General features: G+C 41.1%; 1 protein-coding gene across 1 annotated transcript; it reads left to right on the top strand.

Annotated features, from left to right (window-relative positions):
• Positions 1–7798: 7798 nt before the first annotated feature.
• Positions 7799–98112, top strand: COG6 (component of oligomeric golgi complex 6). Its single transcript, XM_005305611.5, has 19 exons — positions 7799–8182; positions 9530–9673; positions 10705–10776; positions 21242–21300; positions 40678–40789; positions 44305–44387; positions 44618–44688; positions 45564–45657; positions 51636–51764; positions 51853–51944; positions 61471–61535; positions 66170–66261; positions 68091–68208; positions 81649–81780; positions 82569–82736; positions 87014–87121; positions 88060–88113; positions 91521–91600; positions 95970–98112. Exons 1-19 carry the CDS (start codon positions 8036–8038, stop codon positions 96115–96117), a joined length of 1968 nt encoding a protein of 655 aa, XP_005305668.2. The 5' UTR covers positions 7799–8035; the 3' UTR covers positions 96118–98112.
• The last annotated feature ends 31085 nt before the right edge of the window (positions 98113–129197 follow it).

The following is a 129197-nucleotide window of genomic DNA, read 5'->3' as shown; positions in this document are numbered from 1 at the left end:
CATTGGGTTGCTTGTAGGAACTCCCACAGAGGAGCTTTACTGGCATCAGAGGGAGAGGAGGAGCAGGCAACAGAGTCTGGATTACATCAGACTGGAAATAGGGCACAAATGTTTAACAGAGAGGGTAATTAACCATTGGAACAACTTATCAAGGGTTGTGGGGATTCTCCATGTATGGCAATTTTTAAATCACGAATGGGTGTTTTTTTTTTAAAAAGCTCTGCTCTAGTTCAAACAGTAATTAATTCAGGGAAGTCCTATAGCCTGTGTTATACCGGAGGTCAGACTAAATGATCACAGTGGTCCCTTCTGGACTTATTATCTATGAGTCTATGAATTCCAGCAGGCTTCCATTATTTTGTACTGCTCTCCACTGTTGGAGGCAGAGGGAAGCATTGGTCAAAGTTAATAAGCATTTGAAGGTTGTACTAAACACTAAGGAGGGAGAAGAATTGTTTGTAGGAGGTTGTGTACATTAAAGTAATGTAATGACTAAGAAAAGGAAAGATATTTTGGCTGCGTATTGGGAAACATTTCCTGTTGGTGAGTGCTAATGAATTACAGACTGAAATTCCAAGTGAAAGAGTAGAGGTCACATCTTTAGAGAAATGTAATCTGCATTTTTTTCCACTGTGACACCATGGAGAGGGGACATCCCCTTGGCCTTGCCCACTTCTGCTTTGCTGCATGCTACCCTACAACAACAGAGCTTCAGGCATTTGGAAAGGGCTTCCTTAGAGTTAGAGGTGTAGGGAATGATGTTTCCTGTGCTCATTCTGACAAAAATTGGCCCCCTCTAGGAGAGATTGTGCAATTCCCCCTCATCCCCGCATGAAGTTAATTAGGTTATCATCTGGCCCTAAGTATTTTGTCTGTTATTTTTCATATCAAGTTACGTGAAGAACATGGGAATTATCTGTATTATTATTATGTATACCTCTTATTTTTATTGCTGTTTGCTACATGAATTCAAAGGGTTAATTCTTGCTGGAGCTCACCTCATCTCCGGGGGGAGGGGAGGCTTTAGTAACCTCACTCATCCCTATTTAACAGACAATGCAGACAGAGGTCTGTCCCTCACATGTGGTGCATAAACTGGTTTGACTAGGTTTAGAAGAGCTAGGCCAGGCAAAGGAATTTTGAGGGGCATCAAAAGGGAATCCTGGAGGAACAGGGGGATGGAGAGAAGCAAACTGGAACTTCAGTCCCCAAAGCAGGGAGAAGCTGGGACTGCCTAAAGCTTTGAGAGACATGCTAAGCTTTAGGTAAGACATATGCATGTAGGTCATTTGTTGTTTTAACTTTTTTTTCTGAAATGCCACTGCAAGGGGGATCATCCTCACTGTAGTAGAGAGGAGGCTAATGTGCTTTTCTGGGCTCAGCCAGCACCAACCAAGCACAACTATAAGACTTGTTCTGCCTGCAGAGAAGAAGCTTAAAAAGGGAAAGCCTGCCACAGGAAGGGGTGATGCCTAGGGAGAAGACTGCTGGCTACAAGAACAAATCAACGAAGAGGAAGACAGCTGCAACTGTATGAACCAGGGATGGGGTGACCCAAAGGAGTGGCTGGAGGAAGACTCCAACCCTGATTAAATATTGCTATACCTGCACATAAGCCAAACCCCAAAGGAGTGACCAAAAAGACTGCCTATGAGCTTGTCTTCACGTACAGCGGCGCAGCTGCAATGCTGTAGCGCTTTAGTGAAGACACCCCTACAGGGCTGCCCGGAGGATTCAGGGGGCCTGGGGCAAAGCAATTTTGGGGGCCCCTTCCATTAAAAAAAAGTTGCAATACTCTAGAATACTATATTCTTGTGGGGGCCCCTGCAGGACCCGGGGCTAGGGGCAAATTGCTCCACTTGCCCCCCCCCCCCCCCCCCCCGGGCAGCCCTGCACCCCTACACCAATGGGAGAGCTTCTCCGCATAGGTAATCCAGCTCCCAAAGAAGTGTTAATTCTTCTACCGACATAGCGCTGTCTACACGGGGTGGTTAGGTCGGTATAACTACATCACTTAGGGGTGTGAATTTTTCACACCCCCTGGGCAACATGGTTGTACCAATATAGGCCTGTAGTATAGACTTGGCCTTAGAGACTGTCCGTCCTTCTGTCTTATTATGATTACTCCTCTCTCAGGGGAAAGAGAGGGAAAAGGACCTTTTTGTATGCATTGTTTTGAGAATCCTTTGTATGCCATAGACCGAGGGAGGACTCTGTAAGTAACCCAAATCATGGTCAGGTAGGAGCTTAGGGGTGGGAGCACCAACCCATCACAGCTACATTCCTATAGATAAATAAGTAATACTTTGCTTGGAAGAAGCTGTTCTGAGTCACTGCATTTACCAAATGGTCACAACCAATAGAAGTCACTTGCAGGTTCTAAACCAGGGGTAGGCAAACTTTTTGGCCTGAGGACCACATCTGGGTATGGAAATTGTATGGCGGGCCATAAATGCTCACAAAATTGGGGGATGGGTTGCGGGAGGGGGTGAGGGCTCTGGCTGGGGGTGAAGGTTCTGGAGTGGGGCCAGAAATGAGGAGTTCAGGATGCAGGAGGGGGCTCTGGGTTGGGATAGGGGTTTGGGATGTGGGAGAGGGTGAGGGTGAGGGCTCTGGCTGGAGGTGCGGGTTCTGGGGTGAAGCTAAGGATGAGGGGTTTGGATGCAGGAGGGGGCTGCGTGTGGAGCAGAAGGGTTCGGAGTATGGGAGGGGGCTCTGGGCTGAGGCCCGGGGTTGGGATGTGGGAGGGGGCATGGGCTCTGGGCTTGGGGTGCAGGTTCCAGGGTGGGGCCAGAAATGAGGGGTTCAGGGTGCAGGAGTGGGCTCCAGTCTGGGACAGAGGATTGGGGTGCATGGAAGGAGGCTCTAGGCTGGGGGATTTGTGTGCAGGAGGGGGCTCTGGGAGGGAGTTGGAGTGTGGGGGGGGGGGGTGTGAGGGCTCCGGCTGGGTGCAAACTCTGGGGTGCATCTGGGGATGAGGGGTTTGAGGTGCAGGAGGGTGCTCTGGGCTGGGACAGAGGGGTTTGGAGGGTGGGAGGGGGATCAGGGCTGGGGTAGGGGGTTGGGGCATGGGAGGAGGTCAGGGGTGCAGGCTCTGAGTGGCGCTTACCTCAAGCAGCTCCCGGAAGCAGCAGCATGTGCCCCCCCACCCCAGCTCCTAAGTGGAGGCGCGGCACTGGCCAGGCAGCTCTGCATTCTGTCCCGTCCACAGGTGCTGCCCCTGCAGCTCACATTGGCCACGGTTCCCGACCAATGGAAGCTGCAGAGTCGGCGCTGGGGGCAGCGTGTGGAGCCCCTTGGATGCCCCTACACATACAAGCCGGAGAGGGGACATGCCATTGCTTCCGGGAGTCGCGCGGAGCCACGGCACAAGCAGAGCTGCGCAAGCCCCCAGTCCCACTCCCTGGCTGGAGCACAAGAGGTGCTGACTGAGGAGATATCTGAGCCATTAGCGATTATCTTTGAAAAGTCATGGAAGACTGGAAAAGGGCAAATATAGTGCCAATCTATAAAAAGGGAAATAAAGACAATCTGGTGAATTACAGACCAGTCAGTTTAACTTCTGTACCCAGAAAGATAATGGAGCAAATAATTAAGCAATCAATTTGCAAACATCTAGAAGATAATAAGGTGATAAGTGACAGTCAGCATGGATTTGTCAAGAACAAATCATGTCAAACCAACCTGATAGCTTTCTTTGATGGGGTAACAAGCTTTGTGGATGGGGGGGAAGCGGTAGACATGGTATATCTTGACTTTAGTAAAGCTTTTGATACTGTCTTGCATGACCTTCTCATAAACAAACTAGAGAAATGCAACCTAGATGGAGCTACTATAAATGGGTGCAAAACTGGTTGGAAAACCGTTCCCAGAGAGTAGTTATCAGTGGTTCACAGTCATGCTGGAAGGACATAACGAGTGGGGTCCCGCAGGGATCAGTTCTGGGTCCGGTTCTGTTCAATATCTTCTTCAATGATTTAGATACTGGCATAGCGAGTACACTTATAAAGTTTGCGGACAATACCAAGCTGGGAGGAGTTGCAAGTGGTTTGGAGGATAGGATTAAAATTCAAAATAATCTGGAGAAATGGTCTGAAGTAAATAGGATGAAATTCAATAAGGACAAATGCAAAGTACTCCACTTAGGAAGGAAAAATCAGTTGCACATATAGAAAATGGGAAATGACTGCCTAGGAAGGACTACTGTGGAAAGGGATCTGGGGGTCATAGTGGATCACAAGCTAAATATGAGTCAACAGTATAACGCTGTTGCAAAAAAAGCAAACATCATTCTGGGATGTATTAGTAGGGGTGTTGTAAGCAAGACATGAGAAGTAATTCTTCTCCTCTACTCCATGCTGATTAGGCCTCAACTGGAGTATTGGTCCAGTTCTGGGCATCACATTTCAGGAAGGATGTGGACAAATTGAAGAGAATCAAGAGAAGAGCGACAAAAATGATTAAAGGTCTAGAAAACATGACCTGTGAGGGAAGATTGGAAAAATTGGGTTTGTTTAGTCTGGAAAAGAGAAGACTGAGGGGGGACATAACAGTTTTCAAGTATGTAAAAGGTTGTTACAAGGAGGAGGGAGGAAAAATTGTTTTTCTGAACCTCTGAGGATAGGACAAGAAGCAATGGGTTTAAATTGCAGCAAGGACGGTTTAGGTTGGACATTAGGAAAAACTTCCTAACTGTGAGGATGGTTAAGCACTGAAATAAATTGCCCAGGGAAGTTGTGGAATCTCTATCATTGGAGATTTTTAAGAGCAGGTTAGACAAAAACCTGTTAGCAATGGTCTAGATAATACTTAGTCCTGCCATGAGTGCAGGGGTCCCTTCCAGTCCTATGATTCTATGTCTTTGGAGGCTAACGTCTTTAATTACCCACAGGACAGCAGGAGCACAAACAGTGCCACTGCAAGCTTTATCAGTCAGTCTTACCATGTGTGACGCAGTAGGGAGCGGGGTGGATTGACCTGGGAATATCATTTAGTTTTATTGGACTGTCTGCATGGGGGATGGGAGAGCAGGGGATGATTTTAGGTGAGGGATGGTACCTGAGCCAGGAAGGAGGGTGGGGTGAGTCAACACCTTTGCCGGGGAAACTGGACAAAGGGACGGGGGAGAGAAGGAGAGGGAGAGAGCCTGCTGTAGGGGTTTTTGGTTTCAGTTTTGGGCTGGCTGGGAAGAGGCAGGGAACCCCAAGTCTGGGGTCTAAGATCCTTGCCCCCCAGAGGGACCTGGCTGAGGGGTCCTGGTTGTACCTACAAGCCCTGCTTGGGACTGTGTTCCTGTCGTCTAATAAACCTTCTGTTTTACTGGCTGGCTGAGAGTCACGGTGAATCACAGGAAGTGAGGGGTGTGGGGCCCTGACTCCCCCACACTCCGTGGCACCATGTTCTGAAGGGACTGTTATCTGGTGTGGGAAGGCAATTCAGTCTCCTTAGCTATTAAGAGTAAGATTTTAAAGGCATTAGGGCACCTAAACTTGCAGATAGGCACCAAGAGGGATTTTCAAAATCACCTAGGGATCCATGAAGGGACTTAGGCATTGCAACACTGAGAATCATGGCATCAAATTTTTAGGAGCCTAAAAAATCACAGGAATAATGCTGTGATCCACAAAGCCTGAGTTAGGTGCCTAGACTTCCTATACAGTGGGAGTTCTCAAACTTATTTTGCTGGGCCACCCCTTTGAAAATATTTCAGGGTGTGATGACCCCTCCTCCCAAAAAAGTGATAGCAAATTATCCATACATACTTATAGGAACATACTCATGATATTGCCACCTTACTTCTGTGCAGTTGCTGGCAATGGGGCTGCCTTCAGAGCTGGGTGGCTGGAGAGTGGCAGCTGCTGTACTCCCTTCAAGTCCCCCAGCAATATTTTTTTATAATCTTGTGACCCTCTACAACAGACTTGTGACCCGCTTTTGAGTTGGACTCCCACTTTGAAAAATGCTGCTATACAATGAATGGGGAAAGACAGGCACTTAAGAACGTGATCCACAAAAGCCAGCACACTAGGTAAGGAGCTGTCTAAACCAGCCAATGAGAGATGCTGATGAGAGGGGTGTGTCCTAAATCCCACCCATCTCCGAGAGAGGCCCCGGAGTTTCAGGTTGTAGGGAGGCATCTGTGACACTGGTAAATGAAGTGCCAGCTGTGGCCAAAGCTGTAGCCCTTTGCTAAGAACTGACAAATTCATAGCTGGAAACCAAACCAGCTCACCTGGAGGTTAGTTTTGTTCAAAATAGGTATTAGTCTTATATGAATATATTTAGTCTCTATGAAATGCTTGTAAATTGCTGCATGCATTAATCTCATGTGTAATTCTGTATTCCATGCTATAAGAAAATATGTAAGTTTTGCTTTATAACTTTGAAAATGTTTGCTCGCAAGTTGTGAACTAAGGCATGGGAATTCCCCCACCCCACCCCCATTCAGGAGGCCTATAAAGATTAAATGGGCCATTAAGGAACATTGGAACACAAAGGATTTGTGAATGGCCCTATCACACCTTGGAAATGCTACCTGCAATAGAGCTCCTCTTGTGGACTGGAAGACTAAATGTAAAAGATAAAACAGGATCACAAGAGAATTTTTCACCTCTTTGCTGTTTGAACTCTCACAGGGCCAGAGACTCATAACTCTAATTTCTTTTTGTTAGTTAATAAACCTTTAGATATTTTATTACAGGATTGGCTACAGGTTATGTCTTTGGTGTAAGACCTAGGGTACTAACTGATCTGGGATAAGTGATTGGTTTCTTGGGACTGGAAGCAACCTGAATATTTTATGATTTTTTATAACCATTTATCACTAAGTCCAGTTTGCCTGCGCGGCAAGATAGACTGGAGAGCCATCTGTGACTCTGTGGTGAGACTGATATAGTAATCCTGAAGTTCACACTTCTTATCGGTTGGTAAAATCTAATTATACAACACACTGCCAATTTGGGGTGTCTGCACTGTTTTTGATTGCCTACCTCAGGGCAGACTCTCACAGTTGTGAGCCACTGGAGACAACATGACAGCACCTATTTCTGATTAATGATCCAGGACTGGCCCACTGACAATTTAATGATAGATCAACAGGGCAACAATCATTAGGCAAGAGAAACTGCAGTCTAGTATTCAGAGTAGCAGCCGTGTTAGTCTGTATCCGCAAAAAGAACAGGAGTACTTGTGGCATTGCGAAATTTGTTAGTCTCTAAGGTGCCACAAGTACTCCTGTTCTTTTTGCAGTCTAGTAGTTAGGGTACCCACTGGGAGATGGGATACCCAGGGTTCAAAGCCCCTGCTCCACTCTATTACTTTTTACAGCGGAACAGCTGCAACAGCCTGAGGGAGCACCACCCTATCGCTCAGTGCTTAGAGCACTCTCCTGAATGGGAAACCTCAGTTCAAGTCCTTTCTTTGCCAGCCTGGTGAAAGTGAGTGAGGGTGGAGGAGGAGAGCGAGGGAGGGGGATGGGGTAGATACTAGGTTGTCCTTTAATTCAAAAAGTGATCTTGGGTGTAAAAGCATGAGAGACCACGGTGCTAGGCCCTGCATGAACTGGGCAGAACTCAGAGCCCCCGACCCAAGCGCACACCCTGCGCGAGCGACACCAGCTGAGGGATGTCAACAGAGCTCCAACTGCTTCGTGCGCCGCCCTGGAGCCCCGCCCCCATCCGCTTCCCCTCTGTATCTCCATGGAGCCCCGCCCCCAAACCTCCGTGCGCCGCCCTAGAGCCCCGCCCCCATCCGCCTCTGCATGGAGCCCCGCCCCTATCCGCTTCCCCTCTGTATCTCCATGGAGCCCCGCCCCCAACCCCCCGTGCGCCGCCCTGGAGCCCCAGTCATCCCCTCCCCCATGCGCCGCCCTGGAGCCCAGTCGCTCCTGGTGTCCCAGCACATACTGTCCCCCACGGGTGTAGAGAGCGGAATCAAATTGCTCGGAGTCGGTTGCCGGGGGGGAGTATTTTCGGGCCGCTCCCCGGCAGGTGGGTGAGGTGGCGCGGCTAGGCCGGTTCCGCTGGGGGAGGGGAAGATGGCGGAGAGCCGGGGCGAGGTGGCGGCTCCGCCGTCGGGCTCCTCTCAGGGCCCCCCCGGCAGCACCGGGACCGCGCCGCCCAGTAGCAACCCGCTGTCCCGTAAGCTCCACAAGGTCCTGGAGACGCGGCTGGACAACGACAAGGTGAGAGCGGGGCGGGCACTGCCTGGGGGGCAGCGGGGGGAGTTAGGTACCGAGGGCAGCGGGCTGCCCAGGGCGGAGGGGGCGAGTATGGGGGGTGGAGGCTGCCCAGGCCCGGGGGAGCAGGCTGCCCGTGCGGGTTGCGGGGAGTACTAGAGCCGCGGGGATGGGGAGAGGCCCTGGCGGGGGTGGAGAGCAGGAGAGAATGCGGGGGGCTAATGTACCTGGGATCGATGCTCTACACCGTGTGGCCCCTGAGCCTCCCAGGAGAGAGGTGAGCCCTTCTTGACTGATCGCCAGCGCGGTCGGTGCTTGCCGAGATGCTCTCATGCAGACCCGAAACAGGTGTTCACAGTTGTTCATACCCTGACCCACCGTACTGGGCCTGGCAGGTTACCGAGCCAGCCTGCGGGTAAGGGTGGCTTGATGTTGGAATGAATGGGTGATGCTGGCTGCCCCAGCACACCCTTATGCTCTTCTCTTATCCTTCATCATTTTCCCCTTGGAGTGTAAAAACCCAAGTGTGGCTCAGGCCTGCAACCCATGGGTAGGTGTCTGGTCTTCTGGGGGTAAAACCTGCAATGTTGATAGTAAAGTATGTTCACTAAGCTATATAAAAGCACCCTATCTAGTTGTGGTGGGAAAGGTGCTTGTCCAAGAGTCCTCCAACACATTTCAGCAGGCAGTTATAATATCCCATAACTGTAATCAGAATAACAATAAATACTATCTACATTATGATAGGTTTCAGAGTAGCAGCCGTGTTAGTCTGTATCCGCAAAAAGAACAGGAGTTGTTTAGAGTCTAAGGTGCCACAAGTACTCCTATTCTATCTCAACCGTATTTTCTAAGACTTTATTTTTTGGACATTAAAATTCATGTATTTTGTGTTTAAATTAACATCAAGTATCACCCACTCTTTTCTGCCCATAAGGAAATTCACACTCAAGAACACATTATAGTTAATTGGTGTTAATCTAAATTTTGATTGTGCATGGAACATTCAGATCAGTTATTAATATAGTGGTTGAAAGTGATTGTGCACCACCTCACATATGAAAGTTTGGGGAAAAAAATTAAAATAGAGACAATCGAACTGCTTGAGGAGTTATAATTTTTTTAAAAATGTGTTAATTTTAGATGGTTAAAGAATACTCAACATCAATGTCTTGAATCAGGGAGAGATCACTTGATCATTACCTGTTAGGTTCACTCCCTCTGGGGCACCTGGCATTGGCCACTGTCGGTAGACAGGATACTGGGCTAGATGGACCTTTGGTCTGACCCAGTTGGGCCGTTCTTATGTATCTTAGAACAGAAGTTCTTAGTTAATTTTCTTATATTGTACAGGAAATGCTGGAAGCTCTCAAGGCTCTTTCAACCTTTTTTGTCGAAAACAGTTTGCGCACCAGAAGAAACTTGCGTGGAGACATTGAGCGCCGTAACTTAGCCATAAATGAAGAATTTGTCTGCATTTTCAAGCAAGTTAAAGAGGTAACATTTTTGTTAACAACTCATCTTAAAACATCTAGAATTGATCTGAAAAAAACCTCTGTAAGCTTGAAAACTCAGCTCTTTCACCAATAGAGGTTGGTCCAGTAAAAGATGTTCCCTCACTTACCTTGTCTCTAGTATTGATTACATGAAAACCAAGCCTCAAAGAATTTTTCCTTTTCCAAAGCAAATTTATCATCATAGTAGAATTGTTTCAGCCTTTTCTATAATTCGACCATTTTTCTCACATGTAAGGTGTTCATCACTTTGACTTCTGAACATAAATATACTGGAGCTAAAACCTTCCTGGAAATGACTTGACTCAGTACATGTAAATATGTGGTTGGATAGAGCCCTCAGTAACTGGATGTGATCATAAAGTGATTTCACTAAAATCAAGCAAACCAGATGCTCTTTTACTGAATTGTCTCAGTACTACAATTTGAAATTTGTTTGGTTGTAATGTCAGACTGACAAGAAACAAAAGAGACGCTAAACTTCCAAAGCTAGCTGTTTTTCCCTTATAAATAAACCAACTAAATGTTCTCTGGCATCCAGATTTAGTTTTTGTTGGTATGATAGACTTGCCACTGAAGAGCCAAAGCAGTGGCAAGTTTTCTTCTGTAGTAATAAAAGGTCCTTCATATTTTGCTCAGCAGTACAGAATTGCAATATACTGAACACTCTGTACAGATGCTGATGCATCATGGAAGATAGAGTGTGCACTGCTGCTTGGCAAATGAAATGGCAATATTATCTGCTGTTCTTTAATCCTAAGAAGCTCACTGGTATGATCACTGAGTGAAATTAAACACATTTAGGAAAAGTACACCCAAGAAGAAAACTGGACTAGATAACTTCTTCTGAGAGGGTGTGGAAGGGGAACTGTTGCTGAAACATAGATAAATCATGCATGCCAACATTTTGAAAAATTCTGTAGTTAGATTCTAATTGTAGACTTGATGTAGCATAACCATTGCAGAAAAATACACCACAATACAAATAAACTACCACTCTTATTCTATTCTTAGGAGCTTGAAAGTATAAATGAAGATGTTCAGGCAATGAGCAATTGCTGTCAGGACATGACCATTCGTTTGCAGGTACTGTAGGAATATATGTCTGTTTTTTCCCTATCTTTCCCTGCTGAATCTTGGCAGATTACTTAACTGCTTAACAAAGTGACCAAAGAAGTTTTTTCCATTAACAGCTCTATTAAGGCAACTCTAGAATATTAATGCTATTGTGTAACTGTTATCTTGGTATAGTAATCAGTGTGTTTCTAGTTCTAAAGAAAAGACGTTCAACTACTTTCAGGGGAGTTACATATCACTACTTCCATTTCAGTTATAGGAATATGTTTCGTTCAGAGTATCAAGGTATCCATCAGTTTTTTAATATGGTGAAAAACTGATTATATGAAGAATGCTGTACTTTAATTTTGAATCTAAAAGTGTATTATACAGTATAAAAAACTACCTTGTTCCTTCTTAATGTGTGTATGGAACTATTATGAGGATTAATAAGTTCTAGATCACTTTCATCAAACACAGACAGTGCTGTCAAATGCCTTGGCCACTGTACAGTAGATCATGGGGAACAGATAAAAGCTAGCTGGATCTCAAGCTGGATAATATGGGAGGGATGTGGATAGAGTGAGCGATGCAAATAGACGATATGGCCAGGAATATATTTTTCCTTTTAATTGAATGTGTCTTCCGTTTTTACTCAAGTTAGGAATAACTGGATACTGTTGGATTCCCAGCTGTTTAGGCCGTCTTATAACAGGAGTGACTAGGATTGCCTTTTTCCCCCTGGCCAGAAGTGTGACCCTTTTTCATATATTGACTTTGCTACCATGATCTGGGCCAGGGATTCGATGTAGCTAGTAGCTGAATTGAAAGGGAGGCTATAAGTGTGGGAGTGGGCAATGAGTGAAGAGGTTGAAGGGTAAATGGGAATTTGAATTAGTAGGGGAAGGTGGGGAGGAACTAAAATCAGCCAATGACAAACAACAACTTGTTCATTTTTTGCATGTTTGAATCTCTTCTAGCTCTTTTTGGTCCTCTGTTATATGAAACCAGTGCCTGTCATTTTGACCAATATTGTTTCATTGGTTCCTTGTACTTTCCCATTGGTCTATGTCTATCTGTTGTGTTTAAGGCAGTGGTTCCCAAACTGGGGTTCACAGAACGTTACAGGGGGTTTGCCAGAAAAATTTCACTAATGGCGGACAGAGGATCCCGGGCATTGGAGACAGCAGGTGGGACCCGGTTGCAGGGCAGACACCCCGAGCCCCAGGGAGAGCAGAGCCGGGCAGTTGGGGCTGGCAGCCCGAGCCCTGCCCCCGTCAGCGGGGGGACCGGCAGCCCAAACCCCAATGCTCTGCAGGGGGCTGGAGCGGGGCCGGGCAGTTGGGGCTGGCAGCCTAAGTCCCAGCGGTCAGCGGGGGAGCCGGCAGCCCAAACCCCAGCGCTTTGCACGGGGCTAGCAGCCCGAGCCCCGCCCCTGTCAGTGGGGGAGCCAGCAGCCCGAACCCCAGCGTTCCATGTGGGGCTGGCAGCCCGAGCCCCAGGGAGAGCAGGGCTGGGCTATTGGGGCTGGCAGCCCAAGCCCTGCCCCCATCAGCGGGGGAGCTGGCAGCCCAAACCCCAGCCTGAGCCCCAGGAAGAGCGGGGCCGGGCAGTTGGGGCATCCATCACACTGAGGAAATTTAAACTTTAACCCTTGAAAATATTCATTTTTAGGAGGGGGGTTCACGAGATTTCACAATTTAGTGAAAGGGGTTCGAGGGTTGTTAAAGTTTGGGAACTACTGGTCTAAGGCCTTGTCTACACTACAAAGTTTTGTCAGCTTAATATGTGCAACATCTAGCCCACTTTGGGTGCTAAGTAAATAAGACATTCCTACAGATGTATATAGCCAGCTCTGAACCAAGATCTTTCTCATTTCTCTCTCCAGTTTTGGTGTTGGTATTTCTTTTAGCAATTTGTATTTCAATTCAGAAAGGAAACTAGGAGCTCGACTTCTCCAAAAGAGGTGTTCTTCAGAAAGGAAACTGATACCTTCTTCTGTGTTTTGTGGCTTTTTTTTTTAATTAAATAAAAAATAACTTTGGAGAAAAGATCTGGATACAATACACTTCTTCACAAAATGGTTTAGACTCAAGTCCTTAATCCTGGGCACCTGAATTTAATTTTAATGACCATTAAAAGCTGCATTTTTCTTACTGACCTATTCGCATTTTTCACTTTTGTTTAATAATGTTCAGTTCTAAAAGGTCCTACAGACATTAAACTTCATAATCCAGCCACACAGTATTATCTCTTGTTAACATCTTAACATTTTGTAGCTACTAATGAATTCAGGAAAAAGATAAATGCATTTTAAAGTGCTTTCTGGAATAAAACCTGGAAAAAAATAGCCATGCACATTTTAAAAATGTTTCCTTTGCTTTATTATTTCCTTTTTTGCTTTAAGGTTAATGATGCTTTCTTTACATTAAGGAGGGTATGATTCTGAAGAGCAATTCACAACGTGCATGCTCTGCTACCTTTTTGACAATGGCTAATAGTATATTTAATCAGTTACAATGGAAGAAAAGCTAACTGGAGATAGTAGAAAAAAAGATTCAACCTTACACAGTAATATGAAATGTGCCTGCGGAAAGTACCATCCCAGTGCAACTTCATTAATAACTGAGATATTTCTTACCTATCCTCTTCTCCCCTCCCACTCTGCTCCTCTGATAAAAGTACACATTGAGAGATAGATAAAGCAAAGGCAGTTTGATAATGGGGAGTTAGTACCCAAACTGTGTTACTTGGAGGTTGAATGAGACCTCTGAAGAATATTATCAGAGTACATTTATACATGCTGTTAAACTTTTAACTATATTAAAAACCCCTAATCCTCTTCCCTGTAGAGTCACCCTTTTCCTCCCTACCCCCAACAAAGACCTGTTGCTGAGCATTACAGTATACACCTCTACCCCGATATAACGAGACCTCATACAAGACGGGTTCGCATACAACGCAGTAAAGCAGCGCTCCGGCGGATCAGTGCGTCAGGTCCCAGCCGCGGTGCTCAGCTTCCCGCCGCAGGTGAGTGTGGGGAGGTTGGGGAAAGGACGCCCCCCGTACTCACCTGCGGCAGGAAGTGGAGCGCTGCGGCTGGGAGCTGGCAGAGTGGAGTGGGCTGGGGCCGGGCTGCTCTGCTTCCGCCGGTGCCGGTGAGTGCAGGACCTTCCCCCCCCCCCATGACATGGCTGGGGCCTGGACAAGGAAAGCGAAGCGGGGTGGACCCGCAGCACTCCGCCGCAGGTGAGTACGGGGAGCCTCCTTTCCCCAACCTCCCCGCACTCACCAGCGGTGGGAAGCGGAGTGGTGCGGCTGGGAGCTGGCGGAGTGGAGCGGGCTAGGGCTGGGCTGCTCCGCTTCCTGCTGCTGCCGGTGAGTGCCTGTCAGGGGGCGGGTGTGTGTGGATAGCGTTCGGGGCAGTCAGGGGACAGGGAGCAAGAGGGTTGGGTAGGGGATGTGGTCCTGGGGGTGATTAAGGACAGGGCTCTCTGGAGGGGGTGGTCAGGGGACAAGGAGCAGGGGAGCCAAAGCAAGTTTGATATAATGCAGTCTCACTTATAGCGCGGTAAGATTTTTTGGCTCCGGAGGACTGAGTTATATTGGAGTAGAGGTGTACCTTTACGATCAATAGCCCCTGGCTTTGACATATGCATGATATTGAGGGCTATGGAATAGGACTGATCTACTTCCATATCACCAGTGATAAAAATCTAGGGGCTGTTCTCAAACTCTTCAGCTGATCTTGATTGTTGTGGCATAATTGTTAGGGAGGATAATGTTTCATAGAAATGTAGGACTGAAAGGGATCTCAGTAAGTCATCTAGTCAGTCCCCCTGTACTGAGGCAGGACTAAGCATTATCTAGATTAGGAATCTCAAACTCAAATCACCACGAGGGCCACATGAGGACTAGTACGTTGGCCTGAGGGCCGCATCACTGAAACCTTTTCATACGACGATACAAAAGTATAGTAAAAAAATGAATAAAATGAAGAGTAATGTAGCATGTTATTAAAAGCCAATGTATTAACTTTTAAAAACTAATGCGAAGAGGGGTTTTAATAAAATATAAACAATCAATAATGCACCTCACTCAAAATGACAAAACACGCATTTACTTTTAGAATTACTTTAGTTAAAGCCCCCTTCCCCCGTGCCCTGCTCCCACTCCACCCCTTCCATGAACCTCTTCCCTGCCCCCATTCCAACCCCTTCCCCAAATCCCTGCCCTGGCCCCACCTCTTCTCCGCATCGTCCCCTGAGCATGCCGCGTCCCCACTCCCCCCCTCCCCGCCCCCCAAGTCCTAAGTGCCACCAAACAGCTGTTTGGCAGGAGTGGGGATGTGGCACGCTTGGGGTGGGGGGGTGGGGGGGAGGACAAGAGAGGATGCGGGGAGCATGGCAGCCGGTGGAATTGGCGCCTATGGCGGGCCGCATGTTTGAGACCCCTGATCTAGACCATCTCTAACAGGTGTTTGTCTAACCTGTTCTTAAAAACATCCAATATCAGAATTCCATAACCTTCCTAGGCAATGTGTTCCAGTGCTTAACTACCCTTACCATTAGGAAGTTTTTCTTAATGTCTAACCTAAATCTCCTTTGCTGCAATTTAAGCCTATTGCTTCTTGTCTCATCCTCATTGATTAAGGAGAACAGTCTATTGTCCTCTTCTTTTTAATCACCTTTTATGTACTTGAAGACTTATCACGTCCCCCCCCCAGTCATCTTCAGATTAAACAAACCCAATTTTTCAGTCTTTCCTCATGCTTTTTAGAACTTGATTAATTTTTGTTGCTCTCCACTGGACTTTCTCCAGTTTGTTCACATCTGTCCTGAAGTATAATACTCCACTTGAGGAGTTATCAGGGTTTAGTTTAATGGAAGGAACCACTTCTTGTGTCTAGCTTACAACAATCCTGCTAATATAGCGCAGAATGATTTGCTTATATTATAAAGCGTGTGATCCACTATAACCCTGTGGCATACCAGCATACAATTCAGACCAATGAGTAACTGTGTCACGCCTGCCCTGTAATGTGGGATGCCCTTTACAATGCTTTGCTGCTGTAGCCTCCAACCAGGACTGCTCACAAATCTTCAGCATGTAAATCACTTCCAACTTTGTGTGTGCTGCAGTCAGCCAGCTACATGTTGTCTCTTACCGGCCTTAAAGAGTAAGAGAGAGTGACCCCAACACACTCCCAAGCCCAGATTCTCCCCTGGGAACATATGTCCTGTGCTACCCAGCCCTCTCCAAGTGTAAGAGTGCGGACTCACCCCTGTGGCGCTTCCTGCTGGTCATCCTCAGGAATTAGCTCTCCCAGCGTCCGGAGTGCCCTCTGCAGGCCGGTGATCCGCCTTACCGCTGGCCCCGTGTCCCTCCCATTTACCTGGGGTGCTGCCCCTCTAGCAGTAACGCCTTACAGCCTCAGGGTCTCCCCCTCCTAGGGGAACCCCCACCCACTATCCCCACTTTGCCTCAGTGTTCGGCTACTGCCAGTCCCTATCTAGCCCCCGTTCACTGGGGCAGACTGCAGTATAAGCCACTCATCATAGGCAAAGGGGGTTTGGATCTGCTGCCTCTGCCTATTCATGGGCTGACCCCTGCAACCCAATATCTAATGGGCCTTACCAGACCTGCAGCCTGGGACTTTCTTAGGCTGGAGCTCCCTGGTTCCCTAGGCCTTTCCCCAGCCCTGCTGCAATCTAGGTTCCCTTCTTAGCACCTTGCAGCCAGGCCCTTCTCTTGCTAGGGGCATTGCCTTTTATAGGGCCAGCTGGGCCTGATTGGGGCATGGCCCCAGCTGAGCCTACTTTCCCCCAATCAGCCCAGGCTTCTGCCCCAGCCACAGCCCTGTCCTAGGCTGTTTCTAGCCCTGCAGGGCAGGAGCCGGTAACCACTCCGCTACACCAAGACAGTAGAAATATATTCAGTCTTATTCCTTTAAGGGAATATTATGCAGAAAACTTGTTACCCCAAATGGGGTTACCCAGGCACTTCATCTTTAACACACTGGATCAGGTAAAACAAAACAAGGTTATTAATTATAAAGAGAGATTTTAAGTGAGTACAAGCAATGAGCATAGAAGTCAGAAGTGGTTACAAGAAAAATAAAGATAAAATGCTTACTGATGCCTAACTTAACTACATTAGATTCAAAGCAAAGTTTTCTCACTACATGCTTCCAGCAGTCTTATCCCTAAGCTCTTTTGGTTAGGACCCCTCCCGTAGAGTCCAATGGTTGCATCCTTTGCCTCTTCTGTGGCAGGGGGAAAGGCGGCGGGTGTGTGTGTGTGTGTCTGTCTCTTCTTTTTATAGTCCTTTTCCCCCCTTAGAGAAGCTGGGAGCAAGGCAACCTGCAGTCTGCATGGAAGGAAACTCCATGCTCTTGCTTTGCTAAGATGTAGATTTTTGCCCCTGCCCCCTTTCCTGCCAAAGAATGGCTACTTAGTGAGTAATGTCTGTCAGCCTTGTTTATAACTGGCTAAGGTGTCAGCTTGTCCTGTGTCTCTGGCCACTCCCCAGACTTAGCTGGCAAACATACTGTTAGTCATGATTTCAGCTTGTGTTTATGTCTTCACATATAATGCTGCTATGTGCATTTTGTCATGGTATTATTGATCAGCAAATTGAGTTTTGAAATGATACCTGACAAGATATGCCTTGTACAGAAATTATTACAACACTGTGTAGGATGTGAACATGGGTATATTCTGTCACTAACCCTCAGCTACTTTTCTGAATAAAACCCATGGACTTCAAAAAAGCAGACTATAAACTCAGATAACTGGTAGGTAAGGGCCATTGGGTAGAAAAAATGTTAGCAGTAAAGTAGTTCAGGAGACAATACTAAAAGTACAACAGCAATCTAGCCTGATGAAAAGGAAAGACAGGAAGAAGCCAATATGGCTCCATCAGGAGCTCTTCAATGACCTGGCACTCAAAAAAGAATCCTACAAAACGTGGAAACATGAACAAATTTCTTAAGGATGAGTACAAAAGACTAGCACTAACATGCAGCAACAACAGCAAAAAAATCAGAAAGGGCTCAGGGACAAAATGATTTAAACCTAGCAAGGGACATAAAAAGGCAACAAGAGGTTCTTTAAATACATTAGGAACAAGAGAAAGACTAAGGAAAGTGTAGGTCCCCTACCTAGTGGTGAAGGAGCGTTAACGGCTGGCATTAAGAAAGCTGAGGTGTTTAATGACTATTTTGCTTCTATCTTCACTAGAAAGGTTAATTGTGATCAGATGCTTAACACAATATTAACAATGAGGAAGGAACATAAGCCAAAATAGGGAAAGAACATTAAAGAATATTAATAATTGAGATGCATTCAAATTGGCATTGCCTCATGAAATGTTCCCCAGGATATTTAAGAAACTAGCTGAAACAATCTTGGAACTGTTAACAATATCTTTGAGAACTCATGAAGGGCAGGTGAGGTCCTAGAAAACTGGAGAAGGGCTAACATGGTACCTGTCTTTAAAAAGGGAAATAAAGAGGACCTGGGAAATTACAGAACAGTCATCATTACTTGGAAAGTTACTGGAACAAATTATTAAGCAATCGGTTTGTAAGCATCTAGTAAATAATAAGGTTATAAGAAATAGCCAATATGGATTTGTCAAGAACAAATCATGCCAAACCAACCTGATTTATTTCTTTGATGCTACTGGCCTAGTGAATAGAGGGGGACAGTAGATGTTCTATCTTGATTTTGGGTAGGTTTTCTGAGACAGTCCCACATGACATTCTCATAATAAAAACTAGGGAACTGTGATCAAGATGAAATTACCATAAGGTGGGTGCAAAAGTGGTTGAAAGACTATACTCAAAAAGTAGTTATCAGTAGTTCGCTGTCAAACGGGGGGGGGGGGGGGGGGGGGAGGAGGAACATATCAAGTGGAGTCCTAGGTTGACGTTGTTGATATAATCTGGAACCATATAGAACATGGTTGCAACCAAAGTCCTGTAGTGGCACCAAAGCTTGTATAAAGGGGTGTCAAATGAGGTGTCTAAGACAAGGTTATGGTTTGCTGGTTATGATTAGGCTGCCTAGATATGTGTATCATTTTTGTAGTTGAAGTTATAAATATTGGCTCTGTACTGTCTGTATTTCAAACTTATGTTGTGCTTCTGGGAAACCTCCCAGACAGGTGGGTGTTAGCTCTGTCTAGCCTGCTTGATGGCCCATTAAGGACCATCAGCTATACAGTTGACCCATGGAGAGACGCCTTGTAACTCAGCAAAATATGCAGGAACTTGCCCATGTGACTCCAGACTCGATTTTGCTGTAATTTTCCACAGTAAGAACAAAGAGGTGTTCTTACACCTGGAAAAACTATAAAAAGGCTGATGCCTCATCTCCATTTTGTCTTCAATCCTGCTTCTTACCTCTTGAGGGACTTTGCTACAAACTGAAGCTCTGAACAAAGGACTGAATGACCCATCCCAGTTGGGGATGTTCCAGAGACTTGATTTGAACCTGCAGTTTATTCTATCGCTGCTGCAAGCCTGAACCAAGAACTTTGCCATTACTGTATGTAATTGATTCCATTTAACCAATTCTAACTCTTATCTCTGTCCTTTTCCTTTTATGAATAAACCTTTAGATTTTAGATTGTAAAGGATTGGCAACAGCGTGATTTGTGGGAAAGATGGGAGTTATATATTGACCTGGATCTGGCGCTTGGTCCTTTGGGATCGAGAGAACCTTTTTTGTGTATATTGGGATATTGGTTTTCATAACCATTTGTCCCCATAATGAGTGGCACTGGTGGTGATACTGGGAAACTGGAGTGTCTAAGGGAATTGTTTGTGTGACTTGTGGTTAGCCAGTGGGGTGAAACCAAAGTCCTCTTTGTCTGGCTGGTTTGGTTTGCCATAGAGGTGGAGAAACCCCAGCTTTGGGCTGTAACTGCCCTGTTTTAGCAATTTGTCCTGAATTGGCACTCTCAGTTGGGTCTCGCCAGAACCGCATCGTCACACAGTAGTTCGCTGTCAAACGGGGGGGGATGTGGGGAGAACATATCAAGTGGAGTCCTAGGTCTGTTCTGAGTCTGGTACTATTCATTCATTTTATTAATGACTTGCCTAATGGAATGAAGAGTATGCTTATAAAATTTGCAGATGACACCTTCCTGGGAGGGGTTGCATACATTTTGGAGGGACAGGATTAGAATTCAAAATGATGTTTACAAATTGGAGAATTGGTCTGAATTCAACAAGGTGAAATTCAATAAAGACAAATGCAAAGTACTGCATTTAGGAATTAAAAATCAAATGCATAGTTACAAAATAGGGAAAAACTGGCTAGGGTGTAGTAATCCTGAACGGAATCTGTGGGTTATAGTGGCTCACAGTGTTATGAGGTTGAGAAGAGAATACTGAGGGGGAAACTTTATAACTGTCTTCAGATATGCAAATGGCTGTTAAAAGGAAGACAGTGATCATTTGTTCCCCGTGTCCACTGAAAGTCCGACAAGAAGGCTTAATCTGCTGCAAGGGCAATTTAGGTTAGGTTTTAGGATATAGGAGATTTTTAACTATAAGGATAGCTAAGCATTGGAATAGGCTTCCAAGGGAAGTTATGGAATCTCTGACATTGGATGTTTGTAAGAACAGGTTAGACAAAAACTTATCAAGGATGGTTTAAGTTTACTTGGTCCTGCCTCAGAGCAGGGGACTGGACTAGATGACCTCTTAAGATCCCTTCCAGCCCCACATTTCTATGATTCTGTGATTACGTGATTATTTCTTATCATATATCTTTCTAGTTCTTTTTCCACTACTTCTATTCTGTTCTGCAGCTGAATATGTCTTGCTATTAGGAAGTTATTCTTGATATTCAGCCTAAATCTTGCTTTAGGGTTTCCTCTGTCACTGGAATGATATCCACAATTTCTACAGGGAGCACAGATAGACCAACAGTAATAAAATAGAGCTCATTACCTCATGGCTCAAAGTCACATTCCTGTGCTGTTTCGTTTTGACACTAGGAGAGCCACAGCTCTGGTACAGTTGGCTGTCACCTGGGGGGCTAGCCCTAATGGATCCGTTGGGTTGTCACTGCCCAGCAGCCAGAGCCTATGCTGGGTGCACTATGCTTAAGGCTGCCCAGAGAACAGGGCTGAATAGATAATGAGCCCTTTTGCATTCAGATGAGCATGTCCAACTCCTTTTGCAACTGAAGGACCAAATAAAATAATTGAAACTAATTATAATATGTGTTGAAATGGCTTTGTAGCACAGGTCAAGAATTTTAAATGGAATTCTTTTTTTATGCCTAATAATGCCTAAATATTGAAAACTAGGAAATAATCAATTAATTGTTATTATAACAAGGCGGTTCAAAGAGTACTTTGTTTAAATGGCTTGTAATTAGAGGGCTTTTTAAAGTATATTTAAAAACAGTAGTAATGGAGTTAGTTTGGTACTGTATGTTAACTTCATATAGCTACAGTGATACAAATTATATTCTAGGCAGCGAAGGAACAGACTCAGGATCTGATGGTGAAGACGACAAAGCTACAAGCAGAGAAGTATGTATGCTACCTTATTTATACTTTATATAATATTGTGGATTGTTTTTAAACTGGATTCTGCCATCCTTGTTTTAAGAAGTACCTTTTTTTGCAAGTGGTACAATTGAAACTCAGCTTAAATAAAGGCAGCAGAATTGGGTCCCAGTTATGATAAGATGACATGAAGCTCTTTAACACATTGCTGCTTGTTGTTATCAAAAGTCAGTGTTTCCAGTAGAAAAGAACAACTTACTGTGGTATAGTATGGTGAACAATAATGCACTTTATCTGATGCTTAGCTGGTATATACCATGTACTACAATAATATATTATATATCAGTTCATGGTACATAGTTAAGGTTACATTTTAGTCACGGTATTTTTAGTAAAAGTCATGGACAGGTCACAGGCAGTAAACTAAAATTCATGGTCCGTTACCCGTCCATGATTTTTACTAAAAATACCGGTGATTAAAACTTCGGGGGGGGGGGGGGGGGAGCTAAGGGGAGCTGCGGGGGTGGCGCCTGCAGGCGGAGGCAGCATGCAGAGCTGCCTGGCCATGCCTCTGCCTAGCAGCTGAGCAAGGGGGATGTTGCCGCTTCCGGGGAGCAACCCAGGTAAACGCCACCCAGAGCCCACCTCACCCTGTCCCCTGCCCCAACCCCTTCCCACACCCAATCTCTTCTGCTGGGGGGAGGTTTGGGGTGGGGTGGGGCACAAGGGCCCTAGACTGCCCCAGCAGCAGCTGGTGCGCCTAGCGCAGGGGCTGCCTGAGCTGCTCCTGAGCCAGGCGCATCAGCCACTGCAGAAGTCACGGAGGTCGTGGAAAGTTACAGAATCCGTGACCTCCATGACAAACTCGCAGGCTTATACATAGTACATGGTACATCAGTTCTATAAAATAAAACTTCTAAATACATGTTGACATTTTAACTTATTTATTGTACTTGTATATTTGTGAACACTTAGAATGCTTGACTTCTAATATCTGATATTTGACTTAACACTGATTGTGATAAAGGTTTTTGACATTGGTGTAGATGTCTTACAGTTCTATATGGACTTTTGTTTGTTTCAGAGTGGTCCCACTGTAATTTAATACTAATGACTGACTACTCTTCTGTCTACACTTGTTCCCATAGAACTAGGATTCTTGCACTGTTTTGATAGGAAGTGGCATGATTTGATTCTGCTGCAAGTGTTGTTAAATGGGACGTCTCCACCTTGCAAAGAAATACTTGGTTGGTATATAAGGGAAAGAGGATTCACAAATTCAAAAAGGAGAATATCTGTGTCTGTCAAGCAAGTTCCTCAAATTTATAAATGTAAAGTTAGAAAAATCTTGGCACATTAATAAAGTAGGGGGATGGGTCAGGAGACTTCAGTTCTATTCCGTCTCTGCCTCTGACTTACTGTGTGATGTTGGGCAAATCAGGCCCAAATTTTCAAAAGTACTCGCAACTCCTATTAGCTTTACTGGAAGCACTTGTCACTCACAGAGCCAAGCTATAAAATTTGTTCTCCATCATTAAATAGATCCTCCCACCCCAAAAAATCTGTTCCCATTTACAAATTCTAGACAAATAACTTCTTAATCAAACATCACCTAGATCTCAGTGCTCAGTCTCCCATTGTAGGTTGTTTTTTTGTTGTTGAAAACCACTCATCCAGTGGGTTAGTATTGTACTGTGTTAAGTCTGCAGGGGAGAAAAAAAGTATATTGGTACCAAAAAAATCACAATACAGGTCTATTTTGCCATATTTTCCATTCTGAAATACAAAACTGCTCTTTAGTATGAATTAAAATGAATAATTTCCTCTTAAACTCCATTAGATACTCGGTACGAGTGAAAAGGAAGATTTGTATTCTGATCTTTTCATTGCTTTTACTCATGGGACTCATCATGGGCCATGATAGCTTTATGTACTCTTTACGTGTTTTGTGGTTAGGACATATCTTGTTACAGCTTTAGTCTTTATTGTCATCTTAAGGAGAATGAAACTGTTTGCTCTTGTGTCTTCCTCTGAAAAATATATGTAGATTACTGGAGATTACTTTATCACGGGAAATAATTACTTAGAACATAAATTATGAACTAGAGTGGACCAGATTTTGCTTCCAAAGAAGTCAATGGGAGCGTATCATGGATTTTACTGGGAGCTGGATTGTGCCCTATGACAGTGTGAGTGTGGGGCTGTACTGTAATTTAAACATAGATTTAAAGTAAGATGTAGGATGTTGGGTAGATTAAAGCTTTGCCAAAACCTTGATACAAATTTCACCCTTTGAATAAGTAATTGAGTAAAAGGTAGGTAACTTTGATAATTCATTAGTTTGAAAGATGAATATGTGAAATGGTTAGAATTGAGATGCGGTTAGCTTTTTGATGGATATAAAAATATATTTTAATAACAAATGGCTGCTTGTAGTTGAACGTAGTTCTGCAGGAATTTCCGACTAAGGGGATTAATTGCAAATCTGAACGTAGAAGGCAATTGGGTGAAAGTGATCATGAAATGATAGATTTCATGATTCTAAGGAAAGGGAGTGAGAGCAGCAGAATAAAGACAATGGACGTCAAAAATACAGATTTTAACAGACTCAGGGAATTGAGAGGTAAAATTGTGATGCTTTCTTGGGGTGTTCAGAACTGTAAATCACCTTGTTACCCCTCTGCCTCAGCGAGAGAGGTTTGCTGCTGTTAAACTGTGTGTCAGCTCCCTGATACTCCAGACTGTTAGCTAGCCCAACAAACACCTCAGGACCCTTTCAGCCCTTATTTCAGCTTGCAGGTAACGCTTGGTGCACTTTAGTTCCTGAACTCCCTTGGAGAGCGTTCCCCTGCCATATCCAGCCCCTGTCATTGGACACTCAAAGAAATTATCTATTCCACTGTCTCCAAAGAGACAGTATACACACCAGCCTGTTGGCTTAGCTGAGGATGCACACCTGAGATAAATTTTATAATAAAACAAAATAAGTTTATTAATAAGAGTAGAGATTCAAGTGATATTAAGCAAGGATAAGAGAAACAGAATATGGTTACAAATAAAACCAGAGTATAACACACTTTTTAATGACTAAAACTTAACAGTCTACAATCCTTTGGCTAAAACAGTTTCTCACCCTCATAGCCCTTTTGCAAAGTTTGCTAATTTTTACCTAAAAGTAGTGTAGGGTTTTTTTAACCATTTTAAATATATTTCCTCTGTTATGCTTTTACCTTAAGAATAAATGTGCTTGCTTAGAAAAATCTTTGTGGTAACTTATGGCGATGTGCCATTACACTGTTGATAGCCTTCAAAGAGGAAGCAAAATGCAGGTACTGGCCTGTTCTGGCAGTCTGGCTTGCTGGGAATAATGCAGTGTTGCCAGGGAACTGTGCAGCTTGGAGACACCTCAGTTAGGAGGGAGAGGGACACAGGTCTCTGCCCAAGAGAGGTGACTGCTGAGGAGCCAGAAGCCTAAAGTGGGTGCCCTTCATGGACTACAAAGGGAGAATACAGGAGCCATTGCCCTGAACTGTGACGTTTAACTTTGATACCTAGAAAAATGCTGGAAGAAATTATCAAACAATGAAATTTGTAAGCACTGAGCGGATAATAGGGTGATAAGGAATAGCTAACCTGGATTTGTCAAGAACAAATCATGCCAAACCAACCTAATTGCCTTTTTTGGTGGTGTTATTGGCCTAGTGAATAGGAGGGAAGCAGTAGATATCCTATATATTAATATTTAGTATGGATAATTAGTATGGAGAATTTGTCTGAAATCAATAAGATTGAGATTCAATAAAGACAAGTGCGAAATATTGCACTTAGGAAGAAAAAAAACAAATGCAGAGCTACAAAATGGGGAATATTGGGTAGGGTGTAGTACTGGTTAAAAGAATCTGGGGGTTATAGTGGATCACAAATTGAATACGAGCCAACAGTGTGGACAGTTGAGAAGAGAAGACTGAGGCGGGGAACCTGATAACTGTCTTCAAATATGCACAGATTTGTTATAAATAGGACAGTGATCAATTGTTCTTCATGTCCACTGAAGGTATGGCAAGAAGGCTTCATCTGCAGCAAGGATAATTTAGGTTAGATATTCGGAAAAGTTATTCGGAAAGATAATAGGAAAGCTTTCTAATTATAAGGATGGGTAACCGCTGAAATAGGCTTCAAAGGGAGGTTGTGGAATTGCTACCATTGAAGGTTTTTAAGAACAGGTTAGATAAATACTGATCAGGGATGGTCTAAGTATACATGGTCCTGCTTCACTGTGGTAGGCTGGACTAGATCTCCTTCCAGCCCTCCATTTCTGTGATTATATGAATTTAAGTGAGTTTTGAATGATTTCGTTGAGACTTAGTGACTGAGTGGACTTGGCTTGTGCGGCACTCCAAGCATAGGGGGTACTGTGACAAGAAGAATACAAAAATGTTTGTGGGAGAGGCTGACGTTATTGGGAAACAGGGAACTATGATAAGGGACTAAAGTGGATATGCAGGCAGGGCAGAGTGTGGGGCAGTTGAAGGCCTTTAAGGGGAAACTAGAAGTTTAATCTTGATGTGGTGGAGAAAAGGAAGCCAGTGGAATGAATATGAAGGGCCTAGTTTTCAAAGGTACCCTCAACCTGGTATATTTAGGTACACCAAATAATCAATAATGCATGCTCATTTTTTGTGAACTATATCATTTGTACCAAAAAATAAGTGATTGATATAGGGAAAATCCATTTGCCCTCGACTTCTGGACCTAAATTGTGTTTGTGCTTGCAAATGATGTTGCAAGTTATTTTCCCACATAATTTTTCCTCTTACATTTCCCTCTTACATGAGTGGTAAGATTCTTAAATGGATTAGCATTGACTCTAAACAATGATATATTTTTATTACATTCTTAAGAATGTTTTCAATAAATGACAGGTAAAAACTCAATAAGGCTTACCTCATGCCTGTTCAGCTCTCACTTAAAAGAACATTTTGTTAATAGGTGTTGTAATTAGTATTGAGTTTGAAATTGTCTGGCAATTAGGTTCACTTAAAACTAAAACAAATAAAAATACTCAGACTCTGGAATGGGGGATGGAGACCTTTTTCAATTGGGTCTCACAAATACAAACAAAATACTTGTTTGAAGCATTGAAATAATGCCAAGATCTTTTTTCCCCTTACTTTACAACATTTTAATTACCTCACAGACATATAGACCTCTCTTCATTTGTCTCGTCTCACACAAATCACAGGTCTTAATACTCTCCTTTAAAGGTAGCTGCTCATGTTTTGCAGGAATCACACTATTCTAGAAAGGGTAGGCCATTTTTCCAGGGTAGCCAGTGGGCAAGAAAAACGTCCTCACTATGGGGGGGGAGGGGTGTCGATTTAAGATACGCAAATTCAGCTACAAATTCAACGTATCGGAACTGACTTATCCTGCTGTGAGGACGGCAGCAAATCGACCTCCGCGGCTCCCCCGTCGACGGCGCTTACTCCTACCTCCGCTGGTGGAGTATAAGCACCGATTCGGGGATTGAATGTCACATCCCAACAAGACGCGATAATTCGATCCCCGAGAGATCGATTTCTACCTGCCGATTCAGGCGGGTAGTGTAGACGTAGCCTAAAAGAAGTCTTTAAGTCCTCTGAGACTTCATTTAGTGCTTCCATCTTTGCAGATTATTCCCATTGATCTCTTCCAAGGTAGCTGCCAAAGATAGTGGCCCAGTGCAGGGACCTTGCAGGGTTATTCAGTTATGTTCTATAGGTTGGTTGTTTATCCTTTCTTTTTGCTTGAAGTATAGTTGCCTCATATGCTGTTCACAGGTCATTTGACTCGTTAGTTCCTGGTTAGTCAGACAAACTTTGAAGGCTTTTGAGCTGGCCATGCCACTTATTGATAACTTTTTGACTTAGAGAAGGACTTGGGGAAATTGATGGAGTCTGTAAATGAAGGGTCCTCCTCTGGATTACCATAAAATAATCCTAAACAAAGAAGTTGGCTCTTTTCCTTTAGGGGCTTCTTCTGATCCTACAAGCTTGGCCACAGCAGTGAAGACAATGGGATTTGTAGGATGTTGAGCTCTTTTGAAAATCTAGCCCATAATGTGGACAAGTCCTTTTGTCAGCTCACAGTGGTGAAGATTTAGGAGCATATTTACACCTTACGTCAGCATGGTATGCCTGGGGCCTGGGTTCTATGGAGGCTTTCCTAGATCTGCTATTGTGGGCCTATCTAAACCTGCTACTCTAGTAATTCTCTTCAGGTACTTGTTTAGCTATGCATCCTTTTCATTTTGTTTATTTTCTAGCAATTGCAGCTCAGATGGTTTTCGTGGGGGCCTCAGAACAGTGGTGAATCATGAACATGAAATGAGTTGTAATGCCTAGATAAACCAGGTAGGCAAGGAATACAATAGCAATATAGAAAGAAATTCCTTACTTTTGTATATGCTTAAGAAGCCTTTGGACATTATTTTAATGTAGAATATTTTTTTAAAGATAGTAAGCACTTGCGTACATATAGCTTGTTTCTTTGTGAAGGGCTCTGTATTTGTTTTAATAGTAAAATTCAGAAATTTGATGCATCTGTGGGTTTTAACATCAACCTTAGCTGTCTTACATTGTCTATTAAATACATTTTTGGGTCTGAGATTGTAAGATTATTTCAGTAGTTAAAATAACTGGGCTCAATTCTGCCCACTGTTATATAGATACAGAACATTTTTTGGTCAGATAAAATACATTACCAATTATGATGATTTTGTGACATAGGATCTTTCAGTGCAGTATTACACAGCATTGTGTATTATTCTTACCCTACAAATCACTTTGAAATAAGTAGGCTACAGGTATGCTACCTTTTCTTTTTTCACAGAACCTTTATTATTCGTTAGATAAGTATTATGAAAAGCTTATATTCCATTTAAGTGTTCACTGTAGCATGGTTTAAATATGAGGCATGTATCTGAAACAAGTTGGTAAGGTTTTTTTTCTTTTTGGAGGGAATGCTGTCTCTGGTCTGTGCTGTATCAAAATTTTATCCCGCAAAATGAATTACTGGAAAGGTGGAGAGACTGTAGTACCTAGCGAGCACCATCAGAATAAGATAAGGGAAAAGAATGTGTGATCCAAAAGACTAAAGTAATGCTGTAATTCTGAAAATAGTTTAAACGGATAAAATGAGTGTTTAAATACTACATTTAATTCTTTGTCAGCCCAAATACACATTTTATTACACTGGAGATAAAAATTCAAGTGCTCTGCTAAGCAAAGTTTTTATATATATAAATGGAAATGCCTATTGGGCAAGATTGTTCAGGCTGAGCTGCTGAGATCAGTTAGGAAACAATTGAATGCTTTCTTGGGAGAAACAAAATATTGAAAGTAATGAGCCATAATGAGCTGATTGACTTTTTCTTGTCTTGGGGCTTTATGTTGCTTTTGTCTAGAATTTCCATCCACAGATTTGTTATGAATCATTGAACATTTAATTCTTGTTTAAGAATGGCTAGAATCAGTGACCGCTTAAATTTCTTTTCACTACCAAGGTGGATGTATATTTCGAAATAATTATCTTAAAATTATTTGCGACTCAATACAAATATTAAATGTTTCTATAAGACAGTCACATTTACCACATAGATGTGCCTTGTAAATCTTGCCGATCTGTTTTTTACCTTGAAACAAATAAAAGATGAACAAACCATGTGCTGTAGTTTGGTTTTTAAAAAAGCATATCTTATCAATGCATACCTGGGTACAGAATGCAATTGTGTTCAGAAAAGTTACTATGTAAAATTCTTACTGGCCAATCTGGTAATTAGTTGTTTTAGTGATTTAAAATAAGATTTCACAGCTTTTTCCTCTTTTTAGTACTGCAAAGCCAATACAGATATGGTAGAGTGCGCAAGATTCTTTTCTGGTCCATGTATCATTAATAAAATTATTAAGTTCCAACTGCAGAATCTCTTATTACTGATGGTAATGTGCAACCTGAAAGTACCCAGCTTGACTTTCATATCACACATTGATTTGGCAGGGCTAGCAGTTTCTTTGGTAGTGAAGTAATTGAAAAGATAAAATGGAATCCCACCATGCCAGTTTTACAGCCACTTTTTAAGAGAGGCATGATTTAAGAAAGACCACAAAAAGAGTAGTGCTTGGAAATAAAAATGAATTGATGACAGTGAAAGTCTGCTGAAAAGATATTTAAATTTCCATTAATAATAATTGAATGTTGGCAGTTTTTATTGTAAAAAAGACCTTAAAAAGCGTAGTAATGGAGACTGTTCCATCCTCCTTTACTGCACACTGACCTAACCTCCTCTAGATGTGGTTGCTCTTAGGTCCTTCTGGGATGCAGTGGTGGCACTTTGTGGGGACAAACTGTTCTTTACCTGTCTCATTTTTGTTTTAAGATTCTGTGTATCTCAATTCAGTCTTAACTGTGCTGTGTATTGGGATTTATTACATGTTCCATCTATATCTAATCTTGACATTAATTCACAGCTGGACTTTCCTAATAAGTGTGTTGGATATAAACAGTGTAACAGAATCCAAGATACACAGCCATCATGGGAGAGAGAAAGTCCTATGCAGTAGCAGAAAATGGACAAATATTTATGTATCCTGCTTAGTTCTACTGTGGGTTATGATTTGATTTCACTTGCAGTGAATTTGTAATTCTGATGTATATGCTAGTCATCCTGATGGCAAATTGCCAAGCATCTTGAGAGTGACAAGCATGTCCACGCCACTGACCTCTCTCATATATTTATAAAGCATTATACATTGGATGAAAAAAGAGTAGCAAGTTGTTTTTCATCAAAATCAAGAATTAGCAAGAACTGAGCTACTATAGGCTGAAGAGCTATTTAAACAGTTTTTATGATGGGTCTCAAGAAGTGACATAACACTTTTGAAACTACAATTTCTCTCTCTTTCATTCTCCATACCTTCAGGACAATTTTACTGCTCTGTCATCTTTTCCACTCAGAATACACAGGAAAATACCTGCTGCAGCATGCCCTTCACACTCACTATTGAGGACAGCATTGGAGGATTGCCTTGAGATTGTTTCTTTTCTTGTATCAAAGGGGTAGCCGTGTTAGTCTGGATCTGTAAAAGCAGCAAAGAGTCCTGTGGCACCTTGTAGACTAACAGACGTATTGGTGCATGAGCTTTCGTGGGTGAATACCCACTTCATCGGATGCATCATTTCTTTTCTTGCTTTGTTATTATACTTTGAATTGCACTTTGTTTTATGCTAGGGAAATATGTATGTCAGGACAGACTTGTAATCTACAGGTTTTGGTACTTTATGGGATTACATGTCTTTATTGGTGCTAATCTTTGCCGTAGGATACAAAACCTTGACTAATGTGTAAAGCTACTAGAAATTATGTTTATCTTTGCCATCTGTTTTCTGAAACATACTGTAGCTCTACAAGATCCTTCACAAGCAAACCAAAAACTATTCTTCATGTATATATTGGACAACAGTGATGAACTAGGGCCCAGTTCTCCTTGGACATACTCCCCGCACAACTCAGATTGTTACCAAAAATTGAGCAATTCAGCTTTCCTTTTTAATTTATATCATATGAAGGTATTTTACTAACTTACTTATTCCACCTATTAGAATAATAGAATCTCAGGGTTGGAAGGGACCTCAGGAGGTCATCTAGTCCAACCCCCTGCTCAAAGCAGGACCAATCCCCAGACAGATTTTTGCCCACGATTCCTAAGTGGCCCCCTCAAGGATTGAGCTCACAACCCTGAGTTTAGCAGACCAATGCTCAAACCACTGAGCTATCCTATTGAAATACACTCCTAATGCATGATAAGGGTAAGGAACTGAGGAAAGACAGCAAGTGATAAAACTAAATTATGAGCGATTCCCACCAATTTACTAAAATAGATAAGACTCAAGCAGGCTCTCAACCAATTAAGGGACACCTACATGATGACAGTTTTCCAACAATCTTGGCACCAAAGCATTTGTATGTGTCAAACAAGTAGCTCAGATTCAAAGTAGCTTGTGATCTGAAATCTAGTAAGAAGCTAAAAATCTAGTAAGAAGCTAAAAAGGACGATTCCTTTGTGCTTTATTGTGCTCCTTATAACACTCTAAAAACACTTCATAGGTATTTATTGCATTTTTGAAGCAGGCTGGTTCAGGAAAGCAGAACTAATTTTTGCACAATTAAAATGTTACCATTTGTTATGTAAGTATAATTAAGTGACTTGAATATTGTATTGTGTTCTTCTCCCCATCTCTTCTCCCCATCACCTCCCGCCTCCCCTCCTCTCATATGTTGCTTGTGTTCTTAGATTGTATCTTCTCAGGACTCTCTTTTTTGGGGGAGGGAGGGGAGGAGTGAGGAAGAGTTGTCTGCATTTGTAAAGGGCCTAAGACTATGGTGACCTGAAACTGGTTGGGGTCTCTGGATATAACAGTACATAGTTTATTATAAGAGGAACTGGCAACACTGCCTCTAATTGTTTGCCCATTACCTTCTATCATAAGAAGAACAGGAGGACTTGTGGCACCTTAGAGACTAACACGGCTGCTACTCTGAAACCTTCTATCATAAGACTCAGTCTTCAGTTGCTTATAACTTTGCCAAACTTTTACCATTTGGGATGAAAATTGTCACGCTAAGTCTGCCTTAAGCTGATTTTTGTAAAGTTTCAACTAAAAGGTGGCAATATTCAAGAATGAGATTAGTTCAAAATATGTTGTTTTCCCATGTGGAAAAAATTGTAAGTGATCGTTTAAAGACTGTATCGTAATGCATACACCTAAGGGGGACAATTTTAGGTTGCTTAGGCATGCTTAAGTATGGCATTTCCTAACCTTTGAGTGCTTGACTTTGTGACCGTAACATTCTTTTAATGTAGTTTTTATTTAATATTTTACATATATATACATATATACAGAGAGAGAGAGAGAGAGAGAGAGGGTTACATAACTCTTGAGTAACTAATGGGGCATTTAATGTGCTGGATGAGGTACACCACATGCTGTGATAGGCCCTAATAGCAACTATGTGGGTGAAACCAGACGATCACCACACTTTTAAATGAACTCTCACATAAAAATAAGACAAAAACACCACATCACCTGTGGGCGTACACTTTTCTCAAAATGAGCACACCATATCTGACCTCTCAGTGCTCATCTTCAAAGGAAACCTACACTACACCTTCAAAAGTTGTGCCTGGGAGCTTAAATTCATAACTGTGCTAGACACTAAAAATCATGGTCTTAATAAAGACACTGGATTTATGACTTAATACAGTCATATCTCCCTTTTTGTCCTGTGATGACTGCAGAGGTGTTAACTGGGCACTTCACCGTGAACGGTCTCATAGAGTATGTGTTAACTACCTTATGCTACACTATAAACTTACATAATGTAATTACATCACTCAAGGATGTGAAAAATTCCACACCCCTGTGTGAGGCAGTTATACCGACCTATCCGGCGGTGTAGACAGTGCTATGTTGACAAGGAGGACTTCTCGTCTCTCAAGGAGGTGGATTAACTATGCTAAGAGAGCTCTCCCGTCAGCATAGTAGAATTTTCACTGAAGCGCTGCAGCAGCACAGCTGCACTGCTGCAGCATTTTAAGTGTAGACTTGCCCTGAGTGCTTTTCCCAGACCTGAAGAAGAGCTCTACATAGCTCAAAAGCTTGTCACTTCCAGGAGTTGGTCCAGTAAAAGATATTACCTCACCCTTCTTATCTCGTTAAGGGATTTAAGAACTTTCAGTGAGACTTGTGCTTCTAAATACCTTAAACTTTTTTAAAAGCTCCTCCTCAATTTTCATGCTGTTATAAGAGGTGTATTGTCTGCTGTGGGTCATTATTTTTAAAATGCATTTGTTATTTTAAAACTGAAACGGCTTGTATGAGCATGCCATTAAAACTAGATAAATTGAGAACAGTAAATGTATCTCTTTGTAGCAATCTTTCATTTATATTTGTTTTGGTTTTGTTTTAATAAAAATGAATCCAAAAAAAGAACCTATTGTGTTATTGGAACATGTAGCTGTGTTAGTTATATTGATTCTGGAGCATTTGTTTCCTGTAGCATTAAGTAAATTAAACAAGATGAAACATTAATAAGCTTTAAACAAATAACGTTTAACTATATTTTATAAATTATTTTTATGGTTGTCTTAAATGCATTACTAGTGTTTATACTATTTATAAAGGAAAAAAGAGTGAGCATAGAGAGAGCACCCACAGTTCTCAGAAAAACAGGCTTGAAAGCCTTTCACTGGGAACAATGTTTTCAATAAACATGCATTCTGCTACAGTAATCTTGCACATTGTATAGTACTCCCTTAGCTGAGAATCTTATTGATGTGTTGGATTTTTTTTTTATAGATTACTTTCCCATTAGTAATTTGATTTAGAAGGACTTCAGGAAGTTCAGCAATGTTTGTTGCGGGTTGGAGAAATATGCTTTCATCAGTATCCATGGAGAAAAGAAAGTGGTGATTTGTACTACTGAGTTGTACTTTGTGTCCTGACCTTTTGAATCTTGCTGGAATTACACTTTCTGTGAAGAATATTTCATGTGGAAGATCGACTGATTGCCTAAAGTTCAATACAAATTAATTTTGGGAGGGAAAAGTTAAGACCTGGAGCCTGATTCTCCTCTCACATATACCAATATATAAAGCATAAGTAATGAGGCATTAAGGAGGAATAATTCCACTCTGGTCAGTGGAGTTTTGCCACTATAAAAAATGATATAACAGATGCAATTTGGGCCATTGATCTACATTAGGAAATTCATCTATTTCAGACAATGCTAGCTATGGGCCACCTGCACTGCAATTGAACATTATCTATCTATTGGGAATTTTTGTGTGTGCTAAGTATAATCCTGTATTAGAACTGAGCTGAGTCTGAATCAGTCTGTAAGAATCATTCTCTAAGAATAGGTTATACATACAAACACCTGTGAAGGATGGTGTAGGTATACTTGGTCCTGCCCCACCATTGGGGGACTTCTCAAGGTTCCTTCCAGCCCCACATTTCTATGATTCTTAAAGATGAACAAGTAAGTTCTTAATGGGAAAATTAGTGCAGGTTAATGCTGGTTGGAACATTAACCTTTCATCATAAGAGAAATCATGAATGCATTAAAAACTATGGTCCTGATCCTTATTTTACATCACTGTAAGAGTGTAAAAGGGCATTACAGTGAGCATATATGCCCATTTTAAGCTCCTTGACACTGCCCAAACATTGCCTTAGTATAAACAAGAATCAGGCTCAGAGTTGTATTTAATAATGTGGCCTACAAAAAGAGGTTCATCCTGACAAGGAACTAAAGTTATTTGATGTAAAACAACTTTCTCATTTGTCTGTATCAACCTTCTTTTGGAGACCACATTGTGAAATACTGAAAAACTGATTTTTGTGAACTTCCTTTTGAATTCTGGATGGCTGGTTGGTTCATGGCCATTTAATTCAATAATAGTAGTTGAAATTCCATGTTGTCGCATGGGTGTAATTCGTAAATTCACATGTGTAAGAAAGCAGCAAATGGCGTAGAACTTAAAAATTGAATTGTAACAGACCACAGATTCCACTGATGATTGAACCTGGTAGTATTCTGAACAAACAGAGCTCTCAACCGTGCTTGTAGTTGTTTTCATTTCTTCACATTGACTCAACAGAGATTCTAGGCTTTAGAGCAGGGGAGGGCAAACTACGGCCCACGGGCTGGAAAGCTTGTCAGGGCTTTCAGTCTGACCTGCAGGATTGCCAGCTCTGTGGCGCAGCAGGGCTAAGGCAGGCTCCCTGCCTGCCTTGGCCCTGCGCGGCTCCTGGAAGCGGCCGGCACCACGTCCCTGGGGGAAGAGGGGGCAGAGGGCTCCATGCGCTGCCCTCGCCTGCAGGCACCACCTCTTGCAGCTCCCATTGGCCAGGAACGGGGAACAGTGGCCAATGGGCGCTTCGGGGGTGGTACCTGCAGGCGAGGGCAGCGTGCAGCGGAGCAGCCTGCCCCACCCCACCCCCAGGACATGCTGGCCACTTCCAGGAGTGCCTGCCTGAGCCCCGCTGCATGCCACTGCCATCCCGGAGCTGCTCTAGGTAAGCAGCATTGGGCCGGAGCCCGCTCCCTGAACTCCTCCTGCACCCCAACTCTCTGCCCTGAGTGCCCTAACCCCCTGCCTTAAGCCCCCTGCCGCATGCCTCCTGCACCCCAACTCTCTGCCCTGAGTGCCCTAACCCCCTGCCTTAAGCCCCCTGCCGCATGCCTCCTGCACCCCAACTCTCTGCCCTGAGTGCCCTAACCCCCTGCCTTAAGCCCCCTGCCGCATGCCTCCTGCACCCCAACCCCCTGCCCTGCACCCCCTCCTGCACCCCAACCCCCTGCCCTGAGTCCCTCCCACACCCCGCACTCCCTCCCGCATGCCAACCCCCTGCCCCAGCCCTACATTCATGGCCTTGCATACAATTTCCCCACCCAGATATGGCTCTTGGGCCAAAAAGTTTGCCCTCCCCTGCTTTAGAATGATGTTGTGGGTTGTATTGAGTTGTTGGTGGGTTATGTTGTGCTGGGAGAATTCTGTGGACTTGTGCAGGTGGCAAATGAGGAACTGTGTACTGTGTTGAGAGGCTGTGTATTTGGGTTTAATGTGTATGCTTGTGTTGTGTGTTACTGGGTGTATCATTTGGGCCAGGCAATGCACCATCTGTGCAGTTTCCCTCATTCAACCAATGAAATTGTTTCATGCAAATTAGCTTTAGAGTAAAGCTGGTGTTTGGTTGAGTTACCTGAATGCTTACAAAAGAGAACTTATTCACTGAAATCAAGATTGGCTCATGAACAGAAAAATAGATTAAATTTAGTGAATTTCTTTGCAATGAATAATTTGCTTAGTTGTAATATTTAGTAATCTTAGAATTTGTTAACCATAGTACATAAAGGAAGAAGTTTTGTACCATTTCAGTGCTGTTAATATCATCTGGCACCTAAAGTATTGCTTGTGATTTAGCTTGCTTCATTTTCCCCTAAAAGATTTAATGGTGGAAGGTTAGTGTCTTTATGCCAGTGCTTGTGCAGATCTTTAATATTGTAAGGTAGGCCTGCCCATTTTGTATTAATGTATGTGGTATTGTAGTCGTGATGGTCCCAGATATTAGAGACACAAGGTGGGTGAGGTAACATATTTTATTGGCTCAACTTCTTTCAGTGAGAGAGAGAAGCTTTTGAGTCTACACAGAGCTCTGTGTAAATTCAAAAGCTTGTGTCTCACCAACAGAAGTTGGCCCAATAAAAGGTATTCCTTCACCCATCTTGTCTGTCATCTTGCATTAGGGTTGCCAGATGTTCAGTTTTCGACCTGAACGCCTGGTGGAAAAGGGACCCTGGGGCAAAGGTGTTTGGTTTTGTGCAAATTAGAAAGTTGGCAACCCTAGCTTGCATTGAGGCTATTTAGTATGACTTTAAAATTTTTACTGTTTTATAGTTTTTCTTTATTATATCCTATGACTTACTACGTGAAGACATTCAGCAACTAATGGTTCTAACCTCTTGTATTAAAATGTGTGCTTATTCGGTAAAATATAAAACACAAACATTAATGGTACATTACCACTCTGCATTTACAACATTTGTTTTCCTATTTGCTGCTGAAGTGCTTGTTTGTGGATGGTTTCCTTGTACTTACCAGTGTCTCCAGAAGAAGTCATCCTATGTTTTATTTTGTGTATATTCCTTCCTAGTAAACGTTCCCTGAAAAAGCAGAATTGAAAAACATTTTTCTAACAACTGGGTGTGGGAGAGTTAAAAATGATGGCTATGGTCTCTTTTTATGCTTTTTTGTTTGTTTAAAACACTTTGATCTTGAAACTTGTAAATTTCAAAGCTTTAAAATGTGATGAATCCTTAGTGCAGTAAACTGAAATTAATTTCTCAAGGGGTCAGAATGTGCTGCTGTGACTCTTCATATGAAGGTGACTAAGACTGCCAGGAAATGTTCGGTAGCAATATAAAACTGAACCTCAGAAAAGGCGCTCTCTCCCCCACCTCGTTCATTGAGGAGTCTAGGTGATAATCCTAACAGAGCACTTTTGTGTTTGGTTCAAGGGAAAAGTGCATGAAGTGCATAATTTTCCCAGCAGTTTGAGTGTTCTCACAGAAGTATTCTGTTTCCATGGTAACTATTAACTGGGAAATGGCTCTTCACTAGTTTCCCCCTGAGAGCTTAAAGTGCAACAGTGTTTGGTACTTCCCCCTTTTGCATTGGTGGTATGTTCCCATGATATGTTAGTTTTGTTCTTTTATGCAGAGTTGACTTTTGAAAGGAACCATTGTATTTTGCATAGCAGTACAGTATCTGCATACCCTCTGCTATAATGTACATGCTCTGCACACAATTTTAAAATGATCTCCACTATGTCAGATAAAATAATAGGGCCTGAAAAACTACCAGGTACTAGACAAATCTCTTTATTATGTTGTACATCTAAGAGATGCTCCTCCCTTTAATTTTTGTTGTTGTACATACTCTGTAAACTGCACAGCATTTTTGCCTCGTGTGTGTTAGCAATGCACTAACGCACGCATTAGCAGTATTTTCGATTGTGCTTGCTTTCTGTTGAATTGATGGCTCTTGGAACTATTATATTAAATTCCACAATTTATTTTAACTACAAAGTTCACATGCATGCTGTTGTTCAAGAAAATATACTACTTTAAAAAAAATTCAAGTGTAAGTGGCTTTATATTAATGCTGTATACTGCCATGTGGAAGACGTTGGTTGATTTTTCCAGTCTCCTGCTGCCTAGGAGTCAGATTCTGTCACCCTTATTCATGTTGAAATCAGTGGGGCTACTTTCACAATAAAGTACTAGTCAACATAAATAGGCTTGGAAGGATTACATTTTTATTGATAAATGTCAGTAAACTTCAATTTCACAGTACACCACAACCCAACAAAAATATTTCTATCTATAATTGAATTTTACAAATAGACAAAGCAAGAAAAATGCTGCTTTAGAATTCATTAGAGTCAAAATCCAGTTATTTAGGCTTTTTGAATTAGGCTTGTTACAAATGAACTAAAGAATGAATAGTAAAAACAGGTATGATATGTTCATTTAAGGATATTTACTTTGAATATTTCGATATCTGATGTTGACAAGTTTTCAGTGGTTTATAAAGCTTTAACGTTTTGAATCTCAACATCTACTGTCATTAAATAATTGTCTGACCTCTCCATAATTTCATGCAACTGTGAACATTTAACTAGATAAAAATGGGAAAAAATGCTTTAAAATAAACATCAGTATTATCCATTGAAATTATAAAGAAGTAAAAATCAAATTCTTCCAAGCCTAAACATAAGTGCAGTATAATCTAGTTCTGGACCTAGATTTAAGAAACTAATTTAAATCCCTTGGACGGGCAAGAAGTCCTTTGTTACACAAAAGTCCCTTAAAGAAGAGCATTAACATATTTTGATGGAAGCCTAAGTATGAGGTGGATGTGTAATGTAGAAAGAGGGGTTTTAAACTACGTTAAACACATTATCAGTTGAATGTCAATTTGATTAACATAACAATGAGTAAGCAATAGAGTTTTAATTAACACACAAATTGATAGGATTCTTGTTTTAATCATTTTCCTCTTTTATAATCAAATTAAATTGTATAAGATAGAGATAAAACATTGCTGCCACCTAGAGGCTCTTGCATATTTTGCTGCATGCAATGTGTAACACTGATATTTGACAAGTTCAACCCAAATCCTCAGGGTTTTACTGAATTAGGCTGTGTTTTACTGAAATTATTTGATTATTGTGAGAATTCAGAGTGGGTCAGTTTGTTGTTCTGGCAGACAGTCACCAAGGACATATTAGGGTTAGAGTAGATTTAAAGCATTATTTTGGGAGGAGCATCACTCCTGATCCTGGTGGCCACCGTGGAGAGATGGGAAAGGGTGGAGAGATGATCATATGAAATAAGGACATTTGGAAGGAGTGAAGTTTCAGTGGGTGGATGGTTGCAGATGGATTGGGGGATATGAATAAAAAGATTATTAATGTGGCTAATGAACCCTGAGAGGAGAGGACTGTTGCTTTTTTCCATTTCTTTGGTAACTAATGGTGGCTGCTTTCACACAGTTATTTTTGTATTTTCTTTTGAAAGGTAATTCTCTTCAGAGCAACTACATTAGCATATTGTTGTATGACTGTTCCTTTCAAATGTCCAAGCCTTTAAGATTGTAATAATAATACTGGCCTAAACATTCAAAAGTGACTTGATTTTGAGTGCTTCAGTTTTTAAGTGGTCAGCCTGAGACCACTTTAAATGGACTTTATTTCCTGAGAGTGTGGGCCTCCGTACTTCTATAAATCAGGCCACATAAGGAGAGCACCTCAAAATTGAGTTTCCAGAATCATTGGTCATTTATGAAAATGTAAGCCAGTATAAGTAAACAGGGTACAGTTAAGAACATTTATAAAAATAACTTAAAAATCATAGTAAAAGATAGATTTAGGCTGAACTGTCTATTTGTGGCTATCCACTTTTAACCAGAAAGTAACCAAAAATTTCTTCAGAACTAGAGGAACTCAGATCAGCCATTAAGTGAAGGCAGCTTAGTTAAGCAGTGAAGGCAGCACTGCAAGCTGTCCGCCACTGCAGATTGACCTCTGCATAACTACACCCATTGGGCTACATTCAGGGCCTTCCATGACTGTAGGACTGGATTTGCCCCAATGTGCACATAGATACTGCCCACTCAGTGATTTTTCCATTTAATTGTCTGTGAGATTTACCTGGGGGGGTGGGAGCGAAGGGGCAAGAGCATATTGGAGCTGGCTAATACATTTTTGAGGGTGTATGGAATTAGTAAATGAGCCCTGACAGTGTGTTATTCAATAGAAATTGCACCTGTTCTCCAGAGAAGTGGGTGAGTTAATATGCCAATTGGTTCAGTTCTGGTGTTCTGTGGGTATAGCCTTTTTTGTATCTGTGAAAACATGAGCTAAAGGCTCAAGCAGACTTCATTCTCACAATGAACTTCTTGAAAGGAAATGGCAGGCATCTATTGAACTATGGAAGTGTGGATACCTGTGCCAGTTAATCTATGATATAAATGCTAACTGAATATTTTAGTAACTTGTTCCTACTTTCAAATGCATGCGCTCACATTGCTGAGTAAAATCGATGAAGATGTGTGTGAGCTTAGTAAGTAATTATATCAGATATATGGTGATGCAATTTAAGTATCTGAGGGTAAGATTGCACTATTAGAAATAAAGAGAGTATTGATTTTTAAAATATGAATATTTTCAAAAATCAGTAGATACAAAATAAGTTAGAGATACTATAAAAAACTAATGTCCTTGGCACTTTTATTACAGTCAAAGACTAGAAATGAAAGCACAAGTTGCAGGTGCTTTCATAGAAAAATTCCAACTGACTCCAGATGAAATGAACCTTCTTCGAGGCACAAGAGATGGCCCAATTACCGAGGTAACTCAAAATACATTATAAGTTTTGTACTGAGTTAAAACACAACAGTACTATTAGAGCAGCATACGTAGGAAGGTCTGTCACATCGTTACTTTTCTTTTATATCGAATGAATTTATCTCTTAATAGAATGATGTCTGTAAGTGTCCGGATACCATAATGAGTAAAAATAATCACAGTAAAAAATTCTGTTCTGATTAATGACTGGTGAGGGGCAATAAAATTGATATTTTAATGTTGTATTTCTCCTCCACTGTAAAATGATTTTTTTTTTAAAGCCTCAAATTCTATATTTTTAGTTTGTTAAAACTCTGTCTTGGCCAAGTAAAGAAACTTAACAATTCATGGTACTTTCAGATTATGTAGCACCACTATTGTGTGTGTATATATTTTACTTGGCTACGGCAATATATAAATTGTTTGTTTAAGTTGATTTAAAGTAGGACTTTCCCTCATTGTTTCATTTGTTGTTGTTTGAAATATTAGGTGCTGACTCACTTATTTTTAGTCACCTTCTAAACTAAGTTTTTAAACATATTGATATGTTTTTGCTTAAGAAAGCACATTGTTCTATGGCGAAAGCAATTAAAATATCCAGAGAATTAAGTATATTTAATAGCTTTTATTATTTTAGTTACATGGAAACTTTCATTTAAATACAGAATACCTGCTGAGATGCAGTATCTCATTTCCGCAGACATCCTGTTAGCAGTGAGAGCATTATTAAAGACATGGAGCAGATAGCCATAAACAATACTAACAAAAGCACAAAAGAAAGCACGTTAAATGATCATGGACTTGAGTAATTGCCATGTACTTAATAAAACATCAAATGTTACCTTGAAAGAAACATTTCAGTTGTGATAGAAAACATTAAGTTCAAAATACAGACATTTTCATAAAACAGTTTTCTCAAATGTTTACTTCTCAAGGGCCTAATCCAAAACTCCTTGAGGGTTTTTTTTTTTTTTTTTTTTTTTAATTTACTTCAGTGGATTTTGGATTAGGCCCTAACCTTTATTTCTGCAGTTATCTCCATGCTCCTTCTCCTCCTTGAATGTAGGAGGCAATCCTGCAAGGTGCTGCATGCCCTCTAATCCAATTGCAGTTGAGGGAGTGCAATAACTCACAAGATCAAGTCCTAAAAGATTCTCTCACCCATTCCTGAATGAAGTTGCTGAAGTTCGGACTCTGTCAGAAACTAAACTAAATCCAAATCCTAACCCTTCTCACTACACCACACCTGTGAAAAAGGGGGTTCTCTGCTGTCTTCCTCCTTGGCGTCCTGGGAGAAAATGTATATTTCCTCCTGGTGAGCTCTCCAGCAATGGCTAGAAGATCATTTCTCCCTACCCTGTCTAAATGGAGTATAAGCTATGACTCTATGAAACTCCTTTCAAGTTTTCTCTCTTCTCTTTGTGTAGGTAGGGCTGGAGAAGAGTAGGGGACATGAGCACCCAATAATTGAGTAAATTTACTCAACGTTTGGCTCAGGGCAGAGCAGGGAACATTCCTTTGTTGTGCATTCTTTTTAATCTACCTAAGACTGTGCAGAAATTGTGGGAATAGAATTGCAGTTGGGGTACTGAAGCAGCAGACTTGATGATGCACAATCAGCTAGCTACAAGTCTAGTATGGACCTGGACTGAAGATAATTCTAGTGTGTTTAAAAAAATATTATTGTAGGTCTTGAGAATACATTCCTCAGAATTGAAAAACACAGTTGGTAAAACTGTATCAGAAAATACTTTTATTTGATTCTTACCTTTAACACAGGTGATAAGAAAATACTGTAGTTGATTATACAATCAATGAATACTTCAAGTAAACAAAACAATTTTTAAAATTAGATTTCCTGTGTAAAAATATAGTGGAGGCCTAGTGGACCATAATGACCTCATGTGTGTCCTCCAATAATTAAGCACAGTAGGGTTAATTCAGAAAGCCACCAGACAACTATTGGGCTATGCTAGCAGAGAATTTATGGTGCATGTTAGCCTTGATTTCTTTGCTTTTATTATTTTCTGTCAGAAATTTACTATTTTTGTTATGTAGCTTAGTGTGTGTGAATTTGCAAAGCTGTTCTCAAATCCCCACTCCCACACTCATGCATTAAAAACTTTAAAATACCAGCCTCTTTAATCTGAAAATATCTGTAGAGTAATTTTTAAGCTGTTGTCTAAACCCATTTTGGCCAAAGTTTACTGTGCAGGCTGACATGCATGCACTGCAAAGTATTATGAACTTCTTAGGAAATAAAAAGTTGACACGCATGCCCAATGATTCTGTACTTTTTCAGATTTAGAGACAGAGACATTTTTAAACCTATAAAAAACACTTTTGAAATTGTTTCAAATTTCAGATATTTTATCTGGGGAGACCTTGTATGTCAAAATTAATCAAAGACTAACTTTGCCTTTTAATTTTTTTTTTAAATGAAAGAAAACCTATATTTTTCTACTGTGTTAGTTATAAATCCTCCAAATCAGGGACAGTAGTGGAAATATGGTGCATCCTTAATGATAATATCAAATACAACAAAGTGACTATCGTGGGAGTCTTTTTAACTGCTGATAGTGTATTGTATATTTTTGGCTTTTATTTTTATATGCAGAATGATTTACAATTAAAAAACTCTGGATTTTATTTTGTCCACTGCAAATACTTAGTTTCCTTAGTGGATTATTATTCCATTCAGATTTGAACAAGAATTAATGGAGAAAAAAGAGGGATAGGGAGGAATGATAAGTTCAGTTTTTATCACATCTGATTTGCAATGGCAGTGGGGGGGACGGATAGCTCAGTGGTTTGAGCATTGGCCTGTTAAACCCAGGGTTGTGAGTTCAATCCTTGAGGGGGCCATTTAGGGATCTGGGGCAAAAATTTGTCTGGGGATTGGTCCTGCTTTGAGCAGGGGGTTGGACTAGATGACCTCCTGAGGTCCCTTCCAACCCTGATATTCTATGATTCTCCAAACGGAGAAGCAAGTGAGACTACTGGAGATGTGAAATTGAACCCAATGTGGGAGAGGTCAGACGGTAGATGTAAGAAATGTTTGCCAAAACTCTAGATATGGCAGAGGTCACAAAGTGAAATGTGTTTAGGGCAGAGATTTCCTAATTGTGATTCTCGGAACATTTGCTGGTGTTCCAAATGTGCTGCTGGCAGTTGCCATTTTTACCACTGGAGAAAATCCAAACAGAAGAGCAAAAGCAGGCAGTCTGATTGCTCTGTTTCAAAAGGGACAAAATGTTCATTCCACAAAAGTCATTCCAGTGTTACTTTTCCATGTATGTAGTTGCTGTGGTTGCCACAAGGCTGCTGTGAGCATGTGCGTGCTGTGCAAGAGACATTCTGCCCAGTTGCATATGCCACTTCATCCAAAAATGCTGACTTCTAATATCAAATAGTTGTCAGTACAACCTCCAGTATAGCATTTTAGTATTGTTATTAAGTTTATTTTTCTTCATTTAAAAACTGGAAATGCTTTAAATCATTAAATTCATTTTTTTAAAGGATTTTTTCAAGGCATTAGGAAGAGTAAAGCGAATTCATAATGATGTCAAGATTCTTCTCCGTACAAACCAACAGAGAACAGGGTGAGTTTAATCTGAATAACTGCAAAGTAGTCATTTAATAGTTAAAACAGTAATTGTATGGAGATGCCTTATTTGTTCTTTCAAATGATGACAAAAGGCGCTGCAAATATGAACAAAATGTACATGTAACAGGAATTCATTTTGAAATTTCCGTTTCTTTATAATGCTAACTTTTACATTAAATTTTAGATGCTTCTATAAACATCTAATAAAATATTTTTATTTTGTAGCCTAGAAATTATGGAACAGATGGCTTTGCTCCAAGAGACTTCTTATGAGCGACTTTACAGATGGGCTCAAAGTAGGGTTACACTTTTATTTTTATTTTTAGAAGATTTAGATTTATGAATATTAGGGTGATCAACTTTTTAGTTCTTTTAAAATGGGGGTAAGCTTAGCTAGAAGCCTTTCTTTGACTAAATCAGAAGGAAATCTAAGACACTACACTGTAGAGCAGTGGTTTTTAAAGAATGTAAGGCACTGGGTCGCGGCGGCTCTGGTCAGCACCACCGACTGGGATGTTAAAAGTCCTGTTGGCAGTGCTACCCGGCTAAGGCAGGCTAGTCCCTACCTGTTCTGACACCGCACTGCGCCCCGAAAGAGGCCAGCAGCAGGTCTGGCTCTGCCAATGGGAGCTGGGGAGGGTGTGGGGGAAGGGCAGTGCCTGCGGGTGAGAGCACTCAAAATCAATGGCCAGTGTGAGAATTTTCCCTTAGGTGGCTTTATTCCATTTTGAGCTAGCTTGTTTCTTGCAGTATAGGAGTGTCTGGTTATCGCTTTGTAGGCACTGCTTCATTTAAAATCGAGGTAAAATGTGCAGTCTTTTAAAACCATGTAATGCTCTTTATTTAAATTTTTATATAGTAATACTCCTGGTTTAAAAATACTAACTTGATGGCATGCACAAATCTGTATTCAATAAGTCTCATTTTACACTGTTTTTAAAAATTGTTTGTTAAGAATTGAGACCCACATCACTCATATAGAAAAACACTGCTCATGGGGAAATTACAGTGATACAGACATGGGCAACCTGTTACATATTCTGAAAGTTATATTGTAAAATGAAGAGACTCTACTTGTAGCCTAATATCTTTCTGGGACATGAGAGATGTTACACCGTCTTTACTGTCTAAATAGCATAGGTTTACCTGATATTGTATTGCTATTTTATAGGTGAGTGCAGGACTTTGACACAAGAATCATGTGACATTTCTCCAGTTCTCGCCCAGGCCATGGAAGCCCTGCAGGATAGACCTGTTCTGTATAAGTAAGTAAACATTCATGATTATTTCTAACACATGTAAGGGTATCTTTTCTTCTCTTAGCAAATAGATCCATTCTGAGTCTGTAACCTACAAAGAATGATACTGAACATGATGATGATGATTAGTCTTGGGGGAGGACTAGCTCAGTGGTTTGAGCATTGGCCTGCTAAACCCAGGGTTGTGAGTTCAATCCTTGAGGGGGCCACTTAGGGACCTGGGGCAAAATTCTGTCTGGGGATTGGTCCTGCTTTGAGCAGGGGGTTGGACTAGATGACCTCCTGAGGTCACTTTCAACCCTGATATTCTAAGAAAACTTTAAGAAAGGCATGTTTCAGTGTCTCTAAACTTTCGGTATAGTCTTTGTGCAATCACTGTACAAGAAGTCTCACTGCTGGTCTTCTGCAAACATATTTGGGTTTTATTTAAAAAAAAATGTTATACTAGCTATACTTTCATCCAATTTAAATGTGAATGTGTGTGCTCTCTTAAGGTTTTTTTGTTTTGTTTTAATGGGGCTAGTCTAGGTTTCCTTTGTCAGAATGCAAGGTATCTAATTAGTCCATTTACTTGTGGAAAGTAAGTTTACCAAAGCCTACTTAATTTTTATCCAGATTGTACCAGTACTGAGAGTATTTCCTATTATGTAAATTATAGTAGTCTATTAAAAGCAATGCATTATATATTTATATGCCCTACATGCTTTCTTTTCATATAAAGAAGGCACTTGAAGATATTAGGTCTTCCAGTTCAGTGCATTGCTTAAAAAGTTAATGTTGAAGTACAAACTACTGTGTGCGGTTTAAAATGGAGATCATCTGACAGCCTCATTTCCTGTATTGTTGGAGGCCTCAGTCAGGATTTGAAGGACTTGATCCAAAATGCACAAGTACATCTCTTCACTAGTACTAATGGGGGATCAGGGTCAACTGTGTATTGTCCAGGTTTCTATCTTGCCCGTATACCCTCCTCTACTGGTCTATGTTTAGCCTTTCCCACCAACATGAATAAAGTTAATTGTTTCTTTTCTGTCTTTTGAATGCTTTAACTTTCTACTTTAATAACATAACTTTAACTTTTAAAATATGAATTTCTGTTTTATAAAGAAAGAACATTGTATGTGTAACTGTTCTATTGACATCAAGAAAACTTTATTTATTTGTTAATTTCTTGCACTACAGTAAATGGACTGCGCAAGCTAAAGATTAACTATTTGTCTTCTATAGTGAAAGCTTAATTCTTGATCAGAATTTTCTGACAAGACTTTTAAACCTAAATCCAGTTTGCTGATAACAAACTCAAATTAACCACAAGGTGGCACTATCAGAACTGTCTTTGTTTTTGCTTTGGCTGCTCATGTTAGCCTGTTATGCACTGTACTGCATTTAGCCTGGATAGAGCAAAATACTTAAGTGTGTCAAATTTTTAGCACACGATTAGTAACTTTGACTTCAATATGACTACTTAAGTGCTTAAAGTTAGGTAGGGGCTTATGTGCTTTGCTGAATTAGGGCCTTATGAGCGATATTATGTGGCAGAATTGAAAGAAAATAATCATGCTGAACATCAAACTCTTGAAATAACATCAGAAATCCATTATCTTTTTCCAGCCATTGTGTTATTGTGTTGTGACTTGAATGCAGTTAATTTTCAGTAATTATATGTAGAAGTAATTTGAAACGAAAGTAATTTTAAATAGAAATAAAAATTATTTTCATCTCCCCCTGGGGATGAAACAGAGATTCCTTAAATCTCTCCCCAATGCCTTTTTCAGACCAGTTTAGGGTAAGCCACAATATTGCTCACTATATTTTATTAGGGTCATACTATACAATACTTCTACAATAAATACTGTGTTGTGTTTAAATTATCCTACTTCAAAACCTTGGAAAATGCTGAAATGTGTTATTAACCTTTACAGAAAGTTTCTGATCTTTGGTAATGCCAGTACTACCGTCTGTGGGGAAAAAGATTTCAGATATCTTTTGAAGGTTCTTTGTGGTCAAGTCAGATTTCTGTTCTTGCTGCAAAACTAGGAGTGTGAAAGAAATTGTTTCCCATAAATGAAAAGGTAAACACTAATGAAACACCGTGTTGGTGCTTTATAAAATCTCAAAGATTAAATGCTAATGCCTGCTTCAATTAAAGGTCTCTAAGGGCTTGTCTGCACTGGCACTTCACAGTGCTGCAACTTTCTCGCTCAGGGGTGTGAAAGAACACCCCTTTGAGCGCTGCAAGTTTCAGCGCTGTAAAGTGACAGTGTAGACAGTGCACTAGCGCTGGGAGCTATTCCCCTCATAGAGGTGGGTTTTTTATAGCGCTGAAAGAGCTCTCTCCCAGTGCTGGTGCTGCGCTACACAGCCATGTTAAAGCAGTGTCGTGGCAGCGCTTTAACGTTGCTAGTGAAGACATGCCCTAAATCTTTACTAGAGCCAATGATAGGCTTACACAAGAAGAACAGAGGTGGTAGTTTGTGATATAATTTACTGGCCATAAAATTTACACCACTGGATTGTGTGCAAGAATGGCTGTGGTTTTTTGGTTTTGTTTTTAAATGGAAAAAAAGAGTAAAAAATATAATCTTCAATTCAAATCACCATAACATAGTAGCACTTTATGTACATTTCCTCCTTTTTTGGCATCACTCTGGCCTCACAATTAATCAAAAATACAATACAAAGTCTAAAATTTTTAAGTATCTCTCAAATTTAAAAATTATATGAACACTAATTTGAAATTAAGTCTCTAAAATACTGAGAATGTTTCCAAAATACTTTGATTGTACAAACTAATTTGAACACACTTTTTCATTGCAACCTTTGTGCCATAAAATATGATTGACAAACATTATTGCCATTCTTGAAACACTTAAATAAAAACGATGATCATTTCCTAACCAATCAAAGCACAGTTAGCTCAAATTAGCATGCACAAGGTAACTGCACTTGAGCTAGCCTAGCTCCAGTGACCATACTTCAAAACCACACTTAAGTTAGAGTGATTTGATTAGCAGCACAAATGATTAGCTGCAGAGGAGTTGTGGTATCTCAAGCTGTTGCATCTCCACTGCATTGCCAGCTTAAGTTTCAACCCCCTTCCCAAACTAGTTAGCTCAAGCTTAATGCACCACTTAATTTGTGGGAAAACTTCAGTTATAACTCAACCTGACTTTGCTGTGAAGATTCGCTCTCACTCAGAAAAAAAATTGAACATACTTTAAATGTTTTGTCTTGTCAAACTTAGTTAACAAAACTTAACAGCACTACTGACATACTTCCCGGAACTGCAGTCAGTCCAGAGCAACTGAAATAAATGCTTCATCTGGGTCTTCACTTCCTCTTCCCAACTAGAATAAAGACAAATTTGAAAACTGGGTTTTTGTAGATGACGCATGAGCAGCCACAGCAAGAAGGACATTTCCCTGCTGATTTCTCAAGGTTTTCTCCACCCTCTTCCCTCCCCCATCTGCAATTATAGCTCCACTGGGAATTTGGTCTATTGTTGGAAGACAAGCTAAAAGAATCCAAATACTATTTTCCTTCTCCATAATGAATACTTGTTATAAAGCTGTAGTAAATACACCATTTCAAGGGCAGATAATAATTAGTTTTTGCTGAATTTTTATACAATGCAGAATTATGTCATAATTATATTGTATTCTATTGTGGGTAAAAAGAAAAATATAATTTTCTATTTCCTCTTGCAAACATAATTATCAGTGTTATGTTACAGTTCTCAAAACCGATGAGAACAAAAATTACAAGATCTAGTCATTTGCCAAATATCTGATACTCTCTATAATATCATTACTTGTTTGGAAAAAAGAATCAATTTGGTTTGTGCAAAACACCTATGGTCTTGTGCTATTTTTTTCGGGGGGGGGGGGGGAGAGGGCACTGGCACTGCTGTCCCTGTGTTATGGGTAATGAGTTGACGTTAGCTCTCAAGTGCTTTAATCAGATATTCTTCCTAAATACTAAAATTCATTTAAAAATACACCTTTCACTTGATTCATCAAGCAGTAGCTTGTTGTTTTGTTTACATTTTTTTTACCAGTGGGTGGCAAGCAGACTTAATTTGGGGGTAAAAATATAATGGATTATGCAGAAATTTAAGTACCTATCAATGTGCTTATTGTTTGCAAAAAAGTAACTAGCGATTTATAGTCAAGATAAATAAAACTTTTCTTATTGATCCCTTCAGCACAGTAACCTTACCACTGTTGCAAAAGAACAATACATTGTGAATGAACTGTGTGCAAAAAGAAAATTATTTAAAAAGCAAATACCCTTGCAATCTCAGTGTATATTTTTTTTAAAAAGTACTTATTGGTACATGACTACCACAAATCCTTCTTTACCTTATGTCATACAGAATGTGATTCTGTCCAGTGATCCTTCAAAACATTCACAAAATTTCTTGAAAATGCAGTAGAGCTTTCCTCAGCCTTTGGCAGCTGGGGGCAGTAACGCTCCTATTTAGAACATTCTGATAATATACGATTACTTTTTCTCTCCTTGCAGAGAGACAAGATTGCATTTGCTTTCAATGTTCACAAGCTTAGAGGGGAAGTAAAAGTAGATATACAAAATAAAATTTAAAAAATGAATAAAGTGGAAATATATAGTAATTAATATAAACCAGAAGCTAGGAATTGTAAAAAATTGATATGAGAAACAAAAGAATACAAGGAAAAATCTATATCCATTAGAGATAAGGACCCATAAGGAGGAATTTATATATACAAAAAGAATTATAACAGTGATATTGATCTGTTACTAGTTGAAAATGGTAGAATTGTCAATAATAATGCAGCAAAGACAGAAGTGTTCTGTATTCGGGAAAAAGCTAGATAAAGTAGTCATACCATGTTCTGATAATACTACACTTTCCAGTAGTAACTAAGGAGAATGTTAAACAGTAACTACTAAAGTAAAATATTTTAAAATCATCGGGTCTGGATAGTTAGCATCCACAAATTTTAAAGAGCTGGTCAAGGAGCCCTCTGGACAATGAATGTTGGTTTTCAATAAATATTGGAACACTGGGGAAGTTCCCAAAGACTGGAAGGAAAATATTTGTGCCAATATTTTAAAAGAGTAAAGGGAATAATGTGGTAATTATAAGCCAGTCAGCCTGACATCAATCCTGGGCAAAATAATGGAATGATCCATTTGGGACTCTAATAAAGAATTTAAATGGGTGTGTGTAATGGGGTGTTCCCCCACACTAGCCTGGAAAGAGTTAATGTGGCCCAAAAGGGGGAAGTAACCTGATAGGCCACACCTGAGGAAGAGTCAGGCTTGATAAGCAAGCACTGATTGAGAATGAAGCCCAGCTGAGCAGGCAGGCTAGTATAAAGCCAGGAAATATGTAGCAGGAAGAGGGCTGCAGCATGAAAGCCTATAGTAACTCTCTGGGTTTAGAAAGGGAATGGAGGAAACACAGGGAGAATTGAAGTCCTGGGATGCTGGCCCTGAGGGAAAGGTTTACACAGAGGAGGGTGGACAAGGAAGCCTGATAGAGGTGGAATAGGGAAAGGCCCAGGAAAAGGGCAGTAAGGTTTTGGATGGTGCAGACCATGGCTGCTGGTTCAAGGGTCCCTGGGCTGGAACCCAGAGTATTGGGTGGGCCGGGGTTCCCTTACTAGCTACTGGGCAAGTGAGTTGGAGGACTGTTGGGAACGATACCGTCAGCCAGTCCTGTGAGACTTCTTGTGATCTGGCCAGCAGTCCAAGCCTTGAAGAGGGTTTTAGTTTTCTTAAAAAGAAAAAAGAAAAATGCAGAGAGAGAGGGTCATAGTGAATCAGATTTTTTACAGCTAAAAATTACCTCAAAATTTGGACTTTGTATATTGGAAACATTGACACAACCTTGTATATAGCCAAATGAATGGGCACAGGTACAATGCTCTTAAATTAGGCTAATATAAATTGTGAGGGATAAAATGTTTTTTCTGAGGATCTTCATGTTTCAATTATAGGTACACCCTGGATGAGTTTGGAACAGCTAGAAGAAGTGCAGTAGTCCGTGGCTTTATTGATGCTCTTACCAGAGGAGGTCCAGGCGGTACTCCCCGACCTATAGAAATGCACTCCCATGATCCTTTGAGGTAGGATAGTAGTGAAACTGTGCATTACATAATCTTTTTGTCATTCATACAATAAATCCTTTATGTAGCAATTCTTGTTTTTATTTAGATATGTAGGAGACATGTTGGCATGGCTGCATCAAGCTACTGCTTCTGAAAAAGAACATCTGGAAGCTATGTTAAAGCTTGTAACTACTCAAGGTATTACTAGATTTTAATGCATATTTTGCAAATCTGTAGAAACTGAAGTTAGTGGTGAGCAATATGCCAGAAAACTACAACAAAATTCCTAGAGTGGACTTCAGTTGCTCTATTGAGGGTAAATGGTATTGTAAATGACTTCAGAAAATGTAATAGTTCAGTTTGCTAGGAAGAAAACCATTAATCAGAGAGAATACTTCAAAGTTCACTAATGTGTGCATTTTCCTGCCCTCTCAATATATTTAGATTTAGAAGGGAACTTTTCATGCTAGACTTCAGAACTCAAGTGCATTTCTGAAAAGGAACTTTGTAAAAATGCCATTGTCGTGTACCCTGCTTGTATCTTGGGGATTTTGGTATCAGATTTACTTTTTCTAGTAAACAAATATTTTTCTAACAGCCTGCACTGCATGCTCCTGCTCAGCCTATGAGTCAAGTCTGGCTTCCTTCCATCTTGTACCATATCACCATTAAAATGGTCCAAATGTCAAATAGGACCCCTGGTTACACCTATGCAACTCCATAATTTTCAAATTCTTCTGCATCAACTAGTCCACAGAGCCTGCATTGAGTCTTCAGCCTGCTTGCAGCTTTTGAGGTAGATTTTTGGACCTGTTGTCAGTAATACAGTGGTAATCCCTGTAGAAGATGCCAGTGTGATCTACCTCTGTAGCTACAACCAGGGGCTTGTTACAGCTGAGCGTACATGCCTCACCTATAACAGGTATTGAGTGTTACCAGTGAAAGCCAAGTTCTTGTCATACTGAGATACGAACAGCTACTTGGACCTTAACTGGTTCACAGGGCTCTGCCCTGGGATTTAAATTTAATCTGACTTGTTTAACGCACCCTTGTTTTCCTGTACTTTTGGAAATAGAAAGTGGCATTCCTAATAGATGTCACATCAGCAAGAAGGTTTCAGAGTAGCAGCCGTGTTAGTCTGTATCCGCAAAAAGAAGAACAGGAGTACTTGTGGCACCTTAGAGACTAACAAATTTATTAGAGCATAAGCTTTCGTGGACTACAGCCCACTTCTTCGGATGCATATAGAATGGAACATATATTGAGGAGATATATATACACACATACAGAGAGCATAAACAGGTGGGAGTTGTCTTACCAACTCTGAGAGGCCAGTTAATTAAGAGAAAAAAAACTTTTGAAGTGATAATCAAGATAGCCCAGTACAGACAGTTTGATAAGAAGGGTGTTGGAAGAGCTCCCAGTTTCAGTCAAATCACCATAAGGCCAAAGATTGAGAAGTGTGGAAATTTTCTCCTATTTTGTGGTTATGTATATTTTGTCCTTTGAAAATATTTAAACATTTTCTACTATCCCCAACTCTCACCACATTGTCAGTTGTTCTGCTCCAGTTATAGGCACACTAAAAGCTGAATACTTTTTTGTACCGTGTTTAATATATGTATTTACTCACAATCTGATGGGGTGTCCCATTACAAACTCCAGACGCTAAAGAAGGGGGAGCGAGAAGCCCAGACACTGCTGTGGGGTGTGGAAGAGGAAAAGACATGTCAATTCCATTAATTTTACATGTGCCACAAGAGCCCTATGCTTCCACTTTTGGCGGGAGAGACTCTCTTAGGAAGAGCTCTCTGAATGCTGGAATCACAGAGTCCATCTCCATGCTCTGCTTTTGCTGCAGGCTGTGCCTTACAGCCACTCCTCTCCCCACAGCCTCACTTCCCACTCTGAAATCACTATATACTGGGAGTGTAAGGCTCTCTACTTAAATGCTCCCTTCTGAGGTTATATAATAGGAATTGGGGGTTAGATGCTTTACCACACGCACTCGTAGTATCTATAGCCATAACCACCCTTAGCCATAGACTGGACCAACGTATCTGAGACTATGGAGACTAGGAGTTTGCATGGGAAGAGTGTCTGACCACAATTCCGGTTTAGTTTTCTGGGAGAATCAGGTACCTAACTGAGAACCCATGACAGGCTATCCAAAACTGGGAGTCTCCTAGGGAAAGCTGCACTCCAACAATGTAGTCTTAAGGCAAACCCAGCATTCAAGCTCAAAGTAAAATTTCATTTCCCACAAAAATAGGTCACTGGTTATTCTCTCCAAATTCCAAGCATTCTGGAGAGAACGTTGTGCACAGAGATGTTAAAGACTGATATCCTGCTTGAAAATTCTCCTGCAGTTTGTGAGGAAAGGACTCCAAATCCTCCATAAGCCTGTTAGGTGAGACTACTCACTAAGGGCCTATTCCAACTCCTATTGAAATCAACTGGAAGGTTTAGGTGGGAACTGGATCGGGCCACGAGCAGTAGCTACATCCTGAGCGAAGAGATTATACACCTTGTACAAATAAATATGGAAAGCTGCTACTTGGTCACCATTGAGTATGTCCGCTAAGGTAATACAAGATCATTATGTAACCCTCAACTGATGAAGCCTTCAGATGACTGCTGTTGCACAGTGAGGTAGCTCAGTAAGATGCCACAACAAAATTCTATCATAAATAATTTTTGTAGCTAAATAGTTGTTAACTTCAGTGCCTGCCTCCCAAAATTCACACTTCTTAGTAAGCCCCATGTAGGGTCTATGAAACCATCAGCAATGAAGAAAAGGAAAATGTATGAATCACCTGAAAACTTCCTTTAGTCTGCAAACACAAGGCCATAGGTCCAGCCCTCCCTACAGAATCGGGCGGGAGGGGAAGGGGAGTGAGGAGGATGGAGGTTTGGTGTTGATGGAGGAAAAACTGTTCAAGGCTCAAGTGACACATTTGAAGAAAAATGTGAAAAGTCCAAGCTCACGTTTTAAGAGAACTGCCCTTTGTTTTTGTTTTTGAATAAAAATAGTCAAGTAGCACATAATCACATGGTTAAAAATAGTTTAAAACCATTTAAAAGCTTTGCATTTCAAACTCTAATTTTTAATTTAATCCAACAACTGTGCTGTTTTAAATTTGAAAGGGCTAATAGCAAGTGCAAAGAAATTTTACCCCTCAGATTGTAGAGACTGAAAACAGGCAGATTATCTCTTTCTGTGGAGCTTAGTTGCTCCAGCAGAGAGAAGTAGCAAAGACTTTCCTCTCTTGCAGAGTTCCTGAGCTCCACAGGAAGGGAGACGCTCAAGAATTCTGCTAAAGGGAAGCAACAGAGACTCCCCATCCTGTGAAGTTAAAGGGATTCTACTGTAAAGAACTGAGTGGGAGAAAGATACTTGATATGTTCCTGCCTGTTACTCACATCTGCTTTCTGCCACTGTGCAGGTGCCTTCTAAAGCTCTGGGACTTTGGGTGGGGAAAGGCAAACTATTGTGCAATTAACGGAGCTGGCAGGTTTATTTTTATTAAATGAAAATTACCAAATTAAATGCAAACACAATCTACATTAATGCGCCTATGTGCATGCAGTATCAGGGATTTGGAGCAATCAAATTTTTGAATTGCTCCGCTCCAGCTCCACTCTGGCACCAATAATGACTGCTCCAGCTCCGCTCCGACTCCACTCTGCGCTCCGACTCAAATTAATTTTTAACTAAATAAAAAAGTGCATACTGTAACTTTGAAAAAACATTATTTTTATTCAGACTTTTAAAACAATTTAAATGTCATCAACAAAGATACAAACTAGAATCATTCATAATTCATTGTGTAGAAAATTATTGCAGGAATCAAGTAGTCTTTCATAGCTTGCTGCAAATCATTTAAAATTAACGTTAAAGCCGAAAACAGTCGCTCTCCACTAGCTTGAGTTGTTGGCATGCTCAAAGTAATTATACAGGCAGCATGAATGCGGTGTGGGTAGTTGTGAATGGCCTCAAAAACGGACTTAACTTTTAGCCTACCAATAGACTCCATTGCCTCACAATCTTCCCGAAAGTTTCTCTCGAATAATACTTCATTACAATTATGAATCGCAGAAACTTGCCAGCGTCTTTCTTGTTAATCCAATTCCTTTTCGAAGTCATCATCTTCTGAAGAATTGATGCTTGAATTATCTCCATTTTCCCATGATGGTTGAAGACGTCTCAGGGATGGACGCTCGAACAAGTTCAGAGTGGAGACGGAAGTTTGAGAACAGCCTGCTATTTCTGAAGGATGTGAACTTTCCAAAACCGCAAATTTGATTGTTGATGACTCCTTTTGTTGTGTTTCGTTTTCTTCAACCTCTTTCGCCGAGTTCAAATGAAGCAATAGATTTTGTTTTTCGAGTCATCGAGCAATATCAAGGAGCCCTTCCTTTGCCTTTGGTCTTTCCCTTGAGGTAAGAAGAATCCGATACTGTGGGTCAACATAAACTCCACCAAGGAAATGAATATTGTCAAAAAGCTTCTCTTCGCGTTTCTGCATGGAGGATAGAATTCTTTCTGCAATTTGTCCACCATTTTCTTGCAAGAATTTTGACAGTTTTCGCCATTCCTTCATTAAAACTCCTGGGGTTACATCGACAGCTTGAAGATTCACGGTTGTTTGGTTTGGCTTTGCCAAGAGGTCTCGCAGGTTCTTCACTTCGTCCCATTCAGCTTTTGTTAACTTGAGTTCTCTTGTTCCAGCAGCAGCCACTTGTTCACAGTAAGATTGAAAAACAAGAAGCCAATCAATCATCGCAAATGTTGAACCCCAGCGAGTCACAGTAACCAATGATTGAGTTACCCCATGTAGATCAAGCAGAACACTTTGAATACTTGGGGTTCGACTTGTCAAATTTTTGCCAGAAATTTCTTCACGTGTTCTTTGTTCAGTCCATCCCAGATTGCCAACTGAAGAGTGTGAATACCACACCTCATCAGTTGGACTTTTGAGTCGTCCTCATGAAGCTATGTTGGAAGTATGGGGTTAGGGTCATTAACCCATTGTGCAACAGCATCCATGTTGAGTTCAATTTCATCCATTCCTTTAGTTCCGTCATCAGGCAAAATACCTTCAGTTCTGTCCACATCCCTGTTCTCAGAGGTAGAAATGGTTTCATTGTCCTCGCTGAAATTTTTGCCGGCACACGTCATGTTTGCTGCATGGTCAACGCAGATGCTTAGCACTTGCATTTTACTGATCCCAAATTTTTCTAAAATAGCTTTTACTTGACTTTTCACGCATGAAGAATTGTGACGCCCTTCAGTGTCGATTTATGTCCAAGGTTTTTACCACAGCTTTCATCTTTTCCTTCTTCGTAGTTCTGAGCATTGATTGCAAGGAAATTTCTGTTTCCACGGGTTGCCGCATCCATTTTCAGGTAGCACAATTTTTGCTCCGAAGCTTTCTTGAGCTCTTCGCGACCCGACTCAGATGTGCTAACAACTAAATGATGAACCGCATCATGCCCCATCAAAACGCCAAGCTGCCAACCCATTTCACCTGCAATTTTTTGGAATCCTTTGTTCTTTAGCCTGAAGGTAGTGAGCAGTGTTGAACTCAAGCAAACCATTTCCATCAGCCCTTCATGGAAAGTATTGGTATCCATGGTGACTCTAACCTTTGAGGATTTAAAATATGAGTCAAGGGTTCTTTTGCTCAATTTCGGGTTTCTTTTGCTCAATTTCGGGTTTCTTTTGCTCAATTTCGGGTTTCTTTTGCTCAATTTCGGGTTTCTTTTGCTCAATTTCGGGTTTCTTTTGCTCAATTTCGGGTTTCTTTTGCTCAATTTCGGGTTTCTTTTCAGATAAAGCTCCGCAAAAAATCTTTTCTCCAGGAGTTTTCAAAGAGCCAGATGAACGTCGTTTAGCCACGTCAGCTTTCTGTTTTGCCTCATCTTCCTGGTCCTTTTTTGTAACCAGAGCCACATAGTTTTCAGGATGTTTATGTTTTACGTGCCGCCAAAGGTTGAAACTTTTCACGGCACTTGCTTCACTTGTCTTGAAGCTACATGGTTTGAGTTCGCCATTCACTTCCTTTTCCACCTTGCACATTACCGATTTCTTCTTCGCTTTTCCCAAAAGCCCAAATTTAAGCTTTTCAAATTCAAAAGTAAAGACGTCATTGAGATCCTTTTCCATAAATCGGCTATCAATCATGGGGGGCAGATTTGATTTTTTTTGTTGAAGCTATGGCCAGATCTTCTTGTGCTGCTACCGCATCCAAATGTTTCTTGTTATGGTCTTCGAAAAGCATTTTTTTATAATGTACCTGCTTGTGATATCTTAACCACTTAAGGTACTTAGAATTTATTTTGGATTTTCTGGACAAAAATTATCGCATTTTCTTTTTACACAAAATTATTATTAAAGTGTATTTTAATATTTTAACATGTTTCTTGCAGTTTTAATGAAGTAAGTAGTATTTTTAATATACATCATTAATATAATTTTTATTTATAAATTGCAAGTTCGTTTTTCTTATGACATTTTGCGGTAAAAAATATTTGAAATACTTTCCAAGTTTTTAATTAATATCTCAAAAACGCTTTAATATAGATATATCAATGAAATTTGGTATGTGCCATAGCGTTAGTATGTACTTTCGCTGTTCTACAACATAATTTGTTGGGAAGTAACGAGGCTACACATTAAAAGGTTGAAAATAAACTTTAATGGGAAAGCGGATTCAAATTGCAAGCACGGTCCTTTTAGTAAAGAGAGCAAATTTTCAGAAATATGTTTTTGCTTCATCAGCCTGAATAGATTATACAAGATAGAGCAAATAACAAGTTCTATCTTGTATAATGTTTCCAGCCTGATGAAGGAAAAACATACACCTCTACCCCGATATAACGCGACCCGATATAACATGAATTCGGATGTAAAGCAGTGCTCCGGGGGGGACGCGCAGGGCTGCACACTCCCGTGGATCAAAGCAAGTTCGATATAACGCGGTTTCACCTATAACACGGTAAGATTTTTTGGGCTCCCGAGGATAGCGTTATATCAAGGTAGAGGTGTATTTCCGAAAATTTGCTCTCTTTACTAAAAGGACTATGCTTGCAATTTGAATCCGCTTTCCCGTTAAAGTTTATTTCCAACATTCTATCATACAACATCATTCAAATAAAATTATTTAAACTATAGGCGTTGTGAACTGGGGGGACTGGGACAGTTTTATTTAATATTTTTTAAATCTTCAACTGTTTAACAGATACGACCCTGGAATATGATTTAATGCTAAAACATGCATTTAAATGGTACTCTTAATTTATTTTGTATAATTAACCGTTTCCGAGAAAACTGTTTAAAAATTTTAATCTGCTTAGAGGCTTAGAATGATACATACAATTTTACTTATTACTTATTTTTCAACTTTGGAACCATAAATTTTAAACGTAATAATAAATAATAACCAAAAATTATTAAGTTATTATGGAACATAATATTACCGCTCGTAGCCAGAGGCAGTCGACGACAAGCCTTTCTTGAAATATGAAATAAAAATGACCAGCCACCAGTTCGGGACGTCTATGGTTTTAATAATTTTGGATAATGTAATATGGTAGCACATACTAACGCTAAGACACAGACATAATTTCATTACTTTATATTAAAGCATTTTTGAGATATTAATCAGAAATTAACTTTTCATCACCTCCTTGAAGGGACTGTGGCTCCCTTAGGAAGAATTTTAGGATACTTGTTCACAGAAATGTTTTTTGTTAAAATGACCTAAGGATTCACCCCCAAAGTTCTATTGGACATTTTCCAATCACTCTGGATATATCACAAAAATCACTCCTAATTTATGGAAAAATGTTTACTGTATATTTATATGCCTGCTGCACGCGACTTTTTCAGTAAATTTAAAATTACAAACAACGCTACCAAAAGACCGTTGAACAGATGACATATAAAATGAGTCCACCAGAGTGATACGGGAGCATGTACAAATGAACAAATGCACCGGTAACAGGAGCCCATGTGAGAAATGAGCTTAAGTGGTTAATATCTCTTGCGTATCTTAATATATCAATAAAGAAAAACATTATTTTTTTTGCAATATACCTGTTTGTGATATCTTAAATGTTGCAGTCTTGCGTCACACTTTTCCGTAATCTCAGCACTCAGCGTGTCTCGTTGATCAACCCTTACAAAAGAAGTATCAACACATACTTATCTAACTAATCTACGTGAGTACGTACTCAACTAACCTTGGCACAAGGGTGGGAGCAATCTGTAGTGTTGCCAGATGTCTGATAATTATCTGATTCTTTAATAAAACATATCTCCAAAAAACTTTGTGATTTTGTATCTGTACATTAAATCTTGATTTCGGCTGAAGTGAGAATAACTGTGACATTACATAAAGTGGTAAAGTAGATGTTAATATCAATTGTTATACAATCTGAAACTTTTTGGCACCTTTAGGACTTTCTTACTAAATATCATTCATTTTGGATTGAAAATGGGAAAAAAAAAAACCTGCAGCAGTGGAGCAGTCAAGATTTTCTGTGCTCCGGCTCCGCTCCAGCTCCAGGCAAAAACCTGCAGCTCCACTGCTCAGCGCTCCAGCTCCGGGCTCCGCTCCAAAGCCCTGTGCAGTATGAACAAATCATTGTTGCTGTGTGTAAAGTATTACTACTTTACTATTACTGAATTTTGACTTTTCTGCAACTTAAAATTTAACCCATATGCATTAAGATACAGATTTTTCATTTTTAACCTGTTTTTAATCTACTATTGTGTATGTGGGCAAGGATTTATTGTTCTGATGAGCACTAAAGTGATAGCCTTACAGGTAAACTCTATTAAAAGGGATAATGCAGAATCAGGAACGTCTCTTTTAGATAGTAATAGTTACAAAATAGGTGCAACATGCTCTCTTATGTTAGCTGATTTTCCTTATTGTCAATGTTTATACATGTTAAATTTCTGAGTGACTATTGATTTACCAATTTATGGCATTAAAACTCTTAATTCAGTGTAGTTGCCTTGTTTTAGTTGCTTCTTCATAATCAACCTCTTTCATGTTAATATAAAATGACGTGGCTTGTCTCTGATCTTGCTTCCCAAGGATTACTGTGTTCACAATTCGTGTCTTCATTTTGTGGCTGAAAGATAATCTGTTTTGGTGTGAAATAGGGAAGTAACGTGGCTGAGTGTCACCTGATTTTATCACGTGGCTTAACCACACTTAGTTACAGTTTACCTCATGGGCCTCATCTGAGGTTGAATTCATGTTGATAGGTTTTAAATTACAATTAGAGATTTACTGACTCTGATAATATATTTTGAGACAGTATTATATTGAAACCTGTAGGGCAGGTATTTCTGGTTGGAAAAATTTATGACAGTACTGCTTTTCTGTTTCATGATAAGAAGACAGGACAATAGGTTTTTTTGTTTGTTGGTTTATTTTGTGAGGAAGGATGTGTTTGCACTAATCACTTGAACTAGCTAAGGTCCCAATGAACAGGTATGTGTTATGGTATGCTATGGCCGGGAAGTAAGTGTGGTTAAAACATAGTGCATATGTATCTTATGTACCAGTTTTTCCAGGGTGCACGTAAATTGCTTTTAGTGAAGAGGCATTACGTAAGATAAAACAAAATTAGCAAATGTGTGGAAGAAAAAAAAAACTGAAGTAAATTTGTATAATGCTTACTGTATGTTTTCTTTTAACTGTAGGTGTGGAAGAAAATGTACAAGAAGTAGTTGGGCACATCACAGAAGGTGTCTGCAGACCTCTGAAGGTGGAATATTTTGTTTGTGTGTGTTTTGTGTGTGCCTGCCGCTCATTAAAGCTGTGTTGTGTTTTTATTGCAAAATGCATTTTGTCATATATCTCAGCTGAAGACAATAACAGTGTATTACCAAGAGTGGTACATACATAACTTGAATATTGAGGGATTTTATTAGGGCCTTACCAAATTCACGGCCATGAAGAACGTGTCATGGACCATGAAATCTGTTTCCCCCCCGCATGAAATCTGGCCTTTTGTGTGCTTTTACCCTATACTATACAAATTTCACAGGGGAGACCAGCGTTTCTTATATTGGGGATCCTGACCTAAAAGGGAGTTATGGGCAGGGTCGCAAGGTTACTTTAGGTGAGGCGTGGTATTGCCACGCTCACTTCTGCAAGGCTTTCAGAGCTGGACGGCCAGAGCACAGTGGCTGCTGGCTGGGTGCCCAGCTCTGAAGGCAGTGCCCCACCAGCAGCAGTGCAAAAGTAAGGATGGCAATACCATACCATGCCACCCTTATTTCTGCACTGCTGCCTTCAGAGCTGGACGGCCAGAGAGTGGTGGCTGCTGACCGAGGACCCAGCTCTGAAGGCAGCAGCGCAGAAGTAAGGGTGGCAATATTATACCATGCCATCCTTCTGCGCTGTTGCTGGTGGTGGCTCTGCCTTCAGAACTGGGCAGAACTGCTGCCGCTCTCAGACCACCCAACTCTGACAGCAGCACCACCGCCAGCAGCAGCACAGAAGTAAGGGTAGCAGTACTGCAACACCCACTACAATAACCTTCAGAGGGGTAGCCGTGTTAGTCTGAATCTGTAAAAATCTTCAGATGCAAGTCTGTGTTAGACTTGCATCTGAAGAAGTGAGGTTCTTACCCACGAAAGCTTATGCTCCCAGTACTTCTGTTAGTCTCAAAGGTGCCACAGGACCCTCTGTTGCTTTTTACAATAACCTTGTCAGCCCCCCACAACTCCTTTTTGGGTCAGGACCCTTACAATTACAACACCGTGAAATTTCAGATGGTAATATCTGAAATCATGAAATTGATGATTTTTTAAATCTTATGACTGTGAAATTGACCAAAATGGACCATGAATTTGGTAGGGCCCTAGATTTTATTAAATTTAAGTTTTTATAGCACATCCGTATTAAAAAAAAGTCTTCCCATTTTATGTATGGTTCTAAGGCATTCTGATCCATATCAGATGTCTTCCAAAGTTCAAGGGTGCTCAGATCCAGTGTTCAGATTTGGGACTAGTCATAAAAGCCTCCTTTTTCTTTCTAGAAGGCAAAGAAAGGAAACTTCTGAACTTGGAGTTAAATTGATTTACAATACTGTGTCTTTAGCTTTGAGTGCAAAATACTTTTGGGTGAAACACTGGATTAAGAACACATTTAATTGAGATTCCTAATAAACATGTAATTGTGCAACAAATGAGAGATTAGAGGACTCCGTCATTTTTCAAATCATCATTCTACCTCATTGCATATAATAGAAAAGAACTCTGTTCATTAAGTGTAATGAAAAACCTACAAATCATATACATGACATTGCCATACTTATTATAATTTAGACTCAGCACAAATAAAAAATAAATGCAGGATAATTAATTTAAAATTAGTAATCTACTAGTAAGGCATACTTCCATGTAATTCATAAATCAGTTGTTTTTAAAGTAGAAAAATTAGAATAAAATTCCTTAAAATATCTTATCTGACTAATTGACTAATACTGTAAAATGTCTGGTAATCTACATATTAAAAAGCAGGTTGTGGCTGAAATATCCCCATGTCCTTGACTAGAGAGGTGAAAAATTGAAAGAAGGATCAGAAAGTGAGTGTGTGTAAGAAAAGACAAAGGAGAAAGCACCATTAATCATGTAACCACCATAACATTTCACAACTTCAAAACTTGCTTCTCACGATATACCGCAGCCCCCTCCTTTCCCTAAGCATTTGAAAGTTAGATGTTAATGTAACACTTTATTTTAAGATAGACTTAATTTTCTTCTCTGATTACATCTGAATATATATACAGGATTGTATGACTTTTTTGATGGTTTAGACTTACTTATAAAGATGTCTCTTTCCTTGTAATTTCCTAACATTTGAAGAAATAGTTTGGTTATATGGAATAGAATTTGTTCCCATTTCTTAATGATATTTTACTTGTGCTTATAGATCTTAAAGGTCACAATTTTCAAGCTTGGGTGCCTAAAATAAGTGAGTTAAAATAAAAAGTAGGGCTATCAATCGCAGTTAATTCAAGCAATTAACGCAAAACAAATTAACTAGATTTTTTTAAAAATTGCAATTAATCACAGATTTAATTGCACTGTTAAACAATAATAGAATATCAATTTAAATGTATTACAAATATTTTGCATGTTTTCTACATTTTTAAATATATTGATTTCAGTTACAACACACAAAGTGTAAAGTGTTCACTTTATATTATATTTTATTACAAATATTTCACTGTAAAAAAAGATAAACAAAAGATAGTATTTTTCAATTCACCTCATACAAGTACTGTAGTGCAATCCCTTTAGCAATTTCTTGTGCAATCGCTTAGCAATTGGCTGAACAAGAAGTAGGACTGAATGGACGTGTAGGTTCTAAAGTTTGTGAGGGCAGGTTTTTGTTTTTAATTCTACATTTATAAGTTGCGATTTCACGATAAAGAGATTGCACTACAGTACTTGTATGAGGTTAATTGAAAAATACTATTTTGTTTATCTTTACGGTGCAAATATTTGTAATAAAAATAAATATAAAGTGAGCACTGTACACTTTGTATACTGTGTTGCAATTGAAATCAATATGTTTGAAAATGTAGAAAAACAAAAAATTTGATAAATTTAAATTCCATTATTTAACAGTACAATTAAAACCGTGATTAATCGTGATTATTTTGTTTAATCTCACAATTAATTCTGATTATTTTTTTTAATTGTTAAACTAATTTTCAGAGTGGCTGAAAATCTGCAACTCTCTTTTGCTTTAGTGGGACTGGAAAAATAAGGCCACTTTTATTTAGGCACCTGGATATGAATTAAGGTTGAAAAATTTGATCTGAGTTAGTGATTAACTCTCCCATTTCATCGTAGAGGAGACTGTGGTTAAAAATCACAAAATATTATTTTCCTTCTGATTTTAAAAGGTTTTGATATTCTACTAAAGACAATTAAATATAGAATTCCTAGCATCCTATCTGTCCTCCCAAAACACACAACCAAAAAAAAAAAAAAAATCAGAAAGTGTGATGGTGATAGATGTCAGCCTGGAAAACTTGCCTATATGGGGAGGAGGAGCTCCCTTATAACTTTTAGCCCAGTAGTTAGGGTATCACCTGGGATGTGGGAGACCCAAAATCCAGTCCCTCGATCTAGTGATTTGAACTAGGGACTCCAACATCCCTCGTGAGTGCCCTGACCACTGGACATTAAGTTACAAGGGAGGGCCTCCCCTCGGCTTCTTGCTAAAATGCATAGCTGCCTAATGCCAAGAGAGGTTTTGCAGCTGAGAATCCCAAGCAGAGGGAAATGCCTCCTTGCAGCCCAACTTGAGGCACTTATCCCCAAGAGGGGTGAAGTTTAATATATGCCCTTCGCTTCGCACCTCCCATTGACTAGCTTAGGTGAGGAGCTGCCTAGAGTGCTGGCTTTTGTATATCCCATTCTGATGCACCTATCTTTCCCCATTCATTGAATAGGGAGCCTAAGTGCCAAACTCAGGCTTTGTGATCTCAGTGACTTTCTAGGCACCTAAAATTTAGGCATGGCAACGCTCTGTGTCACCACGACCAATTTTCTTTTGTGAATCTGACCCTGGGATGCTACACTGAGCAGCAGACAAATAATTTGGAAGGATGATGAATGGTTAGCAATATGTAGATGGACTTGTCACATATAAGCACTTGAGGAATAGTGCTATAATAGTCATTGACCATGATTGCTTCATAAATGCCTAAAAACTGATCGTGGGGCAACCCTCTTATGATTGTGTGGAGGCTGCATGTGCTTTGGAGGCGAAAGAAGTCAGGCCTGTTTTGCTCTGTAATCCAGCATCTCTTGGCCCAGTCAGCATGTCAATAAATGCATGTATTAGCTTCGAATATATCTGTTTACCTACCGTTAGCATCTCTTTTCAAGATAAAGTACTGACTAGAGGTCATCACTCGGAGGTGAGATTAAATCAGGTAAAATAAACCTAAATAAACCCCCTGATATATCAGTTCTGATTATTCTGCATCTCTGCCATTGATGATCTGTTGTAATTTAGGCATTTTGCAGCTGTTCTTGCTATTCAGGGCTGGGTGGAATTCCAGTATGTACTGGTGCTAATCCACAAAATGATTTCATTATATAGAAATTTCCAGCAACAAGGTACATACAAAACTCTATGGGAAATAGGGCCATTCTTAAGGAGTGGCATACACCTGCTTGTTTTCTGCCCTTCAGGTTGCTGCAAAAAAATGCCCTGTTCAAGAGGAATCCTGCCATAGAAGCAGACCATGTGATATTCTTATGCTTCTTGCAAAGTTTATTTGTCCGTGAATATCCCTAATACATGTAAAAGTGTAGAGGCTGATTTTCAGAATATGCCTATAAATAAAAATGATTATTTTTTGTTCCACAGGTCAGAATTGAGCAGGTGATCGTTGCTGAACCAGGAGCAGTTTTATTATACAAAATATCTAATCTTCTCAAGTTCTATCACCATACAATTAGGTATACAGAATAACGAAACATGTTAAGTAACTCTCCTGTTTGAACATGCACCAATTCTGGTACAGTAAAAAACACTCCCTCTGTTTTGCTTTGTTTTGTTTTTGTTTTTTGGGGGGGTTGTTTGTTTGAGTTCTGACTGTGCTCAGTTGTGTACGGAACAAAGAGGAAGACACAGCCCTGACCTGCAGTGTAGTAATCAATGATTTTGATAGAAATCTGTCTGTAAATGGAAAAAAATGTTAACATATAGACATACTTTATCACTCTGTAGAATTGTAGATATTAAAGTGCACACAAAAAACTACATTAAAAGAACATTAAGGTTGCAAAATTAAACACGCCAAAATTAGGAAATGCCAGAATTAAAGTTACCTGTTGAAACCTTAGCTTCAGTTTAAACGCTTTACAAGTCTCTGAATATGTACACCGTACAATTTTTTTTTTCAGGGGCTTGTATCTTAGTGGTTTTTCATGGGAACAGTAAAAGGCACATCCCTAACATAAACTCAACCTGCCTGCCAAATTTCAAGTCCCTACTCTAAAGTATGAGGCAGTACAGCTTCTCAGTAAAACAGTTGTAAGAATTTTTTTTTAATAAGTTAAACAGCATATTTTCCCCTAATCTTGTTCTCAAATTGGCAGAACCATTTTTGCTAAAACTTTCCAAAAGTGGGTGAGGAAGACAACCAGAATTCTTTCTTATTTTAATTTTTTTTTAAGCCCAAACAGTTAAAATTTAGTAGTTACAAGCAACTGAAAACAATTTTATAATGGGGAGTGTTTGGCAGCCTTAACTATAGGCATTGCTGCCTATACTGTATTATTTAAAGGTCAAAGATTATAGTACTAATCCTACTAGCCAAATGTTTTTTTCAAAAATAGAGGGAAACTGGTCTAATTACTATAGCAAGGTCTAATTTGAGACTTTGGTGACTTTACTGGGGCTGATAGTGCTCTGAAAACCAAGCTGCTATTTTTTTTAAGGATGTCACATTAGTCCCACTCAGATATGATAGTTTTTACCCCAGATATGGGTAATTTAGAATCACTTTTAATTTAGACGACAAACTCACATGCAAGAAGCATGTAGAAAAATGTCATGTCATAATGGGTATAACACAGTTGTAGTAAAACTAATAAACTAATTTTACACTAGCCAAGCATGTACATTTTTAAAGTGTTAAAGAGTACAATTTTGTATGTGAAGAGACATATTTACCTGGAAAGTAGTGGAAATGGAATGACGTTATCAACACATCTTTCTCATTTGGATTTTGTTCTCTATAGCAGAAACAAAGTTGAGTATTCCCCTCCCCCCCCACTTATTTAAAAAGACAGTAGCATATTGGATAGGTAAATATTTTTAGCCCATCTTGAAAAAATAAAATATTAGTTTCATTATGTACTATGTTTTTTGCTGAATAACTGAAAATTTAGCATTTTCTCTTCCTTGTTGGCTTTAAACATTCAAACAAAAACCCACTAAGCGAAACCTGAATTGGATGCTTAGATAGGTTCCTTTCCAACAAAGCTGTAATTCCATTTTTTTTAATGGAATATATTACTTAATTTAAGTTATGCATATGTTATAGCTGAGATGGTATCTAATTGTTTATTATCTTGGCTGGAGGTGCTTGTTCTCACTAATCATCCTATCTTACAAATTATTATTAGAATTAGTTAATAGAGGAAGCTGTTTCCTGTGACAGTTCACTATGCATTTCCAACTTTTAGACTTGGTGTCATATTCTTGAACATTGACTAAAATATCTGGATCTGTTTTATATTTATTTCTTGGATTTAACAAAGTATTTTCTTTTTGGTTTCAGTGGTATTTTGGGAAACAGTGCAGCCACGTTGTTAACCACAGTTGAAGAAATGCATTTGTTAAGCAAAAAGATATTCTTCAATAGTCTGAGCCTACATGCAAGTAAACTAATGGAAAAGGTTTGTTTCAGAAATATAAGCTTTTTATATTTTAAAACAAATTCTCCAGTTTTTCCTTAATATAAGGAGACTAATGGAGTAAAAATTGTTGTTTACATTTTGATTCATTATCTTAAAATTGACATTTCATGTTTCCATGTGCTCTATAACACATACAGTAAATTATTCACGTTATTGTCCCTGCCAGTTGCCCAACTATAGATGTGTGCACATTCCTGATCAAAGACTTTTCGTTAGCAGCTTCTGCAAGTCCACACCTGCGCACTATACACCCTCATGCTCCAGACTGAGGGTATATAGGTAGGGACAGACGCACCACCACTCCAGTTCCTTCTCAGCCGCCTGTGTAGCTTGAGACAGAGTGTTGCGGTGTCTGCTAGCTAGAATTATAGAATATTAGGATTGGAAGAGACCTCAGAAGGTTATCTAGTCCAATCCCCTGCTCAAAGCAGGACCAACAAGCTAGCTCCTTAGCTTGCCTATTTTCTTCTTTACTTTTTTAGTATTTTGTCCTTTTTTATTTAGTTTGTAGTTTTCTTCTCTATTTTATAGCATAGGTTTGTACTTTCATGAGGGTTCTCCCCACATTCGTAGTCATGGTCTTCTCCCCCACAGCCTCTCTTTTGTTTGCAGCCTAACTTACAGGGGTATGCCCAAAACTATGAGCTTCAAACCATGCCAGATCTGTCTCTGGTCCTTTCCCCTCAGCAAGGATCATTCCAGCTGCCTCTGAGTCCAACATCCCATTGAATGTAAGGTCTGCTTCGGCTTCAAAAGTAGATCCAAAAAGATGAGGGAGGACAGATTGAAGCTACTCCTTATGAATTGCTCCTTGGGACCTGAGGAATATACAGACCATATCACCTCTGGTACTGCTCGACACATCACATCCTGAGGAGCAGTGCCCAGGATCACCAGTACTGACCATATTTCTCTTCCATGAGGTTCTCCAGGTGTTGGAAAGACCTGAATCCCCTCTACTACAAGTATCTAAGAGGCATCTCCTGCCAGTATCAACATATATGCATGCACTGACATATCCTCCAGTACCTCTGCACCTTCACGCACAAAGTCAGCCACCGGTACTGATGCAGATGGTAGTACTCACTTGGCCTCAACACCCCTAGCTCTTCCCTTGTATACAGGGGATGACACTTTCTCTGACTTGGAAATTTCTGTCGAGGTGGTGGAATTCTTCCCATTCCAGCCTCCGTTCGTGGCATACCCAGATGATGAGACTCTAAGGACTAGTCATTGTCCAATCCACCCTCTCTGGCAGGAATACTTGGGATTCTTCCCCTTTGCTTATGCTCCTCCACAGTGTGTTTTTTGGAACCTGGGGCTCCCTACAGTGACCAGTTCTATAGGATGTTCCCACATAAGAAGAACCATCAAGATGAGTAGGCACCAGTAGATGGGACTCTCTTCCCTAGGGAGACCCTTTGGAAGAACAGGAGCTAAGGGCAGAGGAGGGGATACACCCTTCAAACAAATCCTCTTCCTCCCCAGATGAGGTTGTTATGCCGCCTCCTGCATCCTATGCTAATGATTTCAACATCTTTCAGGAACTGATCAAGAGACTGGCTGAGACTTTGCAGATCCCTCTAGAGGAGATACAGGAATCTCAACAATCATTGGTAGATATCTTACATACCTCTCCTCAAGGCAAGATAGCCCTGCTGCTAATGATGCCTTCTTGTTACCCACCCATACTATTTTGCAAACACCAACTACCCTCCTACCTACATACAAGAGGGCTGACAAACAGTACTGTGTGGTAGCCAAGGGCTCGGAGTACCTTTTTTCTCACCGTACCCCAAACTCTGGTAGTCAACGTGGTTAACAAAAGAAAAAGATGGTGCTGATCCAGATCAGTTTTTCACGATAAGGGGCTCAAATGCCTGGACCTTCTTGGCCATAAATTAATCTCTTGCTACACTGCAGTTCCACCATGCTTTGTTGGCAAAATGTGACTACATAAAATATAGTAATGTTTTTCATTTTTTTGACCATCTACCACAGGACCATCTACCACAAGCCCTCATTTCCAAGTGCCAGATGACTTCCAAGGCATCTCTGTAGCCCTCTCTTGAAGCAGCTGATACCACATCTTGCTCTACGGCAATAGGCATAATTATGCATCAGATTCCAAGGCTGCAGTCTTCTGGTCTCCCCAGGGAAGTACATCTCATAGTGAAGAATTTTTCCTTTGAAAGACCTATGCTCTTTGTTGACAACATGGACAAGTCTCTCCACTCTCTCAAGGACTCTAGGGCAACATTTCGATCCCTGGGCATCTATGCTAGTACAACAAAAAGAAAATGTAGATCACAGACAGCCCAGTGATCTCTCCCAGTACAGCATTTCATCTCCCAGGGGTGTCCCAGGGCCCACAAGCAGGGGCCATCTTCCTCTGTTGCCTACCAAGTGACCATTTTGACTTATCGGTCATGAATCACTCCATTGCCCTACCTTCCACCTACCCTATGGGGACTGCCTCTCCCATTTCCTACTGTTCTGGAAGGTCATTACTTTGGACAGGTGTATCACAGTAGTTTCCACAGGCTATTCTATCCAATTCAGTTCCATACCCCTCCTCCTCCCCCAGTCCCTTTTCAGGGACTCATTTCTCAAGAGTCTTTAAAGACGGGGGGTACAATCCCACATGTTCCTCCCAACTTCAGCAGAAAATGTTTCTATTCCAGCTACTTCCTAGGCCCCAAGAAAAAGGAGAATGGAGACAGATCTTGGAACTTAGGACTTAGAACACATTTTACCCATGCACAGTGATTCAGGATGGTAAGCCCTGCAGCAATAATTTCAACTTTAGGTTTGGGGGACTGATTCATCACCCTCGACCTCTAGGATTCATACCGTAGTTTGATTTATAGGTTATGTATTAATTATATTTATTACAGTAGAACCTCAGTGTTACGGACACCTTGGAAATGGAGGTTGTTCGTAACTGTGAAATGTTCACAACTCTGAACAAGATGTTATGAGATGCTCCTCAGGGCGGACCGCTCAAAGCGGGGGCTCACAGCTGTACCTGCAAACTTCAGCGTCTTCTCCTCCTACCTGTAAGTGGCTGCCCAGTGGGTGGACGTGTGCCTAGGCAGCTGGTTCTAGCCCCTTTTTCTGCAAGAGTGATGTGTGAAAAGCAACAAAGAGTCCTGTGGCACCTTATAGACTAACAGACGTATTGGAGCATAAGTTTTCGTGGGTGAATACCCACTGAGTGATGAGTGAGGCACCCTGGGGCACCACAGTGTCAGTGGGCACGTGGTGCAAGCTGTGTCCCTTTAAAACTGAGCTGCTCCTCCAGAGCGCAGCATGCAGGTAGGAGCTTGGGCTCCGGCTCCAGCAGCAAACATTCCATGCCAGGTTCCAGCAGGAGCTTGGGAAGTTTCTTTTCTGGGGGCGGGGAGGAGGGAACCTGTGCCCATGGCTTAGGGCATGGCACAGACCCCAGCACTGCTCCTGCTCTGCCTGCTCAGGGTCTCACAGCTATGCCTGTCAACTCATTGCTATGGAACTCTTGTGGTCAGATGTTTGCGGATGTTCTATCCAAAAGCTAGTGTTAGCTCATGTTCCTGTGGCTGGCTGATGTCATTATGGACAAATTCCCCCCTCCCTTCCGCCCCCGCGCCTCCACTGTGTCGTGACACCTAAAGTGGGCCACAGCTGAGAATGCCCAGACTCAGGACAGACTGCCAGACAATAGGGCAGACACCCCAAACTGGTGGTATATTCTATCATTAGATTTCACCAAGCCAGTAATAAAAGGGTACTTGTGGATCACTGTATTAGTTTACCACAGAGTACAGACAGCCCCTACTTACCACCCAGGCAAACTGGATCTTATGATGTTAGGTTATTAAAACCCAAACCATCACATATTAGGTTTTTCAAGCCCCAAAGAGTTGGTCACTCACCCGTGTTCACGGGATACTTCAGGATCTCATTAAAAACAATGCCGTTAGCTAATCCTTAGTAATTAGTAATTTAACTAAATCTTTATTTATTAAGAAAAAGAAATGAGTTATTAGAAAGATTAAAAGCAGATAAAATACATTACAGTTGAATCAGAATATACGAGTCCAATTGATAGCAGAGATACTATGTCTGCTAATTCTCCATAAGTCTTTCAGGGCTTTCCCAAAACTAGCTTTTTGGGGATTTCAGTCTAGTGGCTCAAAACTCCCCCTGTTTAGACTTCAGCAGATTAGAGATGGCAGGATCAGGCCCAAGGCTTCTCTTTTATAGTTAAAACAGGCTAGCAATCTGACCGTCATTATTACCACGTGGGAATTTCCTTTGATGAAGAATAGGTAATTCAGACAGTTTGTGAATCTCCATTGTTAAACCAGCCACTCCTGCTTTGAAGTTTACCTTCTACTTCCCATGCATACACAAATAATCCAGTTACATTGATTTAGATAAGGTAATTGCTGGCCATTCATAATAACAGGGATAGATAATTGAAGACAATACAGGTAGTATCATTCGTTTCATGCAGTATGTACACATCTTTGATCTGAAGGTTGATTGAGTACAGAATACAGACAGATGAAAACAATACCATCCACATTTCCTTGATCTCTTATCAAAAACAAGTGAATGGGCTGGTGTCCTCTAGCCCATTTAACATCCCTTTAATACTCTCACACAATAGAATTGGCCTGACTACATTGCACGGCCCCTTGACATGCTTTTAAATGTTACACACAGGTGAACTGGCCTGTTAATTTTAACCTGAGCTGGTTTGTTGGCGTCACGCATTCTGTTTCCAGTGCCGCAAAACTTAGGGGTGACCATTTGGTCATTTGTCTGTGCCAGAGTTCATAGGCCTCAAGCCTTATGCTAACTGCTGAAGCCAATGTCTTACAGGATACAGGCCTGTAAGTTCCTTACATTACTGCTGAATATAATAAAAGACAGAATATAATGAAAGCAAGACAGTGAATATAATAAAGGCAAACTAGCCCTATGGGCTACATTACTTCCATGTTGCTGTGCCTCTGTCCCACAGATACTTCCTGCAGTTCATTATGGGCAAGGACCAGTATGAGTGCAGAGTTCTTCCTTTCAGCCTTTTGACCACTCCAAGGATCTTTACAAAGGTCCTCTCGGTAGTTGCAGCCCATCTTTGACAGCTAGGAATAGTCATATTCCCCTACCTGGACAATTGACTCCTCAAAGTTTGTTCCTTCTAGAGGTTCAGTCAGCAATCAACAAGGCCCCTAGCCTTCTTCCAATCACTGGGTTTTTGTCTCAATGCAGAAAAATCAACAGTGACACCTGTCTAGCATATCGGAACCACCCTAGACTAGACAACCAGTGTGGCTGTAATAGGGTGCAGGCAGGCCCCTCTATCTTTTGCCTCTTCTGCACCCACAAACCAGCCAAAGACCTCTGCTTTGGTGCAATCACCCAGGCTCTTTATTTACAGTACAAGTTCCCACCACCTTATAGCTACAGACAGTGTCAGGCAAACAGCCTCAGGGACTGTTAGCTTCTGCAGCCAGCAGGGAAGAGCAGCCTCTAGCTCCCTGACTCCTCCCTTTCCTCTCCCCTGGCTTCCTTCCTGCCAGCCTCTATGTAGCCCCTGGCAAACGAGGCCAGCAGCTGTTTCCTGTTTGCCACTTAGGCCTAGGCTCACTCAGCCAGCTCCAATTCCCCTTTCCTGATTGGAGCTGGCGTAACAGAGGGCTGGCTCAGGGTTACCCTGTCTTAGTGGCATACCAGGTTTGTCATGTTCTGCAACTTCATTTCCTCTGTGCACCAGAGCCCTTAGACCATAGCAAGATCTTGCCTTCAAATTCTAGCCTATGTGGTCACCAGCACATTTATAATACCCCATGCCAGACTCCATTCTTGATGCCTACAAAGCTGTCTCAGAACCATTATACTCCCAACAAGCACTACCTGTCTTAGTGAATGTTGATTCCTCAGAGAGTCCTCAGGTCCTTCCACCACTTGAGGGATTCCTCAGTTTGTGTGGGAGACCCATTCTCTACCCCTACAAAAGTCATTATCACAGAAGCCTCACTGTTAGGTTGGGAAACTCACCTCCGAGACTTTATGACACAAGGCAAATGGACTCCGCAGAAGTCATCCCTTCATTCAACCTATTAGAACTCAGGCAGTTGGATATGCATGCCTTCATTTCCTACCCAGGAACAGGAGTCATATAATAAAAGTTATGATGGACAGCAGGGCAACAATGTACTATATAAACCACCAGGGAGGAGTAAAATCAAAGCCATTATATGCAGAATCAATACAACTTTGGAATAGGTGCATACTGCACTGAATAGACATCTCCGCAGTCCGTCTTGCAGGTCTGGAGAACACTATAGCAGACACCTTAAGAAGACTTTTCTGTCAAGATTATGAATGGGTGCTAAGTGATTCTGTATTTTGGAACTTCTTTATCTTCTGGGCCATCTCAGAGAGCGATCTCTTTGCAACACTGTCCAGCATGAAATTCTGACTTTTCTACTCAAGGGGAGTTTTTGGTTGTAACTCTCTGGAAGTTGCCTTTCTCACTCCTTTGCCTCAAACTCTGCTTCATGCCTGTCCTCCAACACCACTGCTCCTTGGGGTCCTGAAACAGGAAAGAAGATTAACTTATTCTCATAGCTCTATCATGTCTGAGGCAGGTATGATTCCCGATCTGATTTGCCTATCCCTGAAGTCACGTCTCCACCTTCCCATGTTGACAGACCTATTGACCCAGAAGTGTGGCATCGTAGCCCTCTCCCAGTCTCTCACCACTACACTTCAAAGCCTGGATCCTCAATGGCTCTTAGATGTAGAATGGGATTGTTGTATTGAGGTACAATGGGTTGAATAGCAGAAAAACTGACATATAGAAGTTGAAGCAGTTTCCAGACCTGGTGTGACCAGAGGTCATTGTCCCCAAATTGAGTCTCACCTCTCCGAAACTCCTGACTTCTTTGTTACCTGGGGTTTTCAGAACCCCCAACTATTTCACTCCAGGCAGTGTCAGGAATAAATCCATAGGAACACAGCAATTCCGTCTGATCAGATTCATGCAAGTAAGCATGCAGTAAACTGCAGTTTATTAGATTTAAGCGCACACAGACATAAGCAATAGGTTTAGAACATCCCAGATATTTACCTAATATCTGGAACGGTATTGAGTAATTAACAGCAGGTTCGCAGTGGCCAGTTGCTCACCCACTGGGGAGAAAAGGTGTCAGGAAAAACGTCTCTCAAGATGGCTTCAAAGGACTGCGCCCAAGTATACTCTATTAGCTAATCTTTTATAACTAACTTCTGCAAAACACATAGGTCATAATGACAACTACTGGATCATCACTTTTCTAACTTTCAATAAACTTTTAATATCAGAGGCGTCTAGATTCAAGGTTTTCCAACCACCAAGGTTTTCGGTCTCAGTTGTTTACTTGTCTGCTCCCTCCTCCCACTCTGAGTAGCAGAAACTGCCAGCTAGATTTAATCTTGCTTTTGAAAGCCTGTCTCCAAATTAACCCTTAACTATGTGGTATTCTATTTCATTAATTTAGAGTGGCTGAATGCACATTATATTGTTGCAATTAACTTGATCACATTCTGGGGTATACACACCCCTCAAATCCATGGCAACAACTTGTTCAATTTATCAGAGGGGTAGCCGTGTTAGTCTGGATCTGTAAAAAGCAACACAGAGTTCTCTGGCACCTTTAAGACTAACAAATGTATTGGAGCATAAGCTTTCGTGGGTGATCTACAGATCTGTGGAAAATAACCATAACCTGTATACACAACACTGCCTCAATTTCCACACCACCCTTACATCCCATTGGGTTTTGGTCAATGTCATTGACCAAGGGGGGAGCTCAGTGGTTTGAGCATTGGCCTGCTAAACCCAGGGTTGTGAGTTCAATCCTTGAGGGGGCCACTTAGGGATTTGGGGCAAAATCAATACTTGGTCCTGCTAGTGAATGCAGGGGGCTGGACTCAATGACCTTTCAAGGTCCCTTCCAGTTCTATGAGATAGGTGTATATCTCCATTTATTTATTTATCCCAGGACTCTTCTGTTTTTTGTCTCCTGGCTGTACAGCCTTGCCTTCTCACCCTGGTCTCTCTCTCTCTCTCTCTCTCTCTCTCTCTCTCTCCAACTGACCTGGGAAAGAACCTTCCTTTTATAAGTTTATGTTCCACACATTTAGTGACTCTTCTCATTGCTTGGCTGTAGCAAGAGTGCAGACTGGTATAGCTGCACCTAAACTGCAGACGGATCATTGCTTAGGATGCTTCCAATTTAATGGAAGACCATCCAGCTTAGCAACTTCTGATTGTTCTGTATTGTTAGCCCTCTGCTAACACCTCTTGGAATCCTAGTCTAAAATGGAGGTAAGAAGACAACAGTGAAGGCACAGTACCGTTTTACAGCCAAAATGGCTTTCACAAACAAATGGAGTTTGCAGAATGAGAGATACCTGCAGATATATACTAATATATCACAACCTGCTTTTTGTTTTTAAATATAAAATGAAGTCGTACTGTATTTTGGAGAAGTATTTTCATACTACACCAAACTAGGAAAATAGACATTCGTGTGCACTTCTTACTAGGCTCCGTAACAGAGCATTGGACCTTTGGGAAAATCCAAGGGCATTACAACCCTTGGGCCTTTTAAATCTGGGGGCTGTAGTTGCAGGTCATGTGGCTGTTTGGGATGGAGAATAAAAGGAAGTAAAAGCTAGGTCAAAAAGGAACTATAAGGAAGGATACATCTTCTCCCCTGCTGGTTGTCATTTGAGTTTCACCTTTATTTAGTGGATAACAAGCAAGCCCCATGGAAAGGGGCCTTTAAAGGATTAATATTTGGGGCTTTTCTCATTTCTTGACAAATGAAACTGCCCACCACCTTACTGGCTAGTATTTGATAAGTACTTTCTTCCCCATAGCCCTTATCTTCTCTTTGAGTGATTCTGTAAAGGAGTCATAGTCCTGTGGTATAAAGGGCTTATATCACAAATTCAGAATTGTTTTACTACAGGATCAAATAAGATAGAATATAGGCATAAATTATCAGTTTTCAGCAAGGCAAAATATTGAGTGGGTATCCCAAAGATAGGTTCTAGGATCGGTGGTATTTAATATACTTATCAATGATGGGAAAATGAGTGAGGTGGCAAAACTTGCAAATGAAAAGATTGTTTCATTTAGTTAAGACTAGAGAAGGTTATCAGGAATTCGAGAAGAACTTAACAAAGCTAGGTGAATGGGCAGTAGGATGTTGATTGAAAATCAGTATTGACATATGCAAGATAATGCATATTAGAAGGAATAGCTTGTGCTATTCATATATCTTACTGGGTTCTAAAATTACTGTAAACTCAGGTTAAAGACCTGGGCATCATTGTGACCAGCTAAATGAAGATCTCTGCTCAGTGTGCGGTGGTAGTAGTCCAAAAGCAAACAAAATGTTAGTATGTTTAAACAGTGGGGTAGAAAATAATACTGAAAATATTATAATTCCAATATATAAATAATTGGTGTTCCCTTAACTAAAATTTAACACAGTATTCTGTGTATCTTATCTCAAAAAGTGATATAGCAGAAATAGAGGGGTATTGTGAGAGACAAAGAAAATGCCAAGGAATATGGAAACACTTTCAAATGCAAGAGGACTGGCACTATTTACAGAGGAAATAAGCGTGTTATGACAGAGGTATAAAAATAATGAATGGCATAAGAAGTTCTACTATTATTGAGAGTACAGTATAGTATAAAAACTCTACTCTTTCTCATGATACTACAATAAGACATTCAATAAACTTAAGTCTAAAAACGGATACCATATTCATATGGTAATATATACAAATAAAATATTGTTAAGGGTTAAAGGAATTAAAAGTGTTAAAAATGGTTAATGGGGTTAAACCAACTGCTAACTGCCTCATGTTAGGAGAAGACTCCCTTTATTGGCAGGTTATTCCATAATTGTCCCTCCAGGGTGTTTTTCACATTCCTCTGAGTCATCTGGTTCGGTTTCCTGTTGTGATAATTGGGCACAGTAATTTACCCTAATTGTGGGATCAACTGTACGTAAAAGTTCATAAGATACTTATGGGAAAAGACAAGGAAGGGAGACAGACTGTATTAGTCCAAACAAAAAGGCCTACTGATATAACTTAAGAACTGTGTTAACACCATGCTTGGTAAACAAGGAAAGTGTAGACCAGAAATCAGTGAACCAAAATTGGCGTGTCAGAAACTAGGCCTAATTGGTGGACAAAATGATGAGGGGGTGGACTATATTTCTCACTATTCCCTTTGTGGGTCCTGAAAGAAAGAGACTTGGGGAGAGAAATTGGCTATGAGGGAGCTTCACCACCATGGCTGTCACTCCCACCATCTCCTGGGACTCTGGGCCTTCGTCACCCTGATCCTGAGAGATGTCCTGACCAAACTGGGCCAGAAAGAGGGACCCAGATGTTATCACCATCTCTATGCTCCAGCTGAATCCCAAACACCATCTGGAATGAAATGGGATTAGACTTTAACAACAGCAGCAGCTCCAGTCCATCTCAGCTAGCTGCTGCTTCTCTTTTCACCAGAAGGACAGATATTACCAGATTTAGCAGCTAGTTGGGATGTTTCTTGATATCTCAAGACATCATCAATATTTCTGGCCTAGTTGGCTCATATGAGGTGTTTTGGCTCTTCATTGCTCCCATAACTACAAGCCCTGTGGTAGACAATGCAGCCTTGTACTGGAATGCCTGTCTGGACCTATCAGTGGAAACATGTGCTTGAATTCCTGTTTGGACACATTGCCCCTTGAATTTCAGATAACACTATTATACTTTTTAGTACAGTATATGTCTTCCCTTATCTATTGGGTCACTATCAGGATGCTGGAATTACTGAGTTCAAATAAATGACTCTAAAGTTCCAATGTTACAGAGCAGACGTTTGGAATAAGTAAGAGCTCTGGATGTATGGCTCATCCCCAAACTCATTTTCCAGATTAGAGATTGAAATCTCTCCACTCAAACAATGGGAAGCTCCAGAACTAACTGCCAACATTGAGATGGAATTTTGAATACTGAATTCCATTACCTCAATGGGTCTTGTAGTTTCCATCGCACACATCCAGTATAGAGCTCCTTAGACATGATGTCTCTGAGTAGATGGCTCATGTCCTCTCCTGGTCTTTCCAAAGCCATCTACCAGAAAGGCTTGCATTTTCAAATGGAATAGTTTTGTGATGTGGTCTGAACTGGTCCACATTAATACCATTACTGGTGGTGTTCCCTTATCACCAGAAAAGTATTCTGTATAAAGCTGTCAGAAAGTCAAGATTAAGTTGAAAGATGGATGAGTCCCCTGAATATAGTTTAGGTTTCCATTGGTAAGTCATAGAATCCCTATACATTTCATTATAATTTCAGTTGGAAAGCTAAAGTGGAAGAACATTTGGGCTATACTCTATCAAGAAGAATGTGATCTAAGTTTTCTATTTGTTCAGTCTGTTACCAATAGCAGGTAGATATTCACAGTGCCTTAAATGTTTCCTAAATGTACAAATTATGAAAGCTTATGTGCAAGATCCAAGGGAGAGGAAAATTGTCCTTTCTTAACCAGAATACTCCCCCTTTTTGGTTCTGATTTTATTTAAGAAAGTTCTGTTATCCCAGCTTCTGTGGGGGACTTGTAGCGCACTCATTGCAGAATTTTGTCCACTTGATAGCCTCTGTTCCTCTGATTACTTTTCTTCCCTGGAAACTGTACAAGGTGTCTAAATTATTTGTCCATTATGAAGAGCTGTATTAATAGCATGATGGGCTATTGACTGACTTCCAGCACTCCGAACTTCAATAAAAGGACCTACATGCCTCCAGCTTCCATCCAGGACACACCACACGATCCATTGTCTACAGCCAAGCTCTAAGATATAACCGCATTTGCTCCAATCCCTCGGATAGAGACAAGCACCTACAAGATCTCTATCAAGCATTCTTAAAACTACAATACCCACCTGCTGAAGTGAAAAAACAGATTGACAGAGCCAGACGAGTACCCAGAAGTCACCTCCTACAAGACAGGCCCAACAAAGAAAATAACAGAACACCACTAGCTGTCACCTTCAGCCCCCAACTAAAACCTCTCCAGCGCATCATCAGAGATCTACAACCTATCCTGAAAGATGATCCTTTACTCTCACAGATCTTGGGAGACAGACCTGTCCTCGCTTACAGACAACCCCCCAACCTAAAGCAAATACTCACCAGCAACCACACATCACTGAACAAAACCACTAACCCAGGAACCTATCCTTGTAACAAACCCCGATGTCAACTCTGTCCACATATCTATTCCAGTGACATCATCATAGGACCTAATCACATCAGCCATACCATCAGGGGCTCGTTCACCTGCACATCTACCAATGTGATATATGCCATCATGTGCCAGCAATGCCCCTCTGCCATGTACATTGGCCAAACCGGACAGTCTCTACGCAAAAGAATTAATGGACACAAATCTGACATCAGGAATCAAAATACTCAAAAACCAGTGGGAGAACACTTTAACCTGTCTGGTCATTCAGTGACAGACCTGCGGGTGGCTATATTACAACAGAAGAACTTCAAAAACAGACTCCAACGAGAAACTGCTGAGCTAGAATTGATATGCAAACTAGACACAATCAACTCCGGTTTGAATAAGGACTGGGAATGGCTGAGCCATTACAAACATTGAATCTATCTCCCCTTGTAAGTATTCTCACACTTGTTATCTAACTGTCTGTACTAGGCTAGCTTGATTATCACTTCAAAAGTTTTTTTTCTCTTAATTAATTGGCCTCTCAGAGGTGGTAAGACAACTCCCACCTGTTTATGCTCTCTGTATGTGTGTATATATATCTTCTCAATATATGTTCCATTCTATATGCATCCGAAGAAGTGGGCTGTAGTCCACGAAAGCTTATGCTCTAATAAATTTGTTAGTCTCTAAGGTGCCACAAGTCCTCCTGTTCTTCTTTTTGCGGATACAGACTAACACGGCTGCTACTCTGAAACTTAAGTTTATATTACTTTTCTTCTCCATTTTACAAGCCACTACAGATTTTAATTTTGCCAATTTCTTGAAGCACCCATGATGCACGTTGCTGAATACTAAGTTTAATGCTAGATATGACTGAGATGTTAGGGGAAGGTTGGTTTTGTTTACTGTCAGTAAGTAATAAGTGATATTGTAACGCTGGGAGTCATAGGCAAGTATATTTTGGAACAAGTTATAGATCTGTCCAGTGTCGAAATATTGAACTCCATCTCTGCTTGACTGTGTGTGACATTACCAGTAGCTGATTGGTACCTAGTAACATGGATACATACTGCTTATTATTTCCTGTGAATATAACACAAGTAGGGAATAAACTATCTGTTGTCTAGGTTGAACTCCCACCACCGGATCTTGGCCCAAGCTCTGCACTGAATCAAACACTCACATTGCTACGTGAGGTTCTGGCATCCCATGACTCATCTGTTGTGCCTTTGGATGCGCGTCAAGCTGACTTTGTACAGGTATAGTTTGTAGAGTTCATTTGAACACAGAGAAATATGCACATAATTTGGTCTCAATATAAAAAATACTGAAGAGGCATGAATTTGGTTTGCCAGAAGCTGGGAATGGGTGACAGGGGATAGATCACTTGATGATTACCTGCTCTGTTCATTCCCTCTGGGGTACCAGGCATTGGCCACTGTTGGAAGACAGGATACCGCGCTAGATGGACCTTTGGTCTGACCCAGTATGGCCATTCTTATGTTCTTACGGTTTTTGTCTGCAATTGTTTATAGGCTTCCTCCTGCCCCCCCAGATTTTAATACTGATAAGACTGTGGCTAATAAAATGGACAGTTATATTACAGCATAGAATGTCCTATTACAATATCCACATTCTATTATCCCATTGATAATTAATTTTTTTTAAATTACATATATATATACTATGCATATATGCTTGGTCCTGCCCCAGTGTGGGCGGATGGACTAGATGACCTCTTGAGGCCCCTCCCACCCATACATTTTTATGATTCTGTGAACCACCAATCTTCTCTTCTGAGTTGCTCCATCTCCTGGTAGGGTAAAATCTGTTCCTTTCAGGTTCTTGTACCACACCGCTAGTCTGGTAGCTCATCACCAGCTGGTCAAGAGCTATTTTCATTAGATCTCAATAGGGGACCTCTCATTTTTTTTAAATTTTGTTTTGGGAAATAAATAAATAGATGATAAAGGCAAAATGGTCACTACCCCGCAAGTCTAAAGTCTCATTAAACATTTTTTTCCTCTTGTTCATATTTCCCTTTTAGGTTCTGTCTTGTGTGCTAGATCCATTATTACAGCTATGTACTGTGTCTGCTAGTAATTTAGGCACAGCTGACATGGCAACCTTCATGGTAAATTCACTATATATGATGAAGACTACCCTGGCTCTCTTTGAATTCACTGACAAACGTCTGGAAATGTTACAATTTCAAGTAAGTGTCAACAATAAGTAGAAAGGTTATCGCATATTGTTTTATAGCTGTGAATAGCAGACATAACCAACATTTTCAAACATGGGTGCCTAAAGTTAGGCTTCTAAATCCATATGTAGGCACCTAAATGAGGCATTATTTTCATAGATGCTGAGGAACCCCACTTCCACTGAGATCAGTGACAGCTGAAAGTACATAGTATCTTTGAAAATTACACCTCTTTTATTTAGGCACCTAAATATTGATTTTAAGAGCCATATTTCAGGCACCCAGGTTTGAAAATTTGGACCTATGGTTTTTTTATCTGAAAGTAAACCAATATAAGTGAAAGTATTGTTTATTTCAGTCACTCATTTTTTAAGACAAGCGATCTGATATAGTAAAAACAAATGGAAGTGTAAACACCAATATGCAACATCCCTAATAATCTACTCCTGGGGGAATTCTGCGCCACTGCATGCATGCATAATGCGCCACACATATTTTTAATTTTTTTGCAGAAAATAGCTTTGCCGGAAAGTTGCTGCAGTTCTGCCTTTTGCCCACTTCCAGTCAGCTAGGGAAGAGAGAGAGTCTGCAGTGCTTTGGCTTGACAGGTGCTGTGAAGAAGTCAGGAGACAGGGGATATGGGGAGACAGACAGCGTAGGGTTGCTGGGGGGGGTCACAGACAGAGGCTCATAAGGGCTAGTGGGGCAGGGCAGACTGCCCCAGTGGGGCAGAGGCTGAATGGGAGTGGAGGCTCAGGGCCACAGGGGGAAGGGAGGAGTGCAGGACCAGATGGGAGAAGGGAGGCAACTGAGTGGGGGCACAAAGACACATGGCACAGGGAGGGGATGGAGGGAGAGGTGTCTGAGTGGGGGTGGAGAGATGTGGACGGGGGTTCAAGAACATGTGGTGCAGGGACACATGGGGACGGGCATATGTGGCTGACTGAATGGGAGAGGCTAGGGATCAGCCAGGGTCTGCATGAAGGAAGCTCCCTAGCAGTCCCTCCCTGCCCCCCCCCCCCCCCCCCCGCCCCGAATACCCGTTCCTTACTTCTCTCACCCATACCCAATAACCCTCCAAGTTCACACCCAGGCACATTCCCAGCAATTTACTTCCCTCTCTCTCACTCTTCAGTTGCCTCTGACTCCCCCAAGCCTTTCCACTGCTTCTGAGGGGTGCGAGTAATACGGTTCTGTATTGTAGTTTAAATGAATTATTACTAAAGCCTGTTCTACACTGTGGGGGGGGAGGATTGATCTAATTTACGCAATTTCAGCTACGTGAATAACATAGCTGAAGTTGACGTACTTAGAAATACTTACCGCCATGTCTTCGCTGTGTGGTAAGTCAACAGCTGACGCTCCTTGCACCTCTTGCTCCGGTGGAGTACCGGAGTCGACGGGAGAACCCTTGGCAGTCGATTTATCGCATCTAGACTAGATGCGATAAATCGACCCCCGACAGATCGATCACTGCCCGTCAATCCAGTGGGTAATGTAGACAGGCCCTAAGAGTTCTGTATTAATATGCCTACTAAAGAATCTATTTGTCAAAAAAAAAAATTCCTAAATCTTTTTTGTCGTCTGTATTGTTAGACATGTTTGCTGACAGGTATTTTGAAATAAATTACCAAAATAATTGAAACTGGTGTGATTATATTGTGATATTTTGACAAATAAAATATGCAGAATTTTAAAATATTGTGCACAGAATTTTTAATTTTTTGATGCAGAATTTTTAACTTTTTGGCATACAATTCCCCCAGGAGTAATGATCAAAGTATGATCATCAGTCAGTGAAGTTTTTTTTATCTCCTTACTCTGAAGCATCAGGGATGACTATGGCTGGAGATTGGACATTGGACAGGGAGAGCCAGGGCTCTGAGTTGGCACCAAGCATTCTCTCTTTCAGGTGCTTGGCTGGTTGATTCTTGCTCTTATGCTCAGGATTTAACTGGTCGCCATATGTAGGGTCAGGAAGCAGTTTTTCCCCAGGTCATATTGGCAGTGACTTGAGGGGTTTTCATCATCTTCTGCAGCATATGGATGTGGATCATTTGCCAGGACTATGTGGGTATAGCTCACTTAATCATTTCCCTGCGGGGGAAATTGGGCACTGGTGCACCTCAGTCCCTCCTATTCTCTGTCTGTGGTATATAATAATCTAGTCTTCTGTGGGCTATAATATTTTGATCTAATTTTGATTTTTTAGTTTAGTGAGCAGGTGCTGGTGGCCTGTGATATACAGGCAGTCAGACTAGACAATCTGGTGACCCTTTCTGGCCGTAAACTATGATTATGAATAATCAAATTCTGTTTCCCTGAACATGGGGTATATCCATGGGAGGATTAGATGTTAAGTTTTTTCCCTAGTGCTTGTTTTTACTTAACATGCCAAAACAATATTTTACATATTGTAATATTTTGAAGTTAATAAGTAATGTTAACACTATCCACAGTTCACTAAGACATTAAAATATATGCTTTTTGGATTGTTAATTTTGGGGCACGTTTGGCACAATCCATCTTCAGATGTATAGATTACTTATGCCTGCAACTCTGCACTGCATCCCATGTCTTTCTTTAAAATGTTTCCCAACAGAAAGCACAATTACAAGGGGTTTCTCTGGACATGTTTTTAATTAGTGACTCTCCTGTAATATTTCAGAGCGTGTGGAGGTTATCTCTTACCCCTCTTTAGTATCACCACTATGTCATTAGCAATAGAAACTCTGGCACTTGAAGCTGGCCATTTAACTAATTAAAAAAATTCAGATTGTCTAAAACCAAACTACTAATGTGATGTTTTTAAGATACTTCTGGAATCCATTTATTCTGCGATTCAAAATCTAGAGACTAGGAGGGAAATGTTTGCTGCTAACCCGCATTCACTTTCTGTAAACATTTCACAGTTAGATCTAAATTGGAAGGGATGTCTTGAGGTCATGCAAAAGAAGGTTACTGATTTTGAGATAGACTAGTATAGAACAGAAACATTTATTGGGGGTATTCATCAAGAATAATTTACTGAATAGGAAAATCAAGACCTTTGAAAATTATTGAAATCACCATATTCAAATACTAGCCTTTCCTTAGAGATCAGGAGGAAAAGATTATTTTATTATATTCTAGTTTCCATAAATTCATTAGAAAATGATGATTCTTCTCTTGAGATATCAAAGTTTTGTAGGATACCTAATAAAGGTTCTGTATCTGCTATATCTATTAAATTAAATTGGACTCTTTGTGCTCTAATAGAAGTTTTGGTTTCTTGTGTAGACCAGGAGGGAGAAAAAGCAAATGGAGGATTATGTATTAAAAAAAAGTATATTTCTTCATATCTTTGTAAGGCCACTCAAACCTGAAGAAGAAAATTGCTGCTCCTTTGGGTTGAATTGACTAGATTTGGGTTCTTTGTTTTTATCTCTAGCAAAGTTGCAGTTGTACAAAAATTGTTAAATGATTTTATGAATATACGGCATTTTTGATATCTCAGAGGTAATAAGGAAGCTTTTTCTGAAGATGATAAAAGCAGAGCTGACAGTTATACAGCTCTTCATTGCCTAATTTTTGAATAGGTGCTTGTACCTAACTTTCTCTTTCTTTAAAATAAATTCAATTATGCCTTTTGAATCCTGTACTGATTGCCTAACATGGTTTAGGTTTCAGTTTTATTCTCTTCATGAAATCTTAATGGTTTCATTTTATTTTTTGTTGGATCTTGTCTTGCACTCTTCAGCATTTTCAACAAGAATTTGATTATTTCTTTCATGTAGTTGCAATGCATTATATCATTCTAATTTTGATATTTTACTATAACTTTTTGAAGTTTTAATTTTAAAGCATTAGTATTTGTCTTTTATGGCTATGGATTTTTCAGATTTGAGCATTTAGGCCACAGTATTACAATGTGGGCAGACCCATGTGTCCAAGCCCCGCTGAAGTTAGTGGGGTTTCATCTGTGCACAGGGTCTGCCTGCGTGGAGCTCACTGCAGGATTGGGACCTCAGCTTTTGTCAAAACATCTTGCTTCACTGAGTTCCCTGGTAATGCAAAATAATTAAGATCCAAATTGGCTTTGCAAATTAAATCTTTTTTAAAAGGTATAAACCACATTGTCACTTTTTATTCTTGGTTTTCTGTAGTGCATGTGATTTGAATTCTTAGGTGCTCATTCTCCTTTTATTCTGAGTTGATTTTCTGGATGACCACTAAACTGTCACTTTGTAATTTAAGAACAACTTTTATTTAATGTTTCTTTTAACTATTTCTTCCCCTCTAAATTTCAGATTGAAGCACACTTGGATACGCTAATAAATGAACAAGCCTCCTGTGTGTTAACTAGAGCTGGTCTAAGTTGCATATACAAATCTGTGCAGCAGCACAAACCAGAGCAGGTAAGAATTTACTTTTTCAGCAGCCAATGGAGTACTTTGTTTTGCCTGAAACTGTTGAAAGTGTGATGCTATCTGTTTTCTGTTGTGGCTATCCTAACTTCAAGACGGTCAGAACTAGTGTGACAAAAATAAGTTTTTACTATCTCTTGAAAACCTGCAATCTTAGCTCCTGTCCACTCATCTTTTTATGTAGCTTATTTGTTATACTACAGGTATTATTAAATTCCTTTTTCTCTTCAGCTAGATTTTTGTCCTTTTGTCTTTTAACTTCAGTGAACTCAAAATTCTCCAAATAGGTTCCCATGATTAAAGGTGATAAATTAAGCATGTGTTTGGAGAGAGGGTAGTGTATTGTTCTGTAGAGGAGGATACCTAGATTTGGGGTTCTTGTTTCCTAAACCAGTAGAGAGATTGATAGTGTGTATGTGTGTGAATGCCCCAACATAATGGGGAAATAATGTTAAACAAGCATTTTTAAACGTGGCAATCCCCATTAAGATGCTAAATTTGATTTTTTTGGTCAACAGAGGCCAATTCCTATTCTAAGCCTATTTTCAAACTCTGTTCTAGATTGTACTGATTCCATGAAACAATTTATAATACAGCAAAACGGTGGAGACTGTAATGATGTTGTCTGTAGTAATGAAAAGGGAGGAGGAAGTGGTTGGGACTACAGATGAGGAGCTCAGTTTTAGTTATTTTTAATTTAAAGAAGTGATAGGAAATGATAAATGGCCTGCTTTAGTGAATGTATTACTTACTGCTTTCCTGTACCTACAGGTGTAGTTGTTGACAGTCATAACAGGTAGTCAGACATGGTCCCTGCCCCAAAGAGTTTACAATCTAGTGTTGGATTACAATAAAATCTTAATCTAGGATTATTTTCACATTTTATCCACTTGTTTAAAAGGCTGCTTTATTTGATTACCTATTTTTAGGGGCCCCTGGCAAACTTGCCTAGCTTGGATTCAGTGTCACTGAAGGCTGCAATGGTGAGCTTTTTGCAATTTCATGTTGAGCTGTGTTGTTGCTATGACTTTTAAAGGAATAGTGTCCAAGTTATAAGGCAAAAATATTTATCTAAAAATCTGTGTTTTGTTTTTGGATCTTAATATCTGTATTTCTTCTATAAACATTTTCAATCCATTCAACAGACTTTAAGAGGTAAAAAACATTCTAAAAACCATACATAATATACTGAATTAAAGTTGTAGGTATATACTATGAGAGAAGGAACTTTTAATAGAATTAAGCCAAATTGTGCATTTGGTTTTCGTCCTGTGACCCTTTAACTATGTTTTCATCTAGCTGTAGGTCTTAACAAATCAATTATACTGTTTAGAAAAGAAAAATGAACATTTATCTTATTCAGAAATTATTCAAGAATAAAATGGGGTCTTTTGATACAGATGGTAATGTGTGTTATTACAAAACTAATTCAAAGACTTGAAGAATTCAAAATATTTTTCAACTGTTTCCCATAGCAATCATGTCACAAAGAAATTTTGTAATGTTGTGTTGGGTCATAACTAGGGCTGTCAATTAATCGCAGTTAACTCACACAATTAACTCAAAAAAATTAATCACGATTAATCACACTTTTAATCAGACTGTTAAACAATAAAATACCAATTGAAATGTATTAAATATTTTTGGTTGTTTTTCTACATTTTCAAATAAATAGATTTCAATTACAACACAGAATACAAAGTATACAGTGCTCACTTTATATTCTTATTTTTGATTACAAATATTTGCAATGTAAAAATGATAAACAAAAAAATAGTATTTTTCAATTCACCTCATACAAGTACTGTAGTGCAATCTCTTTATTGTGAAAGTGCAACTTACAAATGTAGATTTTTTGTTACATAACTGCATTCAAAAACAAAAGAACGTAAAACTTTAGAGCCTCCAAGTCCACTCAGTCCTACTTCTTGTTCAGCCAATCACTCAGAAAAACAAGTGTGTTTACATTTACAGAAGGTAATGCTGCCCACTTCTTATTTACTATGTCACCAGAAAGTGAGAACAGGCTTTCACCTGGCATGTTTGTAGCCAGCATGGCAAGGTATTTATGTGCCACATATACTAAACATTTGTATGCCCCTTCATGCTTCGGACATCATTCCAGAGGACATGCTTCCATGCTGATGGCCCTCGTTTAATAAAAAAACTTTTTTTTTTTTTTTTAATTAAATTTTGACTGAACTGCTTGGGAGAGAATTTCATGTCTCCTGCCCTGTTTTACCCGCATTCTGCCATAATATTTCATGTTATAGCAGTCTTGGATGATCACCCAGAACATGTTGTTCATTTTAAGAATGCTTTCACTACAGATTTGACAAAACACAAAGAAGGTACCAATGTGAGATTTCTAAAGATGGCCACAGCACTCAACCCAAGATTTAAGAATCTGAAGTGCCTTCCAAAATCTGAGAGGGAAGAGGTGTGGAGCATACTTTCAGAAGAGTTAAAAGAGCAACAGTCTGATGCGGTAACTTCAGAACCCGAACCACCAGAAAAGAAAATCAACCTTCTGCTTGTGGCATCTGACTCAGATAATGAAAATGAACATGCATTGGTCCGCACCGCTTTGGATCATTATCGAACAGAACCTGTCATCGGCATGGACACATGTCTTCTGGAATGGTGGTTGAAGCCTGAAGGGAGATATGAATCTTTAGTGCATCTGGCACATAAATGTCTTGTGACACCAGTTACAACAGTGCCATGTGAACACCTGTTCTTACTTTCAGGTGACACTGTAAACAAGAAGCAGGCAGCATTATCTCCTGCAAATGTAAACAAACTTGTTTGAGCGATTGGCTGAACAAGAAGTAGGACTGAAGTTTTACATTGTTTTATTTTTGAGTGCAATTATTTTTTTGTACATAATTCTACATTTTTAAGTTCAACTTTCGTGATAAAGATTGCACTACAGTACTTGTATTAGGTGAATTGAAAAATACTATTTCTTTTGTTTTTTACAGTGCAAATATTTGTAATAAAAATAATATAAAGTGAGCACTGTACACTTTATATTCTGTGTTGTAATTAAAATCAGTATATTTGAAAATGTAGAAAATATCCAAAAATATTTAAATAAATGGTGTTCTATTATTGTTTAACAGTGCGATTAATCGTGATTAATTTTTTTTTAATCACTTGACAGCCCTAGTCATAACTTTTTGAACTACGGTAATCTTGCATCACATAAAAGAAACCCATCACACTCTTCTGAAACACTCATATTGAAATTTAAAAATCCATTAAACTGTGTTTTGGAATATTTTCATTGTTTCTAATAGTGGGCCTTTGATCTACTGAAGTAGTACAAATACAAAATTATTTGTGAAGTGGTAGTAAGACTATCAATTTTGTAAGTCTTGAGAAACAAAATTTTGCTTACAATGATGTTACACTGTGAAACATTTTGAATTGCTGAGAGCAAATATTAATTCTAATGAGTTGTAATCACTGAGATTTCTTTTGCCTCAGTGCTTTGAAATACAGGAATTATAGTTATAAATGATAGGGAAAAGTAAACCTTTCATTTTATGCAAGTAGTTCAGTGAAGCTCAAAAGTTAGGTACTGAGCATATGTTGCAGTTGATTTTTGTTTTTGGGAGGTGTTAAGTTTCATTACACTGTAGATTAAAAACAAATTATCAGTTAATGCTTTTCATCTTAAACAACATGCAAAAGTTAAATGACACAGATGCAATCTCACAGTTCAACAGCTAGCTATAAATGAACTGTCAATCTTCTCAGAAAACCTTTGAAGTACAGTTCACTGAAAAGGTGATTATCTATGCAAATGGCATTTTAGAGTTCCACAGCTACTTGGATTCACTGATTTCCATATGAAACTTGCTGAGTTCATAAATGAAAAAAGAATTTTTTTTCCTGAGTTCTAGCCTTAAAAAACTCCAAACGGGGTTGTGTAGGACATGCTGTATATTTTGATTCATGCCTTGTCACTATTAATAAAGATTCTGCAGACTAAAATCTGCCCTCAGTTATGTCTGCGTAGCCCTTTTTTTCTCAAATTGTGCTGTTAATTAACACCAGTGCAACTCAGTTGTGTTCAGTGGGATTGCAAAAGTGTTTCTGCAAATGCACCATAGTTGTTAATGTTGTTGGCTAATTAGCGAGAAAAAAAAGCAGTTAATTCTCTCATAGCTATGTTGTATCTGTAGGGCTAATACAACTAACTGTGTGTGTGTGTGTGTGTAGGAGCTAATTGGCTGGGTAAGAAGGTGCCATTTTAATATAGTCACTTTTCAGAGGAGGACTGCATTTTAGAAGAAATTTGCATGTAGTGGTCTGTAGCATGTTCTTGGTGCTTTGGTGTGGTGTATGTTGCCAAGCTCTTACTTTTTATTACTTCTTCTAGGTTCAGTTTGATCGTTACCTGTCTGCTCCTGATAATCTGTTAATGCCACAACTCAATTTCCTTCTAAGTGCTACTGTGAAGTAAGTGTTTTGACTGAATTTCTTTGTTCTGTACTTTTGCACATTAAAAAGGTACAGATTGAGTGGAATATAGCAGAGTATGTTAGAAGTGGAATTATTCAGTTGTAAATGCTATTCAGATATGCTTTTAGGTTCTACTTTAATTTGTTTTGGTTGCACTTTCTTGAGCAAGTAGTTAGTAAGGGGTAATTTTATAACTTTCTAAAGTAGCTACTCTGGAGTCCATGAACACACTGACATGACAAATACAGATTGGAAATAAGGCATAAATTTTTTAACGGTGAGAGTAGTTAACCATTGGAACAATTTGTCAAGGGTTGTGATGGATTCTCCATCACTGACCATTTTAAAATCAAGATTGGATGATTTTCTAAAAGATATGCTCTAGGAATATTTTGGAGAAGTTCTATGGCCTATGTTTATAGTGGAGGGCAGACTGGATTATCACAATGATCCCTTCTGGCCTTTGGTGAGCCTATGAATCACACTAATCTATTTAGAAACTGTGTTTCTCAAAACTGGGGTCGCCGCTTGTGTAGGGAAAGCCCCTGGCGGGCCGGGCCGGTTTGTTTACCTGCCCCGTCCCGCAGGTTCGGCCGATTGCGGCTCCCACTGGCCGCGGTTCGCCTCTACAGGCCAATGGCTGCTGGAAGCAGTGGCCAATAAGTCCCTTGGCCCGCGCCGCTTCCAGCAGCTCCCATTGGCCTGGAGTGGTGAACCGCGGCCAGTAGGAGCCGCGATCGGCCAGACCTGTGGATGGTGCAGGTAAACAAACCGGCCCGGCCCGCCAGGGGCTTTCCCTACACAAGCGGCGATCCCAGTTTGAGAAACACTGATTTAGAACATATTCCCTGTATCATTATCAGTTTCTCGTCTCTGTTGGAAATTGTTTTAGTTATTTTATAAGCCTTCCAAAGATATATGAAATATGTAATTCCCCACAGAAGATTTTTTTATTCCAATTTCTATATCTGCTTTATAGAGTCCTACAGCTTTGTTGCACTGTACTGTAGAATATTGATATTCTTGTCTCATTTAATGTGGTGCTGCAATTATTTTTTGCAGAATTTTGTGACTTCTACTTTGAAGTATTAAAGTGAGGATTTTATTATGTATCTCTCCTCTTGTTTTCATGAATATATTTTAAAATATGACAAATACGGGCATACTCAACCTTAAGGCTAGAATATGCCAAGAATTTCTTTCCAATTAAATATGAAGCTCATGAAGACATTGTATAACACTTATATTCAAAAAATTAGATTTGCTACAGTGATCAAAAGGTCTCTTGCCACTATTTTTGGCATTTTGTGAAAATACACTGATTATATAGTATCATGTGAAAAACTGTTAATATGAGATTAAATTTATTCTTTTAATACTACAGAAGTCAGCAGTATCAGCAACATTAACTGTCCATTTTTATGTATTCATTACACAGGACACTGTCTTGTCACTAAAATGGTTGTATGTATGACTGAAAAATTATTTTTGCCACCATAAAGTTTAAGAATCATTAGCATTTCCCTCCCCTGCTTTCTTGCTGCTAGCAATGTTGGTGAATCCTGCTGATTAGTGCTCGCTCTTCCTTGTTTGGTATCACAGGAGTTCTGCCTGCCTGATGTTTTTTTTTAAGAGACTTGGCATGTGGCAATGCAAGCTTCTGCAAGCTGAGGTGCCTCCGTTTTACAGAGTGCCCACCTCTAAGGGTGGTAAAGTATTTCAGTCTCTATACCCATCAGCTCAATGGCCTTTTTATTAGAGGCTAAGTAACAAAAATAATAGGATGTTTTAGTACAGACTAATTGTGTGTGCAGTTCCTAATCAGTCAGCAGCAGTTTTCACTACTCACCACCTGCTTGGCCTGTACTTGGAGAGGGCCAAAAAGGAGGCCAGCTGAGGTCACACAGACTTATAAATATAGGTGCCCTCTCATGGGATCCCAGTTGGGAGTTGGAATCTCCTGGAGAAACAAGGAGACTTAGGGGAAGTGCAGCGAGATGTTCTATCCACAGACATTCATAGTCTCTCTAGTCTCAGCTAGATTGCTCCTGCCATAGCTGTCACCCTCAGTTCTTGGAGAAAATTGTGTATGTTTGGTAGAGTGCCTTACATACCCTCTGTGCAACAGAAGAATTTCATGATGGGAGCTGTGACCGGAGTCAGAGCAACAGCACCACAGCAATGGCAGACAGGGTCAGGAGACAACCTCAGTGATCTCAGATTTCATATAGGCTGCCAAGCAGACATCACTAGATGTACATGTGGCACTCTTCAGAGAAAAGAAAGGACTGTGGAGCACAGCTAGCATAGCTGGACAGACCTGATGATGTCAGGACATCAGGAAGACTGTACAGAGAATAGCTAATGTGAAAACTGGGTACAAAATACCCCTATTTTTTTAAATTTATTGTTAATACAACAAATTATAAGGTAATATACCAGACTCCAGATGTGTCTGTGCAAACACTAAGTTGACGGCAACCTGGGGTATAAATCTGCCCCACACCAGTGTGCTGAACACTTGTTCTGTCCTGTTGGGAGCTGAGAGCTGATTGTTTGTCTCTATAAAGCAGGACATGTGTTTGTAGCAAGAGATTAGCCGTATTATTGATTCATTCTGATAATTGATTTGTAACATTTAAACGCTATAACCAGGAAAAAGATTTATAGTGGATCCTGTTGTACTTGTTTCCAAATAAAGAAAATTCCTTTATTTGAAAGCTATGTATTAATATTTTAGTTATGGCTATAATAAAGCTCCATTTTAGTTTGAGTAGGAAAACAGAAACTGAAAATTGAAATAAGATGCTATTTTTAGTAAATGCAGTTGTTTGTATTGATAAAAATTGTATTATGTTATGACATCTGAAATCCAAATGCCATAATTAATGACAAATGCACCACTGACACCAGTTGTTGAAAAGGCTCAGGTGTTGATGCAGTTCATTACTTAATAGAAATATTTTTGATAAACTGGTTTTCCATCAAATTATTTTAACTGAATATTATCTTATGTAATTCAGTTTGCCAGCTCCAGATGAGTAGCTTCATAAAATATTTGCTTAAAGATTTTCACATATCATCAGTTTAACATCTTTAGGATATGCTGAGAAGAGAGTTGGTATCTATTTACCCAGAAAATGTGAATGTATTCCTGTACTTGCAGGATTTCTGGATTTGCTGTTATATCTGATCCATTTTCATGTATTGTAATAGTCAAGAAATTTAGGAAATCCAAAGGCCTGATTATTAGCAGTGTATCAAAAGAAAATACAGTTTAATAATAATTTATTTCTGCTAATCCTATTTGCTATAAATTCTGTTGCTTAGTGTTCAAATATTTAAAAGTAGGAAATTTTGTTGAAAAATAGTTGGAGACTTACAAACATACGTCTTGAGATTCTTTTAACTTCTCAAATCCCACTAGTCCAGCTGACCTGGTGCCAAATTGAGACATGGCATTACTGGGTATAACTCTGCTGTCTTCTCTGGAGTTACTGCATGTTACACCAGATGTGACTATGACCCATGATCATCCTGATATCATTGAGAACTCCCGGTGTTTGTGAACCTACATAGCAGAAGTTACAGTTACTGTACAGTTAATCTACATCTAGCTATGTACTGTAGATATGCATAACTATAGACAAGTTGTTATGGTAACTAAAGCAAACTGAATGTACAGGTAGAATGAAAAAAAACACACCAATTCATTGTTTAAAATGCTCAAATATTTTTTGGAAATCACAGCGTTATGATTGTAGTCTCCAAACTCTCCTACTTCCAGTAGCATTCATTTCTAGCCCTGGCAATTAACAAGATGACAGAATCTTAATACTGTTTTTGGTCCAAAGTAAAATATAACAATACACTGGACAGAACTGGGAAACTTTCAATACCTGCTCATATTTGAGCCATGTTGTGAAGTAGGATATCACAAGGGGAGGAACACATTTTGGTGGTTGATTCTTTTTATTTAAAAAAAATAGTAGCTGAGGAAAAACCGCTTGATAGGATTAACATTCTATTAGCAGTCCCAGCAAATTGCAGGTAAAAAGATCTTGTATGCAAATTAAATGCAGTTTATTCCATTTTTTGCAATTTTTCATGTTGCAGAAATAAAGAGGCTTATTTCATGCTTATCAAGATCACATATGTGGTCTTATGTGTGTATAGTACACAGACACAAAAAACGTTTTTGTTGTAAACTCTAAGCTGATTATTTTCACTGTTGAAACAAAGGACTTGTGATGCGTCCAAAAATCTTGGATAGTGGAAAATCTTCCACATATATTCTGTTATAGATTTAATATCTTGATCGTAACTTTACTGTACACTCTGTTCACATAACTTTTTTGTTTTTTAGAGAGCAGATAATAAAACAGTCCACAGAACTGGTCTGCAGAGCCTACAGTGATATATATGCAGCTGTGATGAATCCAGCCAATGAATATAAGGATCCAGAAACCATACTACACAGATCTCCTCATCAAGTTCAATCACTTCTCTCATAAACTTATTTTCCAAATTATGTTGCAGAACACTTACCGTAATGTTACTTAACATTACATTCCCTTAATATTAAAGCCTTCAATATTTGCAGTCTGTTTTTATATTTTTGAATTTTGATTATAACCGTACAGTTACCTTGAAGGGCAGTGATGGGGGTTTGTTTAATATTTCTAACAGAAGTCTGGCCATTTCTATACACTTTGTGTTGAGTTCTTGCTATAGACAAAAACAAGAAAATAGAATATAGATTAATAATTATTTTTAACTTATTCTTGGAAAGGAAATGAAGGATCATGACAACTTTTCTGATCAGAAATGAAAAATTATAGTCTGGTACTTACTACACCTAATTCTTTGAATAAGATGTTGAAACGCTGTCTTCTGACATCATTAATGAACTAGCCAATACTCTCTTAATTGCTGTTTCCCCCTGCTTTTTTCCATTCTATTCCTAGGTGCTTTATTCAATAGCCCATTGCAACTACGCATATTATTGTTGTTTGTATTGTCATAGCATCTAAGAGCGCTAGTCATGGACCAAGATCCCATTGTGCTAGGTGCTGTACAAACACAGAACAAAAGAGTTTCTCTCCTAATAGTACATAATTTGGATATAGCTGATATACTTCTGAATATCTAGAAGTAAATCAGCTTTACATCCTGTATGTCATTTCAAAATATTTGGCACTGTGGCATACTAAGATTCTTTAAAGCCCACTGATTTCGTGTCTCTGGAACAAGGTAAAAAAATGAATTTTGTTTGTTATTGGTTCTGGTGCTTTTCTTGATGCCACTGGTGCCCATACCAAAACAATCTCAATTCAGAGAACAAAACATTGCCTTTCCAAATGTAAAGGAGAATTTAGAAGGTTAGTAACTTAACTGTGAATTATATTCCATTGTTAACAGGGAAAATAATTCAGACCATTAGGCAGTTAAAAAATGTATAACACATTTCCAATAAGAATAGGAAATACAGTAGATTCCACTTACTAGCACCCCCTCAGTTGCCAGCAAATAGTTGCTATTATCCAGCAGTTGCTAATAAGCAGAAGATAGGTTTGCTAGGCAACAGCCAGGACAAGACGTGCTGGGATGTGCCTTCCCTGGCTGCAGCCCTGCAAAACTGCCTGTAGGCAAGGCAGCAGCGGGGAGGAGGGCTGCAGCCTGGATGCCAGGGCTTTCTACGTGGTGCTGTGGCGCTGTACCATACCTCTCCCTGCTCTCTCCAGGGGTTGGGGATCAGCACGTCCCAGCACTTCCTTCCCCACATGCAGTCCCCCGTCAGGATGCAGCACAGGCAGAGGTACCGTGCAACTGAAGCATTCATGCTGTAGTCCCCTTCCCCGCTACTGCCCTGTTCACGGCCTCCACTGCCAGACCACAGCCCCTTACCTCCTGTGCAGTCCTGTGCACAAGGCAGGTTTCCAGGGCTGCAGCCCCAGAAGGAAGTGCTGGAATGGTCTGATCAATGGCCCCGAGCATGTTTCTGGGACTTCAACCTGGGCAGGCACGTTCAGCACTTCCTTCTCTGGCTGCAGCCTTGCAAACCTGCTTGCAGGTGGTGCTTTTCTTCTGAAAAACATTGGCAAGGGCACGCTGCTTATTAACAATCTCCAAATCCCATTAACATTAAAGTCAATAAGACGGGATTGGCTCATGGCAAAATGATGCTATTAACCAAGAGTTGTTAATATTAATCTACTGTATTTCAATTACTCGTGCAGTCTGTGGTGTCATTCACAATGTGGGCTGGATGTAAAATTCTGTAGAAACCCTGCGGATATCCCAACAACTCTTGTATGATTCTGTAAAACCTACTGGGGATATAGTTTTTAGTTGGCATAATGCATTTTTCTCTTGTTCTGGAAGCTGAAATGATGAGCCATTTGTGTTTGATTAAATGTTTTTTCTTTAAATAATAGAAATCATTAAACAGAACCAAAAAAAAAAAAGTCATTTTTAATCCTTGTTTGAAAACTGTACTGTTATGGCCCGAGTGTCAGCAATGGCTTTGGGTACTACTGGAAATTGAAGAACTGTTTTGTATGGTAGTCACCATTACATTTTGTCTTTGCAAGCAGATCTTATCACCGTGGGTATTTCCTGTATTTAGCATGAAGAGTACTTGCAGAACAAATTGAAATGAACTACTTACCTTTGTTAAATAAGTTATTGGTGACCAGTGTAGGATTTTTACAGATGATCTGTGCTTCCAGAAGGAGAGTAAAATATATAATAGAAATTTTACTGGATTTCCAACTGACTTGTTAAGAGACAGTGAAAACATTATTATAAATTGAGAATATTTGCTTCATTCAAGAAATCCTGCCCAGAAAATCAGAGGTTACCAATAAGGGATCTTTATACTATGGAAGAAGGAGGCACAGGTGGGAAACCTTCCTTTGGGAGACCTCAGTTTCCATGTTTTCTTTTCCTCCAAGATTTTGTGTAGAAGGTGGACAGCGGGTTGTTTCAGGTGCTTCGGTTTAAGCTGGTGCATACTTAGATGGGATGAGCTACCATTCACATAGAATTTTGTATTGTGTATTTTAAATTTATGGGATGTGCATTGTGACGAGTTGGGGACTCTGTACAACGTATGAATTCTGGATGATATGACATTGTATCATGACCATTACTGTGTTATTGTAAGCCTGTATGTGTGGATTCACTATCGCTGACAAGACATACTGGAAGCGCACACTGCAGGCTGAGTACAGGCTGAGATCCTACTTAACATTTAGGATCCAGGCAGTTTTTAGCATAACCTTTGTGTGGTCAAAGCACTATCGTTAAAGAAAACCAGTCTTCTCTGAGGGATGTTTTTGGAGCAGTGGAAAGTTACCAAACACAGAACAAAGAAAGCAGGGATTTAAATGAGGAAACACACAGGAACACAGAGGGTGCAGTTGAGGGATGCTGAGGGAGAGACTGGGGAGGAAGACTCCATGAGGGAGAAGCCACTCAGCATGTAACAGCCTGCATGAGGCAGGGAAACCCTGCCTGCCTTCCTGAGCCCAGGTGGCCTCCCAAGGGCAGGGTGAACTAGCGAGGGGCATTGTAGCTAGGATGTTTGTTTTCTAACTGATGCATACTCTCTTGTGCTTGATATGATTAAGTACAAGAGAATTGTGTTAGATTCTGGGCAATGCATCTGTGTTATATGCTTCACAATTACACATGCCTCCTTAGAGAATTAAGCTGTAAACCAGAAGGCTCACATTTTTCCATGAGATTCTGGGACAGGGTGTGTTTAAGAAACTGGAGTATCTTGGGGGTCAGCACTGGTCCTGGGGGCCTAGGACGCATGGGCTGAGAGAAACTGTGTAGGGGTAGGAGACAGTCATTGCCCAGGAAATGTGCCAGAAAGGCCAAGGGAGGACAAGATACTGGGCAAAATTGCTGAGACTCAAGGAAGGCTTAAACCATGGAGGGATGAGGCACCCAGAGACTTGGAGTCCCCTCATAGCAGTGGAGTAGATGGCCTGCAGGGGGCACCTGACCGAATCTGTGACCAGCACCTGTAGAGGTTTATATAAATAATATACCTCCATACCAGTTATGTGCTAATCAGCAGCCACATCGACAGCCAGTGTATGTCTGTAAAAGAACCAGTGGCAGAGAAGAACAGCAACTCAGAATGTAATCCTAGAAAAAATAGTCCAATCCAACTATATGTTAGGAATCAACTGCAGTGGTAATGTCACAGTGATCATCTTCCTTTTCTAGTATAGTATACTGGCATAATATAAAAGAACTAGAAAATATAAGTGTCCTAGATCTCTTAGAATAATGACTCTGATCTGTTATAAACATGAATGTTATGGGTGTTTTGGGTCTTTAAATAATTTAAAGGGAGAGTAAAAAGTATGGTATCATTTTGAACTCTTAACATCATGCAAGGAAAGAAATCCAGCAAGCCTGGAAAAAGCTTCATATGGAGAACCCAGCCCCAATTCATAAAACATATTTGAATTGAGATGCTCCCAAGGAAAACAATTCTTCAGTACTTCTCATTCATCTGTTACCAGGTGAGACATCTTAAATTGTTTGATCTTTACATTACCATGATATGTATGGAAACAGTTTTGTTGAAGTTGTGTAACGCGCTGTATACTATTGTTTAATTAACGTGTTAAATTATGGGAATTGCATAACAAGTAGTAAGAGGACAATAAACATGGGCTTGTGATAAGACGCATGAAACTGAACAATTTTTCGGCTTTGAAGTTTAGGAAAGACTAAATGAATATTTTCTCCAGTCGCAGAAACTGACCACAAACTTCAATAAGCAGTCAATAGCTTGCGAAAGGATTTGTGAGAAGTTATTTCCTATACTTGAGTCCATGCTGAGACTTCTCCATGATGTGCCTCAACTAACCCTTTCATCCTTTCCTGTTAGTAATGTAAAGGTCATAAAGTTGTTACTTTAAAAAATCAAAATCAATCGCTAATTTTGGCTTGATCAATAGAGGTGAACAACAAAGGATCATAGTTGAGAAAATTAGTCAATAAAAGCTTAAGAGTAACTGATTATGTCTTCCTTGGTGGTGACGCCTGATTTTTCCTCTTATTCTCTGAAAGGAAAAAAAGACTAGATGAGCTTTTTATTTGCAGTTTCCGATTTGTAAAATAAAAGTCAATAAGGAAAAAACTGCCCATGTTGATCCTGTAACACACATTCATCAGAAAATGTGAAGCAGTGTTCTCCTTTGAAAGGACCAAAGCCTGCAGACACCTATTACTCAACATTAGCGCTCAGGGCTGGCTTTAGGCCGATTCCCCGGAATCGGGTCCCGTGGGTTAGAGGGCCCCGCACCTTAGGCTCACCCAGCGGCGGTCCACTCCGGCGGCATTTCAGCGGTGGGGGGGGGGCGCTCTGGAGTCTTCGGTGGCGGGGCGGGCACTCCAGTGTCTTGGATGGCATTTCGGCGGCGGGGGGTCCTTCAGTGCCACGGAAGACGCGGAGCGGAACTCCCGCCACAGAAGAGCCAGACCGCAGAATCGGGCCCCGCAGGTCCTAAAGCCAACCCTGTTAGCATTTACTCCTGTGAGCAGTCCCATAAGTATTGTAACAAATGGGATTACTGGTGGGGAAATGGACTAACTTTCACTTATTATCATTGTGTGCAGTGTTGAGGCCATGTTGGTCCCACGATATTAGAGAAACAAGGTGGCTGAGGTAAAATCTTTTATTGGATCAACTTGTGTTGGTGTGTGAGAGACAAGCTTTTAAGCTTACATGAAGCTTTTCTTCAGGTGTCCTGACACTTTCACATAGGTTTGTTTTCCTGTGTGTGTGTGTATAGATATAATATGTAACCACTGAGAAAAGTAAAATAAAAACTGCTTTCATAATAGTGTCTAATAGTAGCAGGAGCCATGTTTATATTCCTTGTAGAGTTAAACATATGGTGCAGATGTTATTAATAAGCAGGTTTACACATTGCTACTTGTAGGCTATAATAGTGCATTTCCCATATACCATGTTGTGCTGAAATTACATAGGTTACTGTGTTAAAGTGTTGGGTTTTTTAGAAGCAGCTTACTTTTAGCCATAGAGATTTAGGGCTAGAATTTCAGAATTTGCATGCCTATGCTTTAGGCCTTGGGTTTCAAATACTGTACCTGATACATAATGTCGATGTTGTAGAAACAAACTTTTTGCCGTCTGTGCATATTGAAATCTGTTCTTTAAATACAGCTTTCAGTTTTTAAAGCTTCCATTGTACAACTGCTTTCAATTTGAACAGGTGTGGATGCACTCATGTTATGTTATTAATGGTCTATCAAAATCAAATTGGGGAAGCCAGTGAATTTAAAAAAAAGTAATTACTTCAAGATGATTCAATGCACAAAATAGAACCAAAGTAAAAGGAAATACAACAATTGAGCTGAATTCAGAAGAAAAAATGTATTTTCAACGCCAAATTGTGCACATGTAGGGATAGGTTGGTGGCATGTTAGCAGGAAATAAGTGTTTACTCATGTTTTTGTGTGTGTGTGCATGATGGCATGTTACACCTTTCTTGATGTTTTTACAATGTATTCTTCCTCCATATTGGGGTCTAGGATACTTCATCTCTTTAATCTGGAGAGCCACCAGTTTGCCAACAAGAAAATAAATCCTGCTATTGTAACCTGACACCTTCAGTCCTGAAAAAGTGGATCAGCACCATGTTTAGAACTGAACCAAATATACCACTCTGCAAATTGGCCCATAGGAAATGCCAATGTAGAAACTAGCCATCTGTTCACCCACAATGGCTTCTGAATCCAGCTCTCCTGTACTGCGCAACTGTTACCTCACGTAACATAAGTCCAGCTCAAGCCTTCTTGATATATACATTTAGGCTGGACATTAGGAAAAACTTCCTAACTGTCAGGGTGGCTAAGCACCGGAATGAATTGCCTAGGGAGGTTGTGGAATCTCCATCATTGGAGATTTTTAAGAGCAGGTTAGACAAACACCTGTCAGGGATGGTCTAGGTAATAATTAGTCCTGCCATGAGTGCAGGGGACTGGACTAGATGACCTCTTGAGGTCCCTTCCAGTCCTATGATTTTATGATACTTTATCCCACATACTTGAAAATAATGCACCACATCCGGCCCGTGGGCCCGTCCTGCCCGGCCCTTGAGCTCCTGGCTGGGAAGCCTAGTCCTTGGCCCCTCCCCGGCAGCTATTCCGCCGTGCTCTGGCCCGCCGCTCCCGCTGGGCAGCGTGGGGAGCGCAGCTGGCTCTGGCCGGGTGTCGCAGCTCCTGCTGCTGGTAAGGGTGTGGGGAGTAGGGGGGGGGGGGGTGGGTAAGGGAGCAGGAGGTCCTGGGGTGCAGTCAGGGAGGAGGGGACAGTTGGATGGGGCAGAGGTTCTGGGGGTGGTGGTCAGGGGTTGGGAAACAGGGAGGGTTAGGAGTGGGAGTCCCAGGGGCCTGTCAGGGGGCGGGGATGTGGATAGGGGTCAGGAGGGCAGTCAGAGGACAGGGAACAGGGGGTTTGGCTAGGGGGAGGGGATCCTGGGAGAGGGTGGTCGGGACAAGGAGCGGGAGGGATTGGATGGGTTGAGGGTTCTGCGGGGCAATCGGGGCGGGAAGTGGGAGGGGCGGATAGGGGGTGGGGGCCAGACTGTTTGTGGAGGCACGGCCTTCCCTACCCCGCCCTCCATACAGTTGCGGCAACTCAGGCCAAAAAGTTTTCCCACCCCTAGATTAATCTTAATCACAGATTGAAAAATCTGTGACATGCCATATTGACTCTTGTGGCAGTGCCAAAATAACACTAGATTGGGGAACTAGTCAGAGTTTTACAGGCCAATGTCTCATGAAATAACTGAACAAGAAATAAATACTGTATGCTCTTAAAAAGCTGGCAATCCCAGCTGCTTAGTGATGTGACACATCTCAATTTGTCTTGGCAAGTTATTTCAAAAGTTTTTATAATAATATCATCTGGATTGCTAACTTGCTTAGTTTTACCCCACTTCAGTTGCAATGTGAATTTAGCAGCTGTTTTCTCCAAGTGAGAGTGGTAAAAACAGTTGCTTTATACTTTCTGAATGCTTGGAATGTCAACTTTCAAATGTTATAAAGTATTAATCCTGAATTTTAACAGTCTGTGAGATTTGCTGCTAAAATCATGTTACATTTTACGTGGGGGAAGGAAAACAAGATGTTCAGGATGTGATTTTTAAGGTCTAAGATGATGTGCTATCGGACGTAGCACTTTGGTGCTACACTAAGTGGTAAATAGTAGAGTCCTTTATGGAAAATGTTGTCTTAAGATCTTATCTTTATATATTGGCCCAGACACAATGTTGATTGGTGCAGTGTATGGTGCTATGTTGACAGGACAATAAAAATAGCAATGTGATTTTAATTTCTGATTTCCACCAGGATTTTTTTTTTAAATCTACCACAACCTCGTGACTATCCCAAACTCTGGGAGCCCTGGATGATATATTTAAAAGTACACTCAGAAATAAGCAGATTCACTTTGTTTACTCCCACATCACAGTGCCCCAGCAACAACAAAAATATAATGTAAGCTTAATGGAATCCTCACCACAGTGTTTCTCCCCGCGCCACCCAGCTGTGCCAGCCATTCCTCACTTCCCCTTCGGAGTCAGGGATAAAAGACTAGAGAAAAACATGGAACTTCAGTAGAAATGCTTTCACTGCTTCAGGTAATTTCTATCATGCCCTGCTTTAGCTGGCTGTTGTCACCTCTTTTTACCCCTTACAAAGGACGGAAGAGAAGTTGTCTCCACCCCAGAATAGGCAATAACCTAGTGATTAGAATACTCACCTGGGATGCAGGAGAGACAGGTTCAAGTCACTGGTCTGAATCAGGCAGAGCAGGGACTTGAACCTGACTCTCTCACATCACAGCTGTGTGACCTAACCAGTGGGCTGTTGGGAGGAGTGGGGCTCTCTGACCAGAAATTCCATCCATTTCTTCCTGAAGAAAGTTTTGTTGAATCTGATACTTTCAATAAAAAGTTTCTGTTTTGATAAATTGACATTTTCCAATGAAAAAGCCTTTGGTTAAAAATTTCCTGACCAGCTCTACTGTGCAATTTGTGATTCTATCCCTGCATTTTCTCTCAAAAGAATGCTTAATTGTTATTTCAAAAGCTTAATTTTTAAAAAATGAAAAAAGGCTTTCAGGACAACTCATCTTTTCCAATTTAAAAATTACTGCCTTTTTTAACCTCTCTGCTTGCCTTGCTGAGTCATTTTCCAGTGAGAAAAAAGGTAGAACATTTTGAGAATAAATGAAGGGGTAAAACTTACTTTTATGACTAAAAGATGGTGCAGACATGGGTGTGGAGCTGTTTGAAAGCTACTGTCACCCACTTGTAATGAGGGAAAGAGCTGCCCAAGAAGCATTTGTTTTGTAGAAATACAGCAATTCTAACTAGTGACGAAAGTGGGCTGAATACCATCACAGATGTATTATGTTTAGTTAATCAAAAAGATTTTCAGAGCCCAGATTATGAAACACTAATATAAAAGAATATCCAGTTGCATTGTATAACTGTACTTCTTCGAGTGTTGCTTTTACAGGTTAACAAATGAACAAAACCCAACATTCCTAGCCTTGTCATACAGCAATCTAAAGGCAAGCCATAAATAAACTTCAGAGCAGATCATACCCTTTCTGTGTATGGGTAAGTAAAGTATAGAAAGGTTAAATGATTTGCACAAGCTCACACAGTAAGTCAGTGGCAGAGCTGGCAATGGGTCCCCTTTGACTCTTGAGATAGTTAGAAAACTTTTCTTGTTGTAATTAATGAATGAATCTTGAGCAGGATGTTTGAACTGGATGCTTGTACTGATGGATTACAGCTGGGTGGAGAAAGGTAATTCTGTTTCACAAAAGATTTTGAAACTTTGAAATTTGGTTTCATTCAAATTTAGAATCTGTGCCTGAGTTGTGTCAGCACTTCATCAAAATCAGTCTCTGCAAAAAATGTAGATTTCAATGAAGCAGCAAATTCCAATGAAAAAAAAAGTTTTGGAATTTCTCCAACCAGATCTACATTGGATCCTTTATGGCAATCAAATTTCTCCTTTTGTACTCAGCCTAGGTACAGCAGTTTAGTGCAGCTCTAGCATGAAAATCTTCCCTTCAGCTATTTGAAGATTACCACTGCATCCCTGCAGGGCTAGAGCCAATTTAGTGGCCCCTCACACTGGAGGTTTGGCTGGGGTAGTATGGCTAGGGCCTCCCCTATACCTTGGTGATCCTCAGATAATTGAACAGCCCCTGTGGGGCCAGCAGCAAAGGTGCAGTTTTCCAGGACTAGGGGACCAGACTGGTGCTGAGCCTTCCAAAGGTAAGTAGGGTACACAAAGGGCACCTTTGCACATGCTCGTGCATACACGCTCCCTGAGCTGCAGGAAGTATTCCTTGGCCACAGCTGATTCCTTGGCCATTAATGATACAGACCCCATACAGGAATTTGATGTGCATTTGAGAGGTGAACCTCACTCTCTCAAATACATTTTATTTTTGGCTGCTTTGTTCAAGTTTTAAAGGAAACTTAAAAGATCAAGCAAGATATGGTTGGAAGCGTGCAGTGTCATTAATGTAAAGTGGTTGAGTAAAAACACCATTAATCTGTTGAGTGTTTAACGTGCAGTCAGTAAAGTTTTCACTGCTAGCTAGATCACAGATGTGGTATTGTCAAATTAGAGGAAAATGCCTGCCAGGCAGGATCACTGACTATATTTAGGGAGAAGACGTTCAGAACACGCTATTTATAGAACCCACACAGATATGCACAAAGTTCTTAATCTGCCAAAGATAACATTAGTCGTGATTTATCAAAGTAATCTTTATCCATTTTCAGTAAAATAGTGTAATTTTATCCTTTATGAATGTAATGTGCATTTCACAGGATTCTTTTTGTCGATAGAAAGCCATTTGTTGCACTTGTTAAGCCAATTAGCCTGTTTCTGGGATTTAGAATAGAATAAAAGATGCTCATGAATGGAAAATACGGGGGTTTTAAAGTTTGTGTAAGATATTCACTGTGCTTTGCAAATCAATATTCAGCTTCAAACATTTTCCACACTTAAATGCAGCTCTGTGTCAATTTAGATCATACAGACAAGGCAGATATATTTTCATTTCCTTAAAAAGCGACAGAGTCCTGTGGCACCTTATAGATTAACAGATGTATTGGAGCATAAGCTTTTGGGGGTGAATACCCACTTCGTCAGACGCATGTGGTGGAAATTTCCAGAGGCAGGTATAAATATGCAGGCAAGAATCAGTCTAGAAATAATGAGGTTAGTTCAATCAGGGAGGATGAGGCCCTCTTCTAGAGTTGAGGTGTGAACACCAAGGGAGGAGAAACTGCTTCTGTAGTTGGATAGCCATTCACAGTCTTTGTTTAATCCTGAGCTGATGGTGTCAAATTTGCAAATGAACTGAAGTTGAGCAGTTTCTCTTTGGAGTCTGGTCCTGAAGTTTTTTTGCTGCAGGATGGCTACCTTTAAATCTGCTATTGTGTGTCCAACCCCTCAGACAGAGACCAACACCTACAAGCAGGTGCTTGGGGCGGCCAACGGAGAGGGGCGGCACCTGCGGCAATTCGGGGGCTCCCTTTAGGAGCGAAGGACCTGCCGCTGAACTGCTGCCGCCGATCGCAGCTTTTTTTTTTTGCTTGGGGTGGCAGAAATGCTGGAGCCGGCCCTGCCTACAAGATCTTCACCAAGCATTCTCAAAACTACGATACCCGCACGAGGAAATAAGGAAACAAATCAACAGAGCCAGACATGTACCTAGAAGCCTCCTGCTGCAAGACAAGCCCAAGAAAGAAACCAACAGAACTCCACTGGCCATCACCTACAGTCCTCAGCTAAAACCTCTCCAACGCATCATCAGTGATCTACATCCCATCCTGGACAGCGATCCCTCGCTTTCAGAGGCCTTGGGAGGCAGGCCAGTCGTTTTTTACAGATCCAGACTAACACGGTTACCCCCCTGATACTTGACTTTCATTTCCTTAGTTCCTCACTGTATTATTTTAAAACTGCACCTTTTCTCTGGTTTGATCAGCAACTAGGTGGACCCTGATTTCTTCCCGCTAGCTGTGCTGACGGCAGAATGACAACCAATTTAATAATAGGATTTTCACACACTGTTATTTACACACACACACACCCCAATTCTCAAGATGACTTCCATGACCACCCCTGGCTGCTATTCGATTTTTTGCCCCACCACATGCAGACAAATACCAGGAGTCATGGAGAAGGCAAAAGGAGTTAAAAACAGCACGGTCTCAGTGCTTCCTCAGTCCTTTGCTGGCAGCACATTCAGCCCTCAACAGGAGCAGGCCCTGCTCACAATGGGAGGTGGAGCAGCTTCTTCTGCTGAAGCTGCACAGGGCCTTGACTCTGCAGAGGTACAATCAACTGGCTGGATAAGTAGGAAATGAGCTCACTTTCTGGGATCAGAGGAGGAAAGGAGTCAAAGTGGGAAAAGAAGAATCAGAAGAGGACATAAGTAGAGGGGTTTTGTTTTATTTTGGTTTTTTAGTTTGATTTTTAGTCCCTGTTTTGGCTAAGATCTCCCCTCACGTTGTTTCTTTTGTAGCTTCTAGAGATTTATTTTCCTCAGCCCCTAGTTCTAAGACCAGGAAATCACTCTCCAAGGCGTTGGTACTATAAAGATACCTTATCCCTTTTCTTATACATCTCTATGCTCTGTTTCAAGTGGCCGCTACACATTCTCACTCCAGAGAGGCACTGGCAGTGCAGCTCTGATGGTGGAACTGTTTGTAGCAGTGCCGGTTGGAGTGCTGCCATTCCCCTTCCTATCCCTCCTCATGGGGCAGGGTGCTCCAGCTGCCTCAGCGCTTTCCAGCCAGGGTAGCAGACAGACCAGAACCATTCTGGGGTCAATCCAACCTCTTCAAAACCTCAGTACCTTCCATTACTTATTTTGGATTTCTTCATTTTGTTTGTGTAAAATAAGTGATTTATTTTATTAGTTCCCTCATCTTGGTGTGGGCTGATGGATCCTGTGGTGCAGGTGAAGAGGGAAAAGCCAGGATTGAAGAGGTGTTGCTCTTCTTCTGCTTGTTCCACACTTAAGATGCTCCTAGGTAGTGTCTGACTTGCCTGGGGGAAGCGGGCACTCCTTATGGTGAATGATCTGCAGCATCTTTGCCCAAAGAGCTTGTAGCAAGTGTCAAAACCCGCCCCCCAAGCCTTAGTGCCGCAGGAGTCTCTAGCAGCCAAACCCCGCCAGCTCTGTTTGTACTGGGAGGCCAGCGTCAGCCCCTACTCCCACAGGGAACAGAACGCATCCCCTCTCCTGAGGTGTGGCTCAAGCCTCCTCTCTGTTGTTTGCTAGTCGGAGTGGCTTCTCCCCTCTCCTTGCGTGGGTTGAGTCCTGATTCCTTTTCCTGTCAGGTGGTGCTCCTCGTATGATGACTCCTCACTCTGCCCGAGACACGGGGGTGCTGTCCCTGGAGAACGTTAATGCTACTGACAAGGCGTGTAAAGCCCAGTACAATAGGGCACAATATAGTACATGAAACAAACCCACCAAAGGAATACCACACCCAACATAACAGTATAGCAAGGAGGACTTTATTGGGAGCAGGAAAATAGGATCTAGGGAAGGAAAAGATTAGGGTTAACTAATAAGTACTAAACATTAACAAATTTACCAGTTACACACCTCCCAACACTCTCACAAAACTTTGCAACCCCCAGCTCCCTCCCTGGCACTTTCCCAGGCAGGCAGATGGTATGCTGAGGTTGAGTTGAGTACTTCAGTGAACATTGGTCAGCTTAAATAAAAAGGGTCCCCTGAGTATGTCTTTGCCCTTGGGTGAGGTAGGGTCTTCTCCTGGATTCCTGATCTGGAGTCCTGGAGTCTCGGCTGGCTCTCAATCGCTGGCACGGTGTTGGATCTCTGCCCCTCTTGACCCTGGTCTCTGCAGGGCTGGAATTACCTGGCCCAGCAGTTCCAAGATGCCCTCTGTGGAGAGGTAGGGGGAATTAATCAGAGACTCCTTGAGCTGTTCTGCTTCTTTCTCAGCTCCAAACTCAAAGATTAAATTTGAGACTAAAACTAGTCTCCTGTCTCTGAGTCAACCTGCCCCTCCCACTAAGGGGCTGAGCAGCCCTGGCTCATCGTTGGCCCAGCAAATTGTTTTTCCATATCACCCCATGCAGAAGCCTTCCTATTGGCCATAGCAGGAGTTTCTAATAGTCAATTCTGTCCCCACCCCTGACTCCAACTATGCTGGGAAGTGGGAAATGGTGTCAGAGGGCTCTGGTACCAATTATAGTTGTCCCTTGGTGGGAACCCCTAGAGGCTCCGTTTGGCCCTGCAGAAGCTGGTAAACTCGAAATGGGGGGTTGCAGAAGGTACTGTCATCCACTCCTGGAGTGAAAACAAAACCTAGCGAGAGATGCTAAGGCATCGGTCCAGAGACAATGGAACCGCGCAGGTGTCTGCCTCTGTTAGCGGAACCCATCCTAATGGAAAGTGCCCCTTTGGATCAGATTCCTCCAGCTCTGGATAAGGGTATGACATGAGCTACAGGTTCTGTTAGCAGGGCCAAGCACTATTCTGTGTCCCTCTTGGATCCTTCAGGGTTGGTTCTGAAAATGTCCTTCAAACCTAGGCCAAAAGTTAAGGCCACAGCACAGGACAAATCCTTAATGAAGGATCATGTGACACTCTCTCAGGGTGTCCAGGACTGTCTGGCACTGTGTTACTCTCCTGCCTCCAGTGAGAGGGAGTCTTGCTTTTGGTAGCTGAGGGTCAGCTCCCTGACACTGCCACCCCTTCAGCCACTCAATTACTCTCCTCAGGGCTCTGCCAGTCCCTACTTTGCCTTTCAGGTTAACACTTGCTGTCTCCCTGTCCCTGAACTCCTCAGAAGCATCCCCCTGTAGTATCCAGCCCCTGGACACTCAGTAATTACCAGGTAAGCTATTAGACAAAGAGACAGTGAACCCACGGTTTTACTGGTACAACTGGTACAACTCAGGACCAGGTCCTTTATAGCAACACAGCACTGGAATCTACTTACAGAGAAAACAAATATAAGTTTATTTGCAAAGATTAAGATTTAAGTGTTCTTTGAGTAGATGCGGCCATGTATTCCACTTAGGTGTGTGTGCGCCAGAGCCATAAATTTTGTCTAGCATGATCCGTAGGGGGATGGTGCTTGCCATCTTGTGGTTGTAGCCCCTCCCCTGGCTATATCAGGCAGCACATCCCCACCCCCTTAGTTCCTTCTCACTGCCCGGGGCTAGCGTCGCAGCTCTGTGTGGTTTTCATCTCACAATCCCTTCTCAGTTACTGAGTGTTTTCTCTGTATATCGTTTTCCCTGTTTGTTTACTGTTAGTGTTAGTATAGTTAGTTGCCCTAGGTGATTTCCTCACTGGGGTTCAAACACTGTCCATCGTGTGAAGGGGCAATCCCCATCAGTGATTTTTATGAGGCCGCGGCGTTTGCTCTGTTTGGGTGAGGGTCATGCCAAGGCACAGTGTTCGATCTGTAAATTGTTCACTAAAATGACTCAGGTGGCTAGAGCCCTTTGCCTGAAGCAGCACCTCCTCAAGTAGGCCATGAGGCCTGTTTCAGCACCACAGTGCATGTCAGATCAGTGGTCGCCCTTGGGTTCAGTGAATGACACCACTCTGCATTCCAGGGCTGGCATCTCTCCCGAGAGATGGAGAAACCATTCTCCTTCCTCGAGTGCACCAAGGAAAAGGTCTCAAAAAAAAAACAACTGGGACTGTCACAGGTCTCCTGGAGACCCTTCTTCTTTGTCTCAGAGGAGTACAGACCAGCACTACACTACTGCTGGTACATGGGATGGTGGAGATCCTTCAAACCACTCTCTGGTATGGTGTAGAGACATTCAGGAGCCTGTACTGTTGACTCTGGTTCCAGCCTTGAGGTCTGTTGAATCCGGTACTGACACCAGCTGTCTCCATGCCAGCAGCATACCAGGCAGCAGCAGATCTACTCCGCCCATTGGTTCTGGACTCCCCATACATCCAGGACTTTGCTGGGGTTACGGCATCCATGACCTCGCTGGTGCTGTCTGGGCGTGTCGCAGAATCTCGGGGTCCATTGGCAACTTGGTTTTCCCCCTGCCACAGACTGCAGAGTTGAGACCGCTGCCAGGCCCAGCACTGAGGACCTCCTTGGCACCAGAACACTCCTGGGCACCGACGTTGTCTTGGTGGCAGATCCCGTCTCCTACCTCAGACCATCTGCTGCAGCGGCACCACCACTGACCTTGGTACCAGCCCCACTCCTGGCACCAGATGCAACTATGGTGTATTTGGCACTGGCAGTGCAAGTTTCATCGTTGGCACCAGTACCTTTTTCCTACCGGGTAGCAGGTGAGTCAGACCAGCTGCTTGTGCCATTGGATCTAGCTCCACCACTGCCCCCAGAGACCCAGGACTCCTTGGGATCCATTGCCCAATTGGTGCCAAGGACCAATTTCTTGAAGCATCCGTGGTACCAAGATCAGCACGCTCCACAAAGTCAGGACAGGGGCCCCTAGTCTGGGGCCTAGTGGCCATCAATGTCCTACTTGTATCCCCAGTGGCCTCCCTGGAATCAGTGGCATGCTCCTCCATCTCACTCCTCATCCCGTTCCAGATCAAGATCACCAGGCACATCAGTGGCTGTAGTTGTTGATCCACCACAAGTTCAGGCATCAGTTGAGCTTCCCCTCTTGGAACTTCTGGAGTTGTCCCATCCAGGTCTAACAGTTCAGGGCCAGGACCCATCCCTAGTGCAATTGATCACTTCATTGTCATGCCCTGATGATTCAGCAGTACCAGGCTCCTCTTCACTCCTGGTGCCAGGGGACTTCAAGGCCTACCAGAACCTTTTGTGGCACATGGCTGTTACCTTGGGCATCCAGGAAGAGCTCCTGCAGGAGAATATTCACAAACTACTGGATATTCTCCAGCTGTCTGCCATGGGAACAGTAGCCCTCCTTATTAATGATGCATTTTTGGAGCCTGTAAAGGTTCTTTGGAGTACTCTGACTTCAGTGCCACCCACAGCAAAGCACTCAGAGAATCTCTATTTTGTACCTATGCATGCATATTATCTACCTTTGATGGCTTCTATTCCCACTGAGGCTAAGGAATTTATTCCCAGTGCTTTCAGTTTCCCAAATCTACAGGAGGGGTGAGACCTCTTCTTGATCTCTGAAACCTCAACAAAAATATCAAATACGTTAAATCAAAATGACTGGTATGCTGCTCTGGACCTTCTGGACACTTATTTTCATGTGACGATTTTCCAAAGCCACAGACTGTTTCTCCACATTATCATGGTACACTGATATTATCAGTATCTGCTACTCCTTTGATCTGTTCTCTGCTCTTTGGGTTTTTACCAAATGTGTGGTTGTATTGACAGCGTACCTCAGAAAGAGGGGAATTCATATCTTCCCAGACCTGCACAATTGGTTACTAAGGGACAAGTCCAGGGATGAATTTCTTTCTCAAGTATGCCTCAAACTACATTTACACGATCACCTGGGTCTCATTATTAACTGAGACAAGTCAACGTTGGTCGAATTCATTAGGGCCTTAATAGATTCTACAAGTTCGAGAACACGTCTACCAACAGACTGTTTTCAGGAGATTCGTCATTTGTGTCTAGAGCTGCACTCCCAGCCTTTAACTTCAGCTCGAGTGTGCCTAAGACTGTTGGGTCACCTGGCTGCTTGCACTCAGGTGGTCCAATTTGCCAGGTTGCATCTTTGCCCTCTTCAAATGTGGCTGAGGACAGTTTATCATCCTAATCATCACCCCTTCAACAGATTGGTCTGCCTCCCTCCGCTGATCCTGGACTTTTTTTTTAAGTGGTGGATGATTCAGGGTAATGTATTCCAGGGTGATTCCTTTACTGGGTCCCCACTGACCAGGACCATTGTCACCAATGCCTCCTTGATAGGCTGGGTAGCACATCTGGGGCCTCTGAGAGCTCAGGGTCTGTGGTCAGAACAGGAAGCTATGTTTCATATCAACATTCTGGAACTTTGGGCTATTTAGAATACATGTCATGCCTTTCAAGATCGCCTTGGGTGGGGGACTCAGTGGTACACATTCTGACAATACCACTGTGATGTATTATGTGAATAGACAAGGAGGAGCATGCTTGAGAGTGCTTTGCCAGGAAGCAATCAGGCTTTGGTGGTTTTGCACTGGAAAAAACATTACTTTGGTGGCTCATCACTTACTTGGAGCTCAGGATCAACTCATGAGTCACAAGTAGTCTCTGGAGCCCAGTGTCCTGTGGTCCATCTTTGCAATTTGGGGCATCCCTATGATCAGTGTATTCACTGTGAGACACAACAAGAAATGCAGTCTGTTTTGTTCTTGAAAGAGCCTCAGTCCAGGCTCCCTGGCCAACAACTTTCACCTGGGTCGGGAAACAGCATTTCTGTATTCTTTCCCTCCAAACCCAGTCATCCCACAGGTAATCCTCAAACCCCAGCTGGACCATGCCAAGGTTATCCTTGTTGCTCCAGCATGGCCAAGGCAATGTTGGTTCTCAGGCATTATTGATTCAGCCTCCCATATCTCTTCCTCTTCATCTTGATCTCCTGAACCAGCAACACAATCAGATCTTGAATGCCTCACTCAGCTGTTTACATTTCACTGTGTGGCTGCTCCATGGTTAAATGAGGAGGAGGAGGCTAAAATTTTGGAGGCTGTTGGACAGCTTTTACTTAACAGTAGGAAACCCTCCATCAGACTGGGTTATTTGGCCAAATGGAAATGTTTTTCGCTGTGGTCATTGGCTTGTGGGGTTCAACTGATGTTGACTGGTATTCAGAACATCTTGAAGTACTTGTTGCATCTTCAGTCTTCAAGTCTTGCACTCAGTTTATTGAAGGTCCACCTGGCTTTGGTTTCAGGAGTTCATCCACCCATCCAGAGAGAGTCGATATTTTTGAATGCCATGGTAGCAATGTTCTTGAAAGGAGTCCTTATTTTCACCCACCGGTGAGAGTCCCTTTGTGGGACCTCAGTACGATCTTAGTGGCTCTGATGGGACCTCCATTCAAGCCATTGGTGGTCTTCTCCTTCTCTTCTTCTGTGTCAAAAGACTGTATTTCTAGTGGCTATAACATCCATGAGGCGAGTGTGTGAGTTGCAGGCTTTGATGGCTGAGCCTTCTTATACTCTGTTCTTTAAAGACAGTGACCTGGTGGCCACTCCCTAAGTTTTTATCTAAAGTGCTGTCTAAATTTCACCTGAACCAGGGAGTGTATCTACCTGTGTTCTGTCCTAAGCCGCTTTCAACCCTGGAGGAGCAGCATCTTCATTTATTGGATGTCAGGTGCTGCCTCGCCTTTTACCTGGACAAGACTAAACCCTTTAATTGTTTACCTTATATGTTTGTGCCATATGCAGACCAGATGAAGGCACAAGGAGTCTCTTCACAGATTATCTCTAGGTGGATAACTTCCTGCATCAAGACCATATATGAAATAGCGCAAGCTATGCTCCCTCAAGGTGCGAGCTCACTCGATGAGGGCATAGGCTACGTCGGTGGAGTTTTTAAGTGACGTTTCAGTATTGGACATTTGCAGGTAAGCCACTTGGTCATTTGTGCATATGTTTACCAACCCTTATGCTGTTACCGTGGCATCCAGAGAAGATGCAAACTTTGGTAGAGCAGTCCTGCAATCCTTGTTGAAGTAGACTCCAGGCCCCTCCTCTTGTGGGTACTGCTTGTGAATCACCTATGTGGAATACATGGCTGCATCTACGCAAAGAAAAAACGGTTCCTTACTGTAACTGTAGACTTTGAGATGTGATGCAGACGTATTCCACCACCCACCCTCCGTCCCCTCTGCATTGGAGTCTTCACTCTTTGACATTTGGTGCAAAAGTACTGGGGCGGGGGGTCAGGGTGCCATCTCATATAGCCAGTGGAGGGGCTATGGCCATGAGGTTTGAGCACTGTTCTCATGGGTCCTGGTAGGCAAAATTCTCCAGCTCCAGTGCACTGGGTGCACGCACACCAAAGTGGAATACAGGTCTGCATCACATCTTGAAGAACCATCATTCCAGTAAGTAACCATTTCATAATGTGCAAAGATAAAAAGACCAACAGGTTACATGTAAAACAAAAGGTATAACGACAGGTTTCAGAGTAGCAGCCGTGTTAGTCTGTATCCACAAAAAGAAGAACAGGAGTACTTGTGGCACCTTAGAGACTAACACATTTATTAGAGCATAAGCTTTCGTGGACTACAGCCCACTTCTTCGGATGCATATAGAATGGAACATATATTGAGGAGATATATACACACATACAGAGAGCATAAACAGGTGGGAGTTGTCTTACCAACTCTGAGAGGCCAATTAGTTTTTTTTCTCTTAATTAATTGGCCTCTCAGAGTTGGTAAGACAACTCCCACCTGTTTATGCTCTCTGTATGTGTGTATATATATCTCCTCAATATATGTTCCATTCTATATGCATCCAAAGAAGTGGGCTGTAGTCCACGAAAGCTTATGCTCTAATAAATTTGTTAGTCTCTAAGGTGCCACAAGTACTCCTGTTCTTCTTTTTTTAAAAGGTATAACGTGCTTCTTAGAGTCTAAACTTAACAGACTAAAATCCTGGTCTAAAGCAACTTCTCACCTCAAGCAACCTCTCAGCATCACTACTCCACAAGGCCAGGATCCAACTTTCATTAATGCAAAAAACTTGCTTTCTCCGTGAAGGATGGCAAAATGTCTTTTTGCTTCTCCTCATATTTCCAAAACTAATTGTTTTCTCCCCCAAAGACAGGATGACCACCAGGATTCCCCTTCTGGGCTCAAAGGTGTCATCCCATACTGTTTGTTTCAAATCCCCCCATCGATCTGTTTTTCATGTTGAGTTTTACATGTAAATAGGGCTTCCATTGTGTTGGTTTTACAATGCTTAATCTACATATGAACCTAGGCAGGCATCTGAAAATACATCCTTCTGTCTGGCAATATCAGTTTTTTACCTCTGTTGGGGAGTAACACCTTCATACAATCTATAAGGACATATTTTCAGTTTAAAGACCTAATGTTTTAAATATAATTAATGCATACATTTCATAATGGTATTAATGACCAGCATGATCCTCGCTATCATTTAACATCTCGTACCGCATTCTTAATAGATAAATACTATGACTGACATGTGAGTTTGTCAGGCATGGTAAGAGTTACTGTCACAGAACAGTGAACCCTTTTCCAGTTGGCATCAAGGGGTTCTTAGCATCACAGGTCATACTGTAACAAGTCTACTAATTCCAGATGTAGGTTCCAGTTCCTTGGTGCTGCCAGCTTCTGTTATGACAGTAGATACCCTCTCATGTTGTAGAGTGGTATATTGTTGTCCATAACTACTTAAAGTACCTTGCTTTTCAAGTGAGGAAGGAAAGATCTGAGAACCCAGTGAGTGGTCCGCTATGTTGCTTATGTGGCTTCTTCGCCACGTGATTCCAGTGACCGTGAATTGTTAGATCACTGAAGTGGGCCCTGTTCCATGTTGGAAGTGTTAGAGGTGGTAGTTGCTGATGGAGATGTGGGGGGTTGAATATTACTTCTATCGGGATGTTTAGACACCATATCCACCATGAAGGGACAGGCGCACTTCTCTTGGAAGAGTCACTTTCAAGACCATGCTGTCTGAACATGGCTGATAGTGTTTGGCTAGCCAGTGTTACTGAGTCCTCACTCTGAGTCAAGTATAGGGGGTTACGTATGCAGCTGAGGCCAAGAGGCCCATTGGTCTGAGGAAAAACATGACTGTCTGGTTGGAGTTCTTCTGAAGTCTGAGCACAGCTGACTGAATGTTCAGGAATCTTTCTGGTGGAAGGAAGGTTCTGCCAACGTGAGAGTCCAGAGTCACCCCACAGAAGGGGCGGATTTTTGTGTAGAAAGCAAGATGTGAGGATTTTTTTTTCACCATTTTATTCTGAATCTTAATTCTAACCTTGGAACGGAGGCAATCCAAGCACCATGCTTCCTGTATAGCCTCATCCTCAGAACATGCAGGCACAGAGAGAAGAGGGGTAGGAGGAAGGGACACGAGCACTCCAATGAACTCTGCTACAAACTGTTTCACCCTCAGAGCTGTGCTGCTGGTACATCCCAGGAGTGTGAACATGCAGAGTCCATCTCAAAGAACTCCAGGTACCAGTGAGTAACCTTCATTTCCTGTCATCACCCCTTTGGTAGTCCCACACCCTCAACCTCTCTTTATGTTCTGTACCCAGCTGCTATGTCTCTGTCCTTGTTCAGACTCTTCACTCTTTGAAGACAGAGCTGTGTATTTTGCCTCTCTTTATACACTGCCCCTCACAATGCGCCTCTGAGCTCAATTAGGGCATCGGGGCAATAACATAAGAATAAAGTTGGGAAAGGGGAGTCAGCAGCAATGAGGCTGCTGAGTGGCAGGCAGTAGGTTTGTGTGTTGACAGCAAGAGAGAAGGAGGCAATCAGCAAACAAAGTGCCAGCACTGCTCGTATAGACCTGTGGAGACTGGGCTGGTGAGGGAGAGTGATGGTTTATGCAGTCTCCATCATGATGAGGAATTGGGATGACAGGCTCCTCACCATCACCACAGCCTTTTGCTCGTCTCCCTTGGTTCTGTCTTCCACTGTGGCCAATCATGAACTTCTGCATTTACTGTCAGTGCAAGCAGAGGGCAAAAAGCTCAACTCCTGTGTGTGTAACTATCTGCTTATTAGAAAATCAAAATCTAGGAAATGAAATTTTCAGCACAAATGTGAGAGCAGAATTTTGCTCATACAATTCATGGAAAAAATTAGCTGTTTTGCTTGTATTATTTTTTTATTTAAACACCAAATGACATGGCTCTTAGTTAAGGGAACAAATGTGGATTGGCAAAATAGCAGAAGTCAGCTGCAGTATTTTGCCTACCAGTAAGTGCACCCAAGAAATGCCATGGGTAAAGTAAACAGGTGGGATTTCTGTGATGCAGAACATGTTCTTCTTTTTCTTCTTGGAAAATCACACTCAATTAGTCTGGAACATTGAATAAGCTTATGCTAATGAAGTAAAAGGGTTCATTAGGTTCCACAACAATATATGCTATGGATAAGGGAACAAAATTAAATATTTGCTGTGATTCACTATAGAGTCAAAACAGCAGGAATATCACAAATAAAAAGGTTTGAAATTTTCAAAAAAATCCTACAGCCTCAAACTATAAGCAATGGTGGAGACTACGGAATAGAGTAGAGTTGCATAGACCATAACTTAAATAGATTCTTTCTTATCCTCCACTACAAATCTGCTTCTTTGTAATAGTCGCCACTCCAGCTCACCACCCCATGCCATGTGGATATGTCTACACTGCAGCTGGAAGTGTGCCTCTCAGCTTGAGCAGACAGACTCACTCTAGCTCAGCTCCAGCTAATGCACTAAAACTAGCCGTGTGGCTGTGGTGGCTCAGGTGGCAGCCCGGGTTCTCAAGCCTACCCAATCCCCTGGCTCCGAGCTTGGGTGGCTCACCCAAGTCTCCGCAAGAACTGCAACGTTCACACGGCTATTCTTAGTGCTCCGGCTCCAGCCAAGCTAGTGCAAGTCTGTCTACTGAGGCTGGGAGACTCAGTCCCAGCTGCAGAGCAGACATGCCCAGTAGGGCCAATTCATCAAACGGTCCCTAATTCAGCAGAGCACTAAAACTTGTGTTTAAGTCCCATTGACTTAACTGAGATTTAAGCATGTGCTTAAATGTAAGGTGTGTGGGAGAAGATCTATTTAAGCAAAAGGCCAATGTTGGCACAAGAACAAATGGATATAAAGTGGCCATGAGTAAATTTAGGCTAGAAATGAGAAGAAAGTTTCTGACAACCAGAGAGCGAGGTTCTGGAACAGCTTCCCAATAGGAGTAGTGGGGGCAAACCCCCTAACTAGTTTATAGTTTGATAGGTTTATTATATGTTGCAGAATTATATGTTGGAATTGCCTGTGATAGCAGGGAACTGGATTCAGTGACCAAGAGGTCACTTCCAATCCTATGTGGTTAAGTGTTGTCATGAATCAGGGCCTATGGCCCTGAGCCAGATTCTACTGAAATCAATGGTATAGCTCTTAGTGACTTAGAGGATGCCTACACAGCAAATAAAACGCTGTGGCAATGAGTCACAGAGGCCAAGTCAACTGACTCAAGCTCACAGGGCTAAAAATAGGAGTTGGATGTCGGGCCTCAGGCTGAAGCCCAGAGTCTGAACCCCATTGAGGGGGGAGGGTCGTGAAGCCCGGGCTCCAGCCCCACCATCTACACTGCTATTTTTAGCCCTGCAGTGCAAGCCCTGTGCGCCCAAGTCAGCTGACCCAGCTCTGAAACTCTCTGCTGTAGGTCTTTCTTTGCAGTGTAGACGTACCCTAACTGGTGCAGTGTCAAGAACAAAGTATGGGAGTGTTTTTCCAGCAACAGTTTGCTCTCTTTCAACAACAGTACTTTGCAATTGTACTCCTAGCATCTCAGAGTGCTACAAAATAATGCACATAATTCTAGCAAAGCTTACAAAACGTGCATGCTGCTGCACAAGCCATTTCACATTTTTCTTCTTCTTTGAATAGTCGCGCAGGTGTAACAGTCCTGAGCACTGGCTAACATGACTTCTGTTTCAGTTGTGAGTGGGCAGCACTGATACACAGGACAACTGCATGACTCTCTTTAGAAGAGCCTGAAACAGTTCGAGGAACAAATAACTGGGCCCATGTTTCACCTGGAACCAAAAGTGGCCCTGTTTATGTATTTTATTTATCCAGATTTAAATATCGAAACGACCCCTATCCAAGGCTCTAGGTACCATACGGTACCATTAACACCATAATCAAATCTCAGCAGCAGTAAAATAATTCAACCAGAATCAAAAAATGCCTTTCTGCCCTTTTATTGTGGGAAGCATTCCTCTCCAAACCCCTCTGCAAAAGACACCTGTTTGAATGTGCCATGAAAATCACCAAATTTGTGCTATTATGGGCCAAGAGGGAGAGCAAATTCCAGAATCTTGGAACCCTGCCAGCCACCCCCTCCTTTTTTTTTTTTTTTTTTTTTTTTTTTTTTTTTACAATGAGGGGGATCCAATTTGAGTACCATAGCCGGTCGTAGCTGTGGCAGCATGACACAAGGAGAGAGGTGATCCATCAGGTAGGTCAGTCCTGGGTCATTTAGGACTTTTAAAGTCATAACTGACACGGTAAACTGCACCCAGAGACCAATGGGTAGCCAATGCAGGTACTAGAGCCCGAGATGACCCGTGCCTGCCGATAGTGGGGGCAGGGGAGGCAGAGTAAGGGCATCAGGGTTACTAAGCATGCTGAGTAAGTGTGAGCATGCTCAGTACAAGCCAAGCAGCAAATCTGGCGGGATATGTGACCCCATATGCCCCCTTACCTCATGTCTCACACTACAGCACTCTGTGGTGTTTGCTTGAAATATCCTTTTTAAAGTCTCTTGCATCACATGGAAGTAGGGTTACCATTCGTCCGGATTCCCCCAGACATGTCTGGCTTTTCTGAGTTAAAAATAGCATCCGGGGGGAATTTGTAAATGTCCGGATTTCTCTTCCCCCATGCAGAGCGCGCGTGGCTGACAGGGCAGCCGGCCAGATGGTGCACTTGCATGGGGCTCCGACAGCCAGAGAGAGCCCCTCCTCCGCTTCCCCCTCCACTCCCCTGCAGCTGAGATCACTCCCTCCTTCCCTCCCTCCCAGCATTCGCAGATCGCCGGACGTTCGGGCCTCCAGCAGTCTGGAGCTCCTCCCCCTGCCCAGCGCGCTGCTCAGCAGCACTCTGCGAGGGCAGGAACCGGGCTATGCGCTCCGTGGGGGAGCGCGGCAGTGTCAGGCTGCGTGTGGAGCCCGACACGCTGTTCTGAGCAGCACGGTAAAGGGGCCAGGGGGTCGGAGAAGGGGCAGGGAGGTTCTGGAGGGGGCAGTTAAAAGACAGGAAGCAGGGTTGGATGGGTCGGGAGTTTGGGGGGGCGGTCTGGGGGTTGGGGTGTAAGGGTTTGGGCAGTCAGGGTACAGGTAGGGGGTAGGGTCCTGGGGAGCAGTTAGGGTGGGGGGGTCTTAGGAAGGGGCAGTTAGGGGACAAGGAACAGGGATGTTTAGGTAGGGGGTGGGGTTCTGGAGGGCAGTTAGGAGCAGGGGTCCCAGGAGGGGGCAGTCAGGGGACAGGGAGCAGAGGGATTTAGATGGGTCGGGAGTTCTGGAGGGGAGCTGTCGGGGGGGGGGAGTGGTTGGATGGGGCATGGGAGTCCCTGGTGTCTGTCTGGGGATGGGGGTGTGGATAAGGGTTGGGGCAATCAGGGGACAGGTAGGAGGTAGGATCCTAGGGGGCCAGTTAGGATGGGGGGAAGGTCTCAGGAGGGGAAAGTCAGGGGACAAGGAGCAGGGAGGCTTAGGTAGGGGCTGGAGTCCTGGGGGTCAGTTAGGTAGGGTTACCATACGTCTGGTTTTCCCCAGACATGTCCGGCTTTTTGGTCCTCAAATCCCCGTCCGGGGGGAATTGCCAAAAAGCCAAACACGTCCAGGAAAATAGCTGTGCCGGCATCCCTGCCCCAGTCCCCTGCTTACCTTGTGGCTCCCGCAGGCTGTGAGCTGCAGCCGGATTCCCCAGTGGCGGTTGCTGCTGCTCCCCCCAGACACCTCAGCTCTGTGTAGCTGAAGAGCCGAGCTGCCCAAGCGCTACCGGCTTCACTGTTTGCTGGACAGCCCCCTGACCTCTAGACCCTGCGCCCCCTGAGCCTGAACATCTAGACTGTTTTTACAGCCCTGCAGCCTGAGTCCTGCAAACCCAAGTCAGCTAATGGCTGTGTAGACATACCCTGAGTGTGTGTGTTCTCATGGAGTTCAATAGTTACGTTAACAAGAGCATATAATGTTGCATTTCAATAGGTCTAACACTTTATTGAAGGTGCAAGCTATGATTTAAATTCTATTTCTGCACTGTACAGTGTAAGTTATTTATAGCTGTAAATAAAGATGATTGTGAGGATTCTGTCTCTATAGAAACTGCTGGTGGACTAAACCTAAGAAATCTCTTTTCTTTGTTCTCTCCCTCAAGAAGGTCAAGAACAGATTGTTTTCTTAGTCAGGGTTGGTAGAAATTGATACATTTAGCATTTAAACATTTTTAATCTCTTTTGTGAGTAACAATCTAAACATTCACATTTGACAGGATTTACTTAAAAAGAATTGTCCTCAGTTAAAATGTATCTGTGTATTCATGGCATTAAGAATTCTTCTGCATCCCACCCAATTGCAAAGGGGGAAATTTCAAAATAAAAAACCTATGTTAACCTGTAATGTCCATCCCTAAATAATAGACTAAATATACAAAAAATTACAATTTTGGCACAAACTTTGGAAATTTACTCATTTAAACAATACTCCAGTTAATATATATATATATATATATATATATATTTTATATGTATATATGTGTATATATACATATAAAATTAATTGTCATTGAATGTCATGATCCCTTTTATACCAAAAATGTTTGTTTGGGATGCTATGAATTCAATGACACCAGACATTTATTTTATGTATAGCAAATGCTTTCTGTTTATCATGTATAATAATTTGTGTACAATGTTACTATTTCAATATAAAATACATTTTTGTTTAATCTTTCAGTTGGTTATATTTGTTACATGGAATTGTTTCCTCATGGTCATCTTATTTGCTGCGTTGGTACAAAACTGTTTCAGGTGCCAACAGCTGGGGAAAGTATTTAAATACACAGAGGAACATTGCTATTTCCTTCCATTCATACTCAAGGAGAAAAAGAAAGAGAGAGAGAGAAACTGAGGTATATGATGTATCTTTTAAGATAAATATAATACAACAAGATTTGGTCAGAACACTTCAGCTGTTGAGTCAAAAGTGAACACATTAGCAGCATATAGTCAAGAAATCCTGACTTCTGAAAACAGGAAACCGATTGGAATTTCAAAATCACAAGACTGTAAAGAAGAAATGCAATGGGATTGGAGAAGTGTTAGGGACAGGAGCAAGGAAAGATATATGGTCTGAAGAAAGAAATGATGTGCAAAGTGCTTACTAGAAAAGCAGAGAGATTTGGGATGAGTTAAAATACAAATGGAACAGAAAATATTACAGGAAACTGTAGACATTGATGGCAGGATGAGAGGACAGAGGAAGGAATGTTAAAGGCAGATAAAGGAGGCAGTTAGAACACTGGCCAAGGGGATTTTGATTATCCTGACATTGACTAGGAGAGGTAGTTACGGAATGAGCAAGGGAGGGTGTGTGTTTTTGGAGATAGCGCTGAGCTGTTTCTTCACACAGCTTGTGCGGGCAGCTGACAAGATCAGTCTGTTTAGAATGTAGTTCTAGGAAATTAACCAGATAGAATAAATAGGAGAGAATGTAGTGATCACCTGTGAAGGAGGGATCGTACATCACTTTATTCTCTCAGGTCATGTTTTATTTTTAAAGGCTTTTCAGGTTTTAAGTAAAGATATTTCAGACAGGCCTTCCTGCCTGTCTCAAGAGTTGGTAATACAGTGTTTTGCAGGAGCCTGTATGCATATATATATGCATTAAAAAACAACTACATTAAACGAACATGAAAGTTGCAAAGTCAAGCACTCAAAAGTTACAAAATGTCAGAGTTAATGCTGCCTATGTTACCTTAATTCAGCCTCCTTGTATGTATGCATTATGATATGGTCTTTAATTACATGGTCACGTTCTGTTTTTTTCCACAGGACCCCTGCCCCAGTCAATGCACAGGCCTATATGAATTCTGGAGCCGGGGGCATCTAGAGCCATCGCACTCAGCGTGCAGGATGGATCTGCTTTGTGGATCAATCGGAATTGTGTAGTAAAGATGGCTGCTGACCAGAGGAATCCTGTTTCATTTTGTTGCAGAAATTAGGAAGTGTGCAGTGAATGAAGCCGAGAATTGCAAGTTGAGAAAGGAGGTAACATGGGTGAGTTGACTAAGCCCAGTACTAAGAGCACCTCCTGAGTTGTAATCCGACTATAACAGTTTCTGTGGGTTTAGTCAATTAATGTATCCTCTCAGCCTCAGGGTATTCACTTCTAAAATATGGAGAGAATTCTACCTTCTGCTTACCCCACAAGGGGGTTAATGTTTATAAAGTGTTGTTAGAGAAATACTGAGAGTCACCAAATTCTACACACAACCCTGCAGTTGCTGGCATCCTAAGCGTTCCCGCCCCCTCTCTCCAAGCTTATCTGCATAAATATCTTTTGAAAAACTAGCCTAAATATTGTAATTGTGTAGAGATCCCAGCAAAAGCTCCCTGGGACTGCAGCTCTGCAGGAGGAGGCTAGTGGTGGCGAGAAGTTCCCACAACCATTTTCTATAAACTTCAAATGCTGTCACTTCATAAACTGATGTGAGCACAACGGAGTGATTTTCTTGGGCGGAGGGAGGGTAAAACAGTGTTTTGCAGGCTCAGGGTAGGAGAGTTTTGTGGTTAAGGCATGGGACTATGAGGCAGGAAATCTGGGTTCCTTCCTGAGTGCCATAGACTGTGGGTAAATCACTTAATCTCTGTGCTTCAGTTCCCCGTCTATAAAACAAGGATAAGAATAGCTAGCATTCCACAGGGGTGTTGTGAAGCTGGTTGTTACTGTCTATGAGGAAAAGCCCCCATTCACTATGAGTTTTAATCAAACTATAGCACTGAATAAGCAGGTATTCTAATACTTTGATGTATCCCTAATGTGAATCTTTCTGCTCTGTTTGTGCCCTTATCTGGCCACAGCCTGCCCTGGAAAGGCATGGAAAATCCCTTGCCTACATCTGATCGCACACCCATTAGCTGCCACTCAGATAGAAAGACAAAATTGGATAATCTGCCTTTCCAGCAGTTTTTTTTTAACGTGAATGTTAGATCTGTGGGAAGATACTGTGTCTGAGTGAGATTGCTGCCATCAGCTGTAAAACTATTTAACTAAGGCCCTAAGACAGCAAGGTACTGAAGTCAATAGGAATCGGAGACCTATATGGGAGGCAGAGGATCTCCCATCTGCCTATTGTGAAGTTACTGCACCTTCCTCTGAAGCATCTGGTGCTGGCCACTGTCAGAGACAGGATCCCAGACTAGATGGATCTTGAATATGACCCAGTCTGGCAATTCCTGTGTTTATTATTCATAGAACTAAGCAACTTGTTTTTCATGAGAAGTTTTTGTTGAAAAATGAGCTCTCTACACTACACTTCTTCATTTTTCCATAATATCTTTTACCAGTATTTACCAATACTCCCCTGCTTCAGGAGGCTTGATTCAGTTCAGCTCCAGGGCCATCAGTCTTGTCATTTGCTTTAATGGAAGCCAGATTGATCCTGAATCATCAGTGTTCCATGAAAGCTTATGTTTCTTGGATCATGAATCCAACAGAATGGGAAAGATGCCCGCAGGGAAACAGTTACTGATACTATCTAAAATGGCCACACAAAGCTACTTGGGAAATTATTTTTTTCCAGTTTTAAGCACTGATTTTTTTTCAGGTTTTGTTTTGTTTATTAAAAAATGTTAGTGTTTTCTTTCTTGGCAGGTGAACCTGGTGGCTCATTTATAAGGGCAAGAATCAGTTTGTACTAATACAGTAGAACCTCAGAGTTACAAACACCTCGGGAATGGATGATGTTCATAATTTTGAAATGTTCGTAACTCTGAACAAAATATTATGGTTGTTCTTTCAAAAGTTTACAAGTGAACATTGACTTAATACAGCTTTAAAACTTTACTATGCAGAAGAAAAATGCTGCTTTTAACCACCTTGAATTAAATGAAACAGGCACAGAAAGTTTCCTTACTTGTCAAATCTTTTTTTTTAAACTTGCCCTTTATTTTTTAGTAGTTTACATTTAATACAGTACTGTACTGTATTTGCTTTTTGTTTTGTCTCTGCTGCCTTATTGTGTACTTCCGGTTCCATATGAGGTGTGTATTTGACAGGTCAGTTCGTAACTCTGGTGTTCATAACTGTGAGAGTCTACTGTATTTTAAAAGTTCTCTCTTTTAAATTACATCAAGAGTTGGCCCTCTGTGATGCTAGGATCTGCAGACCCACTTGGCACATGACACTGTTACAATGGTAAATTTGGAGTATCAAGTATGTCTGTTTTACAAAAAATTACTTTGAGGTTTTTGCTTTCATGTACTAATTAGGGGAATTTAGCTTAAAATGGAAGCTGATATGTTTTAAAGCCCTTATTCCCTTTTGGCTAGATTTTTGCTGCCCTTGTCTCTTGCATGTTGGATTTATTTGATTCTCAGATTATTCTTGAGGGGTTGGCTCCCCATTCTCCATTTCCAATACAGATTTTCTTTAACTCTTAGATCTTTGTGGAGCCTGTTGTAATGCCACATTGTTTGGTTCTTACAGTTATAGTAGCATCTTTTAACCTTCTTCTACACTTGTTGATTTTAATTTTTACTCCTGATTGCTTGTTACTAGATAGATTTCTTAATAGATCCCAAATTTTCTTTTCTGAAATCTTATAACTTTATTCTGCTGCATGCTGTGATGCCATTCTGTACTACTCTGAATTCAAGTAGCCTTATGGTCATTAGTTCAAGTCTTCCTTATTATTCTCAGTCAGCTTCTCTTTATCATTAAGAGGTAGGTTCAGGATGGCTTTTCCAGTCATTGATGTATCTGCTTTGAGGATCATTAAGTTGTATTATGTATCATATTCATATGAGGACTTCCTTGATAATGTGTGTTTGGATGCATTTTGTTTACACAAACTGGTATCTGTCTCTTTTTGCCTCAGTTCTCCATCTATGAAATGGAAATAATACTTCTTTTCTCTCACTCTGTCTTGTCTCTTTAGATTGTAAATTCTTTTGGCACCAGGGTCTGTCTCTTACTATGTGTTTGTGCAGTATCTAGTACAATGGGGAATCTGATCTCAGCTGGGCATCTTAAATACTGCTATAATACTAATTATGCTACCAAAAATAATGAATAAATAGGAAATGTTTGTGATCTGTTCACTGAGTGTGGAAATTCAATAAATAAATTCACTGAAATTAAAAGGTAGGAAATTAAAAAAACAGTAAAAGGAAATACTACTTCACACACCATGTAATTATACTGTGGAACTCATTGCCGCTGGAAGTTGTTGAGACCAACAACTTAGCAAGATTCAAAAAGGGACTGGATATGATGAATATGCAGAGTTGTCATAAATAATAAAAAATTGGAAGAGCTATTAGAACCCATGGTTAAGGGATTAAGCCAATCTCTAACTACTAGAGTTCAGGGTGACACTTATATGGGGCGCAGATCATCCCACATCTGCCTATTGTGGGGCTGTTATACCTTCTTCTGAAGTGTCTGATGCTGGCCACTGTCAGAGACCGGATCCCAGATTATATGGACCTTTAGTCTGATTCAGTCTGGCAGTTCCTGTGTTTCTGTCTATTACTCATAGAACTAGTCAATTTGTTTTTCATGATACATTTTTTGTTGAAAAATGAGCTTTCTACACTTCTCCATTTTCTCACAATATCTTTTACCAGTATTTTTATCATTCATTTTGAAATATTTTCAACATATTTTTGTTCACTCAAAACCTGGTTTTTGCTAAGAAAATGTACTTTTGGTGATCAAAAAATTGATAATGTCTAAAACAACTAAAATGTCAGTAAAAATATTGTGTCAATTTTATCCAAAATGAGAAAGGGGTCCATTTTGTACCATGCCAAATGAAAACAACTTTAAAATTTCCAAATATTTCACAAAATCTTTGTCCTGTTTTTTGACCAGCTCTAATTACTAATTATTTACTCAGATTTACATTTTAGTAAGAAAGAGACACCGGCAGAGTTCTGAAATGGCTTATCTATATGTCCACTGAATGCCAGATTAGTGCAAATGATACTACTTTACGATTGACTCCCATTTATACTTGTTTTCTGACCAGCTTACTTACCCTGTGGTTTTCAAGTCACAACAGAATTTGTCCCAAACATTTCTAATGGAGCTGCACCAACTTCCATCAAGTTGGAATTTGGCCATTTCTTTTTAAAAACCGTTCAATTCACAATATAGACATAAGAAGAAATGTTTCCTCACTATATGAACTGTCAGAACACAGCACTGAGGAAAGTGGATGCTGTTAACTTGATAATGGGGAACCACTTTTATCGCCTCTTCACATCATAACTGAGGAATTTTTTTTTAAAATGTGCTTCCAGGTGACTGAATCCTCTAGAGGTGCTGCAGTTTGTCACATTAGATCAAGCTTTTCTGAAACTTCTGAAGAACCTTCAGATAAAAGTGTTCCTTAGCAAACAAAAAGTCACTCTCAGATGCTGGGCTGTACAATCTTCTAAAATAAAACTGCAATTAATTTGGAAACAACCACCATGCCAAAGAAGTTTTCATTACACTTAAACCAAAAATGTAAAGCAAGCCATTATTGAACAAATTTGTTGTGGGGGTTTATCCATCTAACCTTGGCACTTTTAGCTCGAGTGTTTTGTTACTGCTTGCTTGATTCTTG

Source organism: Chrysemys picta, chromosome 1 (genome assembly GCF_011386835.1).
Source record: "Chrysemys picta bellii isolate R12L10 chromosome 1, ASM1138683v2, whole genome shotgun sequence".
Taxonomy (NCBI): Eukaryota; Metazoa; Chordata; order Testudines; family Emydidae; genus Chrysemys; species Chrysemys picta.
Note: the sequence above shows the minus strand (reverse complement) of the source record. Positions and strands in the feature narration are given on the sequence as shown.

Excerpts from the sequence above, each read along its gene's own strand:
- COG6 (XM_005305611.5), top strand. The coding sequence starts at position 8,036 with ATGGCGGAGAGCCGGGGCGAGGTGGCGGCTCCGCCGTCGGGCTCCTCT. Across the intron at positions 21,301-40,677 it reads ACAAAGCTACAAGCAGAGAA|TCAAAGACTAGAAATGAAAG; the intron begins GTATGTATGCTA and ends CTTTTATTACAG. Across the intron at positions 51,945-61,470 it reads AAAGCTTGTAACTACTCAAG|GTGTGGAAGAAAATGTACAA; the intron begins GTATTACTAGAT and ends TTTTAACTGTAG.